This window comes from Suncus etruscus, chromosome 3 (assembly GCF_024139225.1).
Source record: "Suncus etruscus isolate mSunEtr1 chromosome 3, mSunEtr1.pri.cur, whole genome shotgun sequence".
In the NCBI taxonomy this organism is placed as follows: Eukaryota; Metazoa; Chordata; class Mammalia; order Eulipotyphla; family Soricidae; genus Suncus; species Suncus etruscus.
In genome coordinates this window covers 96,698,908-96,843,086 of record NC_064850.1, presented here as the reverse complement: position 1 = coordinate 96,843,086, position 144,179 = coordinate 96,698,908, and the positions used below count along the sequence as shown (strand labels likewise).

Sequence of the window (144,179 nt, the reverse complement as noted above, 5' to 3'; positions counted from 1 at the left end):
AATAAAAATAGAAACAAAAAATAGACTATAATCTCTGGGTATAATATAATAAAATTAAATTTAATAGCAAAAATCATATGAACAAAATATTCTAAAGTTGCTGGACATTAAAATGAAATGTTCTAAGTAATTCTGGATTTGCTGAAGGGTACCGAAACAATCATTACAGGATACTTAGATTATAACAGCAGAGAAAACACTGTAAATATTAACGTTTATGACGTGCTGCTAATATTGTACTCAAATGTGTTTTTTCAGAATTTCAAAGAACAAATTATTCTCATGCGGTATAAACTGTTCCAGGACAGCAAAGAACGGAAAGCTTCCCAAATTGTTTATGAAGATCGCATTCTCTAATAAACAATTCTGAAAGATATAGCAATAGAAGAAAACCACAGGAAATATATGTGCATAATATTCAGCAAGAATTCCAAATTATAAGCAAGGGAAAACTCAATTAAGTAAAGTAAAACTAAATACTAGGAAATTTATTTACATAAATCACATCATTAGAGTTACCTATTTTGCTACTGATAAGTAGCAAAAATAGAGTTTAGCACCTATCCCTGACATAGGTATCAAATAAAGAGTCATAGACTTACATAACTAATTAGTGTAATAAAGAATATTTACCTAAAACTAGTAATCGGTATTATATAATTTGTTGGAATATACTTGACACTTTAATTTTTATTTAAAGCATTGTGATTTACAATGTTATTCATAGTGGAATTTTAGATATATGCTGTTTCATATCAATTCCACAGTCAGTGTCAACCTCCCTTCATCAATGTTCCCAGAGTACATCTTAAATCCAGCTGCTCTCTTAAAATGCAATTTTTATTTTGATAGTTAAAAAATGTGGGCCTCATGGTTTCATTGCTGCTGACTCAGTGGCTTGGATATTTAATTCTGTCCTTTCTTACTATCACTAATACACCTGAGTTCCCTTGGCCTTTCTCCAGTTGTTTAACATCTGTATTTCTCCTGCTCCATCTATATTTTTCCTTATCACTATACACTGTTACCTGAAGTGTTTTAGAAAATTCCCCCTTTAAATCACTGCATTCATTCATGCAGTTATTTTAAGTACCACATATAAGTGATATACTGTATTTATCCTTCTTCTTCTGGCTTACTTCATTTAACATAACCTCTTCCAGTTTCATTCATGGTTAGTCAACTGCATGATTGAATCATTCCTTACAGCTATATGGTATGTCATAAAACTTAGCAATTCTACTTTTGGGTATCTCTCCCAGAAAAAAAAAACATTCACTAAGAACATGTGCACACCATTGTTCATCACAGCAATCAATACAATAGCTAAGAGTTGGAATCAACAATAAATGAGTCGATCTTGAAGATGTTAATATAAATGTATATATATATATATATACACACACACACTCAGATCATGTGATAGTAGAGTAAAAAAGTACAGAACCTGTTTTGCAATTTAATAGTACTATAAACCAATAGCAACTTAATATGTTTTTACAGAGAGAAAAGAATTAGGAGATAGCTTGAGACAGGTCAAGCATGTGTAAGATCAAAAATTTGATCCCTGGCCTCTATTAACCTCATCCTGTATGCTGTCATTTAATTTATGGTCTTCAATTGCTATAAATTAAATACAAGGATGCATTTTTGTAACTGTGTATTGCTGTTCTGGATTAACATATCCAAATAATGCAAACTTATTTTATGTAACTCTCTATATTTCTCAAGTTTTAATTTTGCTCATATTTCTTTTCTGTGTGTCCAGTTTGAACACTTAATGTCCCACATCTACCATAAATTATTCCTTTTGCTTTTCTCTTGTTTTGGAAGTGGAGGAGACCACAGTTGGGGACTATTTCTGCTTCCATCCTTGGAGCACTTTATGAATTGCTACGAGGGCTTGTTATTTTTTACCATAAAAAGCATATAAAACTTGTCAGAAAATTAAGACTAACTGAAATCAGTGCTACAACTCTACTTCTTGTCATCATCTCTAAAATACAAAAACATTAATCCAAAAGGAAAATCACACATATGCACATATGTTCATTGCATATTATTTACAATAGCCAAGAATTAGAAATTCCCTCAGTGTCTAACAAAGGATGAGTGGATAGAGAAATTTTGGTTTATATTTATGTACACAATGGAAAACTACTTGGAGAAAATATAAAATTGTACAATTGCTGCAAGTTGGATGGATTTGGAGAGTGTCATGCTTAGTGAAGTGAAAAAGAAAAAGACAAATGCCAGATATCCCTTGTTTGCAGAATATGAGCAAAGCAAATAATGAGACAATTTCCAGTGAATACAAACTTCAGTATAATATCAAAAACTGAACATGCTAAGCAAATGAGAGTAAAGGTACCTTGCACACTGCTGATGGTATCTGAACATTGCTGATGGGTATGAGGCAATAACATTGCAAGGATAAAAACAATAAGATCAGTACTATTGTAAACTATCATGCCTTAATAAAAGCTGATTTCAATAAATTAATTTGAATTGGTGCACATTTACTTAGAACAATAAAATATAAAATATTATAAAATTTTGAAATAACCAATATCAATATTATCTATCGCTGACATAAATTATAAAAACTATGACAAGTTTATGATAGCCTAATGACAAATAACATATCACTGAAATACAAATAAATAAAACATTTTAAGCTAATTAAAATAACCAAATTGGAATAACCATTGGACCACTTTCAAACCTATTTTAAATATTTTGTTTGTTTCTTTGGTTTTGGGTCACACCCAGCAGCTCTCAGGGGTTACTCCTGGCTGTATGCTCAGAAATCACTCCTGGCAGGCTTAGGGACCATATCAGATGTCGAGATTCGAACCACCGCCTAACTCCATGCTATCTCTCCGACCCCTTATTTCAAATTTAAGACAATACTTCCTGGAAGTCTGTAAGAAAATACTAATAAATGTTAATTATTTTACATTGATTTCCTGTGCAGTTGAGTGCTGTGACAAAAGTAGGCCATTTTTCCACTGGGCACAGAGTAGAATGCAGAGCACAAAGTATCAGAACTGACAAAAGTCAATCTAGTAATAACAGATAGCTGTTCATGACTACATATTGTAAAATTACTACAATATTATGGTAGGTTAAGTAGATGGAGTACAAGGAATACTTCAAGATGTGAAATCATTCTATATTAAGCAGTAATGTTGTTATGCACTTTCCAAAATCAATAAAATATACAACACCAAGAGTGAACCCTAGTGTAAACTATGGACTTAGATAAATAATAACTTATTTGTGATATTTCATCAGTTTATCAAACAGACTAATGCAAAATGGAGGAAAAAAAATTTGGTAGTGGGAACAGAGGTTTAATATCAGAACTCTGCTTAATTATTTTGTAAACATTAAACATTAAAATATTCCAAATTAATAAAACCTCTAATTTTAAAAATAGATAAACTCAAGGAAATCATCATAAGGTAATGGGGAAATAAAGAACTATCTAACATAGTGATAATGAGCTCAGTCATAAAGGGAAGATTTAGATAATGAACAAAAGCAATAGGAATTAAAGATGATATTCACAGAAAGGCAGTCAGAACCTCTTCCCAAAGCACAATATTCTCTCCAAAGAAGTTTTATTAAATCTTTAAACTGACATAGTCATCCAGCCATGACTACTGGTTAGATGTTTGAAAACTTAGCTTTAGTTATGATATGAACGTAAAATTGGGTAGCCCCAGTTTTTCTTAAATAGGATCATTCCTCATCTATTACAGGCTAAAGCTGTTGACCTGTTGAATAATTCACAATCTAAATTTTATTCATCATTTAAAGAACTGAAGACAAAGATTCAGATAAATGCTATAACATCCTAAAGCCCTAGTCTGTGGTGAATTGGGAAAGAAATGCAGGGGAATAGAAGCGGGTACAGAATTTGATTCAAAGTTGGAAAGAAGTAGAAGTCAATACAAATATGTTAAAAATGGTAAGAATTAGCAAAATATGCTCTGCATGTTTGTATTTGTTATCTTACTTTTGATCTTATTTTGATCCCATTTTAAATAATAATTATTAATGTGTCCACTATTCCATTTTAAAAGTCTGACTCTATCCTTACTTAAGAAGCTGTGCTAGTTTTCTAAGTAAATTTAGTGAAGAATTCACAATGGATTCTGAATCCTTAACAGATTTCTATCACCATTAAGTGAAGTCATATGCAATATCACATGGAGATGTTGGAAAATATTTTTTTGAAATAAGAAAGTTTGGAATTAAATATATTTTATTTCAATCTGGCTTTAAGCAAGTTTCACATTTGAGTCTCATTTTTCATATTAGCATTCTTAAGAAAATATAAATTAATAATTTATATAATAAAGAATTAACTTAAAATGCCTCGCAATTAGACTGAAGTCACATGATATAAAAGAGAGGGACTAAAGATATAGTAATGTATTGACTTTTATTTCCATTCTAAGTCCAAAGACCAGGAGAATTTTTGGTATCCAAACTAGCTTAAGAGAACAGCAAGACCAATGGCCCTATTTTAAGAAATCCCTTCTTCCTCTGGTTTTTATTCTATTCAAAATCCCGGTGTGTCAATTATGTACACTTATACTGAAGAGAAAAAGTTACTGAACTCATTGAAGTAATTGCTAATATCATCTTGGTTATTTTAGTACCATTATATTATCATAAAACTATAAAAACATACATTGGAATAATATTTTTGTGGGTACCCCACTGATTAATCAATATAATTTGTTTTTGATTTCTCTTTCCTCTAACTAGTCTCCTGATTCAGTGATCTTGGAACATTCCTACACTAACCCAATTTTTAAACCCCTCACTACTAAAACCTGAGTCTTAGATACTTCCAAGGGAAAATGTTGAAGCAGATAATGTTGTATAGTTTCCTGTAACATCCACTTCAAAACAAAGTATTTGCAAAATATTAATGTCAAGCAATTGAAACACAGAAATTGTATGGCAGTACATATGCAGCCGACTTAATTTTTATAAGTTTTAAAAAGTATTTTGTGTGCTTTGAAAACAATAAAAAGTTTATAATAGGTCTTTATTAAGAGAATATTTGGGAGTGAGACCTTTGTGCAACTTCCCTTTTGATTTACTAAGTACAAACAGTGGATTATTTCACCATTTTTGAGCCTCATTTTTCTCACCTGGTAAATGGAGATGATCACAACTGTTTACTGGGCCACTTAGAAGATAGACAACATATGTAGAAACTTAAACTAGATATGCCAGTGAAAAACAATCCTGAGTTCCCAGTACCGTGAAACAAAAAAAGTTTATTTTCTGTATACTTCAACTACCTCAATGACTGCCTTGAGGCTGTGTTCACTATCATACTTAATATTTGACACATCTGGGGCCGGGCGGTGGCGCAAGAGGTAAGGTGCTTGCCTTGCCTGTGCTAGCCTTGGACAGACCGCGATTCGATCCCCCAGTGTCCCATATGGTCCCCCAAGCCAGGAGCAACTTCTGAGCGCATAGCCAGGAGTAACCCCTGAGCGTCAATGGATGTGGCCCAAAAAAACAAACAAAAAAAATATTTGACACATCTACCAACATGGCATAGAGAAAGAATGGGTAGATAACATATCTATTTTATATTTCTGCTTGAAATGTCCCTTGACTACACTTAGCTTCAAGACCAGAGAATTGCAATTCTAGCTCATACAAATGAGAACCAGAATATAGAAAAACAGCACAAATAAATACTACAAACACCTCTTACAGTGCTGGCACTTAGAGACCTTCAATAATAAAAATATTATATAATACTTTACCTTTAGTATATAGATATTTTAAATACAGTTTTAATTAACTCTGTGATACATAGGTACAATGTGATATGTATAACTATGTATGATATGAATGATTATGTGATACATAGATACAGAGTTGTTCATGATTGAGTTTCAGCCATATGTATCTAACACCCAGTGCAAATTTCCTGCCACCAATGTCCTTAGTTTCCCTCCCACCTTCCCCATGCCTGCCTCTATGGCAGATATTTTTCTTCTCTATATTTCACTCTTCATTTTTCCCATTTAGACAGATGTTATAAAGAATATGGTACTATTTAAAACATAAAAATGAGAGCAATAAAAATATTAAAAAATAAAATAAAAATTTAAAAAATGAGAACAAAACATTTTGCTATTGTAACAACAGTGATTTCAATAATAATAATAATTAGCTTATTCAGGTATTATTGATAGTTTTCCTACTCTGCATTTCTCTTGTAATTATATTTTAATGTAACATGACTATATTGACTTTTAGTAAGGATAATAAGCAAAACTAATATTTATATCATTTCCATTTGTTTTGATCATTTTCAGAGACTGAATATAGAAATCACTGTTTCTTTCCTTATCCATTATTAACAATTTATATATATATATTTTTTTTTTGGTGGCAAAAAGGATATACAAAGTGAAGGTAGAAGAACAAAGAAGGACTTAAGCATACTGTATAGCTAGCTGTGAAGTATTAAACTGATGGAAAATGCTCAAATATAAGAGTTCTAAACTGTATGCAAATGGCATCATCATACACATCCCAAAACTCTAGGAATTGAACTTATATAAAACCAAGTAATTTTATTTCTGGCCATCAGTTTAAAACTCAACTTAGAAAAGATTTGTGGGGCTGGAGTGATGGTGCAGCGGTAGGGCATTTGCCTTGCACATGGCTGAGTCAAGACGGACTATGATTCAATCCCCGGAGTCAAGAGCCATTTCTGAGTGCATAGCCAAGAGTAAACCCAGAGCATCACTGGGTGTGCCCCCCCCAAAAAAAGAAGATTTCTGTATCCCTGTGTTCACTGTAACACTATTCACAATAGCCAAAATCTGGAAACAACCCAAGTGTCCAAAGTTAGATTACTGGTTAAAGTAACTATGATACATTTGCACGATGGAGTCTTATATAAAAAAGAAATGAAATCATGGAGCTTTTTACCACATGGTTGGAACTGGAGGGTATCATACTGAATGAAGTCAGTCAGAAGGAGAGGAACAGGCACAGAATAATCCCTCTTGTATGCAATATCTGAACAACCAGAGTAAGAGAATAACAAATGACCTAATGCTATAGAAACTGAGATTTATTTTCAATTAGAAATCTATCATGCGGGAAGGGATGGGAAGTGTGAAACTTTAAGACAAGAGTGGAGAAAAGTGTAGAGGATATAATTCACTGTCTGTATTTCTACAGACAGTTTGTAAACCACAGTGTCGAAAATAAAAAATTTAAATTGCAAAAAAAGATTTATTGATAAAAGGATACCATTTAAGAGAATCCTATATAATGCACAACCTCATTCTAAATTCTTTGATCAAAGTTTAAAGAAAGCCCTCCCTCCAAAAACAAATTCAACTTACTTGTCTTGTTCAACATAATACAAAGTGTTATAGCCTTTGTTTAATATACTCTTAAAAAGTATATTAAAAGTTATAGCTTTTGTAATGGAAAAAGTTAGCTGAATGTTATTAAGAATTCTCCAGGGACTAAAGAAGCTCTAAGCTTGTATAAATAAAATTGAAATTCCTATAAATGATATTGCAGATTTAATGTCTTTTATTAGATGTCTTTGGATTCAGCAAGGATTAGGCTTTTAGGATACTTTTTCTTTTTATTTACTTGTGCAATAATCAACCACTCACCTTGTACCCCTGTCTGACTCCCTCAAGAATTGTGACTCCAGAGTTTAATGATGGGAATTGGTTACTTTGACTCATCCTTTCTGAGTCAAGAGTGTCAGTTTTGTTTTGTTTTGTTTTGTTTTTAATGAGTGCAGAAATATTGGAAAAATAATTTGAGTTAACTGATGATTATAAGCATATTCAAGGCAGTATGATATATTGCAACTAATGAAGAGGATACAAGCTTGTTATCACAAATTTTATTTTCTTCAAGTTAAAGTCATGCAAAATAGGTGGGTGATATTTATTTGTATTGAAAGCATAATGACCAATAATATATGGATATCTTAATTGGTTCCAACAAGTCAATTAGAAAGTATTTTGAGATGCAAATCAAAACAACGATGAGATACCACCTCACACCACAGAGATTGGCACACATCACAAAGAACAAGAACAATCAGTGCTGGCGGGGATGTGGAGAGAAAGGAACTCTTATCCACTGCTGGAGGGAATGCCCTCTAGCCCAACCTCTATGGAAAGTGATATGGAGATTCCTCCAAAAACTGGAAATTGAGCTCCCATTGACCCAGCTATTCCACTCCTAGGGATATACCCTAGGAATACAAGAATACAATACAAAAACCCCTTCCTCACACCTATATTTATTGCAGCACTATTCACAATAGCCAGGCTCTGAAAACAACCAAGATGCCCTTCAACAGATGAATGGCTAAAGAAACAGTGGTACATATATACAATAGAATATTAAGCAGCTGTCAGGAGAAATGAAGTAATGAAATTTTCCTATACATGGATGTACATGAAATCTATCGTGCTGAGTGAAATAAGTCAGAGGAAGAGAGAGATGCAGAATAGTCTCACTCATCTATGGGTTTTAAGAAAAATAAAAGTCATTTTTGCAACAATTCTGAGACAATGAGTGGAGGGTTGGACCTTCCAGCTCACTTCATGAAGCTCACCACAAAGAGTGATGAGTGTAGTTAGAGAAATAACTACACTGAGAACTACCATAACCATGTGAATGAATGAGGGATCTGGAAAGCCTGTGTAGAGTACAGGTGGGGGTAGGGTGGGATGGAGGGAGATTTGGGACATTGGTGGTGGGAATGTTGCACTGGTGAAGGGGGTGTCTTTACATGACTGAAACCTAATCACAATCATATTTGTAATCAAGATGTTTAAATAAAGATATTTAAAAAAAGAAAAAAATATTTTGGAATAATTAGGTTACTTCACTAAAGATCAGGTAAAATGATGACAAAAATCATCATTAATTTTCATTATAAGATATTTTTAAGCAAAGAGGCTTACTTGCCTTTTCTCTGAATATGTATTTCTTCATATCTCCCCAAATTTATTTATTTATTTTTCCTTTCTTTCTTTTCTTTCTTTCTTTCTTTCTTTCTTTCTTTCTTTCTTTCTTTCTTTCTTTCTTTCTTTCTTTCTTTCTTTCTTTCTTCTTTTTTCTTTCTTCCTTTCTTCCTTTTATTTCTTTCTTTCTTATTTCTTTCTTCTTTCTTTCTTTCTTTCTTTCTTTCTTTCTTCCTTTCTTTCTTTCTTTCTTATTTTTTTTTGTATTTGGGTCACTTGTGGCTTTTACTCAGAAGTCGCTCCTGGTAAGCTCAGGGGACCATATGGGATGCTGATATTTAAACCAGGATCTGCCCTGTGTTGGCTGCATGCAAGGCAAACTCTTACCACTGTGTTATTGTTCCAGCCTCTCCCCAAATTTTTTTGTAAAAAATTATTTGCTTCACCAAAAATAGAAAAATACTGCAAAGGTAGTAAAAAGTTTTTGTCATTAAATATGTGTAATAATTATTTAGAGAATTAATGTTTTTATATTTTTACAGTGCTTACTTTTTATTATAACACGCCAAATTTATTTAGTATTTGTATTTATATTTATTTATATATTTTGTATATAAATACATTTTATATAATTATATAATTTATATTATTAAATATTACCAGGCATGAGAATTCAATCATAACATCATAGACTTTTAAAAATATGAATACTTATTTCAATGCCTTCACTTAGAGATGTAAAAATTACTTCCTTGAGCTAATTACTTACTAATTACTTATCTACATCATTGACTTATGACACAACGTAAAGAAAAAATGAAGTTCCCTGATTCCAATTACAATTCTACAAGCATATTTCAGTTCCTAGAGTCTATCCTTCCATGTGTGATTTGTAACCGTGCCAACATTTACCATTCTAGAGCCATTGGCTCCACCTCTTATAATCCAGTTATCGTGGCAAATAAGAGAAATTTCCCCATACAACTTACTAAAATATATCCCAAAAAGTGATCTTTGAGCAAAAAGCAAAATAGTACTAATAGAAGTTTGAAGACTTAGAAAAAAAGGGATAAACATCAACATAAAAAACACCAACATAAGAGTAAAACTAAATGTGCATTGGTGTATAACAAAAATAAGATCTTTTTGGACATCAAACACATAATTGAAATGAATAATAACAAAAGCATGAAAGTTAAGAGAGGGTCAAAAAGGCAACATATTCTAAGTTCTTGCATTGTATTAGAAGAAATGAATATGATTAATGAGTATGAAAGTAGTAGGTCATATATACATACTAAATTTTGAGAGCAAAACTAAGTAATAGTAAAGTAGTGAATAAATTCAATCAAAATGAATAAATAAAAAAGATAAATCTAAAAGAAATCAAAAGTCAAAAGAAAAGAGAACAGAACCAATAGAGGCAAATAGAAAGCAAGATTACAACTCTGAGTAGCTTTATAAAGTTGAGAAATTTTAAAGTAATTTAAAAAATAATGTATTTTTGGTTACGTTATTCAATATTACAGAATCTAAATAGATGAAGAGAGTAACTATACAAATCTTTCAAGATTTTAGGCAATTTTCAAAGAGGTAGTAGAGCAGAAAAGATGCTTTCCATGAATACAGCTGACCCCATTTGATTCCCAAAACTTTATGCGTTTCCACTGAGCATAGCCAAGAATGACTAGAGCACAGAGCCATTAATAAATCCTGATCACAGTAATGTGTGTCCTCTAAACCCTCAAAAATAACAGATACAATAAAATAGATTTATTAGGTGCCAGTGTATTATAGCAAAGTAATTCACTTGCAGGTGGCAGGTGAGATCATCAAAACTTTCTATTGAGAAAACTGGTATGCAAAGCTGAACAGAAGGACCAAAGTAAGGACCTATATTCTACAAAAACTATTGATTTCTTCCGTGAAGTTGGTGATATAAGACATTCTAAAGAGATCTTGTGTCCTCTGTCAATATATACTTTCACTTTAGCCTATAATTCTTAGATGTATTTTGTTAAGTAGAAATCAATTAAACCCAGATTTTAGGGAAGATAAACGCCAAATTTATCCTTCTTTTTTCTATTCAGTATTTGTCTGCCCTATGATCTAGTAGTAATTTATTTCTACTTAGCAAAATGCCTCCAAAAATTATAAAACGAAATGACAAGAATTAAATAATGATGTAGCTTTGGCCCAAGGTCTCTAATGAGGTTATAAGTCAGATGCCAGCAGTACTGTAGTGTCATTAGATACTTCACTAAAAAGCAGAGGGACCTGCTTCACAGCTGACTCACATGGAAAGCTGTTTCAGTTCCTTGTTGGCTGAAGGTTTCACAGTCCCTTGCTTTAGGGGCTTCCCTACAAAATGAAGAGGAAGAGGAAGGATAGAATCAATTTATAACTTAACCTCAGAAATGACATACCATCATTTATATTCCAATCCTTAGAAGTGAGTCACTAAGGCTAATCTGTATTTGAAAGGATGAATCACCCAAGAAGATTGATACTGGCAAAAAGAAACAATTGCTGGCCTTCTTAACTGCTCCACATCCCAGGCAGAGATCAACAAGAGCTCCTAGCAAAGACTGACTGTCACAGAAAGCCCAATTATTATATATTTATTAATATAATTACTAATTAATATTAATTATATGATGAAATTAATACTATTTTACATTATGAGTATCATGACACTTTGTGGAAGATAGTAATATAATTTTCAACAGCAAATTTCTGTTCAAACATGGAATAAATTGCTGTAGTACTTTAAAATGAAAGCTGTGAGGTACACTAATTCTATGCTAAATTCATAGGTCTTCAATCTCCAGATCAAAGACAATTGGATGTAGAGAAGTAAGCAATAACTAAATTTGATTGAGGTTATAAGGGTAAACTCCCTTTGATGGAATTAGTGTCCTTTTCCAAAGATTAAGTGGCCATTATTCTTTCACTCACTATACATAACACAGCTCTAGGAGGATATCTAAAAGTCTAAAAAAGCATTCTGACCAGATTCCACATCTGCCAGCACCATGATTTCAAACTCCCTGTCCCCAGAACTGTAAAAAAATGTGTTAAGTCACTCTCTATAATCACTTACTATATACATCTCCACTAACAAACTAAAATATATTTATCAACTCATTTAAACTTCAAATTTGCCCAATATAAAATGTACGAACATATATATATATAATTTCACCATTAAGAAATATTGTAAAATATTTAACAGGGCTGGAGTGATATTACAGTGGAGAAGTCATTTGCCTTGCATGCAGCACACCTAGGTTGAATCCCCTGGCATCCCATATAGTCCCCAGAGTCTGCCAGGAGAACCTCTGATTGATGCTGGATGTGGTCCCAAAACCAAATAAATATTTTTTTTAAAAAGATGATGAAATATTTTAATTATTAACTAAAATAAATGTTGCTTAGTTTAAATTTCAGCTAGTATATTCTACAAAAGGTCTATAGAATCTATGCATTTATGCCTACTGAGATATACCCAGTTAAGTATACTTGTCCTTACAATAAGGACATATCAATGACCTTACTTAACACCATTAGACTTTGATCTTAAGCTCTTGAGGTTTTAAAATTTTTAAGTAAAGGCAAAATTACTTTATATGCTTCTAATATGGCAGGTGGGGACTTAGTCTCACCCTGAAATGACAAAGACATATGGAGTGAAATGCTCAAGTTCACAAGCTGACTCTTGGAATGTTTGTCTGATTGGTCTGAGCCTTCAGATCCATCTGCTATTGGGTAACTAAGGTATGTCACAGGGAGTTTAAAATGTTCAGAAACAGTATTTGTGGTTCTGGAATTCCACATAGAACCCCACAAGATTATCCCAAAGAAAGTCCTTTCTCTTTTGAATAGTTATCCTGAAAGTAGGTGTCAGATAGGCTTTTCCTCAAGTTCACAATCTGCTATAAAAATAAATTAAATGAGTTGACCTGAGGCAAGTACACTAAGAAACAAAAGAGATAGATATTTTACCCAATGCCTTCAAAATTCTTTTACAGAGCATTGTCTTCTAGATGCCCCATAGAACTGAAGTCATTGTCCTTCTTCAGTAGCCCATGCCATGTCGCACCACAAGATGTTAATAGCACAGAAAATGTGTACATGTCTTTTACAAACTTAGACTGAAATCAACGTGAATTTTTTTCTACAAATTCGAAGTTTTCAAATTATCCCAGTTTTGCTTTTACCTTTAAAATGGTCTACTCAACTAATAATTTCTAGTTTTCTTGCATGCAGTATTATTAGGAGGGACTTACTGTACCTACTTTAAGCATTCAGTACACACTTGTTGGGGGATTACAGTGAAAGAAAGATTTCACTGAATACTTTGCATAAAAATTTTCATTGGTCTAAAAGGAGAATGACTATTTCTATTTGAACTTGGCTGGGCATCAATACGTGTTACTTCTCTGGTTTTGATATAGCTGCTACCTCTGCCAATTTCTCATAATTCATCTGGAAGCCTGGGACAACTCAAAATGCCATGATAGCCAAAGCAATTCTAGAGCGTGAGAGAGTGATTCTGTAAGCTTCAGTATGCAACATCCAGAGACTAGAGCAAAGTTTAGATAAAAGAAAATGCTCCTTTGGAGATCTCTAACTATCGAAAAAAGTAAGTTGCGATTGATAATTTGGGGTTATGTCTCACTGATTGTCTTGCTCCATATAAAAAGAAGCTGTTGACATATGAAAGCAAGTAGACAAGACTGAGAGCTAAGGGCAATAGGTAAAGGCCAACAATTTTGCAAGTTGATTCAAATAGTTAGGACAGAGTCACCCATTTCCAGTACCTATGAGTAGCAATTCACATGACCCAGCAACTTTTCACCAACCTTTCTACTTCCCACACTTACTTCCACTACCAGATGTGAATTATTTCTGGGTATCTTGTAACTTTCTCAGACTGATGGTTGTCAGTGGATTTCCTGGTTCAATAATTAATTGGAAGTTTAAGTAGTATCGAGTGTAGATGCCACTTGTCATCTTATTTTTAGAACTTTCTTTGCTGAGAAAGAAAAGGACTTCCTAGTATATAGTATATTCCTAGTAAATGTTTGTAGAATTTCCTGGATTCTACTATCAAGTGATTAGTGAATAATTACCCCTAAAATTCTGTTTATCAAATTAAAAACTATACGTGTTATCAAGACCTCAAGATATTTTAAAGCCGAAGCATCATCTTGATCTGTTTATTAAGTTTTCTATAGAGGAGGAAAGGAAGTTCAGGATAAGAAAGTGTTTGCCTTGCTTGTGGCCAACCCTGGTTGGATCCCAGACATAAACGTTGATTCCTGAAAACAACCAGGGGTCAGTCCAGAGCACAGACCAGAAAAATCGCCTGAGCACTTCTGGGTGAGACAAACCCACAAGATAAAAAGTTTCTGTTTAATTTGTATTATAATGTATTAGTGCAATTATTTGTATGCCTCTCTCTTGCCAGTCCAAAAACCTCTCAGGGTAGGTACTCTGTGTCAATATATTCACACTCCTATCTCTTGGTACAATCCCTTTCACACAATACGCATTCAATTAAAGTCTGTAAAATGTTCTTCTTTAGCAGCTATACTATCCAATGGTGAATCTTGTATTAAATTTGCATAGATGTGTCCTATACAAAATGCAAAACTTGGGAAACTATCCTGTTTTGTCTCAGGATTTAAAGATGCCCTATAGAAATGTGCACTGCTGAAGGGTGGTGTCATTGTAAGACTGAAACCCAATTATGAACAACTTTGTAATCATGTTTAAATAAAAGGGGAAAATAAAATAAAAATGTCTTCTAAGCTATCATCATGATGTGTGGCTTATATTTATTTTTTTTTAAGTTTTTGGAGTCACACTGTTGGAGATCAGGGCTTACTTCTGGCTCTGCACTCAGGCTTCACTCCTAGTGGGGGCTCCAGGGATCATATGGGATTCTGGGGATGGTTGGCCATCGGCAGAGCAATCACCCTACATGCTGTACTATCTATCACTCAGGTCCCTGTTGCAATTTTAAACCAGATATTCCAGAACATTATTGGGAATGTTGGAAATATAAAATAACTCCAATGTAACTTCCATACTCAAATGACCACAGTGCCTGGCTAACCTGCTCCTGGAGAAGTTTGGTGCAAGAAAGGCATAGATAAATTACCTTTTTCTAAGGGGTAACAGTTTTCTAGCTTCAGAAAATACATAATCAGTCCACAAATACTCTCAAGGTAGTATGGGCCAGAGGTGCCCTAAAACAATTTAGATGACCCTTTACTAAAATTCTCCAACCGCAGCAGCATTTTCCAGAAAAGCAAATACTTTGGATAGGCCAAATGTCAATTATGCCATAACAGAGATCAGAAAAATTTGTCATTAAAGAAAAATCTTTCAGACATTCCAAATCCTATGCAGAAAATTTGCAAACTGTTTCTTTTTCTGTCTATGATTTGTTTCTAAAAATGTAAAATGTTTTATTTTAAATATTTTCTGTTTCTGTTTTAAAGCCACACTGGTGATGTTTGGAGCTTATTCTAGCTCTGTGCTCAGGGAACACTCCTGATAGTGCTCAAAGCATGATGTGTGGCACCCAGTTTCAAACCTGGAGGCAACGGCCTCACTTGTGCTATCTCTTCCCTTCCCTGTTTTAAATATTCTAAATTTGAGGACATATATTAAAATATACATTGAAAAATTGAATGTGATTCATAGGTTACTGTTTACCAATACCTGAAAATAGCCATATTAATATGCTAAATTTTAGGGGTGTATTTCCAATAAAAAACAAACCCACAACCCAACAGTAAATTTATTTTATGTAGGCCAGTAAGTTAAGCATATTTTGGACATTTTATTACTGAAATGGTTAAGGATTAAGTTACTAAAAACCTGGGTTTTTAACTATAAACCTCTTATTTAAACCAGATTATTTGACTTCTCTGATGTTCAGTTGTATCATCTTTAATTTGTGGATAATAAAAGTATCTTTCAGAGTTATTCAGAGATTTCAATTGAATACTGTATGAAAGTTCTTTATAAAGATAAACTTTAAGTTTTAGCTTTTATTATTCATAATTTTATTTAGCTCTTCAGAAATATAATTACTCTGAAGATATCCTGGCTCAATTTGAATGCATATAATTCCAATGAGAATCATGTGGGAAAAATCCCAAAGAAATGTTTAACTTAAATTAGAAATTATTAGAAATTTTCAAAATTCTCAGAAGCTGTTATTTTGTTTGTATGGGAAGTTACTGGTAAGGAAAATAAATTGTGGTTTTTTAAGTTTCCACATTCAGAAAAGAAAAACCACAAAAATATTTTTATAAAAATTTTGTAGAAATCAATTTTCAATGCCAAAAGTCTCATTCCTCTATAATTAAGACAAGTATTCATCTATTAAAAGAGAGAGAAGAGTTGTTTTCCTAAAAATTAATGTGCTTTAAGAGAAAGAAGTATTTAATTGAGGTAGTTGGCAGTTAGCCTACAAAAAATATTTGGAAATTAAAGTTATTAAATGCCCCTCAAAAAATAAAAATCAATTTATATGATTTTCATGTGACTAGTTTTATTAAAAATAATATTTAAGAATGACAAAAAGCTGGTAATAGTGAAAGATAATGAAATTGTTAATTTAAATAATCTTCAAAGCTCAGTTATTCTTTTTAATTTTATTTAATTTAATATTTAAACTAAATTTAATTTTAGGCACTGTGATTGCAATACTGTTAGTGATAAGGTTCTATGTTGGGCTTCACAAGCCATAATCCAGCCTTGAAAAAAACAGGTCTGGATCAGGATAGAAATGAAAAATTAATAATCCAATCCAAGAATAAGGATGAAACACATAGGGTCCAAAGGCTTCCAACCTGTGGTGCAGAACCCACCAAGCCAACAAATTAATTTGCCCAGGTTATGGGAGGGTTCAGTAACAGACAAAGTTTTTATATGGAGTTAATGCAATCTAGGTGGGTAATTACATTTCAGAGACCTTGGTTGAAGAGCTGAGGGAACTAGGGCAGAAGTCTTTATATTGGAGTAAAATAAGGTATGGCCTAACACATCTTCTATACATACCAACATCCTCCACCAGTGTTCATTCCTTCTATCATTGTCTCAGTGTTCCTCTCCTCCTCGTACCGCGATTGCGCACGCGCGCACGCACTCACTCACTCACTCCTGGCCCCTTGCTCAGATGAGATCATTTTCATAAGCCAGTCCTAAAGATCTTCTCTATACTCCACATATGTAAAAGATTAATCTGTATCTGTATCCATCCCCCTTCTTCTGGTTGATTGCATTCATCCAAAGACAAATTACAAGTTTGTCTTAACACCAAGTATCTCATTGTGCATATATACCATAGTTATTTTTTTTCCCTTTCAAATCTGGTCATCTTTTCTTGGATAGTGTTGCAGTGAACATAGAAGGGAAATGTATTTCCTGAATAGTTTTTGTGCCTTTGGGGTAGAATACCAGAAATGGAATTGCTCATTTGTATATAATCTCAATTCTTAGTTTTTGACAATTGTTCACATTGCATACCAAAAAGTGTTGAACCAGTTGACTTTCCCACCGGCAATAGATGTGGGTTACTTTGCCCAACATCCATGCAAATACAAGTTATTTTTATTCTTTTTAAACTGTGCAGGTCTTACTGGTGTAAGATGATATTTTTTATTGTTGGCCAGTTTTTATTTACATTTTTTGACAGTCAGTGAGCAATTACTCATATTTCTAGTGTTCATGTGTATGTCAGTCATTCTTTAATTCTCATTATTTGATATTAGAGCATATACTGATTTTATTATAATTGTTCATTCATTTTATATCCCAGTATCCATGTTCTTTACTCAGACTCATCTTTCTCATCCTACCCTACGAATGAGTATATCTCAATGTTTTATTTAATCAATTCAAACTTTCACCTTTGGACCATCCTTGAGATAATAAAATCATTGCTACTCAGTAGTTGCCTGATACATCTGTTCTAATTAATTTTAAGTTTCAGAAGATAAGAATTTTGCCTAGTTCTCATAAAATTCAAGTAAGAAACCTGAGTCACAGTGTTACCTGTTTTTAATCACCTCATATCTCCAAAATCTGTGAATTCTACCACATATACCAGCAATCTCAAACTCAACATATCTAAACCACAAATGTGTCATACTTAAAAACCTCTCCACAAATCATTTTTTCATTTTTTAATTTTCTTCTTAATATCACTCGTGTGTTTCTAATCCCTTAAAAATATTGCCTTTCCTTTTTAAAATATAAATTTAGTTGCTTAATTTTGTCATCTACCATTTTTAGGCTTCTAAAATAGGTAGGTTGACCAAATAAGACAACATTTAAGGAAATAAGGCCAGGGATTATTAAATACAGTGTTAAACATAGAGAGGAGTATTAACTGAGCTCTCAGGACAACAGTATAAAACTGTCCTTAGAAAATGGAATATATGGTCACCTTACACATGCTAAGGACTATACTAGAAATAAGACATAATTTAGATGTCTGAACAATTCAAATATAATTTTTGAGCCACAAAACATAGTCCTTGTTAGTGTAGATTAACACAAGTATCTATGAAATTACAAATTGATAATCACCAGAAAAATTATAAATACAATATTACCATTTTAAAGAGATTTTTCATTGGAGTATTTTAGGAAAATCAGCACAGAAAATGTACCATTTGAGTTTTACAATACAATTTTAAAATGTAGTTGAAGATATGGGAATACAGGATGAATGAATAGCAATAAAAAAGCTTTGTGATGGCAAATTATTCATAGCTGGTGAGAAAAGGGCAATTGGGAGATACAGGTCTGGGAAAATATGTTGGAATTTTTGTCATATCGACACTGTGATTTTTCAATTTTTTAAAACTTTGTCTTCCATTGCTATAAATGACAATAATATAAAACAAACTATTTTAAAAGTCTGAAAATAGAAAGTCTTACTCTAAAATAAGACAAATATCTCTGTAGATCAAAAAATACACATACAGTCAAAGCAGTGAGAAAACTGAAATGGCTTTTCTGATACAAATTCTAGAAAGAAAAAAAGACAAAGATTTTACTTTACTCTTTGTTTTATAGCTACAAAGAAAGACAAAAATTTTATATTGGTAGAGTACTGATATCAAGCATACATTCTGAAGTATTTTTCAATAATTAGTAAAAGATTCTAAAGTTATATAAAAATTTAAAGGTCTATATGTAGCTCATATTAGATTAAAGGGAAAAATAATAGGCATTCTCTATGTAAATTATTAAAAAGTTATCAAAACTAAGAAGCTTGGTATTGGCATCTTTCCCTAATATGTCCAATGAAAGTTTCTCTCAAGTGTTTTTCTTTTACATCAACGTGCTTTATTTCCTCCACTGGCATTCTGTTAAATAAAGCACCATTTATATACTGCCATCTCTCAAGTTTTTAATACTTTATTTTAAGCCATTTTTTGGTAATGATCACTTTGCATATAATTTCACTGAAATTTATGTTTATCTCCTCTAATAAGGTCTATATTCTGTAACTCAAGGACTATAGACAAATGGATCAATAGAATAGAATAAGGCCAGAAACTAACAAAATTCAAAAAACTTAATTATTTAATACTTTGAAATACATTTTAGAACGTATTTGAGAAATACATTTTGTTTTCTGTTTTCTTTTCTTTCTGTTTTCTTTTCTTTCCACCCTCAAATGCACTGGCAATATAATGTAGCACCATTTCTCCCTGCAAAGGCACACACACAAAAAGGGGAAATCTAAGTATAAAAACGAGCTCTCATCTATTAGAGATAAGAACTCATACTTGTTTACAAAACAGGGACATCTCCCACCTTGAAAATATGTCATGTGGACCCAACTTAGACCCCAGGTGATTAGACACCAACCGTCCAGCCTTGAACCCTGGATCTCAGACATAGAAACGACACACTTCTTCACAACAGCCACAGGAAACAAATCCCATCTGGGACATCCTTAATACTGCCCGGACACCAACAAGTGCCAGCTCTAATATGATATCCTGACAACGAGGAAACTGGGAACAACTTGACCTAAGAGCAGGTTATCCTACCTCACCAGCTAACGATAAGACAAAATCAGAAGACTTGTCACCCTTTGGTCTGTCCAAATGCCAAGATCGCGATTTACAGATGACTGGCTGATAGAACCATGACCGGACTGTATTTTTCCTGGGACCAATAAAAAAAGCCCTGGTCTAGGGTTTGAGCTACGACCTGCACAACAACCATGATCCCTAGTTCCAGAGTTCTGTCTGAGACAATTGCAATGGAATGGGTCTTCTGGAAACATAACGACTCTATCCCAGGCCCCATCCTAGGATCAGCGCAAAGACCAAGACCACCAACCACAGAAAAAGGATTAAAAGGACACGGAGGGAACAGAACTTCTAGAACCACAAAGAAAGACTTCATCATAAGTTCCACTCCTTGACCTGTGCAAATACCAAGATCTCTAGATACAGAGGTCTGATTTTATCACCCAGGATGGAGCAGAAGTCTTCCATACACCACAAAAGCACCAAGAGGAGAGTAAATGAACCTGAAATGAGTCTATAGTTAATCCCATGACAATGTACTTCAAGAGTGGAGAAACCCTGTATCTCTTAGGCCAAGGGAATTCCTTTTTGAATGACCCCAATATTTACTGTGCCTGTGCAGGAGGGAAGAAAAAAAAGGGAAAAAAAGGAAAAAAGCACAAAACAATTTTTCTTATTTATCTAGTCTTTGTCAATTTCTTTGTTTTGGTGTGGATATTGAAGTTGTTGTCTCCATTTATATTTATTTATTTTTCTCCTTTTCTTTTCTTTCTTTATGTGCTCTGCCATGTTTTTTATCTCAAGACCATGGCTTTTATATAGTGCTTATCTTTATTGTTGGAGTGCTCACTGGATATTTTATTTGACACCTCTTTTTGTACTGTTGTGGTGCTTCACCTTCTTTTTCCCCTTCGTCTCTCAAACTTAGGATGAGAGCCTCCAGAAGAACTCTGCCCATATTTGGTGTATTTGATTTTTTTTCCCAGTCTATTACTTTTCTCTTCTGCTATCTAGTCCCACCTCCCAATTAGAGGGGGAAATAAGGCAGGTACCAAGACCAAACAGGGGTAGGACCACTAAGTAATAAGCTAGGCACAGAGGGGACCACTTATTCTGGCAGCCCCCGGGGGTGAGGGAGGAGGATATGGGAGGTAGGACGGGAACAGAGATGGAGGGAGGACAATTCGGTGATGGGAATTCCCCTGATTTTATGTTAATAAGTACCTAAAATATTATTGTCAACGATATGTACGCCACTATGATTAAAATAAAAATTATATTTATAAAAAAAGAAAAAGAAAAATTAAAGTCTTTTTAAAATAAAAAAAGAAATACATTCTTCCCTCCACTATAATTTGGGGGGGGGTCACACCCAGTGGAGCTCAGTGTAGTTGGTTAATCTTGGCTCTGTGCTTAAAAATTGCTCCTGACAGGCATATGGGACCATATGGGATGCCAGAATTTAAACTGGGGTCCATCCTGTGTCGGCTGCATGCAAGACAAATGCTTTACAGCTGAGTTATCACTCCCACCCCCCACTATAATTTTGAAAGTTCAATAATAAAACTTAATTTGGATCACATGAATCTAGTTTATCTTGCCCCCATTTAATATCAAACACAAAAAAAACCTATTTAAGAAAAATTGAAGCCTAAATCTTAAAGTTAAAATAATAAAGTTTCAAAGGATAGTGTAGAAAAATATTGTTATGATTTAAATATAAATAAATTAGGCATAAAGCTGAGGTGGTAGCTCAGCAGTTAGGGACACAATATCTCTTGCATGCTCAATTTGAATCTAGATCCTTTGTGGCATGCTGATTACCTTTTGGTTTAGCATTAGAGAATCAACAGCTCTGCCTGGAGCATTGAACTATGTTGTCCAGGAGCCCAAAGGTCAGTAATTTTGGCAGGGGTGGTCAACTCAGCATCCCAACAGGCTCCCAAGATTTTGGAGGAAAATCATAGGTGAAGGTCACGTAAATGAAGTACTGTGACATGAGACGAGTGCACTAGTTGATGACTAAAGCCCAAGAGAGCCCTAGTTGTAAAAATATTGAGAAACACCAGGTTATAGAAAAGCATTGTCCTACTAGAGCATAAAAAGAAATTAGCTAATGCTACATGCGATGAGACAGTGAATTTCACAGACAAGAAATATTGAGTGGCATAAATTAGATACAAAAGAACGTATACCTAGAATTCTGGTCATGTCATTATAAGAACTGAGCAAAATGACTTAAGAGATTAGAAATCCATATAGTTAGTACCTTTGGAATGAAGTATATATACATTTATTATAAAACATATACATGAAGGATATATAAACATATATATTATACTATATATAGGATATATATCATTCATATATGTGTTTATATATAGTATGTGTGTATGAATGCATATAACTAGTTGGGACTGGGCATGAAAAGTCCTATTAGGTTTTTGGTAAGTTTTTGTATCAAATGCAATTTACATTGTAAAAATACATCCACCTATACACTTAGGATTTTACTGGCTTTTTAAAAATTATTTATACTGATAGGTTATTTTTCAGTAACAATTTAATTTTAAAAATAAAACTGAATAGAAAAAAGTTTTAATAACAGCTCAGCAAAAACTTCAGGGGAATGATCCCAGAACAACCACTTAACAAAAAAAAATTCAATTAACCAATGAACTTGTGAAAAGGTTTTTAACTTTCTTAGCAATCAGATAAATACATGATTACTTTGCCACATCAAAATGGCTACGATTATGAAGACTGACCATAGAAACTCTTGTTCCCCAATAGTGATAAAATCAATATAACAACTTTGGAAAAGAAGATGTTAATATCTATTAAAGAATAATGTTTAGGAGTTGGGAATTTTTTCTTATGAGAGCGATTTGTATATTTATAGCATCATTTGTGGGCCATACAATACTGGCAGACAAAACCACAGGCAGCTGATGAGAAGCATACATGTCTGTGATTTTATAGGCCATATATGGTTTGTGGGCTGAATGTTCCCACCCCCTGAAATTTACACTTTGACATATGATATGGGAATTTTGTTTCTACGATATAGTCCCAATGGACATTCTGTCACATGTACTCCCAGAGACTTTCACACAAATGTTTATACTATTCATAATAACTAAATATTGAACAAGTAAGGATAAGCATTCACTTACTTATGTGCTGTAATCTATAATCAATGCCAATAAATACATATCATATTATAATCTTGCACAGAATAAAATAAACATGATTGAGTATATACTATTTGAATAATATAAATTATAAAATTATCTTGAAAATGGGCATAAGTAAAAAATTAGACCATGAGATAGTTATCTTTAAGAAAGAAGGTAATTGGGTGTGAATGAAGTATCTGAGATACTAGCAGCATCTCATTCTAAGTTTATCATTTATAAGAAATCAAAAGCTGTGCATTTCACTTGAAAATGGTACAATTGTGTGTATACCAAATGCTGTTTAAATAATTGGGTGAAGTATAAATTTATAGATACACCCAATGCACAGAGGGCCATATATGGTGCTGGAGAGTAAAACCAGGGTCAAAAAAATTGAAGAAAGGGTTTTAAACCCTGTACCATCTCTCTGGTCCTGCCATTAAACATTTTCAATAAAGAATACTAGATGATCACTTTACAAGTTTTCAATAGTTTATAAACAATTTCACGTTTTGTGAAACTTCAAAAATAAAAGGTAAAAATAAAGTGCTAATAATAAAAAGTAAAAATTATTTATAAATAAATGCTAATTTAATTTTGAAATAAATAATAAAAAATCAATTTAAGACAGAGAAAATAAGTACTACCTTAGAATTTTATCATGAATAAGTAAAGATTTCAAGATTTTTGTAGTAAACATTTCAAGTATAAATATGAAATAAAGATATTTTCAGAATGAGAGAAAGTACAGTAGTAGGTAAGTAACTTGCCTTATATGCATCTGTTTCAGGTTCAATACATATAAATATCAATAACAAAATTTTGGTGGTTACTACTAAAAAATTAGGTGAAAGGAAAAGTGCAGAAAAACGATGCAGCCAGAGAGTACAGTCACAGCCAGAGAGTACAGTCACAGTGGGTAAGGCCTTGCCTTACATATAGATAAACTCCAGTACTGAGCACTGGCAGGAGTAAACTCTGAGCACAACGTCACTGCTCAATAAGTGAAATTAAAAAAAAAAAAAAAAAACCTTTTTTTGGGGCCAGCGAGGTGGCGCTAGAGGTAAGGTGTCTGCATTGCAAGCTCTAGCCAAGGAAGGACCAGGGTTCAATACCCGGCGTGATCCCCGGCGTCCCATATTGTCCCCCAAGCCAGGGGCAATTTCTGAGCATCAAACGGGTGTGGCCTGAAAAACAAACAAACAAACAAAATGTTTAAATAAGAGAAAGAAAATGTAAAGTATTGACCAGAAAAATCTGATTGAAATAAAACCATTTATATAAACAGATAAATGAATAAGTCCAAATATTCACAATCATACATATTAAATGTATATATTAAATTACAAATTATAAAGTTATTTTATAAAAATAATAAGAGCATTTAGTGTCTATACAAAACACTCAGAATAAAACTACCCATAAAATTTGAAATTAAAGTCTGGAAAGTTATAATATTCCATGTAAAATAAAATTCTGCTTTATTAATAATCCTAACCAAGTTAAATTTCTGGAAATATTTAGTAGGAAACTAAAGTAAGACTTCATTATGATATGATAACTTTCTCTTGATCTATTTCTTAACATTATGAATATAATGAAATGAGTAATCATAAATTAAAATAAAACTGGCTACAGTATCAACTATAATATACTAACAATTCAGGATTTATGGAAAATATTAAATTCATAACTAAAAGAGAGTCAATTACCTATGAAAGATTCAAATGTTAAATATATAGATAAATTTTCTGGCAACTCGGGCCCTGGGGGGCGGGGGGAGGAGGGAAACACTTCCCCTTTGCATTTTCAAACTGGAGAGGTAGTACAGTGGATAGGAAATTTTCCTTGCATGTGGCTAACCCAGGTATATAAACTTGGTGCCCCATCAGGAATGATTCCTGAATGAACAGCCAGTGATCCCAAAAGCAGTGCTTCTCAATTATTTTCTGTCATGCCCCCCTAGGACTGTAAATAGTATCTTTATTAAAAAAAAACTTTAACCTTGGCCAGAGAGATAGCATGGAGGTAAGGCGTTTGCCTTTCATGCAGAAGGTCATTGGTTCAAATCCCGGCATCCAATATGGTCCTGAGCCTGCCAGGAGCGATTTCTGAGCGTAGATCCAGGAGTAACCCCTGAGTGCTGCCAGGTGTGACCCCCCAAAAATAAAAACTTTAACCTGCAAAACAAAAATATATAAAATAATCTGAGCTGACTTTTTAATCAGAGGTGATGTCTGGATGAATGGCTACAATGAGCATGTTTTGCAATGCATAGCTTTTCGAAGCGGGGTTTGAAGCAGGACACAGCAACTCTCAGCTCCAGAGACATACAGAGACATAAACACGTGGCTAAGCTTGTTATGACAGTGTTCCCCCAGGTCAAAGGTGTCCCCTTTACAGAGCCTCGCGCCCGCCCCTGGGGGCATGCTCCACTATTTGAGAAGCACTGCCTAAAAGTAAGCACAAATGGCTCTGCCCAAAAGAAAACTAAAAAGAAAAAAAAAAAAAAAAAAAACCTAAGTATGTGTGATAGAAAGAAATATAACAAATATCACAAAAAAGCCATTACCCTCTAATGTATGTATTGATTTTAATCACCCAAGAAGCAGACACCAAAACATGATTAATCTGACAAATTATATATTGAGGGATATTTTTACGAAGGAACAAAGAATAACTGGAGAAGATCAGGAGAATTTTAGTCTATGACCCAAGTCAGATTAATTGGAAAGTAATGTGTAGGAAGGGAGCTTAGCAAAGAAAAGTGTCAGAATGTTGCAGAGTTGTAATATACTTTTATACTGGTGACACCTTGAAATGTAATACCACTATTTAATAGACCCTCTGCTATATTCAGCTAATTTAGTATAACCAAAAGAAGTGTGGCATGAGTATAAGAATGCATCCAAAAGAACAAAACAAGGGATTGTTGATGAATTTTGCTCAACTATGCAGCAAGAGGTCTCAGAAGAATATTTTCATGACACAATATGAAGCGTTCTGAAAATCAATAATATGGGAAAGACCAATATAAATGGGGAACTATCAACATAAAACAGGCAAAGTTATTATAACACATTATTTTCAGAGTCATTTTCTCCATTTTTTTTCTGCATTGCAATAACTTAAAAATTTCTGACCACGAGATTCTGGTTACTCCTATAAGAAGAATTATTTTCACATGTCAAAAAGCAAAAGAGAAACAAACACCATTGTTCATTCTGTAAGACTTGCCAGGGTAAAGGTTCCATTCAATAGTGTGAGATTTTCCCACATGTTTCTGGATGTTCTGCACATTCTTGGTGCTTCAGGCTATGAAACACATCTCATGACTTAGCCAAGTTCCTAATATTCCTGTACTTCCATATTTCTTTAAAGCACATAGCATAACTATCAGAATGTTTTCAATTTTGCTCATTTTACTAGTCTCTATATTGAATTTCTGTATAAAATCATTTATCATTTGGAGAGAGAGAGAGAAAGAGAGAGAGACAGCGAGAGAGGGAGGGAGAGGGAGAAAAGAGAGAGAGAGAGAGAGAGAGAGAGAGAGAGAGAGAGAGAGAGAGAGAGAGAGAGAGAGAGAGAGAGAGAGAGGTAAACTCGCTCTGGTTTTACCATGTTTCCTGACTGACATAGGTTTGATCCCTAGCACTGCATAAGGTCCTTGGATTTCAGCCAGGTATGATTTCTGAGTAAAGAACTAGGAGTAAACCCTTTATATAATCTCATGTGGGAAAGAAAGCCCTAAGTGAGGAACTAGAAGAGCTGGGACTAATAGATTCCCACAAAACCAAATATATATTTTTCTCTGGTGCACATTAGACATTCTCCAGGATAAAACACATTTGAGAATATAAATCAAACTTACATAAATTCATAAATATAAAAATCATATCATATCAGACCACAATTCCACAGAAATAAAAATTAATCATATAAAGATGAAGTGGAGAAATTCTAACTATCTAGAGACTGAACAACAGGCTGGCAATAACCACTAAATTAAAGAGAAAATCAAGGAAGAAATAAAATGTATTCCTTGAAACTACTGATAATGAAAAACCAAGTTAATAAAATCAAGGGGAATATGGAAAAGAAATTCTTACGGGAAAACTTATAGCAATACAGGCCTTCATAAGGAAAGAAGAAAAATATAAAATGTACAATCCTTAATACATCTTAAATATCTAGAGGAATAACAACAAATAATCCAAATATAATAAAAGAATAAAAATAAAAATCAGAGTAGAAACCAAGAAGGCAATAAGAAGAATAATAAGATAAAAATCAATAAGGGGGCCAGAGTGGTGGCACAGAGCTTTAAGGCATCTGCCTTGCCAGTGCTAGCCTAGGCCAGATAGTAGATCGATCCTCCGGGGTCCCATATGGTCCCTCAAGCCAAGAGAGATTTCTGAGCGCATAGCCAGGAGTATCCCTGAGCACCACTGGGCATAGCCCCCAAAAAACAAACAAAAAAAGAATCAATAAGAAGAATGAACAAGTAAACAACTCATTGGCTTGACTCATAAGAAGAAACAAAGAGAGAGAAAATGCTCAAGTAAGTCAAAGAGAAAGTACAACAGAATCCCCAAAAATCCAAGACATCATGAAAGCTTAAATAACTCTACTCTGTTAAGCTAGAGAAACTAGAAATAGAAAGATTCCTAGAGACATATAATCTCCCAAAACTAAATGAGGCAGAAGTAGACCATTTGAACAGGCCAAACAAAAGCAGAGAAATGGAAATTATAATTAAGAATCTTCACAAAAGGGACCAGAGAGATAGCATGGCGGTAGGACATTTGCCTTGTATGCAGAATCCCAGCATCCCATATGGTACCCTGGACCTGCTAAGAGCAATTTCTGAGCATAGAGCCAGGAGTAAGCCTTGAGCACTGTCGGGTGTGACCCAAAGACCAAAAAAGAAAAAAAGAATCCTCACAAGAATAAAAGTCCTGGTCCAGTTGGGTTTATGGGTGAATTTGATTAAACCTTCAAAGAAGGCATTGCTGTTGATTCTTTTATTTCTTCTTGCCTTTTTTAATTTTTTTTTTATTTATTTTTTTTTTTTGGTTTTTGGGCCACACCCAGTAACACTCAGAGGTTACTCCTGGCTATGTGCTCAGAAGTTGCTCCTGGCTCGGGGGACCATATGGGACACCGGGGGATCGAACCGCGGTCCGTCCAAGGCTAGCGCAGGCAAGGCAGGCACCTTACCTTTAGCGCCACCGCCCGGCCCCCTTTTTTTATCATTTTAAGAAAATGCACCACATAGTTGATCATAATACATTTGTTTCCAGATAAGTGAGAGAAGTTATTTTAAAAATAATAAAAAGAAAAATTTAAAGGAAAAGGAAAAGAAGGAAAATGTTTTTAAAAAAGCAAAAAGTACAGTAGCAAGCACATTTGTGGAAGTTACTGTATCTTTTATGAAGTTATTAATACAATGGCAGAAGGTTTAGTAAGCACTTGTTAGCAGTCTATTCTACTAAATTGGTGTGTATTGAATTGGTGTATTCCTATAGGAATGACAGCATCAAATAAGTGAAATTGCTCAACAATTCAAAGCACTATTACTTACTCTGCAGCTATTATGGGGTATGTTCTAAGCTGCCAGGCATCCTGGAAAAAGTAGGATGCAGAGTGGTAAGATGCCCACACTCACTCCAAAAGGCCATGGTTTATTAGTCCCAAAATCAGTGTGCCTGAAGTTTGATTAGATTAGTGTCCCTTAAGGAAACCACAAAGGCAGTGAAGTAGGGTCAACGGTAAAATGATGATTCTGGGTGATAGATACAGGAAGTGTGGCTTTGGCAGGGTTGGGGCTGGGTTTGCCCTCTCCCAAAGTTGTTAGCTTTCTGTTGTGTGGCCCTTGTACCCAAAATTCTTCACAGTTTAGTTTACATTTTGCTCAAGAAAAGAGTGAGTAGGAGGCCAGAGAGATAGCATGAAGTTAAGGCGTTTGCTTTTCATAGAGAAGGTCGGTGGTTCGAATCCATATGGTCCCCAGAGCCTGCCAGGAGCGATTTCTGAGCAGAGAGCCAGGAGTAACCTTTGATCGCTGCCAGGTGTGACCCAAAAACCATGTGCAAACATGGCCTACTGTTGATTCTTAAGCTATTTCAAAGTATTGAAGAAACAGAAATAATTTGTAACACCATATATGAAATTAACATTATGCTGATACCCAAAACTGACAGATACTACCAAAAGAAAATTACAGAACTTAATAAATATTAATGCAAAGATCTTCAACAAAATACTGGCAAACCAAATTCAATAGCACATCAAGAAATCATATACTGTGATCAGGTGGGTTTCATCCTGAATATGCAAAGATAGTTCAATATATACAAATCAATTAACATCATATACTACATCATTAAGATTTAAGATTAAAAATCATATAATCATATCAATATATATAAAAAAATTAAATATCTAACACCCATTCATGATCAAGATCCTCAGCTAAGTAGGGTAGAAAAACCTTCTCAAGATTTTAACAGCTATCTATAAAAAAGCCAATAGTCAATATTTTATTCTTAATGGTTAAAAATTAAAAACATTCACTGAGGTAAGGCATTAGACAATAATGTCCATTCTCTCCACTCTTACTCAATATAGTATTAAAAGTCCTAGCAACAACACTCAGACAAAAAAAAAAAGAAAAAAATCAAAAAGATCCAAATTGAAAAAGAAGTTAAATTATCTTTATTGCAGGTGATAGGATGATATATATTGAAGACCCTGGACAGTCTACATAATATTAGAAACAATAAGCCAATACAGCAAAGTGGCTGACTACAAAGTCAATGGAAAAATAGTTTATATCCCTTTATATAAATAATAAAGAGTAGAAAGATATGAAAGCATCTATTCTATTTAAAATAATCAAAAAGAACATTAAGTAAGTAGAAATTAACTTAACAAAATAGGTGAGAGACCTATAACATGAAAGCTTTAAAAACTAGCATGGAAGAATATTTCACAATAAATATTTGACAAAGCAACTGAGATCATGCAATAAAATAAAATCAACCTCTTCAACAAATGGTTTTGTGTCATTGACATATACCTGTAAGCAGGATTTATACCTCATATCTTATACAAAAAAGAAAACTAAAAGAGAATCAAAGACTCTGAAATCAGACCTGTAAGCAGGATTTATACCTCATATCTTATACAAAAGAAAACTCAAAGAGAATCAAAGACTCTGAAATCAGACCTGTACCTGTAAAGTACATTGAGAAAATAAAGGCAGAACTTTTTGTAAACTCGACCTCAAAGGAGTCTTCAATGATATACCTTTGATAGAGGCAATAGAAACAAAATTAAAATGCATCAAAGCAAAAAACTTTGATGCCATATGAAAGTATGGTAAAAGAGATATGAATTAAAACTAAAAAATAGATGGGTCAGGGGAAATATTTGCACTCAAAATCAGTTAAAGTGTTAATATCCAGGATGTATAAAGTACTCACAATGATCAACAACAAAAAATCTATAAACCTCATCAAAAATAGGGAGAGTAAATGAACAGACAATTCTCTGAGAAGACAAGGAAGAAGTAGAAGTAGAAGAGAAGACAAGACAGAAGAAGGGGCCGGAGAGATGGCATGGAGGTAGGGTGTTTGCCTTGCATGCAAAAAGATGGTGGTTCAAATTCCGGCATCCCATATGGTCCCCGACCCTGCCAGGAGCGATTTCTGAGCATAGAGCCAGGAGTGACCTCTGAGCGCTGCCGAGTGTGACCCAAAAACAAACAAAAAAAGACAGAAGAAGTTGAAGAAGACAAAAAAGAAGACGAGGAGGAAGAAGAAAAAGAAAAAAGAGAAGAAGAAACAAAGGAAGAAAAGGAGGAGGAGAAGGATAAAGAGGAGAAGGAGGAGGAGAAAAAGAAAGGAGAAGGATAAGGAGGAGGACAAAGAAGGAGAAGATGGGAGAAGAAAGAAGAAGATGAGGAGGAGGAGGAGGAGGAGGAGGAGGAGGAGGAGGAGGAGGAGGAGGAGGAGGAACTGGAGACATTGGTGGCTGGAAATGTACACTAGAGTATTGGACACTGTATGACTGAAACTCAATCATCAATAACATTGTAACTGTGTATCTCATTGTTATTCTATTAAAATATATTAAAATTAATTTTAAATTAATAATTATTAAAAATTAATAAATTAATCATTGAAATCAACATAGATATACAATGACAGGTAAGTGGATCAAGATATGGCATTTATACACAATGGAATGTTATAGTTTTAACTAACGATGAGATCATGCAATTTTCTGCAAAATGAATGGAACTGGAAAATATCATGTTAAATGAAGTAAGCCATAAAAAGGATAAACAGAGAATGTTATCTCTTACATCTGGTAATTAGAATAAGTCAATGAAAAATTTAGTGGTTTTGAAGGGGGATGTTTGAAGGGAAATCACCTCTGGATCCTCAGTATAAGGAGAAGGAAAGAAACAGAGTGGAAAAAGACTGGTGAGAAATAGTGGGGGAAACTGGTACATAAGTGATATTATGGAATGATAGACCTGAATATCAAAACCACAGAGTCAATGACACTGAAATCATGAGATCCAAACTTTAACAATAGTACTTAAAGTGGTACCTGTCAAGATGGCAAGGGGGATGAAAAAGAGGGTTTGGGATGGGAGGTAACTTGGCAGCATTGGTGGAGGAAAATTGATACAAATGGTGGGATTGATGCTAGAACCATTGTATGTCTAAAACTTAATTATGAGTAATTATAAATCACAGTGCTTTAACAAAATAAAAAATTTTAAAAACATAAAAATCAAAACAAGATCAATAATCATTAAAAAATTAAGTTAATAACTTCCTGCTTGAAACTCCTAGAACTCCTACTATGTCTGACTGATACAAACATGGGAATGCAAAGCTCAAAGAATAAATTGATGTCATATATATAAATAAATAATCAACAAAATATCCTGATCAAATTGCCTACTATGTACTTATTTTGTATATATTCTTGTCCTTTTCATTTATTAAAAAATACTCAAGATTCACAAGATATGAAAAAAGGAAGACTTAGTCCTACCATACACTGTTAGAGTTTGCGTTTTCATTTACATGTATAAAATCTATTAGATTTCTTAATTTTTGATCCTCTAATTTTACTTAGAAGTTAATTTTAAGATGAACAGAGGTATATGTGTACATTTATTACATTATAATTTATAAATAAAATAGTTTGTTTAAAAATTAAACTAACCAAATCGTTCAAATAAATATACAAATACATTTATTGCATTACCCATACATGTAATAGTGTTGCTATGCAGGTGCTATAAATAAGGCTTTGACAACAGTTTATGGGTAAATGTTTATACAATGATGGTAAATGAAAAATAGAACCTATAACCGAAAATACATTATGTTTGCAATGGCCAAATATATTTATGCAATTATACATATATAAGAAATAAATATATGTGATTCTATACATGTGACTTTTTATTTTTACCTTAACACACAAAAGAAAAATATAAACATTTAAGTGATTATTTTCCTCATAGTGTAGATAGCTTATATTTTATATATTTCTAATTTTTTAAATCATATTATTAGTGTTCTATAATGAAATACAGTTAATATACATTTTAAATTACTTATAAATTTCTCAGCATGTGAACATATGAAATAAAATGCTTGTACATTTGCTACATATATTGACTTAGGTGTTTTATTTTCTTGTCAGATGATAACTCACAATAGCATTGACAGAACTTTTTATTCATTCATTATCCTGAGCTCACATTTGTTATGAAAAAAACTAGTTTATTTTTTATAAATAATAAAATATAAATAAATATGTTTACAAAGGAAAAATTCAGATGATATACTTATAAATGAAATAGATTCAACATTTTCACCATAGTATGTACTGTAGAGTATTTCTCAGGGTGATGAGCAAAAGCAGAATAAATAATGCTCAAGAAACAATTATTATCTTATCAAAATTTTTTTCAGAGTCCATGCCCTGTGATTTTTTTCAGATCAATAAAGGATTAGAACACAATGTTTTTTGGAGATGAGAGTTTTGGTCCTGCATCAATACCATTCTGAGTAATGCTTTTTCATTTTTCTCCCACTTAAACTTTTTAGACCTTCAGAGAATTAATTGAAAAGCCAGAAATTTTAGATGGATACTAACACTAAACCCTCTCTGTCACTTGCAATCATAAATCCCAGAAAACAGCTCTTAATTTTGTTTTGTACTATTTTCTAAGGTAATGATTGACAGATTATTTTTCTGCCCTTAAATCTTCCCACACTTGCTAGTCATTAACAATTCTGTCACTCAGAAGCATCAGGTTAATGAGAATTGCTAACAATTCTCCAATTAGATTGCTTCCTCCAATTTCTCAAAAATACATACGCACACCACTAGACTGTAGAACTGCTGTTGGTTGTATCTCTTCACTTTCGTTTATTCATCTGTATCTTGCCTATCTGCAAGCCCAAAATCAACCAATACCATCCCATAAATCTTCCTCTCATGTGTATTTCTCAATTTTCACCATACTTAAAATCTACAAAGTAGCACACTTCAATCCAGGCAAAAAAGTATTTGACATACGAAACCAATCATGCTATGGGTTTCAGGATTTAAAGATTTTAACTTGTCCAGAGGCCTGCTGAGAGGGAGGATCATAGGAATAACTGCCTTGATTGTGTCATCACTTTGTTGTTTTTGTTTTGGGGCCATACGGGAGCAGGGATGGCGCTCAGGGGTTACTTCTCGCTCTGCACTCCAGGCAGGCATGGGGAGATCATCTGGGATGCCGGGAAACTTAGCCCGGATTGTCAAACACCTTATTCGCTGTGCTATTGCTCCAGTCACTTCTTTTTGTAGGGGTGGGTCACACCTAGTGGCGCTCAGGGGTCACTCCTGGGATGCTAGGAATCAAACCCAAGTCTGTCACAGAGTGCAATGCAAACACCTTACCTCTGTGCCTGCACTCCAGCCCTGTACTCACTTTTTTAAAAAAATATTTTTTATTGTGAATAATGTGAATTACAAGTCTTTCACAATAATATTTAAAATACATAGTAACATTGGTGGGGTAGTCCCAATACAAGTGTTGTCCTCCCTCCAACCATGTTCTCAGCATCCCCATCTTTTGCCCCCCCCCCGGACTATTAGTATAACTGGTCCACTTTGTGTATAGCTTGTTGAAGATTGGTTATCGATTCTGTTGTCATTGACTTTGGGATTGGTGTTAAAGTCTGATCATTTTTTATTTCTAGTCAATGTTCATATGACTGTTTGATTCTGGTACCATCCTTTTTTCCCCCTGTTTTCTGAGGTAGAACAAGATGATTCAAGTTATGTGGTTCTATAAAACTAGACTATATTCATTCTCCAATAAGTAATCTTTCTAAAATCTAGACATTATGTGTTTATTTTTTTAATTTACAAGAGTAATAAGGAATATTATTCTATTATTTTCTACTCAATGAGGACTGAATCTTCATCTCATTCAGTGACAACTGAAACAAGAAAGCAAATGGTTTGGTAATTAGAGTGCTGGCTGAAGTTGTCTCCTTAGTGCAACAGGCAGTGCATCAGTCTCATAGAGTACTGTTAGATTCCTTGTTTCTTCACCCTCACCCTGTAGCTTTCTCCTACATCAAAACACTCAGTCTAGACATGAACATTTGTGTCCATTTGTGTGTGTATTTAAAACAGAATTATAAAGTTAAATCAAATAATTGCAAAGTTTAATCAATACAGTGGTCCCTAAACACTACTCTTCTAAATGTGTTTGAGGGTTGTTTGTGTTGCATTTTTTACAAGAGAAAGAAGGAAGTATAAATATGAGAACTTCAAAAAAACGTTCATGATCCAGTGAACTAACCTCAGAGGCATTTTGATGGTTATTGATATATAAGAACTTTCCAAATATTATCTCTTTCAGAAAAATTGATACTGAGTCAGAGAAATAGTACAGAGTGTAAAATACATTCTTTGCACAAGGCCTACTTGGGTTAGTTATGTGGAGTGCATATAGTTTCCCAAACTCTACCAGGAGAAATCCCTGAGCACAGAGTGAGAAGTAGCCTTGAATACTGATGTTATGGCTCATAATTGAAAATGAAAAAGCCAAACAAGCGAACAAAACAGAAAAGGTGATACTATAGAAAAACTCTTGTTCAGAGAATTCCTTCTTTTTTTTCTTTATTTAAGCACCATGATTACATACACGATTGTAGTTGGGTTTCAGTCATAAAAAGAACACCCCCTTTCATCAGTGTGCAATCTTCCCATCACCAATGCCCCCCATCTCCCTCCTTCCCAACCCCTGCCTGTATTTAAGATAGGCATTCTATTGCTCTCACTCATTAACATAGTCATGATATTTAGTTTAGGAAGGTCATGTCTCTAACTAAATTCACCACTCTATGTGGTGAGCTTCACATCAAGAGCCAGTCCTTCCAGCCCTCATCTCTGTTGTCTCTGGGCATTATTACAATAATGTCTTTTGTTTTTCTTAAAACTCATAGATGAGTGAAACTCTTTTGTGGCTATCTCTATCCCTCTGACTTATTTACTCAGCATAATAGATTCCATGTACATCCATGTATAGGAAAATTTCATGACTTCATATCCCTTGACAGCTGCATAATATTCCACTGTGTATATGTAACACAGTTTCTTTAGCCATTTATCTGCTGAAGGACATTTTGGTTGTTTCCAGAATTTGGCTATTGTAAATAGTGCTATACTAAATATAGGAGTGAGGAAGGCATATTTGTATTGTGCTTTTGGGTTCCTAGGGTATATTCCTAGGAGTGGTATAGCTGGATCATATGGGAGCTCAATTTCCAGGTTTTTGAGGAATCTCTATATTGTTTTCCATAAAGGCTGGACTAGATGGCATTCCAACCAGCAGTGAATGAGAATTCCTTTCTCTCCATATCCATGCCAGCACTGATTTGCACTCTTCTGTTCTTTGTGATGTGTGCCAGTCAGAGAAAGAATTTCAGGCCATACCACTACTCACTACTAAATATAATATCTAACTATCTTTAAGGAAAACTAGTAAATAAGTAAGATTAAGAGGTGGGAATCAGAGATACTGGAGAGATAGTTCTGTAGTTAGGGTATCTGCCTTGCATACAACTGACTTGGTTTCAATCTTGGATACCCAATATGATCCCCCGAGTCCTACCAGGAGTCATCTCTGAGCACAAAGTCAAGAAAAGCCCAGAGCAATGCAGGATGTGGCCCCCAAACCAAAAAAAAATGGTTGAAGAAGTGAAAATAAAAGTGGAGGAATTCTAATGTTTTAATTATTCCAAATACCTGTGTCTTATTCAATTGTAAGGTACATCAATTGTGGAATTTTTAAGAGGGAAAAAGAAAGACTATGGTGTCAGCTTTTCATTCTACAACTATTTATTTCATTTTATTTTATTAAAACAATTGTGATCAATAGAATCCTTCATAGCTGAATCTGAGATATACAATGAGTCAGGGTCCTTCCCACCACCAGTGTCAGCCTCCCTCCAAAATAGCCCAGAGTGTATCCTATACCACTATAACATGACCCTTTGCCCCCTGACCTGCCAGTATAACAGGCCTGTTTAAATTTAGATGGTTAAAGTTTAGGTTCCTTTATTCTGATATCATTGACTTTGACTTGGATATTTAGTTCTGTCCTTATTTATTTCTGTGCCAAGCATACGAGACCACTTGGCCCCTGGCCCCCACCCTTCCTTTGATCCTTTCTTCTTAGTTTTATAGAAAAATGCTGGAATATATGGTAAAATAAAGTAGTCCGTGTCCCAAGGTTCTATGTAAAAGGCAGAAGCCCCAATTTAAAAGATAAGATATTTTAAATATCCAATTTAAAAAAAGATGTGTGGCAGCTATTTGTTTTGTTTTGTTTTTCATGGGCACAGAAAAATGTAAGGAAAATAGAAAGGAAAAACTTTTGACCTAAAAACAGAGATAACTTACCCATAAAGTCTCCCGACATAAGACTAACTATAGGCTCCAGTTTTCTAACCCCAAAGTCTTTATCTGTGGTCCCAGTAAAAGTTCTTCACAATTATGGTTGTCATGGCCAGCCTTCTGGAAGAGATTTTGATTTCCACACAGATCCTATGTCAAAGTCTGGGTGACATGGAGCATCTTCTGATTTTATCTCACTACTAAATGGCAATGCAGGGAGCCCTGCCCTGAAAGCAAGTTGTTGCTGTTATCAAGTCATTGAGATGTCATATGAACCCACTCTGGAGCAAGTCAATGCCAGGGCAGCTTGAGGACTGTCCCTGGTAGAAGACTGATTCCTGGTGCTGGTTTAGAAAACCATGCTAGTTTGGGGCCGGCGAGATGGCTCTAGAGGTAAGGTGTCTACCTTGCAAGCGCTAGCCAAGGATCAGGATGGCGGTTTGATCCCTCGGCGTCCCATATGGTCCCCCCAAGCCAGGGGCAATTTCTAAGCACTTAGCCAGGAGTAACCCCTGAGCATCAAACGGGTGTGGCCTGAAAAAAAAAAAAAGAAAACCATGCTAGTTCCATAGATGTGTTCCAAGGTTCAGGGGTGAATGGCCAATGTCTGATCATCTGGAGCTGAAGCCTAGTTACTATAACAAATGTTCAGGGTGTAAAGCCCCACTGCAATATAAAATATATGTGTTCCTATCCCAAAGGAATAAGAACTTGTTTCCACACATAAGAGTTCCAATGCCGCATGGTACTACTGGTGCATATGGGGGTAAAAATAACAAGCCAAACAATCCCAAAATTCTGATTCTAACATGGAGCACAAGAAGGACTTATCTACTAGAATTTCCTACTAATTAGATCCAAAAAAAGGAATGTGGAGAGAAAATCAGCATCAGTGGCAGTGACAGCTTTTCTTGGGCTGAGGCAAGGTGGGCTGGGAATCTGTCTTTTTGCTGTAAGAGCTGATTGGCAGCTAGCTGAAGTGGGGGGAATGTTCAGGTTCCTGATTCATACTCCAATTATTAATGAAACAAAAAGAATTAAGAAAATTTATAACTTTTTAAAATCTTTATTGAGGCTTTGTGATTTACAATACTGCTAATGTCAGTTTTGTTCATACATCTTTTCATCACCCACCCACAATACCCACTCCCCTCCACCAAGTTTCCAAATATCACTTCTGTTTTATTCTACCTCCTCTATATAAACCAGGTTCTGAGGACCAACTCTTGAGATCTGTTGCCTTTGGTCATTATTTTCTCCCTTATTTTGTATTGTTAGGTCCCACATATGAAAGAAATAATTCTGTAGCTATCCCTTTCCTTTGATTGACTTCATTAAACATTTTAGTTTGATCCATATGGCAGAAATTTGCTTGATTTTGTTCTTAGAACTATGTATATTGTTTATATGTGTATGTACATGTATATACACGCACAATAAATTCCTAACCCATAGTAAGCATATGGGTTAACAAAATTTGGTTATTATTCTAAGTACAGCAATAAATAGTAATGTTCCTGTATTTTCGTGTAGATGCCAAGAAGTGGTATCATTGGGTTGTATGAAACTTCTGTTACTTTGGGGGGTGGGGAGATCCCTATAGAGTTTAAATATTCTCACCAACATTGAATGAGGGTTTCTTTTTCTTACCACAACACCACCAACAATGGCTGAATTTGAATTCTGATAAATAAGTAAGATTCTTTTAGAGGTTGCATTTTAAAATAAAAATTAGAACATAATGTGCAACAATTTAAATACGTATGTACTAGAAAATACAGCGTGACTAATATTCTTCAATACATTTGTCTAGAGAAATAAAAAGTGGATCATAATAAAGTTTAAATATGCTCACTTGATTATAGAATTCTAAAGTTACTATTGGATTCATTGAATTTGGTATAGGTTTAATTCTTACAGCATGAACAAATAAAATTATTTACCTGCATTTTTGGAATAATAATATATAGCTTCTTGAGTTTTACAGAACCTTGCCCAATGATGCTCTTCTAAAAGTAACTACATCGAACCTTTCTTTCAATACAACAATATCTTTCAGGCGAGTGTCGATTTTATTTTAATTTGAAAATCAACTAAATGTCACTACAAATGCCCCTTTTTCTCCCCCAAGCCTGCCACCTAGGGGACCGCAAAAACAGGCTAGAGAGGACTGTGGCTGCTCTATGCACTCACGATTTCTAATACCTCAGAGTAATACGGTAACAAGAGATTACGGTACAAGCTAGGGCTACCGCCAGTTACGTCAGCTCAAAGTTCCATCGCTGATGTAAGGGTAGCTGAATTTTTTTAAAGGATGAATATGGAGTTAATGACTGGCTTTCTTTTTTTCTTTTCTTTCCTTTTCTTATTTACACTTGATCTTACAATCTTCAGGTCAAGCCATAGCAAGAGTTTGAAGGCTTCCCTGGTGGAGGGGTGAGTCAGCGGGTGTGAAAGCTTGTCAGAGGGACAGTCTAGAAAGCCTCCCACAGGGAAAGCTCCAGATCGGATCCATCCCTTCGGAAGTCGTGCGGGAGCTCGTATAGCTCCACATCTGCGTTCCAGGTGAGTGAGCGGCGGCCGGGAGCTCGGGTTCCCACGGGTCTCTGTGGGTCGGGTGTGCGTGGGCATCTCTCTGTCTACCTAGATGTGTGTCTGGACTTGGCGCTTTCCCGAACCGCAGCGATGTTTTTCATTTGGTTCTGCCAATCTCTGAAAATCCATCCTTTCTGGTTTGCCTAAGATAGTGTGGAAAGTCACCTCCAACTGAACAAGTGTGTGTGTTTTTAAACCGTCCTGATTCTGGGCCAGAGGGAGGCGGGTTATGCTATGGAGTTTGCTTCGTGACCACCTGTGAGCGCTTGGCTGGTGTTATTCAGCGATCTCCTTGACCTGGGGGTGTGCGCAAGTCCCAGCCCAAGCCCAGGGTCTTTAGGGAGCAATGTGTGTTCGTGGAAATCAGGATTTCACACGCAGCCCGTGGCCTCCAACCCAGAAAACCTGAGGCGTCCCCACTGGAGGTGCGCGGGTTTGATGGCTATGCGTGCCAAGTCCGCAGTGACTAGCCACTAGCAAATCCCCTTCTTCAGAAGGATGCCTCCACGTCCCCGCTGTTCCTTTTTCATGCCAGCGAGGCTGGAGACCTCCGGGGGCTGCAGACTCTGGCTTGGGCAGGATTCCTAAACAGACCTAAGTCGCTTGCAGCCCTCGGGCTTTGCTCGGGATCTGGCTCTCCAGCCAGTTTGGCGCACTCTGCACAGCGGGTGTTACGAGGGCGTTGAGCGTTCCCTCTGCCAGGCCGTCCCCTCCAGATTACTGCAAAGCAACCTGTTCCAACGGCCACTGCAAAGATCCTCCGGGTTCTCTCCAGCTCCGCTGCGTGTGACACTCGCTGCCACCCCCGTCGCGGCGCTCTGGCTTCGGGAATTTTAATTTCTCGGAACACCCGCTAGCAGAAGGGCCTTGGGGAGTTGTAGTTGGAGGATTTGCTGGCTTCGGATCTTGAGTCGGACCCCAGGTTCCCAGCGGCAGGACCCACGGTGCGCGGTTTTTTTTTTTTTTTCCTCCCACGTCACCTCTGCTGCGGCAACGCAAAGCCGCTCGGGGACCGCATTGCCGGCAGGGTTCCCAGCCTGGAAAAGCCACCCGTCGAGCGAGCACCGCTTTGCTCCCTCCCGGGCGCCTGGCTTACGTCTTCTTTCTCTTTCTGCGCTCTTGCAGGAGGACGCCGGCACACCATCATGCACCGTGGCCGCCTGGATTTGGGCAGACTTTCACACCCGCGTTCCTCAACCCTCGCGCCTAGAAGCCGAAGCTAACTGGAGCCCACCGCGAGCGCGTCCGGCTGTGGGTCACGGGGAGCCGGGAAAGTGTCCAGATGCCCAGGATTCCCTCCTTTGACTGCCCACCACTGCACTCCAGAAAGATCTCGCTTGTGGTTTGAGTGGGGGAGAATGGCACTAGAGTTTTGGATTTCAAATTATGTGCAGAATTTGGAGTCTTCGAACCAGGAAAGATCAGACAGTGCGTAACCTAAGCCTCCGGTCATTCTGAGGTTGCATTTTGCAAAGTGTCTTGCATTTTGCAAAGCCCCAGTGAGGAGAGAGTTGATCTCCCCGCCAGCCCGGATAGTTGAAGGGGGTCTTTAGGGCAGGCGAGCGCTCCTCTGGCCATGTCGCATTTCATGCCCGGCCCCTTTGGCTGGCTTTCTGGGGGTTACCGGAGCTGGCTGGGGTCGCTTTCTACAGGCGCACTCTTCTCTCCCCCCCTGCCAGCCCCCGCTGGCCAGGCTCCACGAAGCTGAGACTTTTTGGTTCCCAGTTCCCTCGCTCCTGCCCCCGCCCCCCGCCCGGGGGTGGCCCTTGAGAGCCGGACCTCGCCTGGCCTTGGCTGAGACCATGGTGTTTCTCTCAGACAATGTCTCAGTCAGCTCCAACTGCACCCATCCGCAGGCACCGGTGAATATTTCCAAGGCTATTCTGCTTGGAGTGATCTTGGGGGGGCTGATCCTATTTGGGGTGCTGGGCAACATCCTAGTGATTCTCTCTGTGGCCTGCCACCGTCATCTGCACTCGGTCACTCACTACTACATTGTGAACCTGGCCGTGGCCGACCTCATGCTCACCTCCACCGTGCTGCCCTTCTCTGCCATCTTTGAGATTCTGGGCTACTGGGCCTTTGGCAGGGTCTTCTGCAATATCTGGGCGGCGGTAGATGTTCTGTGTTGCACCGCGTCCATCATGGGACTTTGCATCATCTCCATTGACCGCTATATTGGTGTGAGCTACCCACTGCGATACCCCACCATCGTCACCCAGCGGAGGGGACTCATGGCGCTGATGTGCGTCTGGGCTCTGTCCCTAGTCATCTCTATCGGGCCACTCTTCGGTTGGCGTCAGCCTGCCCCTGATGATGAGACCATCTGCCAGATCAACGAGGAGCCCGGCTATGTGCTCTTCTCGGCTCTGGGCTCCTTCTACCTGCCGCTGACCATCATCCTGGTCATGTACTGCCGCGTCTACGTGGTGGCCAAGAGAGAGAGCCGGGGCCTCAAGTCAGGCCTCAAGACCGACAAGTCCGATTCCGAGCAGGTGACTCTCCGCATCCACAAGAAAAGTGTCCCTGCGGTCGGAAGCGGGGGGTCCAGCTCCAAGAACAAGACACACTTCTCGGTGAGGCTCCTTAAGTTTTCTCGAGAGAAGAAAGCAGCCAAGACGCTGGGCATCGTGGTGGGCTGCTTCGTCCTTTGCTGGCTGCCCTTTTTCTTAGTGATGCCCATTGGTAAGTCCTTCCAACACCTCACCTTGATATAGAGGTCTGCACTCTTTTGGCCATTTGCTACCCTAGACTCACCAGACAGGGTGGAAGAAAAGGGAGTTAATTTCCAACCCAACTGAAGGGCAGTTAAGAAAGAGCAGAGTGAGATGTTTAATTCCCTTTCTACTCCTGCCTCATTTCTGTAATGTCCTGGGGCACTTTTTCAACTACTATAAAGTGACTTCCAACTGGAGCAGATGAATGGTCTCCTTAATAAGAGCATCACTTTCTTACTGCCTCTCAGGGTGTCTTTAAATACATTTGACTTCTTTCAAACCTCTGAGTGCCTACCAAGCACTTAAGCAGGGGCTATCTGTGAAATGCCATTCTCCACTCTGCTGTGAAATGTAAATGCTCTTGGTCTGAAAATAAGCACCACATTTATTTTGAACAAATGTGTTCTTTTGGAATTGAATTAGATTATTCCTAAAGGCTAGTTAAAAAAAATCTGGTAGGCTAGATACCTGAGTTATTTTTTATTTTCTGGATTCAGTATGGTGAGTCACTGACAGGGGGGTGGGGCAAAATATTTAAGCTCAAAACAAGCTTTAAAGAATTAATCATAACACTGCCAGTAGGTAAATACATATTGTTTTATTTTAACAGTAAGTATTTAGACAAACATTAGTCTTATTCAAAAGCATTTGGTAAATTGCAGATGACATGGTTTGAAAATAATACAGTAAATATTACAAATCCAATTTTTGCAGATGCTAAATTAGCTGTTGTCAAAACTAATTAGCTCATTATAAGTATCAGCAAGCTGATCCGTTTGGAAAACTATCCATCTGTGAAAGGCCTTCATGAAGTCCAAAAATGGTTTGCTATTTTTAGATTATAAACTCAAATATAGACAAACATTGGTTACCATTAACTCTAGCAAAAACAGTAATAATAAAAATTAATAAAAGTATATGACAGTGCTTTAAAGGCAAATTGAAATGGCTTGTGAAGTACTTTCATTTGCAAATCTATATAATTATGACCATATATTTTTTGAGGGCCACCTATGTTCCAGATATCTGACAGAAATCTCATTAGTCCTTTTAACAACTTAGTATGGTACACAGTATTGTTCTGATATTACAAATTTAAAAAGAAATTCATGAGGTTCTAGTGCTTCCCCTTCTAATCTTACAGCCACCCACAATCTGAAGCCATTTAAATGTAAATTCAATCACATCAATATTCTGTTTTCACTTCTATTAACCATATCTCAAGTGTACAGTAGCCACACATAGCCAGTGAGTTCTAGTTTAGTCAGCAAAGATATTGAGAATTTTCATTAGTTTAGACATTTCTGACAGCTCTGTTTGTGAGACTCATCTGAGTGGATACCACTTGGCCTTCAACTATGACTGCCCACCATTATTGCATATCCAGCTCCTAAAGGAAAGGACTTCAAATTTACTAAAATAACATTCCTTACCAGCTTTTTTCTGATTTATATTCTACTTCCTCCCAACATTCAATCAACTCCTCATCCTTTAGTCATCTAGGATTGTTTTGACTGTTGAGCATTTCTAAGACATGAAGAGTACTTGTCAATGTGATATTTGCATTCTTTGGGGAAGAGAGATATGAGCAATTGACCATATCCTAAGATGTCAAGAATTAATAAGCACTGTTTTAAAGGACAGGACATTGGAAACTGAGTAGATCAGGAAAACTGTTTTTGAAATGGTGACTGACTGAAAGTGACGGGGGAACCTTGCAAAGTCTGAGAGGAAGGCATTCTGACAGAAGGGACAGACAGTATAGAGACGTGTTCCCATTTTTATATATAAAGTTGACCTATTCGAGGTAAGGCAAGGATACCAGTGTGGTTGAACCAGAGAGGATAAAGAAAAGTTGGAAAAAAAAAAAAGACTTGGGATATAGAAAAGTCATATGAATGTTTTGGACCAAAATAGAATTTATATACTACCGATTTTTGAAAATCCAAAAGCAGTGTTCCTATAAAAACTTTTGGTAAGTAAATTCATATAAAGTCAAATTGCAATTGTCATTATTTTATATGTGAATTTTAAGGTATTCCCATACCAAAAATAATCTACCAAGTAATACCAAGAAACACATAAAAACCAAAAAATATTAAATAACCAAAAATAATATATAATAAAGACAAAATGACAATATATGGCCTAGATAAAGTAGTTTTTGGGGTAGGAGATTGATGGACCCCAATTTACACCTCATCGTGCTTGTTCCTTTGCAACTGATGCTGCAAAACAAGTTCTACACTCTGTTTTCATTTTTACTTCTCTTATTAAGAACATAATTACTCTAATATTTTTGGGGGGTTTTTGGGACATTGGTGGCGGGAATCTTGCACTGGTGAACGGGGGTGTTCTTTACATGACTGAAACCTAATCACAATCATTTATGTAATCAAGATATTCAAATAAAGAGAAAGAAAAGTAAAAAAAAATATACTGAAATTAGAAAGTCTACAAACAGAGTGTTGTAAATGACTAAAGGTGACAGGTAGTATGAGTAGTTATTTTGTCTAACCTATGGTGAGAAACATTAGACATTTAAAGACAGATGAAATAAGTACAAAAATAATTTTGGAACATGAGTACAGATTTAAACATGAAACTTTTTACTACATTTTTAACCACAGAAATGGATAAATCTACAAGACAGAGTGTATAAAAAGAAAAGCAAGGGCTTAACTTCGGAGCTTTCTTACATTTGGGAATTGGGAAAAAGAGGTAAGAAACTGAACTTGAACTTGAACTTAAAAAATGGAGAATTACCAAGGAAGTAGGAGGTATATGGTGTCCCTGACGTCAAGTTAAAATAATTCAATAAAGTGAAAGTAAGCAGTAGTGTCACATACAGTTCCAAGACTCGGTCAGAGAAGTCGAATCAACACTGTACTTAGCAATGATAACAGTTCCATTGGAGTAATAGAGACAAAAGTCTAATTGTTTGCTTTCTGAAGAAAGAGGCAGAGGAAGATGAGGGATTAGGGAAAATAAAAAACTTTGGAAATGTTTTACTAGACTATAAAATCAAGAAATGGAGTAGAGCTTGAAGGATTTAGAGAAGATTTTCAAAAGTAAGAAACCTCATAACTACATTATAATATGAGTTATGGAATGGAAAAAGACACTGATTATAAACAAGAAAAAATGGCATTCAATGCTCGAGTGGTAGGTTGAGAAGTGATGTAGAATTCAGGAGATATGTGCTCATATAGAGAGGGGGAAATAAAGATCTCTTTAGAATATATTGTGTCCTCAATGAACTAAGAAAAAGATAATCAATTTAGAGAAAGAAGAGATGGGAAGTGATGGTGGTTTTAGGAGCAAGAGAAAGTTCTGACACATTCACTTTAAGGTAAGAAAGTAAAAAGATTAAATAGATTTGGACATCCTGCTTGAAACTGATTATAATATATTTATTTAAAATAAAGTTAATCAAGACAGCTATGTATTGTTCACTGAAACCTAAGGAACTCAGAGTTTTAAGGAATGTGTTCATTTTTAAATAACACAAGATGGTTTTTATTGAGAAAAAACTTACGTGAAAAGATTTGAGAGGGGGAAAAAGAAATATCTATGTATTCAAGAGAAATACAAGTTTGAAGAGAAAGCAAAAAGACAGAGACAAACCAGGGAGATACATGATCAATGGAGAAATTGATCTTGAAGAGCGAGTTGGCTTTAAAGAATATTGATGCTGCCTATTTCTAGGCACCATGGTTGTGGATGTTTGAGGAAGGAATCTTAGAGAGATGGATGTGGAATGAAGCTCAGGTGATGAGTTTAAGATTTTTATTAGTGACCAACCTATAGAAGTACATGAATCTCATAGGCTAAGTCTTGAAATTCTGCAGGGAAGAAGCACTCTCATTAAATTATAGTCTTTTCTTGGGTCTGCTATCTTGGGAAATAAGTCAAACTTTGGTGAAGATATTGTATTGGAGGGGAATTGCGGTAGATAAAGAACAGTCAGATTCAATCATGGCTTTCTTTAAATTCTAGGAATTGTGTTAGGTCAAAATTAAAATCATAGTTAACAGTATACAACCATGCTCCTCAGTAGAAAAAAATGATTCCTAAAACTCAGTAAACTTCTGGTATATAGTTTACTCTTTATATCAAAGAAATAAGGTATTTTCCATTAAAATTCATTGACTATATAAGAGTACCTGGCACTGAATTATATAATCATTAAAAATATAACAAATTATATTAGCCTCTGTCCACATAAACCTTAAAAACTATTTAAGAACATGAGACCAAAGCAGTTGGACTAAAGAAGTGTTAAGATGTTTTTCTTGTATGAGGCAACTCCAGTTTAATTCCTGCCACAACATATGGTCCTCTATCACCACCAGGTATGATCCCTAAACACAGAGCCAAGTAAATCCTGAGAACCATTGGGGAAGGTTCAGGTATTACTCTGTAAACAAAGAAATTATTAAAAATTTGCTATATTTGTTCCTATGATGATATTAAAACTGTTGAGGGATATAATAATTCAGTAACAGGAAACTTCTAGAAGTATTGCTGATAGCTGAACAGAGACTCAAAGAAGTACTTTTTCAGACACACCCAGTGAAGCTCAGGGGTTACTCCTGGTTATGCGCTCATAAATCACTCTTGGCTTGGGGGATCATATGGGACGCAGGAGAATCAAACCACGGTCTGCCCTAGGTTAGCTCATGCAAGGCAAATGCCCTATGGCTTACGCCACCGCTCTGGCCCCAGAAGATAGATTTAAAGAAGATCATTTATTTAAAGATTTTTTTAAAATAATTACTGCCTTTTAGTACATTTCAAGCAAAGTATAACAGGCAAATAAATATGCCATTTTGTTATCATACACAAGGGAAATAAACTTCTAAGTATGAGTAAGTGGTCTCTTGAGAAATTATTGGTCTGCCCTAGACTGCCAGATAATAGAGGGATTTGGAACAAACTTAGAGCAAAGAAGAAGCACAAATACCAAATGATCTCACTTATCTGTATTACATAGGAGAGAAAGACAAGGAAATGCAATGTATCAAAGGGGTAATGCTTACATTATCCTGATCCCTGGATTATAGAACTAAAGACTGGGAAGGAAAGAAACGTATGGGGGAGAATTAAGATATGAATGGAGGATTATAGGTACAGGGGAGAGGGGCCTCAGGCACATTAACAATGTAGAGCTGCTATAGAACTATATATCTCAACCATAGAACCAACAAATTTGAAATAAGATGATATGCCATGTGGTCCCCTGAACACTAGGAGGAGTGATCCCTGAGCACAGAATAAGGTGTAAATCCTGAGAATCACTTTACATAGCCCCCAAAGAAAAAAACCACTAACTAAATTACAACTAAACCTATAATTTCTTCTGTAAATGAGGTAGACTGAGAAGCAGCAGGCCAAGGAAAATTTGACACTTTTGATGGAATTTTTGATGAATATTGTATGCCTAAAACTCAACTATGAATAATTTTTCAAACTACAGTGACTTGAATATTTATTTCTTACCCTACCATAAAAAAAGGTGCTGAACTAAGATCCAAAACACATATTCATTTTAGGAATTGATGTAAAATAATCAGTTCAGTAAGTGCTCTTCTGTTACTCTATAAGACCCTTCCCTGCCTTTGAGAGGACTCTCATTCAGATCTCCATATCCTGACACTTAACAATTCCTCCCTATCAATACTGGGTTGACTATCCTATTGCATAGTGTTTGCACTTGTCTGCTTACATTTCAAGTCTAAGTCTTACTTAATCTTCTTTGTTTTTACATCCTAAATGTTTCATTGAAATTGAGAACTCATGGGTGGGTAGTTACGGCATGATCCTCTTACATACGGCTTAGAAGGCCCTCATCAAAAACAAACAAACAACCCCCAAACTGTGTGTAATGAAGGGAAATAAATAGTGCCTTGAAAATATTACTATGTACAAGGATGGCACTGGGCAGGGGTGGCAATAAGGGCATGCTGGAAAGCTTGACCTTTTATATATTTATTTATTTTTGGTTTTTGGGCCACACCTGGTGACGCTCAGGGGTCACTCCTGGCTATGCGCTCAGAAATCACTCCTGGCTTGGGGGACTTTAGGGGATGCTGGGGGTGAGGTGGGGGTAGGGGGAATGGAACCTCTGTCTGTCCTAGATTAGCGCACACAAGGCAGACCCTTTAGGCTTTGTGCCATCGCTCTGGCCCCATGCTTGAATAACTTTTAGATGAGATCTATAGAATAGAGGTATTTGGTGGCTAGAAGAGGATATGATTACTAGGATTTTCCCTAAGATCGCAGAGGCCATACATGAAAGACTATCAGATATGGTGTCCAATGAAGCTGGAGTGCAGAAAACAATAGAAATCACCTTTCAAACCTAAGTTTATAATTACTCATTTTAATGGTCTGAATTATATGTACCATCATCTTTTTAGTACCTATAAAGTCTACAGTTACATTCCTTCATTGACTCCTTATGTTTATACTTTTAAGGAAGATAATGTTAATTTATAAAACTGCATGTTTTAGGAGAAGATTTTTATATTGTTTCAAAATGTGTTGTCACACCACAACTACCACTGAAGTGCCAACATTTCCTGGCCATAGTCTACTGCATTCTTACCCTATCCAGTTCAGAGAAAGGTTCCTTCTTTCCTGGTAAAATCATCTGTGGTCTGAGTACAAGGATTTTGGTTACTTTTTTGTTTGTTTTATCTATTCCTTTGACTTCTTTCTTTTTGCCCAAAATATAAAAGAGATGAAGTGGTATTTGTCTTTCTTCTGACTTATTTCTCTTCACATGATCTCCTTCACTGCCATTCATGTTTCATCAAAAGACAAGGTTTTCAATTTGCTTATGGCTTATATCATTGTGTATAAATACTACATTTTGTTATTCACTCATATATTATGGAATACTTGAGTTGTATTTTTGTCTTGTCTATTATAAATAGCCTTTGACTGAGTTTATGCTTTTATCTAAAAATGACCAGGAAGGAAATACCTGTATTTCAAAATATCAAAAGCTTAGTGAGAAGAGGACAGTGGATAGACCAGTTATGAGACCTTTATACAGGACGTTTAAGAGCTAGTCTGCCAAATACAATCCTAATGTGTAGTTGGATGTTTTTATTTTCATACGCTTCCAGAGTGTTCTGTATATCTTTTGTCATTGCCTCCAGAGGAGATTTATGAGAAAAAGTTTTTCCAATCATAAATAGTATAACCAAACTTGACTCTAAATTAATTTTGCTTCTTTCCACAAGATGAATCTGTCAACAAAAATTTGCCATCATATTCAAAAGAATGTGTGGCTAGCCCAGAAAGTGTCTCCAATCAGTTCTAAGAATGCTCTGAACTATAACTCTTTCAAATCAGGCTGTGCACTTTGAAGGTGGCACAATAAACTATGGTGTATTTAGTTGTTTCACACTTTGAAGCTCAGTTGTATAAATTTTTTTCTAAGGAATTTTCCTTATTTAGGAGGCTCACTGTATTTTTGCGTTGGTCCATGGTTCGCATATTTTATATCAACCTATTTATGTATTTTTGATTAAGCCTACTACATTGGTGGCATTGTTTTTTCAATATCCTTGCAGTCTAGTAAATATTTTACTTCTATTTTGTATTTCTATGTGAAGGATTATATTATTTTATTGTACTGTTTTGCCATATTTTATTATAAACTATAATGTTAACTTCATAAAGCAAATGGTGGCACTTTATTTTCTATGTTTTGTAGCAATTTTAATACATAGAATTATGGATATTGAGGGTTTTAAAGAGCTGGTCTGTAAAAACATTTGCATACATCTCCTTTATTTTATTTATTTTTTTATTTTTTTAATTTTTGGGCCACACCCGGCAGTGCTCAGAGGTTACTCCTGGCTGTCTGCTCAGAAATAGCTCCTGGCAGGCACGGGGGACCATATGGGACACCGGGATTCAAACCAACCACCTTTAGTCCTGGATTGGCTGCTTGCAAGGCAAACACCGCTGTGCTATCCATCCGGGCCCATACAGCTCCTTTAATAAGTGCAGTTAAACATTAGTTTCTGTTTCTTCCAGAGATGGCTGTCTAATCTAATTTTTTTTTTTTTGTGGTTGTAGAGTGTGGCATTGGGCTTCTAAGGTTCATAAGAAAAGGGAATTTGTCCCATCCATTCTGAGAATTTCACAGTTATCAATTTGCACTTTACCACATGGGAAATATTGGCAACCTTTATTTTTTGGAGCTTGGAAGTAGAGCCAGGCTGTTTTTCTCCCATGAAGATGACTAGTCTTAATCAAATTTTATTAATGGTGTTTAAAATTGTTTAACTTAATTAAAGAACCATAATTTACAAAGCTATTAATAGTTGAGTTTTAAGTATATCATATTTCAACACTAATCCAACTCTCTCTAACAATGTTCACATACTCCACCATCTGCTCTCACTCCCACTTCCATCTCCCCATCTGCAACACCCTCCAGCCATTTTAATAAGTACTTCACAAAGTTCGCTGGTTGCAACTTAGATCTCACATTTTTAAGTGTTGCTGAGTCTGCACTTTGAAAGTAGTTACACCACTTTCCTGAATTACCAGTGTTAACTGGTGAAGCACAAACCTCTGTTATCCCATTACTTTTTTTCTCATCTTTCTGCCTCGTTTTCTTTCCTTCTCTTTCTTATGCTCTGGGGTCAAGGATGATTTAGGCACCCTCCCTTTTACCACATTACATTTCCTCACCCAATTATTCTTTATACCACAGATAAGTGAGATCATTGGATGTTCATTCTGGCTTACTTCAAGTCACTCAACAGGGTATCTTTCAGTTCCAACCAGGTTGCAGTAAATTGATTTTACTGTTCTTTGCAACTGTATAGTATTCCTTAGAAGCATTCAAAAGAATGTATACAGACCATTATTTATTGCTGCTCTGAGGGCAGTAGCTATTAATGCTGTTTTTAAAACACTATCCACTATTCATTAGCTTTACCTTTATCATTTACTTTTGTTTGTTAAATATTGAGTATACAGTAGTAAATCTGGGAATAATCCTTCCTATTAATTTTTACATTCATTATGTTTGCTGAGGTTGACTGGTATTTCAATGACTGAGACTTTATTTTTATGTCAAGTATTCAGTGGATTGGAGAGATAACAGTGGTTGATCACATGCCTACTATCTGCAAGATGCTGAATTTTATCCCCAGCACCAATAGGTTTGGACTAAGTGATTTTTGAGTACCACTGGACTGAGAACTGCCAACCTGCCTAATCAGCTTTTGACCTCTATAAAAGTAAAGACATAAAGATATAAAAATAAAATTTCTATCATATTTATTTTTTTTCTTAATATGTTCCCTTTTTAATAAAAAGAATTGAAATCACTTTGGCTGAATGTTTTTGAGTTTAACAATGTACTTTCTCCCATTTTTATATATAAGTGTGTATATGCAGCGGTTATTTTTGTGTTTTGTTTTGTTTGGCTGTATCTGGCAGTTGCCAAGAGCTACAGCTAGCTCAGTGCTTAAAGGTTGTTCCTGGTCTGATCAGAATAGGCTCTGCCAGGTTTCAAACCTAGCATTCAGGATGCAAAGCATGCATTGGCCCATTGAGCCCTCTCTGGCCCTCTAGTGGATTTTTCATGATCTAAGTGTCTAAATTGGATATTTTATCACAATTAATTATAATACATGCTTATTTTGATTTTTCTGTCATGTTGCTGTATGCTTCTTGGCTATACATCCTTTTGGTTATTTTGCCCTGTAACTTATAATTTAGATATTTTTGTCTTATGTCTTTTTAATTTGACATGCAGTAGTTATCATTAAGCTTTTCAAAAACATTTTTCAACCTTCATTTCTTTTGCAAAAGCTATCCACTACCTACCATGTAAGGGAAGCAACTAAGAACACTTCAATTTTCTTTTCTTTCAGTAAGCCATATTTTGCTCACTTTTTTAACTAATACTTTGTATTTTGAATCTGGATTATTGTTATAAATATATTGTTCATTCTATCTTTTACTCTTTTTAGTAATACTAATTATCCTTTTTTATATATATTTTGTGGTTTATGTAGTCATTAGCTTTCAATATTTGCTCTTCTTTGGGAGCAAACTATGCACTTCTTTCACAAGTAAAGTTTTGGGCGATAGTATAGCAGTAGGGCTTTTGCCTTACATGTGGCCAATCCAGAATGGACCCCATATAGTCCCCCAAGACAGTAGCAATTTCTGAGTGCATAGCCAGGAGTAACCACTGAGCATCACAGGGTTAGCCAAAAAAAAAAAGCAAAAAAAAAAAAAAGTAAAGTTTTATTAGAATACAGCTATTCTCACTTGCATACACATCATTCATAGATGTCCCATGCTTCAGATAGAACCATATAATCATACAGTGACTGTAAGGCCCATGAGGTTAATTGCTATATTACTGTATTAAAGGCAATAATGGCAAATAAAATTTTAACATAAAACAAATATAAGCATAAGATAAAAAATTTTCAAGGTCATTACATGCCTGAGAGCTAAATACTTGAAAGACATATTTATGTATTTCTTAAATTAAAAATAATTATTATTACTGCTATGTTTCTTGGTATGTAATTATGGAGACCAACTATAAATGACTTAAGACCCAATTCAATTTTTGTATTTATATTTTTAGTTTTTATATTTATATTTTTAGTTTTTGATAAAATTCCTATAAAAATTTTTTCTTTCAAACTCAAAATCATCAGTATCAAATTAAAAGTGATCTCTAGTATTTCTGATTTTGTGAATAATCCTTCACTGTTTTTGTCTGCAATCTAAGGAAACATTTTTTATCTTGAAAACCAAAGTAGCATAGTTCAGGGACTATTTTCTATATTTCACTTTATTTATTATAATTTTAATTTATATTTTGGTTCTTTCATATTTTACCCCCATTTGGCCTTCTCATGATTTCAGCTTTTTGAAGCTTCCTGACTTTCACTATATTTCTCAAGTTTGTGTTCAGTGTTACCAAGATATAATATACAATTATAACTATAGTTAGATATAATATAATATATAATATAAAATATAATATATATTACATATATATTACATATTATATAACATATAATATATTGCATATATTATATAATATATAATATATTATAATATAATAGAATTATATATAATTATAATTGTATAGATATAAATAGAATATATAATTTTCTCCTCATCCCCTCCACTATGATTTACTTTATTGGTACACTGTTCTAACTTTGTGTAATGTCTAGTTGTTTTACATTCTCAATAACTCCTTATGTCTCATTTGAATACTACTTAGAGAGTGAGCTTCTTCATAGCACCTGTTTAAAAGGTGGAGTGAGTCTAAGTCCTTGCTATTTTTCCTTTATTTATTTTTATTTATTTATTTTTTTTTTTTTTTGGTTTTTCGGGCAACACCCGTTTTATGCTCAGGGGTTACTCCTGGCTAAGCGTTCAGAAATTGCCCCGGCTTCGGGGAACCATATAGGATGCCGGGGTATCAAACTGCGGTCCTTCCTTGGCTAGCACTTGCAAGGCAGACACCTTATCTCTAGCGCCACCTCGCCGGCCCCAGATGTTTTTCCTTTATTAAACAATTGACACATGTAAAGTAATTTGGGGCTCTACTTCAGAAAGGATGATATAGTGAAAGAATTCAAAATAGGCTTCTTTTGGAATCCAGTGAATCCCTGTTCAAATCTTCAGTGGCAGATTAAAAGAAGGAAATATTTTAAGTTTACTAGAGGATCTATAGTTTGCCAGTTTGCTAAATTATCATTTTCTCCTCAACAGAAGCAGATCATAGGAAAAGTGAAAAAAGTTTGCACTGCAGAAAATTTTAATTTAGTGTTCTTAGCACATTGTATGCAGTGCCCTTTTCTCTGGATGGCCTGATTAACTCCCTTGGGCTACATGTCCCAAAGAGTCTCTCTTTGCATGTCTGCTGACCTTGTCAGGGAAAACCAAGGACTTCCTACTATGCTTGGGTGTCAGCACAGTTTCTCTTCTTAGATATTTGAGTGCAGTTAAAATTTGTCTCTGAAAAGTCCCTCTGAATCCCCCTGTGTCTGAGGAATCTATTGTTTAAATTCTGGTGGTGTCACTGAGTAGCAGCCAAAGCCATCTGATCTCCAAATCCATTTTTTGGAGGTGCCTCATCATGAACTAGAATTTTCTCAAGAATTTTATATGGAGATAGTTTATTCCCCAAGTTTTTTTTATCAAGGATGTATATATATATATGAGTGTATGCATGTGTGTATATATATATACACACACATGCATACACTCATATATTTTTTCTTATTAGTAATTTAGAAAGAGAAGCTAGGAAGATAGCTCGACAGACTGCTGTACTTGCTTTGTATGCAGCAGACATGGGATCTGAATGCAACTCCCAAGAACAAGTCCTAAGCAACACAACCAGAGTAACCCTTCAAACTATGGAATGTGACCCCAAAAAATCAAATAAGTAAACAAACAAACAAAAGAATTTAGAAATGAGGTTAAGAAGTTGAGCTTGAACCAAAAGCCTTGCTTAAACTCCAGTAAATTTTTATTCAGTATCTAAGTGTGAAGTCAAAATAAGATTAAATCATTGTGTGATCATTTTATTTGCTATTTTGGGAGTTTGGGGTTCAATGCAGAGTAATGATAGGAAGATAAATTTGCCATCAGACTTTAGAAGGACAGTTGTATATGTCAGTTAGCTGCACTTTCTCTTATGCTATGCATTCTAACTATTTACTATCTCCCTGTCCCTTTCCTTCAGATATATATCACTTAGCTCCTTTTAGCTCCTTTCTATTGTAGCAAAAATGCATCCTTTATTATAGTTGGATAGTATTCCATTTTGTTTCGTATTAATTTTATAGCCATTCATTTGTTGATGGGCACATGGGTTGTTTCCAGGTCTTGGTTATTATTAATAGCACTGCAGTGAACATTAATATTCTTTTATCTTTTTAAATCAGTGAGGTTTTTTTTGTTCTTGAGATAGACATTCAAGAGTGGAATTGCTGGATCATGTGGTAGTTCTATTTTTAATTTTTGAAAATTCATCTTACTGCTTTACACAAAGGCTAAACCAGTTTATATTCCCAAGAGTGAATGAGTGTTTCTTTTTCTACACATCCCTTTCAGCACTTATTTTTGGCTTATTAGATATAAACTATTCTCCCTGGTAAGAAGTGACACATCCTCATTTTGGCTTTCACTTTTCTGATCATCAGTAATAATATAGTAGCATTTTTCATATTTCTGTTTGCCCTTTATCTTACTTTACTAGGGAAGTATCTGTTAAACACTTCTCAATTTTGAAGTTGTTTAATTGTATGTTATTATACTTTGAACATTTTATATTACTATTAGAACTTTTTCAAATATATATGATGTTGAAATATGTTATCTCATTTAGTAGGATGTATTTTTGTATGGTGATTGTTTATTTTCATAGTGCAGATACTTCCTAGTTTGATGTCATCTCAATTGTTTGTTTTTTATTTGGTTTTGCTTGCCAATGGAGGCCAATCATTAAATTGGCCATAGTATTTACTTATATTTTTTGATGAATATAATTTCAGTTATAACATTTACATATTTAATCTATGTTGGATTAACTTCTGTGTATGGTAAGAGGAAGTAATTTAGTTTAATTCATTGACATTAGCATGTGGTTATCCAGTTTTCCCAACAGCACCTGTTAAAGAATTTTATTTTCCCATTTTAAACTCTTGACACTTTTGTTGTAAATTAACTTATCATCTATCTAGGGATTATCTCTGGGATCTCAAATTTTATTTCCCATTGGTCTGAATGTTTTTATCCTGATAACATACCTGTTTAGTTAGTATAGTTTTAAATTACAGTTTAAAAATCAACAAAGTCCCCATGTCCTTTTTCCATCAGGACAGCTTTAAATATTCAAGTGAAATTGTAGCTTCACACACCAGTAATGTTTTTTTCTATTTTCTTTTAGAATATAATTAAAATTTTGATAGATATTGCATTGAATCTGCATAGTTTTTTAGGTATGATGCTTTTTTTAATCATGTGAATATTTTCAATTCATAAGTATGGAATATCTTTATCTTTTAGTGTGTTTTACTTTATGACATTTTATTGGAGCCGTTGATATCTTCCTAAATAAGTAGAAAGCCTGTCTAGAGTACAGGCGAGGGTGGGTGGGGAGGAGGGAGATTTGGGACATTGGTGATGGGAATGCTGCACTGGTGAAGGGGGGGGGTGTTTTTGCATGACTGAAACCCAACCACAATCATGTTTGTAATCAAGGTATTTAAATAAAGATATTAATTTAAAAGAGTTTAAAAAAATAAGAGAAAAGGAGCCCCGCCAAAGTTGCCATAACTGAATTTGTGCCTCCTCAGTAAGAAATGAGGTCAGCAATTAGTGGACCAGGGACATTCAAGCATTCAGCTTCATAACTGAAATCTCACTCAGTTGAAATAAATGAAATTCTAGCCAGATACTCTAGGTATAAAAGTGTGACACCTAGGAAACTGTAAGTTCTGAAGAGTTGGCCCTAATCTTTTACTGGCATTGGCTATTGAGGGATGTCTAAAGCACAGGTTGGTCTGTGCTAATAGTATTTGATTCCAGATTCTGTAAATGATATTAAGCATACTAGAAAAAGTTTTCTTTTGCATTATCAGAGAAACAAGCAAATTTGACAAAAGGGTACACCAGCTGTCATTATTCTGGAATGCTGGAAGAGCAGTAGTCTTTGCCCAAAAAGGATTTGAAAAGAGAACACTGCACTCTGAGTTTCTTTTTATGTACTGGCTACATTTAGCTTATTCCAATACAGTTATTTGCCCGTAAGAAATCTGTTGTTTACAAGTTGATCATTTAGTTTGATTTCTTATAAGAAATGCTTCTGAAGTTTACCACAAATCTTTAATCATGCATCTTAATTACAAACAGTAACAAAATAATAAGCAAAAATGTTTGCTGTTTCTAGGAAACAATTCAAGGACAATATCAGAAATTAATGTTTAAAAATAAATTTAAAAAACATTTTTAATTAAGCATCATTTTTTAACCATTCATCTGTTGTCAGGCACCTGAGTTGTTTTCAGATTCTGGTTATTGTAAATAGTTCTGCGATGAACATGGGAATGCAGAGGGTATTTTTGAATTGTGTTTATGTGTTGCTGAGGTATATCCCTAGGAGTGGTATTGCTGGCTCATATGGGAGCTCAATTTAAAAAAAAAAAATCTCCTTTCAAGTAAAGGAGATTTCCCCCCCCCCCCCTTAGATGGGCATTTAATACTGTGTGGAGGGAAGGGTTTTGGTTCTCATACTGCCATTCACAATTGAAAGTTAAGAGATGATGTAGTTAGTATCTAGTGAATAAGAGGCCAAGGATGTTGTTAACTACTTGACAAAGTGACAAGGTACAAGATTCTGCAAGTCCCCACCACAAAGACTTATTCAGTTTCAAATGATAATAATGCCAAGATTGAAAAATCCTGGCATTTTATGCGAACTTCTAAAATTCATCAAGATATCTATAATTGGTCGCCGGCACAGTGGCACTAGAGGTAAGGTGTCTGCCTTGCCAGCGCTAGCCTAGGAAAGACCTCTATTCAATCCCCCAGCGTCCCATATGGTCCCCCAAGCCAGGAGCGACTTCTGAGCGCATAGCCAGGAGTAACACCTGAGCGTCACAGAGTGTGGCCCAAAAACACCAAAAAAAAAAAAAATCTGTATAATTGCCCCATTAATGGTGAAAATCTGTTTTGGTTATTATTTATATGTTCTTACTGTGTTTCAAGAATTTGAGGCATTGATTATAAAAACAAACAAAAAAGAAAATCAAAATGTGAGGTTTTCAATTTCAAGGAACCTCAAGTTCTCTACTCATTCATGCTTTTTTTTTAATTTGGCAAAATGTACATAACATGAAATTCACCAGAATAATCATTTCCAGCTGCATAATTCCATAGCATTTTGTAAGTTGACAGTTCTGTAATTCTAAGATATTTTATAACCCAACATAAAGCCCCAATATCTATTAACACTTAATATCTATTAACACTTATTCTCCATTGCCCTTATCCCAAGCCACAAACATTTGTCAGTCTGTTTTCTTCTGTGTGCATAAATTGAACTACATAATCTATGGCATAGTTTTTTCAGCCTCTAATTATGCAGTAACCTATATTGGTACATTTTTGTTCCTTTTTATGACTAACTAATAATTATTATACCATAATTTTGTTTATATAGCATATCATATTATTCATAAGTTGATAGATGTTTAAATTGGTTCTACCTGTTACTCTTTGCTACATAAATAGTGCTGTTAATATTTTATATGTTTTGAATACAAATTTTTATTTCTTTTTGTATTACTTAGGAATGGAAATCGTGATTATATGTAAACTCTGTATTTAAGTTACTTAGAAACAAACTATTTCCATAGAAGCTGCTCTTGTTTACATATCTACAAGCAATGTTTAAGGATTCCAATTTTTTTCACATGCCTGACAATAGTAATTTTCCATTTCACCATTCTCTAAAGCATAGCCATCCTAGCGTTTTTGCTGTGTATTCTCTAAAAACTAATGATATTGACCACCTTTTTATATGCTAATTGGTAATAGAATAACTTCTTTCAAGTAGAGTAGAATTTGTTTAAGTTATTTAGCCATTTATCAGGATATTTACAAACCTTTAAACTACGACACTTGTCTTTGATTGTCATAGATCTACTTAATATATTTGGAATTCAAGATATTTATTAGATACATATTTTGCAAATATATTTGCAAATATATTTTACTCTGGCTCCCAAATATTTTAATCTTTATGAAGTATTATTGATATATTTTTCTTTTTTGTTTGTTTGTTTTTGTTACTCCCTGGCTATGTGCTCAGAAATCCCTCCTGGCATGGGGGATCATATGGGACACTCGTGGATCGAATCGCATTCTGTCCTGGGCCAGCTGCATTCAAGGCAAATGCCCTACCACTGCACCACTGCTTTGGCCCCTTTTGTTTGTATTTTTATGTGTGATTTCTAGGAAATCTTTTAACTGCTTTTATATTCATACATAAAATCGAGGAATTATTTATATGTTTGATTGTGGGATGTTTCTCTAACAGCATAATAGATCATGTTATAAAATATATATTTTATATTCAGCACATACACTGTAGTGTATAACATGATACTATTATCTTTTTTATTTTATGGAAATCATTGTGATATACAAAGTCCTTCACAGTAGAATTTCAGATATAGAATGAATCACGTCAACCCCACCACCAGTGTAGACCCTCCCTCCAACATGTTCTCAGAGTATATCCTAAACACCACCCTTTGCCCCCACCCCAACCTGCCAGTAGAACAGGTCCATTTAAAGTTTAGATTGTTATAGTTTGGGTCTCTGGATTCCAGTATTGTTGATTTTGGCTTGGATATTTTGTTCTGTTTTTGTTTTTGTTTTGTTCTCTCCACCAATGCACCTAAAACTGCTTGGCCCCTGACCTCCATCCTTTCATATTTGTGTTTCTCCTCCACTCAGTTTCTTTCCTTCTTGTTATACTCTGGCACCAAAGGTGTTCAAGACAACTCCCATTTGGACTATTGGATTTCTTCATGCAATTATTCTATATACCACATATAACTGATGTTATTCTGTGTTTATCCTTCTTCTGTCTTACTACATTTAACGTAATATCTTCCAGCTCCATCTGTGTAGCTGAAAATTGCATGATTGCATCATTCCATACAGCTAGGAAGTATTCCATTGTAAATATGTACCACATCTTAATGATCCACTCATCTGTTGTTGGACATTTAGATTGAGCCCAAGTCTTGGCTATTGTACTGAGTGCTGCAATAATAGCTGTGCACATACATTTTTTTTTTGATGAATGCTTTCCTTTCCTGGGGATAGGTACTCAAAAGAGGAATTACTTGGTAGTATGGCAGCTCAGCTCAACTTTGAGTTTACTCAATTTTGAGTACCCTCCATACTATTTGCCATGAAGGTTGAACCAGCCAACATTCCCATCAACAGTGGATAAGAGTTCTTTGCTCACCACATCCTCTCCAATAGAGAGACTGAGTCCCAGGGCAAACCTGATCTCAAAGATTTTAGAAAATAAACAAGGGCCTATAGTGTTCTCTTAAAACAATTCTAGTTACCTCAAGATGTCAACTATAATATTTTTTAAAGCTGGAGAGATAGTACCAAAGGTAGGGTGTTCTGTTTTGTTCCTTGTTTTGTTTTATTCTGCCTTGTTCCTTGTTTCAGAATTGATGTGGGTTAAATTCCTAGTACCTCAGATGGTCCACCAAGCCCTGCCAAAAGAGATCTTTTAGCACAGATCCAGAAGTAATCCCTAAGCATCACTGGGTATGTCTCCCATCCAAAAAAAAAAAAAACCCTCTGGTTATTTACTATCCTTGATTAGAAAACACAGAGGAAATTAATAAGAATGTGTTTCATGTAATTTATGTTCATGGCACAAATGGTGTATTATTCAATGTGTTAGGCTGCTTGCCAGTTATATAATCTTTTTTAACTTAAAATTTAATTTATTGTCATGGGTTTATGACAGTATAAACTTTCATAAATACAAATTTATATCCTTATATGTGTGTAAACCTCACTGAACCCACCACCACAATTTCAGTGCCATTCTCATCAGATAAAACCTGTCTATTCTTTCCATCAAACCACTTTCTCTTCCTTCTCTAGTAACTTTCATATTTTTTCAAAGTCTGAGTTATTTTCTCTGAAATTTAATAGTTTTATGTTTTTTGAGTACATCCCAAAAAGTTTTCAGGATTCAGAGGCCACTTCCAGCAATTCTCAGCTAAATAGGATAGTTGTTCAACACAGGGTTGGAGAAAGTAATACTGATTTCAATGATGCTAGGGATTACCTGGCAACTCTGGTATTTCAGAGGGATCTTTAAGGCAACATGTGGTGATGTTCAGGGTATCATGTGGTGCCAAGAATATAGCTGGAGTCAACTACAAGTAAGGCCTGTATTTGCTCTGGCCAAGTTAGTTTTTGCTAGTTATATTTCAGTATTTGCTTTTCACTTTCTAACTTATATTACTTAGTACAATATATGAATACACCTTTCAGACTCATTGTCATAAAAGGCAAGATTTTCATTTATTTTTAACAGCAAGGTGCTGTAGGCAGCTTCTGTCCTATAGCCATCAGTGAGATTTCGGTGAATCCACTTTAGGGAGAGTGGGTTGCACAGATGGTGAAATATAAAATATATGTATATATATATTACCTTCATTTATTATTGTTATTATTATTTTTATTTACCTAGCTATTTTGGTCGATTTCTCTGTTTGGATGTGATTATTGAAATCGTTGTCCCCAGATATCCTTATTTATTTATTTACTTTTTTTCTTTTCTCTATTCCTTTTCTTTCGAGAGAGGCTACGCCATGTTTCTTATTTCAAGACCACGGCGTGTTTTTTTTTTTGTTTTGTTTTTTGTTTGTTTTTGGTTTTTGTTTGTTTTGTTTTATTTTGTTTATCTGTCTTTTGTGGTGCTTATCGATATAGCTGGAGTCCTCACTGGATATTTGACACTTCTTTTGGTACTGGTGGAGTGTTTCACATTCTTTCCCTCACTCATTTCCCAAATCGATGATGAGAACCTCTAGAAGGATTCTGCCCATCTTCGGGGTATTAGACTTTTACCCCCAGTTTATATATTTTCACCTTTTCAGGCAAAACCACGCACCTTGAACTAGCTAGCCCTGCCCCCACTTAGAGGGGGAAATCAGGGAGGCATCAAGACCAAACTGATGCAAGACTACTAAGTAGTAGGTTAGATACAGAGGGGACCACATATTCTAGACGCCCTGGGGGAGAGGAAAGAGGAAATGGGAGGTAGGACAAAAACGGAGGTTCAGGGCAAAGACTAAGATCACCAACCACAGAAGACGGATTAAAATGGCACTGAGGTAACAGAACCTCTAGATTCACAAAGACTGACTTCACCATAAGTCCCATCTCAGGATCTGTACAGATACTGAGACCTCTAAACACAGAGCTCTGATTGCATCGCCCTGGACAGAGCAGAAGTCTTCCACACACCAAAAAAAAAATAAATAAATAAATAAAAAAAATAAAAAATAATAAAAAAACCCACCACCGGGAGAGTAATGATCCTGAGCAAAGACTAGAGTTGATCCCATGACAGTATACTCCAAGGACGGAGAAACCCCATATCGCATAGAGCAAGTGAATTCCTTTTCGAATGACCCCAATATTTACTGTGCCAGGGCAGAAGGGAAAAAAAAAAAACACAAAACCTTGGACATTTATATATATATGGGGGAGAGGGAAGAGGAAATGGGAGGTAGGACAAAAACGGAGGTGTAGGGAGGACAATTTAGGGATGGGAATCCCCCCTGATTTTATGTAAATATATACCTAAAATATTATTGTCAACAATATGTAAGCCACTATGATCAAAATAAAAATTACATTAAAAAAAATTAAAAGGAACAGATCTGAAAATTTCTTCATAATCAAGAAAAAAAAATGAAATAAATGAAACCACACAGAGAATGTGGGGTCAACTTGTTTCTGGCAGGAGTGTGACAAGTTTAATTTTTTGAACAGGGGAATTTATGGGGGTAAAATTAGCCACAGGTGAAGAATAATTGTAATCACAAAGCAAAGTATAACAATAACAATACCTAAGATATGGGTGTGACTAAAAATTCTAAGCTACAACTCTAAGCTACAATTCTAAGTCACAACTCAAGGTAACTCCTTGCAAGCTTACTTTAAATGCAAAATCAGGATTAGGACAAAGTAGAAAATATCTAGAAACTTAATCTTTCTAGGCTGGATTCTATAGTTTTAGAGATTAAGTTGAGGGAGGAACCAAATCCCCAAGAATGAGTTTCCCTATTTCTAAAGTAGGGTCAAGATCTGCATTCTAGTTATACCCTTGATTTCAGGAAACTGCAGTTGCAAAAAGAAAAATTGTCTTTGCTTTTAGGGCTGGCTATATCTAGAAAAAGGGGTACTCAAATAAACTTTGGTGCTGGAATTTCTGAGCCAAATTATTTGATAGAGGTATTATTTTGCCTGATATATACAAAGGAGAGATAGTCAAATACTGGCTGAAAATGTAATGCCAGGTGTCTCTTTGGAAATTCCTCAACCATCCATGCAGGGGGAAAATGGCATCCACAGCGGGCCTTTTGAGGAATCCCATGCGGGTTAAATTAATTCTACCCACCAGGAAAATATAAGGATATATCTGGTGGGCTGAGCCCCCCTAAAAGCTTAGGTATGCCCTGGTAGCGAGATAGTATTCCACTGAGCATATTTATCAGACTGCTTTAACCAGTCATTCATGAAAAGGTATTTAGGTTACTTCATGTATCAGCTATTGCAAACAATGTTTCTCTGAACATACAGCACATATATTATGAAATAACATATGAATTTAAGTACTTTATTTATGTCCCTTATTAACTATCTGAATATATTATTTGGATCTGTGTCTATTCCTATCTTCTACTTTTATTGTATTATTTATGTTATTGTTGAATGCATGCATCTTCATTTATTTAGGTACTATTAGCCCCTTGTCTGGTGTGTGATGATACCTTTTTATGGAGGATTCCCTTCATGTACAAACATTTCTTATTGGGGATCACCTTATTTATTTATTTATTTATTTTTCTTGGCTATAGGAATTAAGGCCTCAAAAAATCATCTCTGTGGTCAGTGTCAATGACCATATTTTCTGGGTTTTCTTTGATGCTTTTTATGATTTCAGGTGTTTTATCCATTTTTAAACATTTTTGTGTTAATTTTTTTTGTGTACATTGTTAAACAAAATTGGAGTTTCAGATTTTTTATGTGGTTCTTAAACTTTATTTCAAATCTTTCAAAGTACAGTTTCTACAGAAAAAAAAACAATAAAATGAACTTTGGCATAAAAAATGAATAGTGTTTTTTTCATTTGTTTGTTTGAAACTCCTCTTTTTTTTTTTTTTTAAGTAAATCAGAGAAACTGTGCCCTGAATCCAAGACTGTTTAGCTCCTATGATTCTGCTCAGGTGAAGGTAAAACTCTGGTGGGACATCAAAGAAAATTTTGCTCCTGATGTTGAGGAGTTGATGTCTGAACAGAACCAGAATAGAACCTCAATAGAACCACGAACTGCCCTCTTTAAAAGCTGTTCTTTCCCCTTAACACTTTCTTTCCTGCTTATCACTCTTGAGAGGGAGCTGAATCAGATTCTTTTCACTGCTATGAGGCTTTCTACAGTCTTCAGTGGACGTTTGTGATTTCCAGATGATTCTTCTCCTTTAAATTAGTTTAGAAGGCTGCAACTTTGCACTTTCACTAGTTCCTCAGGTTTAAACATTGTCCCTTGAGATTATTCATTAATTAATGCCCAGGTCATTTATAAAGTTCTTGTATCATGCCTTCAGGATTGCAATTCTATATCTTTAGTCCATGATATATGCCTTGTTTTATTTAAGTTTAATCTTCCCTATAAATTTAGGAAAAGGTATACTATTATTATATTTTACCTGCCCAGGAAATAAGAGTTATAGAGGTAAATATCTTATTTGGTGTCATCAAGCTTTTAAAAAACAGAAAATACGTTAATTTTTGCTGTTAATGCATTCCTATTTCCTCAATAGAACCATGTTAATCATATTTCAAACAAGGCATTAGCTGTGGCTATCATCTCTAGGAGAAAGTAGAAATCATAACATTCTCACTGTGACCCTATTATGATTAATTCATATAATTTCCTCAGTGAAGAGAAGAACTATGCAAATAACAAATTTAAGCTGGAATCAGTCAAGATAAAAAAAATGACCTGAAAATGGGTTAGGGTGTAAATTATTAACAACCTGAGTCTGACTAGTGTTGAGTGAGTTCTTATATGTTTTCACACCCATTTTTTGCATTGAGCTTTCTGATTAATCAAGAAATTTTAGTGAAATATTTGGTATCTTCTTTATGCTCAGCTATGAATGCAGTTTTATACTGAATACTAAAGATGACCATGGCCTTCAGAACTCCAAAAGGAGAAAAATCACATCGTCCATAAAACTATTGTATTCAGAATAAGATAGCTTTACTGATAAATTTTGCAGTTATTCAAATGATGACATATATCATGCATAGATAATTATGGAAATCTCCTGAGAGAAGGGAACTTTTAATTGGATTTTGAAAAGTAGGAATTTTAATATCAATAGAAGCTTCACAGCAGAGTGAGTATGGTTACATGAGATAATGGCCTAGAGAGGATAGTTGGATGAGTATGCATTTGTGTATGGATATTCATGTGAGGAAAATCAAGAAGACAGGACTGATTAAGCTTGGTAATAATGTTCTTCTGGATGTCTGAAAATTAAATAAGGATTTAAGTTATGAAGTTAGTGCATAAAAGTGACATGTTGGGGCACTGTTAAAATGAGTTTAGAACAGCAATATTGGAGGGGAAAGCTGTAAAATTAGAAACTCAAGATTGTTTAAATTGGCATAAAATCCTAAACAAGGGGCCAGAGTGGTAGCACTAGAGGTAAGGTGCCTGCCTTGCAAGCGCTAACCTGGAACGAACCGCAATTCCATCCCCTGGTATCCCATATGGTGCTTCCAAGCCAGGAGTGATTTCTGAGCACATAGCCAGGGGAAACCCCTGAATATCAATGGGTGTGCCCCCCCAAATAAACCTAAACAAGAATGTAGTCATAAGACACAAAATATAATGCAGATAAGAGACGTTTTAATGTATAACCAAAGAAAATTTTCTTTTGAGGAATAAGGAAAAAATGGAATAAATAAAAGTTAGCATTCAAATTTGAAAGTGGGTTGACATTGTGGTACCCAGTATAGAAATTCTGTGAGAAGAAATTATTCTATAAGGTGAATTTTTAATATATGTGGTTTGAAAACATGGTGTTTGAATAAAATTACCAAGAATTGTGTCATTTAATATGTAGAATCTAGTCGCATGTAACCAATTAAATGTAGCCATTAACTTTAAGATTTCAGTCTCTAGGATGGAAAGATAGTGTAGGGGTTAAGACACTTACCTTTTATGTGATCAATTTAGGTTTGATTCTCAGAACCACATATGTTTCTCTAAACACTTTCAGGAGTTACTCCTGAGCACAAAAACCAGGAGTATAACCTGAGAACACCCAGGTATGCTCCCTTGGAAAAAATTCAATGTATCATTCAAGTTAACCATATATCAAGTAACCAAATGCTACTTATGAATAATGGCCACCATGTTGGATAATAAGTACAGTTGTAGAACAATTTTTATCATCTGATAACATTATATTTAGTCAGGACTGAGCTAAAACACAGAGGCAAATAATGGAATTTTTGGTGAGGGAAAGGCTCTTGAAATGAAGAGCCTTGGATTGAATTTTAGGACATGTAAGATTTGGAGAAATGGGCAGATGAGCAAATTACATGTCTCCAACATTTTGAAGTAGGAGATTTGGCATAGCTCAAAACCTTGGCAACATAAACTGGAGAAAATTTCAGTGAGGAATGAGTAGTGCCAATGTCAAATGTTAACAGAAAAGTCAACGAGAAGGAACAGAAAAACTGAATTTCATAATTGGAGATCATCACAGCCTATGTAATTCCATGAGGAATGAAAGAAAGGTGTGGTTTAATAGGCATGTTGTTATTTTTCTTTGAGAAAGCCTAGGATAAGTCTTAAAATATAATAATGAGAAGTTTTTTTTAATGAGATTGAGGGGTAAAAATGGGAAGTTAGGACACAGATTCAACTTGCAGAAGAAAGGAAATTCATGAGTAAAATTGCACTGTGAACATAAAGGGTTCCAAAATAATTCCACCCAAGAATAGGAAAATGACTGCAGGAAAACAAGGACTCTCTTCAAGGATTGGTTGAGAGAATTAGAGGAGGAAAGTGACTGTGTAAATTAGATACCTTATGAATGGCATGGAATGCAAATGGGCAAGGTAGAAGAGGACATGAGCTTTTGGGGGGGGGGTCAGATGATATGGGATAAAGCTAACAATTGATGGGTATTTGTGTAAAATTAGAGCAGTTGCTTGAAGCCAAAGAATGCATCAGCAGAATCAGCATTGCTTTTGCTTTCCTGTTCTCTCCAACACCGTCCCACTGATTTTTTCTTTCATTTAGTATAATTGTGTTCTTTTCTAATGCATTAGCCTTTCAATTTTTCTCTAAGTCCTTTAGACCTATACATGTGCACTTATTTGTCTATGCCATTGTCATCTCATTTATAATGACAAAGACAGGGTCTGTCTAACTTGTGCAAGGCTGATAATACTAAGAACATAGAAGCTATTAATATTATGCTGTTCATATAATTATATTTATAGAACTCTTATTAAAAGTTGCTACAGACATTTGGCTTTTTGCACATGCAGGCATATTTGTATTGTAATTGCCACTGACCAAAAAGAAGTTATCCTGGCTGCTATAAGAATAAAAAAAATTATTGGAGACTGATTTATTCTGGATATTAGTTTGTTAAGGGCTGATATTAAAGCCTTTGTGCATGAGTTCTCTGAATTTTCAAAAATATGTGGAACAGTAAGTATTCTAATTCTTGATTCAGAGATGAAGAAATTGTGGCAGAGGCTGATTACATAAGCAGCAAGTACAAATGGCACAAGACAGAGCTGGAACCTAGTTCTCTCTGATGCCCAATCTCATGCCCTTCTTGTCCTCTGTATTCCCAAGCCACTGTGCTAAAGTTACCAGCATTCCCTGCTATCATGACTGAGATCATGCCCACATAAGGAAGTACTATTTTTCTATAATCATATTTCTCTCATCACTAAGAGGTGGAAAAGTAGTTATGGGTAAATCACACAAATAGCACCTCCTGGTGTCAATTTGTCCCTCCATGGGGGACAAAATGCTTAGCAACACTTTCAAAGTACACAAGACAAAACTTGACCTTTAAGTATTAAAAGTTAAATTTTTCTTCAACAAATATGGCTTGAATAAACTAAAATCTCCTGTTTTAGTTATTTAACTGGTATGGTAATACATTCAAGTTGATTTTTTTAATCTGTCAAATTCTGCAGGGCAAGGAGAAAAATGTTAATGTTTGGGTAAAAAAAAGAAACTTCTAAGAAAGCATTTGGCACAGACTGTAGTAAAAGTGATCAGAAATACCACTTTTACTTTCCGAACCAAAGTCTGGTGTTTCTATTATAACTGCCTTTACTCCAACTGATTTTTGTCATGATTTTAAAATAAAAACGAGCAGCATGAGACCCAGCTAAGACTCAAAGTTCAGGTATCAGTATCAAATGGATCTCCTGGGACAAATACCAAAAAGAGGAAGAGAGCATCTAATATGCTCTCCTATCTCCCCACTACCTTCCCAAGAACTAAACTTTGCTACTGTGCTAACCAAATGCCCAGCACTTCTCAGATTCAACTGTCCTCTTCCAGTTCCATCCAACTGTCAATTTTCTCATATCCAATTCTCTGCATTGGAAGGGAATTTGAGCCACAAGCTTACGATTTACTGATGTTGCATTCATCAGTGTGCTGTTGGCTAATAGAATTTCATAAGACTCATAGTGTGGATCTGACAAGCCAAGCCAAATAAAAATTGGAGAAATTGCATATTGCTTTTCTATGACTCACCCAAGATTCCAAATGGAAGTAATTTCCTAAGGCTTTTGCGCAGTACAGAGGTGTCTCATATAGATAACATAAGTCTTGATGGTGCAGTAAAGTGGTAAGTTGTATTAAGGGTCAGGACTTCCTTTTATATTTTCAACCTTGACTTTTGCAGTTAGCCTGCCTATGAGAATATTGCTTTGTGCCTTTCGACCCTACATGACCTTTTTACCATCATTATTCCAAGAAATATTTCTAGTTTTCCTTTTATTTTATACAATAACTAAGGGATAAGGAAGACTCCTACTGGATCATTTTCATTTCTTAAAACCAGTACTAGCTCTCCTCATTTTGGAAGTCACTCTAGAATTAATCAGGATATCATAATATCTTTCATATACTTTATTCAATAAACATTGAAAGTCTACTGATTGGCAAACCTAATATCAAACAAGCCCTAATATCAATGAAGACCAGGGGCTGGAGCAACACACAGCGGTAGGGTGTTTTTCTTGCACGCGGCTGACCTAGGACAGACCTGGGTTCGATCTCTGGTGCCCCATATGGTCCCCAGAGTCAGGAGTAATTTCTGAGGGCATAGCCAGGAGTAACCCCTGAGCATCACTAGGTGTGGCCAAAAAAATGAAGACCAAAACATAACTGAGTTTAATATAAGGCCATGATAATTGCATAGGTAAATTGAAAGAGGGTGAGTTTCAAACTTGGGGAAAATTGATAATTATATAAAATTGAGGTTTTTAAAAAAATAACTTGATCAGTGTGATCCATACCTTCTAATAAAATTAACATGGATACTTAATAATTATAATGGGTTTTTCTTGGTGGGGGGAGTTTGGCTGCACCCAGTGGTGTTCAGTTATTATGCTGTGCTCTGTGCTCAGGGGACCATATGTGACCAAGGTAAACTCTCTACCCACTGTTCAATCTCTACAGCCCTATAAAAGTTTTTAAAACATCATCTATACACATATCCTTTCAATGTTTTTAAACAGGGGTGCCGAACACACGGCTCTCGAGCCGCATGTGGCTCCCGGCCAAAATGAATGTGGCTCTTTGCCTCTTATCATTATTTTGTATACTGTGGCTCTTTGCCAAGTTTGGATTTTGTTCTGCTGCTCCTGAAAGATCTCAGAGCGCATAGTCCCAGCTCCCATCCCTCGGAAACAACGGCACGGGCCAGCGACCTGGGGAGGGGGGAGGAACCCGTGTGTCACATGTTGGGTCACATCTGGCCCTTAGTTCTTAGTGTGGAGGACGCAGCACACCCTCACCATCACTGCAGGATTTTGACCCTCACTCAAAATGGCAAAATGCAATATGTGTTTAATAGATTATTGTTAAAATTAGATGCTTTTGTGTGAGTGTTTGTCTGTGGTATGGCTCTCTGACTCTCACAGTTTGAAATTTTGGCTCTTTGTGTAGAACTTGTTCACCACCCCTGTCTTTAAATTTCAAAACTCTTAAATGCAGAAACTGTTTTTTATTATTTTAAGTATCTGACCTATATATTATATAATATATATTATCTAAGTATCTTACTAATCTATTAAGAATTATTATGCCTCAATTGTGGCTTCAGAACCACAGAAATAAATTGGAGGCTATGTAGGTTCTTTGAAGAATGGCCCTGTGCATTCACAACTACATTGTGGAAAAGTTGATTACTGAAACTGAGACATTGAATAGTAAATTGCTCATGGTACTTGAAATTTCTCTAATTACTCCTATTTTCCACCAATTCTCTGATCATAATGACACCTAGAGTTGAATTTTTAAATTTTGAATTATTTATTTCATTTCTTTCTTGTGATAAGATTTTGTGAAGGTTTTTTCTTATTAGGCTTTGACATTTTTTATCAACAAAATGATGAGGCTAGCTTACATTATTGTCACTTAGGTTCTGAATTATATTATAGTCTTATCAGAATTGATTTTAATCAGATTTGAATTCACAGAAATGAAGAAGAATATTAAGTATTAAATAAATATTTGTTGAATTGGCCTAAAGAGATTTAAAGACTTGTTCATTGTGTGAGATGATAAAATTGATTCTAATGAAGTGTAAGATTCTCTCAGCTGTTTCTTTTTTCTTTTCTTTTTTTTTTTGTTGTTGTTGTTTTTGTTTTATTTGGGCCACACCCAATAACACTCAGATGTTACTCCTGGCTATGCGTTCAGAAATCACACCTGGCTAGGGGGACAATATGGGATGCTGGGATCGAACTAAGGTCTGCCCTGGGCAGCCCCATGCAAGGCAAATGCCCTATCGCTGTGCTATCACTCTGGCCCCAGCTATGTCTTTTTTCATAAAAATACCATAACCAATTTTTGAGTTTTTACTCATTATAGAGACTGACAAGCTAATATTGGTGACTTAAATCTTTAAATTAGTCCAACTTTGCTTATGAAGATGTAGATTCAGGCAAAACTTGCCTGTTAGATATAAATTATAAAAGAAAAAGTAGAAAATTATCTAAGATATTTAAAAGTTCTTTTATAAATTCACAAAAATTTCCAACTTTTTTTGGTACCCAAAAAATAAACATATAAAAAACACGGTGTAAAACATCCCTATGATTTTTTTCTTGTCCTGATTTGTACTTAGTTACTTGGCTTAACTTTGTACAACCCTGAAAAATAGGAGTCTTGTGATCAGTATAGACAGCCAACTGCAACAATTCAAGCCAAAAAAAAAAGAAGAAGGGGGAAAATAGGAATTGTCCTAATTATATGTTGTATTGCTGCCAGTAACTTAAAGATGAATACAAATAACAAGCCTGTAAGCTATAGTGATAGCTAAAAAAGTAAAGTTTAGGATAGGAAGAGAGCTAGTCAAAGCAAGCACACTCTGACCCTTAGATGTGTCTTCTCCATAGACATCTATTGAAGGTGAACATTGGAATACTTTGCAAAATTATTTTTATAAAGTTAAATTGTTTCCCTTTTACTGTACAACATCCCCATTACAGACATTAGTCAACCTGAGGTTACTCAGATTGAGTAACCAAAGACTATTATAATTAATGTGACTCTTCCTACTTCTTTCTCTCAGCCACACCAGGGATTATTCATGGCAGGCTTGGGGGAACCATATGGTTGTCTTGGATAAAATTTGAGTCAGTCACATGAAGGAAAGCACCTTATCCTGTACTATCACTCCAGTCCAACCTAATTCACTTGTAAAGGTTTTTAGTATAGATTCTGCACCCCACTTAAAATTTTTTGGGACAAAAATAAATCAAGAATATTTTTAGAAATAGCTGAAAAGACATAGGCAAAGTGCCTAGAAGGGGAAAATGGGCTCTGTGAGTCTATTTTCTATTACAAAGATAAACATTTTCCAATATTTAAGGGCCAAGCCATTTTATATATAGATTTGTTTAATAACCATAATTTTGTTAAGAAATGGTATACTGAACCAAGTATGTAATTAGAAAGTTGCAGGGCTAGTATTTATATTAGTCTTCTAACTATTTTTGTTTGTTTGGTTGGGGTTTTTTGTTTTGTTTTGGGGCCATACCTGGCTGTACTCAGAGGTTACTCCTGGCTCTTCATTTAGAAATCACTCCTGGCAGGTTCCAGAAATCAAACCCAAGTCAGCCACATCCAAGACAAATTCACTATCCACTGTACTATTGCTCTGGTTTAAGAGTTAAAGAGTACCACACTAACAACCTAGTAAAGTGTATTGAATTGCTCCACCTTCCTGGAGCTACATTTAACTGCAAGGAGGCTTGTATAAATTCAGTTACCTTACAATCACCCACTTCAAATTCCACTAATGTCCCTTCCTGGAAATTACAAAAGCAATCTTTTCTAAATAATTAGAAAATATTATTTTTGATGCTCAGAAGTTATCTTTTAGCTTATATTTTCATGTTCTAATAGAATGGATGTTCAGCTTGAGAAATTAGGGTAAACAATGTAACACTCAACCCTAAATAATTTAGCCATACATTCTAAATATATTTTATGCTTCTCAGAGTTGAGAATGTTTAGTGATACTGCTGTACTTACTATTTGCTAGTGACAAAACTGATAGGTTATTTAAATTTTTAAATATAATGAAGCAATGCAAGAAAAATATTAGAAGAAAGAAAAATATTAGAAGAAGGGTTCTAGATAATTTGGTGGGTTTTTTGTCAAATATATATGAGGTTATGATGTAGAAAAGAATTTTTGCAGTATTAGTGTTTAAATGGCTCATTGGCCTCAGATTAGACTTATTGAGTAAATTGGTATCTAGTTCTGTATTATGTATGTGACATCATAAAGAAGCAGAAAGACGGAAAGAGTGGGTGCACTGTGAGTGTTTGTGATTAAGCAATTTGGGCACATCACTGAATGTCTCTTCCAGAACTTACATTTCTTGACTGACAAATAGTTTGTTAAAAGAGCTGCCACAAAGATCTTAAAAGAATATGGTTAGAGTCATGAGGGAAAGATTTGAGTGCTATAAAAAGTTAAGTGTTATAAAAATGTAGGATTGTCATGCTAACTAGCCCACAGGCATAAAAAATCCTAAAGTGGTAGCCAGTCTGTCTGTCTGTCTGTGATAAGGCATAAAATAGTGCCACAAATAGCCAGGCCAATCTCCTGTCATTTTGTCACTAGCCTGTGAAGAAAGTGTTCTTAGAAAAGTTTATAACCTTTTAGTTCAGTGATTTAAGATCTGGGAACTGTAATAATAACTATGGGCTTATATTTTCCTAGCATGCAAACATTCTTTGCAATGTATTATTTTTACTTCACCTAAGATTATTTGAAACACTCTGGTATAAGAGGTATCAAAAATTCAGGAAAAGTTAAAGAATGCATGTTTACCTAGTCAGTAAAAAAGCCAACAGGAAGTGGAAATCATGAAAGATTTTCCAAATGTTTGGGTCTCATGTCTTCCCAGATGTTTGGTGTACTATACAGTCAGGGGACCTGGTTTTGTAAGTCACCAGTATGATCAAAAGGAATAAAGGTCCAAAATAGAGGCGATGACAGCTTTTCTAGGAGTGGTGCTGCAGACCACAGTGTGGAGAGCAGTTTTCCTGGGCTATTGGGATCAGGGTGCCAACAGCATGAGGCTAAACAGCTGAGTCTGTGGTCAGCTGAGGATGTTCAGACATATCAGAAGCAACTGACTGATCAGAAAATAGTTGATTCCGGATTTCTATTTTGCTATTATATATATAAAAACAAATTTAAAATACATCTCAATATAAAATGGGAAATTTTCCCCTGTTTTTTTTTTTTTTTTGTCTTTTTACTCCTTATTTCTCCAGATGAAGTTTAGACTTAGTTCTACATACATTCTTAATTGGAATATACTTCACAAAATAAAAAAAAATACCCTGATAGCTTCACAATTTAAAGACTTCTTGTCCAAAAATATGTGACTCAATTAAAATCAAATGGTTTTTGAATTTTCTCTATTCTATATTTCTTTTTATTCATACTCAATACTCAAATTTCAGTGTTTATGGTGGGAGCATAGTGTCTGTGATTTAATACAAGACAGGTTTCATGAGAGTAAAATGGAGTACTGTTAACTATTGTGGAGAAAAGATAAGAGCAAAACAATCCTATAGAGGTATAAAATAGAGGTATCTGCATGAGAAATTAAATGTAATGAGACTTGATGAAAGTGAGATAATAGTAGATATAGATATTCACAAAAATATTAGTTTATTTTATGAATACAGTTTATTTTATTCTATAACATTAATAAAATATTTGTAATTTAATATAGTATATATTAGTGCATATTTATATACTGAACAAATAAATTATGGAAAAATTACATATTGTTCATTTAATGTGTTTCTAATTTGAAGTTAAAGCATATAACTTTAAGGTAAGAGACACAGAGTAATATCCATATATGGATCATGGGAAGGGTTTGAGGTCACTCATTGCATTTTACTTTTTACTATTTTTATGAAGGCACTTTTATTAACAAAATTATTTGTAATTGAATTTCAGGCATACAACATCATAGCACCAATCCCACCACCAGTGCCAACTTCTATCTACCAGTATCACCAGGTACCCTCAGAAACCCATGATGCAGTTTCAAACTCCTGCTTCTCATACTGCTTGTTCTGTGGTTTAGATGTATAGGTATACCACACCTATACCACTGACTTTTATTCTTGTTATTCCCCTTCTTAATTATCCTATCCCCCAAGATTTCTTTTTTTTCCCAATCCTTACATTAGGGCCAAGGATGATATAGGTAGCCCTTAATAAACATGTTTCCTTATGCTATTATTCTGCATACCACAAATAAGTGAAATTACCCTGTTTGTCTTTCTGATTTATTTCACTTAATATATCATTCTATTCCATTCAAGATGCGGTGAATTACATTATTTCATTGTTTTTACAGTTTTATAGTATCCATAATGTGTATAATGAGTATATATATATATATATAATACATTCCTGTCATTGGACACCTAGGTTGACTCTGTAGCCTAGCTATTGTTCCAATGACTGCAGTAATGGTGTACATATATCCTTCTGAGTGAGTTTGTTGAGTGATCCCAGGATATACACCTAGAAGCAAGATTTTTGGGTCACAGAGTCGCTCAAATCTTTTCATTTTTTTCTGAAAAAAAAAAAAAAACAACTGCACACTGTTTTCCACAGGGACTGAACCAGACAACATTCTCATCAGCAGTGGTTAAGAGTTGTGTTTTTACCACATGCCCTACACAGATTGATCCCAATTTCTTGGGTTTGCTTTTTTATGTGTACCTTTCTCACAAATGAGATGATATTTTGTTGACTTGATTTATATTTTTCTGATAATTAGTGGTGTGTTTTTTCTTCTGCCTTTTGACCATTATCTGTGTTCTTCAGGGAATTCATTTTCTCTATATATTTCTTATTGAGTTTTGGATTTATTTTGTTATTGTTGAGATTAGTCAGTTCTATTTACATTAGATATGAACCCATTAGCTGAGATTTTTAGTAAAAATATTTTTTGCACTAAGTTGAGTATCTTAGTTTTAGCTTGTGTTTAATTTGCTGTGCAAAACCTACTTAATTTTTATATTGTCTCATTTGCTTGTTACTTTTATTCTGTCACCATTTGCATTGGAATCATATCATTGAAAACATCTTTGATTTCAAAATTGGAGTCTTCTGCCTATATTTTCCCTAATATATTTGATAGATTCTGGTTTAATCTCAAAGTCTTTGATCTACTTTGAATTGACTTTTGTGTAAAGTGGGAGTTATGGATCCATTACGTTTACATGTAGCTATACAGTTTTCCCACACATTATTTGCTAAAGAGGCAATGTTTACTCCATTTCATGTCTCTAGCTCTTTTGTAGAAAATGGATTGAGCATAGATATGGGATTTATCTTTGGATAAAATTCTAACCCATTCCTCTGACATAACAACCTTTATAGCTATGCCTCCCAAGAAGAGTGCAGGCCTGAGGTCTTTGTATGTTATGCTTGATTTCAATTCAAGCCTATGTTTAAGGTCCTTAATCCTGACAAACAAAATAGAGACAAAATTTATTTCTTGATTCTATTCCCAAGTGTTCAGAAATAGAAGGTAGTCAAAGTTCTCAGAAAGGGATATTAGTTTGGCTTGCACATTGGGTATCCATTGTAACAAGTCAGTAGAAATAATTAGGCAATTTTTCTCTAGAACTTGCCTGGATTGGTACCATTTTCTCCTTGGTAAGAAGTTTGGTTGAGATTCATAATCGTCAGTGTTAGAATCAAAGTTCAAGGATCAAAAGATCTTTTTCACCTTCCTTTGACCTTTCTTTTTATGTATATTTACACATGCTCTAGTGATAATTTCATAACTTATGGAATCTAGTCATTGACTTTTTCCTTCTACACATGCACCCAGAACCATCTCATCAAATCCTCAGTGTTGGGAGGGTTGGCACGATGTGCCCAGTGATTGTCATCTGCCCAGTGGATCTGCCTGATTTTTCTTAGCAGTCAGTAGGAATGGAATGCAATAACTGTTTCCTCATCCTAACTGGACATAACTGTCCAGAGCACTCTCATCTCCTTTGGGGATAAACTCAGACTTTTGTCCTACCATGTTAAAGTCAGCTTGTTTCCCTTTCCATTGTGAAATATTATGAATATATTCTATACAATTCCTGCAGGCAAACCACCTCAGAATCTATTTTTCTGAATTTATGTCTTAATCCACTTCCCTTAGCTATACAGTTTACTTTAAAATTATAGTTTTTCATTTTTTCTTTCTCTTTCTCTCCTTTTCTTTCCATCTTTGTCTTCTTTCTCTTTCTTTTTTCTCCTTTTACCATCAAGAATAATTCCACCAATTCCCTCACAAAAGTATATGCTCCCTTTATATTCTGTATTTGCCTTCATTTTTTCTCCATTCATTCAGTTCCTACTAAGAGCAACTACAATCTGTCACATCTGTCCATTCTGCTATCAATGGGTACTTAACTGGCTTCTAGGCTTTTATCTCCAAACGGTAGTACACATTGTTGAACACAGTTGCCACTACCTCCACCAATTAGACTACTGTACTAAGAGGGGTTACTGTTTGGAAGAATGTGCATGCTTTTATACTAAACGTCTCTTAAAATTATATTATACCATTTTACAAAAACAAATCCCCAGACATCCCATCTGCAGAGAGAAGAAGGACTAATCTTTGGTCAGGATTTTGTGAAGATTCTTAGCTTTATCTCATAAAGACCTGAGCTTCTCTATTCTCTGTTGAAAGGGAGCTTGGGTAGGGAAAAATAAAATCATTGGATGGAGAAAACTCAGATCTTCCTCTAATGAAGGCATAATAATATGCTATTATGGAGTGGAGCTGAATCAGATCTTTTTGCCTGCTTTAGCTGACCAGCTGGGACACATGATGGCAAGGTGTGGGAGATTTACAGCACAGAAGCTGTTGCTGCTACCAGCAAAATTGAGAAATATAAAAAGGAGCACAAGTGAGCAATGGAGAAATAAAAGTGGGCATGGGGAAGTATTTATACAGTGTGCTTTTCCAGCACCCCAAATCATCTGTTGCTCACTATATTTGAGTGCATTATGCTTTTATTGCTGGAAGCAAATAGGAAGAGAACTGTCATGTTCTTGGTGTGCTCTGACTGAAAAAGAAAAAAAAAACAAGGCTTCTATTTATAAATTTAAAAAATAATTTTAGAATATTTGTTTTATCTCCTTCAATGCCCAAGACGTGTGACATGACATAGCCTGGTGAAGGCTATTTCCCAGCCAGATGTGTCTATATCTCTCTTGTGGGACACTGGACATGAAACATTGCACATTCTACCTCTCTCTTCTCTCAGCTTTTTTTTTTTTTATAACTCCTCTACTCTTTTTGGTATGTGGAATTATGCTGACCCTTTACGCTATTATGTGACATGCAATCATTATTCCTAATAAGCATTTTATAACTCAATCTATTTTTACCAATTGTTTCAAATCTTTCTTATTAGCTATGCTAGGCAAGCTATTATCTTAATCCTCTTACACTCATGTGAGAGTTTGACTAGTCAGCAAGTGATCTTGCCTTAACTGCCAAGGATACATGATTAAGTTTCAGCTCCAGAGACCCAATCTCCATAGCCCTTTCCCCAACCCCAGATTCCTTCCTCTTTAGTGCATCAGTGAGACCTAGGTAGTCCATTATCTAGGACTCTCTCAAACCAATTAACTTTGTAAAACATATATATATAAAGGTCTAGGTGATATTACAGTGGATAGGGTACTTGTTTTGCTTGCAGCAGACCCAAATTTAACCCCTGGCACCACAGAGCATTTTCCAAGATAACCAGGAGTGATCTCTGATCACTGAGTCAGGAGTAAGTCCTGATCACAATCTAGTGTGACACCCCCAAAAGTAGATAACAAGAACTCTTTTTCAGCATGCCCCTAACAATACTGGTTATTGCCCATCTTTTGATATATGATATCTTCACTTGTGTGATAAATCATAATTCTGCTTCACTTTGAATTTTTGAATAACAAGTAATGATAAATGCTGCCTGTATGTTCTCTTCAGGAAAGTCTCTCTCTGTTCAGTCACTCTCCTTTTCTCTCTTTATTGATGGTTTGTTGGCATGTTGTTTTTAAGCTTGGTGAGTGCTTTATGTAGCTTGTAATGAACCCTGTGTCTGATATATGGTGCACAAATATTTTTACCTTTCAATAGATATTCTTTAAGTTTCATCTAATTTTATTTTGCTACCCAACACCATTTGAGTTTGATGTAGTTACACTTTTTTGTGTGTGTTTTTGTTATTTTTTGCCAGTAAAGTCAAGCCACTGAAAACATCTCTGAAGCCCTTGTCTTGGAGAGTTTGGGCTATATTTTTTATCAATATATTTGACAAATTTTGGTATAATCTTGAGGTATTTAATCTACTTTGAATTAACTTTTGCATATGGTATAAAAATTGTATCCAATTTTATTCTTTGGTGTGTGTCTACCAGGTTTGACATAATCTTTGTGGAAAAAGACTTTTAAAAAACAACAAAAATAGAATTTTCATATGACTGTGAAATCCTACTTCTTGCTTTTTACCCCAAGGATAAAGAATTATTAATTCAGAAAATTTTGTACACATCTATGGTCAATGTAATGCTAATGCCAGAGCCAGAATATGGAAACAATGCAAATGTTCATGAGATGACTGGACGAAAAAGTTGTAGTAGAAATATGCAATAAAATTTTGTGCAGCTCACATCACAAAGAATGAGAAAAAACAGTGTTGGCGGGGATGTGGAGAGAAAGGAACTCTTATCCACTGCTGGTGGGAATGCCGTCTAGTTCAACCTTTATGGAAAGCGATATGGAGATTCCTCCAAAAACTGGAAATCGAGCTCCCATATGATCCAGCTATACCACTTCTAGGAATATACCCTAGGAACACAAAAATACAATACAAAAACCCCTTCCTTACACCTATATTCATTGCAGCACTATTTACCATAGCAAGACTCTGGAAACAACCAAGATGCCCTTCAACAGACAAATGGCTAAAGAAACTGTGGTACATATACACAATGGAATATTATGCAGCTGTCAGGAGAGATGAAGTCATGAAATTTTCCTATACATGGATGTACACGGAATCTATTATGCTGAGTGAAATAAGTCAGAGAGAGAGAAAAAAACACAGAATGGTCTCACTCATCTATGGGTTTTAAGAAAAATGAAAGACATTCTTGCAATAATAATTTTCAGACACAAAAGAGAAAAGAGCTGGAAGTTCCAGCTCACCACAGGAAGCTCATCACAAAGAGTGATGAGTTTAGTTAGATGAGTTAGTTAGTTCATTGGTGATGGGAATGTTGCACTGGTGATGGGTGGTGTTCTTTACATGACTGAAACCCAAACACAATCATGTATGTAATTAAGGTGTTTTAATAAAAAAAAATTTTGTGCAGCTGAATGAAAATCTGAAATCTTGTGGTTTGTTGTGATATTAATGTAAATGAAAGCCATCATGTTAAGTAAAATAAGTTAGAGGGAGATAAACAAAAACAAGAGGCTACCGCTCACTTGTGGTATATAGAAAAGCAAATTAAGGGATATAAATATTAAATGCGGCTAAACTTTTGCCTTGATTGAAAAGGCAATATTATCAAACATGGGCAGAGGGCCAGGGCAGAATGTACAAGGGACTGGAGATGGAGAGTCTTAGGTTCTTTGATGGTGAAGGTGGTGCTCAAGCTCATGAAAAATATAGTGTTGTAGCCATGTTACCTAAACTACAAGGAAAAATTTTAAGTGTAGGTAAATAGAGGGGTGAAAGGTGGCAGAGGAGAAAGAAAGGTGAGGGTATAGAAAGATCCTCGTCAACCTCACATCATATACACTACTATGACCTATATCAGTTCTGAGACACTAAAACATCATATTTTAATATTCTGAAGGAGTCGACACAACATCTATCGAAATAATTGACACAGTAATAAAATGTGCAATATATTTTGCCTGGTAGTGTACCCATATGTGTGTGACACAAACAGCTACATCAAATAAGTTAGAGGCTTACTCTCAAATACACCTGATGTCCCCTCCAAACACTTGGTATTCCATTTCCTGCACTACTCTAACACCCCCTTCCTACATACTCTCAGTATTTAAAAATAAGGGGCCACCATTTTCCTAATGAATCAGCCTACTCATTTTTCCTGTGTTGTACATTAGGATTTTATTACTTCCTCTGTTTAAACTCACTGGGATGTGTACAATGATGATCTTAAAGTTGAATGATAAGAATTATGTATCTCATATGAGGTTTCAATTATCAGTTTAGTGATTGTTCTGAGTTGCATTGCTGCTTTTTCCCCCTGGTCATAATGAGCTATAGAACCATAGATATGTAACTTCCAGCTGAATTTCTTTTATATTTAATTAAGATTTGATCAAATTACCTATGATTCATTTATCACTATTTCTTTTTTCCCTCCATTTATTGGATTATACATCTTAACCTTGTAATTTTTCCTCACAGGTGAAATTTAAAACTTAAGTGCCAAGGAATAGTTCACCAGAATGATACTTATGGAAAATATGAATAGAGTAGAATCTTTGCAACACTATTCTTTAAGGGGAAAATATCTATTTATTTTATCTTTTTTTAATGTTCTTCAGAAACTCTCTTACCTTTCTGTTGTTTCTTTTCTAAGCTTTCTTTCATAGATAATACTCAGAGTAATTTGAATTTACTTTGCTATTTGATCATTTTTAGCCCTCTTTTCCTCTTCCCATATAGTCTTAAATTTAGTCAAATTTTTCCAGATTCTAGTTTTGCCCCCTAGTGTGAGGTAACTTAAGATCTGTAAGTTGATACGTGAAAATTCTGTTTCCTGAAAAAGGCACATCTGAAAGTCATTAGTAGTTCTGGTTTGCTTACCAATTTCCAGTAATCACCTACTTAGTGTTATTCTGTTATTTTAGGAGATAATTTAGCAAAAATTATTATGTACCAATGATACAAAAAAATGCCAAAAAATTTTCATGCATTCAGCTCTATAAGGCCTATTTATAGCAATAATTTCAATTTTAAATGACATAACTTTTAGATCTAGTATGTGACAAAGTAAAGACTTGGATCACATTTGGGCTCTTATCCAGGATATTCCTCATGTGTTATAATGTGACCCAGAGTCAGAGTAATAGTAGACTGGAGTAAGAGGGCATAGGGCATTTCTTCCATGTGTCTAACCTGGGTTCAATCCTGGTACCCCATCTGGTCTATCAAGTCCTACCTGGAATACTTCCTGAAAATAGAGCCAAAACTAAGCCCCAAACACCCCTGGGTATGATTCTTAAACAAACAAACATAAAAGGCCATAGTTATAGTGTAGATAGGTAGGATGCTTGCCTCACATGTATCTGATCTAAATTTAATCCCCAGCACATGGTTTCATGAGCCCCCAGGTGTGGTGTGGTCCCTGAATGTAGATCTAGGAGTTAGCCAGTTAGGAACACAGCCAGATGTGGCCCAAAAACAAAACTAAAAAGCAAACAAAAAAGTTATAATGTAAATGATAACTAGGTTATAGATATGAGTTCTTTCACTTTTGGACTACCGACACAAATTTGAAAGCACTGAGTTAAGGTTATACCTAATAACATATCTATACCACAAATACATATAGAATCCTTTCTCTAGATAAATTAAAAGACAATTTGCTACAACCCAAGAGATAGAAAATGCCCTTTCACATGGTAAAAGAAGCAAAAGAACATGAACTGGGATGATAAGAACAAACTCTGCCAGGGTTCAGACCAGAAAAAAATAAGAAAAGACTAAATAATTATAGTACCTGAGGATAATAATATTTTAAAGGCCTTATGGATATGTTTTAATTTCCTTAAGTTATAATTTTAAAAAGAAAAGTATATTGTATTCCTGGCCCTCGTATAAAGCTTGACACAAGGCATGAAGCTTAACAACTACCATACAATGATAGTTGGAACTCATCACTCTGAACAAGAACTTGGTGCTGAAAGGGAATAAAGTGATATTCATGGCACCCCCTCATTGACAATAGTGTAAATCACAGTGTCAAAAAAGAGAGATTTAAAGAGGGAGAAGCAGGATGCCTGTCTCAAAGACAGGCAGAGGTGAAGGACAGGAAGAAAATGGGGACATTGGTTGTGGGAAAGTTGCATGGATGAAGAGCAGTATACATTCTATGACTGAAACCCACTATGAATATTTCTGTAACCATGTTAAAGAAATTATTATTTAAAAAGATAAAATGTATTGATATAAACATTATTTTATATTCATAAATATATTAAGTATAACATTTTTCAATATTTTGAAAGGGCATATGTAGCAATAGCCATAAGAGTGTTGAAAATAATGTGGCCCTATTTCTGCTTCCTAGTGTATCTCACTTTAAGAAGGCAGCAGAAAGGGTAGGAGCCTTGCTTCTTAGATATACCCTGCAGGAAAGTTGCCTTCCAATAAGAAACAACCTGCTATCAATTGAGAGCAGTAAGAAGATCATCCTAGGAGATAATCATGACAATAACTTTTTCTGTCTATTTGTCATTGCATTTTCCTAAGGTGAAATAGAGGATTTATCATCACACTATATGGGGACAGTCACAGAAAGAAATTGAATTTAAGATGCCCTTGATAGGTATGATGTACTTGCTCGGCTGCAACTAACAGTATGTTTTCATTATCTCTGTGATAATAATGAGAGAAAAATGTAGGTAAATTGATTATCTCCTAGGGAAGAAACCTTAATAAAGATTGCTATGAACAGAATTTTTTCTCTTGTAGTCAGTGACTACCTAGAACATTGGAGGTACTCAAGAAATAACTTCTGTGTTGAATTCAACTATATGACCCTGACAATCTGTTTTCTTGGTTTACCAAACTCATATTCTCATAAAAATCTCACTATGGAACTCAAGTACTTTTTCTGTTTTAAGTAAACAAGTCTATACTTAGTGTTATGCCAGAAATCCTGTGGAGTATACAAGAAAAATAAATGTTTTGTTATTTTTCCTAAGAAAGGTTAAATCAGAAGGGAAATCTAATTTGTATATATAATATAATCTTTATATAAGTTTGGACTTTGGATTTCTTTTTCTGGGGAGATTTGGGTCATACTCAGCAGTGCTAAGAGGTTACTCCTGTCTCAGAAATTACTCCTGGCAGGCTTGGGAGAACATATTAGATACCAGAGACCGAACCCAGTCCAGCTGTATGCAAGGCAAATGCTCTACGCACTATGCTATCACTCAGGCCTCTTGGGTTTACTTTTCTAAAGAAGCAATAGAATTTAAGTGAGGGTTGAAGAGTAAAGGAAAACTTGATGGAGATTACAGTTTGTCTGGGGAATTCAGAATAAGTAGGGCAATAGTAGAGTAGGGATTGGAAACTTTAGACAATATTGATAGATTGCAAATGTGATAATGATGGTCTTTGGATGATGGAAGAGCATAACATGGTTAGTTAAAATGTTCATGGTCTCTTTGTAGGTATGAAAGTTAGAGGATAGAAAGATGTTTGAAAAGCAGGAAGAAGAGAAAGAAAAGGAAAATAATGTACAGTTGAAGAGTAAGAAATATGATAAGAAGTAATGAGCAGCTTGAGTGAAAATAATTCACACAAAACACTTCTAAAGGAAATGTCCTTGCCTCTCCCTCTCAGCACAGAAAGGGGTACTGGGGCATGGAAAGATCTAGCAAGCTCAGCATAAAACCTGGATGTGAAGGATCTCTCTGCAACCTACAGGTATTATTGTTTTGAAGTCCAGGAAAAGTAAATGAAAATAGAGTGAACTTGATACATGGGTTCATTGTAATTCGCTTGCAGGCTATTTGCTTAAGAACAACTACTGAAGCAATTCAAATTAGGTGTCCAGTTAACAATGGAGACTACCTTCTCTTCCTATAGATTATAATGCAGGCAAACTCATGGATCAGAGAATCTTGATATATCTTTACCACAGAAATAAAGGTCTCATTTAGCATGATTTCTACCTGTTCTCTTGCAATTAATGGTTAAGTACTTGTCTCAGGCATTAGTCACTCTGAGCAAAGGAAAGGATGCTATGGTAATTGGCCATGTGGGTTTCATCACTTCTCTGGAGATTTTATTTGGCTCAAAGAGCACATTTTTACATAGGCTCTGTCTGCACTCTTTATTTAGCTAATTAAAGGGCTTAAGGAATGAGTTGGCATTGGGGTGACATTAAGGGGAGGGGGAGTAGTATATTTTAACAGGAAGATCGTGTGATTGAAAAAATATTTACATTTGATCCAAACTAATACATTTTCTCATCTATTATCGTCTCTTATATGGACAGTTGTATTATATACATTATCTTGTTGAATACTCGCAATAATCTTGTGATGATAATATTACTGCCCCAGAGATAAGGAAATTAAATTTTAAAGAGGCTGCCATGACTGAGGTTTGCCAGGAGAGAGCCTCGGAAATAGAACGAGAATTTTAACTGGGCTTAATTCCCACATACTGCTGTTTGTTATTAGTGTCTACTTAGTAAACAGTTCTGGAATAAGTCACTTCATCTCTCTAACTTTTACTTTTCTATAACTCTTCATCATTCTGTGAGAATGCTACTTCTGGGAACTATAACTGCTTTATGTTTTCAATTGACGGAAACTAATAAGCATCCTTTTACCATTCTTTGTGTGTATGTGTTAGAGAACTCTTTCTCCAGTTTTTCTTTATGTCCTGCATAGTTAGACAGGAACCGGTGTAAACAATTGGGGTTGAGTTAAGAGAGGCAAGAAAGAGAAAAGCAGTGATAACCATCAATGTTCAGTTTTCCAGTCCTGAGTTACATTTTCCAAATGAACTCAGAGCAGCATGATATTGGAGAAAGATCCAAGAATTGGAGTTTAAAGATTTCAATTCCAAGAATTCAATTTCAATTCAAATTCAATTTCAAATCATTGTGGGACTTAAACAAATCAGTGTTTAATTATGACCCTGAATTATCACATCTACAACTATTAAATGTGATCTATTTCACATTTCAAAAACTTAAAAAGACTTATAAAGACATTTCAAAAACTTACAAATACGAGGTGCAAATAATGGAATTATGATTTTGATGGAACTTTTGACACATATACCTCTGATTTTGATTCATATGATAAAAAGGGAGTAGAGAATTGGTAGCAGAATATACCAAGAACCCAGATAAATTTTTATTTATCCTGATTATCTCAAAGTACATCATTTTGTCCTTATTTCTAGGATAGAAGAAACATTTTTTTCATGGAATTCACACATGTTTTACGGTAATAAAGAATAATGTATTAAGAAATTTATCTACTTACCTTGAGTAAGTGTTCTAGAAAACCATGAAATGAGCTTACCAATGACTAATTTTTCCAGAGTCCCATTAGTAATCTATATCCATAATGAAGTCTATAAAGAGATTACCCTTAAGGACGTAAATAAAAATTGCTACCTATACCGAACTCCCAGCACAAAGCCAGCATGTAAGCAGAGAGAGTGGAAAACGTGTAGTATCATGTGGTCATGCCAGTGTGTCATACAAAGGAGCACACAGGATAAAGCATAGCCATATCCTTTGTCTCCTGATGTTGTTGCACCTCATTTTATAACATTTTTATTGTTATTATTCTGCCAATGCTAATTTTTAAAAATTAGTTGAGATGGAAATTATTCTTGAGTCAAAAAATTAACTGTGGCTAGTACCACAAGCTGTTGACTACCACGTCTTCAAAGAAATTTTGTTCTATTTTTCATATTCTCATGAATCCCATGAAGATTATTCTTATCATTGCTTATTACAGTGAGAGGCTGAATCCAATGCAGTACCCACTAGCCACATACAATAATGTCAATTTAACTGATTTGAAATTAAATCAGTTAACATTTTAGTTTCTCCTCCAGAGTAACTACTTTTTTGATTAATAACTGTAGTAAGATGTTTCCCAGAATAACTACTACCAAATTCCTGAGAGTTCTAGAGTTATCCCAGGTTGGGGAGGGGTTAAAGAGCACTTGTATTCTCAGGTGTTATGGGATAGGTACTTGGTGATTTTTTTTTTTTTGCAAAGAGGCTGGAGGTCAAATGAGTTTGGAAAATTCTTTTCTAATTTTTTTAGTCCCTCAAAACAATCTATGAGATCAATCAGTATGAAGGATGTAATTCTTGAAGAAGCTAATTAACTTTCTTGTTGAGATTATATACTCTGAAATATTAGTGGATATTGGCCAGTCTGACTACAAATCAGTGTATTACACTTCAGATAGATAAATGAAAAAAAATTACAAATTACATAGTGCTCTGATATTGGAACCTTGTATACAAGTAATATTATCATCAACAGTGTTGTCTGTCCATCATGGTGCCTCAGTAATAAATACTATTTTCTTTAAACTGGGCACAGTAGATAGTTGTAAAGTTTGAAGTGCATGTCTTGCATTTGCAAGGTCCCAAGTTTGGTCAGAACAGACACAAATGTTCCCCACTCTATACCAGAACCCCTGGGAATGCTCCTTGTGGCTTCCAACACTACCAATCCTAAGCATTGAACTGTCAGCCCCATACAGTAGGGATGAGTTTCATTGGGAGTATCCACTCGGCCCCTGATCACTACTAGGAAGGCCCTGAAATTTAAATTCAAAATGTAGTTTCACATAAAATTGTAAGAAATAGCGCAGAGAGTATGACTCAAAGGGGTAAGAGCAAATGCTTTGCATTAAGTGTGGCCCTAGGTTTGATTCCTCACACCCCTGGAGCCCAAGCATAAAAGGACACAAAATGTTGTAGACTTGTAAGAAATAACAGAAGGGGGGAGAGTGAGAGAGAGAGAGGGAGTGAGAGAGAGAGAGAGGAAGAGAGAGGTGGGGGAGGGAGTGAGGACAGTAGAGAGAGGGTGGTAAAGAGAGATTTCTTGTTTTTAGGTTTCCGCCAATAGTAATGTCTTCTAAGCCCATAGTACAATAGGGATCCCATCCCTATTTTCCTCTTTCTTGTGTCTCATGATGAGTCATTTAAGCCATTGTCAGAACGTTTAGAAGTCTTATTGCTAGTTGATCTTTCTATAACTTCTTTAGTTTCTGAACATTTGGTGGCTTCAGATGAACATTGGCATCTAAATCGGTGTGTTCCAACAGGATGGAGTTGTTATGACGCTGCCCCCTGGTTTAGGAATACCTAGCACTATTCCTGATACTGTGACTTTTGTGGGGCATGTTTTTGACTGCCAGGGCTTCTTGAAAAGACAGGGGTGGGGGGAGAGTGCCTGCACTGACTCCAAAAAAAGTACTGGTGTTAGGGGACAGAGCCATAGCACAGCGATAGGGAGTTTGCATTGCACGTGGCTGACCCAGGACAGACCTTAGTTTGATCCCCGGTATCCCATATGGTCCCCCAAGCCAGGAGCAATTTCTGAGCTCATAGACAGGAGTAACCCCTGAATGTCACTGCGCATGGCCACTGGATGTGGCTCCAATTCAAAACAAAACGAAACCAACCAACCAAAAAAAAAAAAGGCAGAAGTACTGGTGATATCAGCTGAAATACTGGCATCCCAGGAGTTTGGTCAGCTTTATGTCTCTGCAGGGAGTCATAAATAAGTGAAGACGGCCATTGATAAAATGGCAATTATAGTGATGGGTGCAGCAGGTACAACCTCTCCAGAGAGTGCCAGCTTTCAGCTGCATGGCTGGTCTACCCATAATTTTTCATGGCTTGGTTTACATCTCTTTTGAGAACAGCCTGAGATTATGCAGCTGACTGAGTGCCAGTTTCTTGATCCACTGGTCTTTTATTGAGCACTAAAGGATATTTCCACATTCTAACTATTATAAACAGTGCTGCAATGAATATAGTAGTGCAGAGGGCATTCCTGCACTGTGACTTTGGCTCTCTAAGGCATATTCCCAAGAACAGTATTGCTGGGTCATATGGGCACACCATTTCTAGTATTTTGAGGAATGTTCATATTGTTTTCCCAAAAGGCTTCAGTCGACATTCCCACCAGCAGTGAGAGCCCCTTTCTCCTCACATCCATGCCAGCACTGGCTGTTCTTATTCTTTGTGATGTGTGCCAATCGATGTGGTGTGAGATGATATCACATTGTTGCTTTGATTTGCATTTCCTTGATGATTAATTATGTGAAGCATTTTTTATGTACCTTTGGTCATCTTTATTCTTTGAGGCAGTTTCTGTTCATCTCTTCCCATTTTTGGATGGGGTTAGATTTCTTTTTTCTTGTTAAAGTTTACCAATGCTGGGGCCAAAGAGATAGCACAGTGGTAAGGCTTTTGCCTTGCATGCGTCCAACACAGGATTACAAAATATGTCTATTTACATATACTTATAGAAAAAATGCACTTTTTCTTATTCCTTCCATTAATCAGAGTTAAAAGCCCTGAGTATTTTAGATAAATATAAAACATTCAGGGATCAAGTTAATGTCCTAGTCAATGACATGCATGTCTATTAACCTAGTTTAGTCTCTGGTGACTCAGGGCTTGAGCCAATTCACATGCTTTGGCCCTTGCCTTGCTGGTCATGTTGGCTGAGACATGCTGGGAGGAGCCCCCAGACATTCTGAGCAGTAGTTAGGAATCCTTCCACACCAAAAAGAAGATTCTGAAAGATGGAGAGAAGAAAGACTAGTTGGAAGCTTTCAGAACCAGTAAACAACACACTGAAAAGTTTCTTAAGTTTCTCTGCATTATTTCTTTGATTTTTATTGGTGTAGAAGTTGTTCCACATCTGAATGTGTATGGGGCTTACTCCTGGCACTTTGTTTAGATAATGGTGTGACTCAGGGAACCATATAGGGTGCTAGAGATGGAACCCAGGCTGACATGTAAAATTCAAATAGCCTTATATTGTATATTATCTTAGTTTCTAGGTTTCCTGAGTTTCTTTCATTGCTCCACTTTTCACATATTTGCCAGAGTAAAATGTTTACAAAATAATTGAACTATATGATACTATATAATGTCAAAGAAAGTTGTTTCAAAATATAGTCATTAATTGCATTGAGATATTTTGCTAAACAAATAATTGCAGCAAAATGGTGGTGCCAATATACTGGATTATATAATTCAGAAATATCATTGTCTAAGCTTTCTAGGTTAGTAATATCACATTATAGGAAGTTCACATATTGATAAAAATAACCTTATAATATATTTTGTAGAACATGGTCTAGTTTTTAAATATGCATGATTATATAATAAAATACTAGTTGAAAATAAAATGATATAGAAAGATAGAGCATGGAAGACTGAACCAAGAGAAAAAAAAGAGTGGCTATATTAATTTCACACAAACTAGGTTTTGAAGTTTGGAAATTACTTCAATGCAGAGTATCATTAAACCAAGAAAATGTATTTGACCTAAATGTTTATGTTTACTGAAAAGCCAAATTCCTGGTTAAATCTAAAAATTTCAACATTCCACTCTCAATAATTGATTACTAACAAGAGAGTAAGTCAGTAAGATGTTAAAAATCTAACACACTATTGAGAAAATGTATTTGTAGAATACTCTACCCAGCATCAATACAAACACATTTATTAATTATCTAAAGAATAGATAGCATGCTATGTACCCTATTTTCAACCACAACAAAGGCAAAATTAAACTCTTATATGCTCACATAGTAAAACTGACCAAGAAAATATATAGAGGATACAAATTTAATATCAGGAATGAAGTGAAATCTCATTATGAAGCCTGAGACATTGAAAGATTGAGAGAATACAATAAACAATTCTGCACACATAATTTAACAATTAGATTAAATAGACTAATTTTATGAACAGTACAAAGTACCACAACTCACTCATTATAAAATAAATCATTTAAATTACTTTATAGTTCTTAATAAAATATAATTCACAGTTTATAAAGTAATTAACAAGAAATTCTCAGACCCAGATGGCTTCAGTAAAGAAGCTATTCTATAAGAGTTAGCACCAATCATGCACACACTTTCAGAAGATAGAAAAAAACTGAATTTATACCAGAACTAAAAACGAAGGGAGGGAAGGAAGGAGTGAGGAAGGAAATTTTTTGGTTTGAGGTCATGCTTGGTTGTACATGGATACTACTCCTGGATACAAATCCACAGGCCTCCACTGTGAGCAATATATATTTAGCTTTTTGATATAACTCTAAGTACCACTTAGAAGAGTACTACTCTTCTAAAATTTATGTGGAAAAAAAACTGTAACAGATAAAACTCTAAAGAAACAACTGCTAAATTTCAAAACCTTAGAAACTGAAGCAGAAAGCCTTACCTTTACAGAGTTTTCTTTGTGACACAGAAGAGCCATTTTCAGCCCAGGTCACCCCAAAGGGGAAAAAAAGCATCTGGACAAGGGGAAGATTTCTCCAGCCATCATTCAACCATACAGTTCCAAGAAATTGCGGCAGCGTACAGAGCAGCAGTGACTTTGTGACAGAAGAGCAATTTTTGTCCTAAGTCAATTTGAGACCAGGCATTTCTTCTAGTCAATGAGTCATGCTGCAACACATAAAAAAACACCACCACACTGCAACAAGTCACAATGAAAAAGAAATGCAAAACTATACTTGCTAAATGAATATGATAGTTCTGAAGACCCAACTAGTATCAGCATACTATTTAACCTCTCTGATAAGGTCTTTAAGAGGAAATGTTGAGAATATTCAAAAAACTCAAAGAAACCATGAAGAGCAGACAGTTACAATAAGACTCAAGATGATATGAGAATAGAAAGGAGAAGATTTCAATCAAAATGACAAAATTAAAAAACTTAGTAGCTGAAATAAAAAACCTACTGGAAGAACTCATCAGCAGAGTAATAGTTGGTGAGAACCAAATCAGTGAACTGCATAATACCACCAGAAAACAGCAGAAGATGGAAAGGTGTTTTAAAATAAATGAATCGAAGATGGAAAATATTCTCAAAACAAATGAACAAATGACAATTGAACTTAAGGATAAATTAAACAAGAAACAAAATAAGAATCATTAGTGTCCTACAGTGGCAGGAAGAAAACCCCTATACAGAAGCAATATTCAAAGACATCATTTTTGAGAAGGTCCCAAAGCTGAAGAGTGCTTTTTAGCTGGTACTCTTCAGGAGTACCAACTATGAATACCTCAAGACACATCCTAGTCACAATGATGAAAAAACCATAAATAGAATACTGAATGCAACAAGATCAATAAAGGAAATATAAAGAGCATCCTTACTATGCAACTCTTCATGTCTGAAGGTAGTGGTGGATTATAGTGAGAAAACTCAATAAAATGATTGCTCTACCAATAATACTTCACCCAGTAAGACTCACATTCAAGTTTGGAGGAAAGATATACAGATTAAAAGATAAACAACAGCCCAGGAACTTTACAAATAAAAAACCAGCTTTAAAAAAAAATTGGGGGCCGGGTGGTGGCGCTAAAGGTAAGGTGCCTGCCTTGCCTGTGCTAGCCTTGGACAGACCACGGTTCGATCCCCCGGTGTCCCATATGGTCCCCCAAGCCAGGAGCAACTTCTGAGCACATAGCCAGGAGTAACCCCTGAGCGTTACCGGGTGTGGCCCAAAAAAAAGATTGAAGAGGCAAGACAAATGCAACAAACACACACAAAATTCCCCAACAATATTCTCTCCCAATACCAATGAAATAAATGTACCAATTAAGAGACAATGAGTGGCAAAATGGATCAGAAAATTGAATCCAATATTTAGTTGCCTACAAGAAACACATTTCGATGATCAGCTCAAACACAGACTCAAAGTCAAAGGTTGGAAGGCAATCCTTTCAGTAAACAATTCCCTTAAAAAAGCTAGCATAGCCATATTAATATCAGAGGCACATACTTTAGAATTAAAAAGATAGTAAGAAAACAGAAACTGATTATTAATAATCAGTGGATATGCACATCAGGAAGAAATCACACTTCTAAACATATCTATACCTAATGAGGAGCCAGCAAAACTTAAAACAACTACTAATAGACTTAAAGTAAGATATCATTAGCAACATAATAGTAGCTGGAGACTTTAATACCAAGTGTCACCTCTTCATAGAGCAACCTGACTAAAACTGAATGAGAATATACTGGATTTGAAGGAAGAATGGGAAGAGATGAGCTGATTAGATATATAGAGGGTTTTTAATTCCCAATAAATCAAATGCACATTTTTCCCAATGCACATGGGAGATTTTCCAAGATATGTCACATGCTGTGTCATAAAATATACCTTTATAAAATCAAGAGGAAAAAATTGTATCAACTATCATTTCAGACCATAATGGACTAAAACTATAAGTTTATCACAAACAGACACAGAGAAATAATGTTAGCACCTGGAAATTCTACAGACTAGCCAATGGGTTAGAGAGGAAACCAAAGAGGAAATAAAAAGATTCCTGAAAACAAAAGAGGACATCAAAAGATTCCTGGGGAGAAAAATGAGACTTAGGATAGAGATTATCAAAATTTGGGGGGCACAGTAAAATAGGTATTAAGAATAAAATTTATATTTGTATTAAGAGTAATTTATATTTTAATTATATATTAAGCATAAATTTTAATTTATATTAAGAGTAAAATTTATAGCTTTGCAAACATTCATTAGGAAGAAAGAACTGGCCTTCAAAAATAACTTAACCTACCAGATTAAGAAATTGGAGATTACTAAGAAAATGAGCTAAAAACAGGCAGGAGAAAGGAAATGATCAATTGTAGAGCAGAAATTGATGAACTACAAACCTAGGAAAAATTCAGAATAACAATGAAATCAAGACTGAGACTGAGTTCTTTGAGAAAAAAATCAAGACTCACAAAGAAAGAGAACCCTAATAAATGGAATCAGAAATAAACAATATGTATATCATAGCAGACACTACAGATATTCAAAGGCTGAGATTAATTTGAGAATCTTTATGCCACAAACCAAGAGAACCTGAAAAAAATAGATCAATTCAATGACTCCTGTAGCCTTAGGTTGAACTAAGATGATGTAGATTACCTAAATAGACCTATCATTATTGAGGAATTGAAATGGTAATCAGAGAGATTTTCAAAATCAAAACCCAGACCTATATGGTTTCATTAGTGAATTCTTTCAAACCTTTAAAGAGGTTTGACAATTGTTTACAGGTTCTTTTGGGAAACTATTGAAACAGAAACACTCCCAAATAGTTCTATGAAGCTAAAATCACCTGATGCCCAAAGCAGAAAGAACATCACAAATAAAGAGAATTACAGGCTGATATGCTTGATGAACACAGATGCAAATATTCTCAACAAAATACTAACAAGAGAATCCAAAAACTCATCCAAAAGGTCATACACCATGACTAAGTAGGGTTAACCTCAAGGATTCAAGGATGTTTTAACATACACAACATAATTCATCATATCAAGGAAAGAAAAAAAGTATATGATATAGCAATAGTTTGAGATAAAGCATGTGACAGATCTCCACCCTTTCAAGGTAGAAATTTTCAACAAGATAAGGATTGAAAGAAGTTTCCTCAAAACCATTTATCACACTCATGGCAAACATTATATTCAATAAAGAAAAATTAAAATTTTCCTCTAAGTTCTGGCACAAGAAAAAGTTGTCCACTCTTTCCACTTCTGGTCAAAATAGTACTCAAAGTACTTATCACAGCTATTGAGTAGGGAAAGATATCAAGGGCATCCAAATAGGAAAGGAAAAAGTCAAGTCCTTACTGTTTGTATATGTTTGTATACTTATCACAGCTATTGAGTAGGGAAAGTCCTTACTGTTTGTATATGTTTGTATACTTATCACAGCTATTGAGTAGGGAAAGATATCAAGGGCATCCAAATAGGAAAGGAAAAAGTCAAGTCCTTACTGTTTGTATATGACATTACACTATAACTAGAAAATCCTAAAAAAATAAAAATCAAAGTAAAGATAAAATTAAAAATATTTTAAAAAGATTACAAAAATGTTAGAAAAATTAGATTTTTAGGACTTTGCAGGCTACAAAATTGATATGCAAAAATTCATGAATTTCTATGTATAAATAATAAAAAGAAGAAAGGTATATTTAACCAAAAAATGACCTGTTTACAACAGTGCTTCAGACAAATAATTACCTTGGAATTAACTAAAGAGGTATAAACCTATACAAAGAATACTAAAGAGTGCTTCAAGACATAAAAAGACACAAAAAATGGAAACACATTCCAAGACGATTAATGCTTAACATCATTAGAAATGGCAATATTTCCCAAGTATTGTACTTTGTACATATTAATGCAATTCCTAACAGGATATCCATGATAATTTTCAAAGAAATAGATAAACACTGCTGAAATTCATATGAAACAATAAACTTCAACAAATAGCTACCACAATACTTGGGAAAAAGATGGAAGTCATCCTTTTCCCAACTTCAAGCTGTAATATAAAGCAGTAGTCATTAAAACAGGCTCTGAGATCTATGTAATAGAGTTGAGCATTCTAAAATAGACCCTCAAGTTCATGATTAATTAATTTGATAAAGGAGCAATAAATATGAAGTGAAACAAAGAAAAGCTTCAACAACTTTTGCTGAGCAAACTAGTCAACTACATGCAAAAAGAGTGAACCCAGGCCTCTCTTAAATGCTGTGCACAATAGTCAAATCAAAGAGTGAACCCAGGCCTCTCTTAAATGCTGTGCACAATAGTCAAATCAAAATAAATACTTTGGTATCAGAGCTTAAAACATACTATACATAGATGAAAATACTATACATAGATGAAAATATAGGCAGAACTCTCCACGACATTGAAGCTAAAGACATTTTCAAGGATGACACCACTGATCAAGTAAGTGGGAGCAAAGATAAACAAGTGGAACTAAATGAAACTAAGAATCATCTACATGTCAAAGGAAATGGTGACCTCAATACAGAAATAGCCCACAGAATAGGAAAAAGTATTTACAAAATAATCATCCGATAAAGATATAGGGCATTGATAAACTTTTTTTTTCAGGCTTTTGGGTCACACCCAGCATTGCTCAGGGGTTACTCCTGGCTCTGTGCTCAGAAATCACTCCTGGCAGGCTTGGGGGACCATATGGGATGCCGGGATTTGAACAGGGGTCCATCCTGTGTTGGACTCATGCAAGGCAAAAGCCTTACCGCTGTGCTATCTCTTTGGCCCCAGCATTGGTAAACTTTAACAAGAAAAAAGAAATCTAACCCCATCCAAAAATGGGAAGAGATGAACAGAAACTGCCTCAAATAATAAATAAAGATGGCCAAAGGTACATAAAAAATGCTTCACATAATTAATCATCAAGGAAATGCAAATGAAAACAACAATGTGATATGATCTCACACCACATAGATTGGCACACATCACAAAGAATAGGAACAGCCAGTGCTGGCATGGATGTGAGGAGAAAGGGGCTCTCACTGCTGGTGGGAATGTCGACTGAAGCCTTTTGGGAAAACAATATGAACATTCCTCAAAATACTAGAAATGGTGTGCCCATATGACCCAGCAATACTGTTCTTGGGAATATGCCTTAGAGAGCCAAAGTCACAGTGCAGGAATGCCCTCTGAACTACTATATTCATTGCAGCACTGTTTATAATAGTTAGAATGTGGAAACATCCTTTAGTGCTCAATAAAAGACCAGTGGATCAAGAAACTGGCACTCAGTCAGCTGCATAATCTCAGGCTGTTCTCAAAAGAGATGTAAACCAAGCCATGAAAAATTATGGGTAGACCAGTCATGCAGCTGAAAGCTGGCACTCTCTGGAGAGGTTGTACCTGCTGCACCCATCACTATAATTGCCATTTTATCAATGGCCGTCTTCACTTATTTATGACCCCCTGCAGAGATATAAAACTGACCAAAACTCCTGGGGTGCCAGTATTTGAGCTGACATCACCAGTACTTTTGCTTATTTTTGGGGGGTGGGTTTTTTTGTTTGTTTGTTTTGATTTGATTTGTTTTGGGGCCACATCTAGTGGCCACATGCAGTGACGTTCAGGGGTTACTCCTGTCTATGAGCTCAGAAATTACTCCTGGCTTGGGAGGACCATATGGGATACCTGGGGTCAAACTAAGGTCTGTCCTGAGTCAGCCACGTGCAATGCAATCTCCCTATCGCTGTGCTATGGCTCTGTCCCCTAACACCAGTACTTTTTTTGGAGTCAGTGCAGGCACTCTCTCCCCACCCCTGTCTTTTCAAGAAGCCCTGGCAGTCAAAAACATGCCTCACAAAAGTCACAGTATCAGGAATAGTGCTAGGTATTCCTAAACCAGGGGGCAGCGTCATAACAACTCCATCCTGTTGGAACACACCAATTTAGATGCCGATGTGCATCTGAAGCCACCAAATGTTCAAAAACTAAAGAAGTTATAGAAAGATCAACTAGCAATAAGACTTCTAAACTTTCTGACAATGACTTTAATGACTCATTGTGAGACACAAGAAAATCATATTACTTGTGACATAGATTATAGGTTCATTGGTTGTACTAGGGTACAGTAACTTTGTTAGTCAATACTACAAAATTTGACATTATTGTAACTATATAAATAATAATTAATTTTTAATTTAATTTAAAATAAAAAATAGCAATTGGTGTCAGAGTAGCAGCGATAGTACAAGGAGCAATGTACTTGCATTGCATTCAATCAAGGCCAGTTCAATCTCCAACACCACAAATGTTCCCTGGACATTGCCAGGAGTGATCTCTGAGCACCGAGTCAGGCATAAGTCCTGAGCATGACCGGGTATGGCCCCCCAAAAAGCACAAACACAAAAGCATTTGCTTTGCAAAAGGCTTGCTAAGATGATTGAAAAGTATGCTAAGAACTTAGAAAAGTATTTTTAAATATATAGTTCCTCAAAAATGACTGATATTTAGACTTCAGAAGGAGCACTGAGAATACAATCCAGCCCAAGAAGTTTTGCAAAATACATGAATGATACTTTACTGAATATATACATATAGCAAAAGAGTATATAATAATTTAACTGGTATCATTAGCCATAAGCAAAAAATATATATAAACCTCAATTTGATATCATATATATCAAAATGATTAAAATAAAAAATAGTGACAACAAAAGATATGTGTGATGATTCAGAGAAACTGGATCTCTCCTAAATTGCTACTGTCAATGTAAAATGATACAGACACAGTGAAACACTTAATGTTTTTTGAAACCTAAATATCCAACTACCATACATCTCAGTAATTCAGTAATTGCATTCTTGGGCAGTAATCCCAAAGAAGAAAAATTATGCTCACACAAAAGTCTGCACAAGAATATTTATAGCAGAGTCATTTGTAATAGTTCCAATCCAGAAACAACCCAGATGTTCTTCAGCAAGTGTGTGGTTATTAAACAAACTGATACATTTCCATTTAACAAGAAAAAGAAACTACTGGTGGTACAAGATTCAGTCTCTGCATGAATCTTGAGAGTATTATGCTGAGTTAAAAATAAGTGTAAAAATATTACATGTCGTAAGACTCTGCCACAGTTATAGAAATGTGGAACACATCATTGGTAGTCAGAGACTCAGAAGAAAGAGGAAAATAGAGATGGGATCTTTTAAGTGTTACATTTTTTTTTATCTCAACTATATCAGTGTCATATCCTGGCTGTAATATTGTACTATGGGCTTAGAAGACATTACTATCGGAGAAAACCTAAAAACAGGAAATCTCTCTCTACCACCCTCTCTCTACTGTCCTCACTCCCTCTCCCACCTCTCTCTTCCTCTTTCACCCTCTCTCTCCCTCTCTCTCTTTCACTCTCTCCCCCCCCTTTCTGTTATTTCTTACAAGTCTACAACATTTTGTGTCCTTTTATGCTTGGGCTCCAGGGGTGTGAGGAATCAAACCTAGGACCACACTTAATGCAAAGCATTTGCTCTTACCCCTTTGAGTCATATTCTCTGCGCTATTTCTTAACAATTTTATGTGAAACTATATTTTGAATTTAAATTTCAGGGCCTTCCTAGTAGTGATCAGGGGCCGAGTGGATACTCCCAATGAAACTCATCCCTACTGTATGGGGCTGACAGTTCAATGCTTAGGATTGGTAGTGTTGGAAGCCACAAGGAGCATTCCCAGGGGTTCTGGTATAGAGTGGGGAACATTTGTGTCTGTTCTGACCAAACTTGGGACCTTGCAAATGCAAGACATGCACTTCAAACTTTACAACTATCTACTGTGCCCAGTTTAAAGAAAATAGTATTTATTACTGAGGCACCATGATGGACAGACAACACTGTTGATGATAATATTTCTTGTATACAATGTTCCAATATCATAGCACTATCAGAGTTCATTTTCCTCCACAAATGTTCCTTCTCATCCACCATTTCCCTCAGTAGGCTCATTTTTTTGTATATAAATTCTCAGATTCTGATGTCTTTAGCCACTTATTACTCCCTTTATTTTCTTATAGTCTACATACTAAAGATATAATTCTCTATCTGTCCCTTTCCTATGCCTTCCTTCAACATAATACCTTCTTCCAACCCAATTTGCATAATTTCCTTTTTGTAATATTGATTAGTATTTAATTCTGCATGAATACTACAATTTTTTATTCAGTCATCTGTTCTTGGACACGGGTTGTTTTCAAATCAAATGCTGCTGCACTGTTTTGGTTTGGGGCTCTTACAGTAGATAACAAGAAGTGCAATGTCTGGGTGAATTCTTAGTTTTTTGAGAAATGCCCATATTGCTTTTCAAAGAGGGTGAACCAGTAGCCATTCTCACCAGCAGTGAATTAGGGTTCTTTTTACTTACATTTGCACTAGAGCTTGTTTGGGTTCTATTTTTAATGAATTCTAATCTCAATAATGTTAACTTATTTAAAATTTTTATTTCTATTATTTTTATTTTTATTAATATGATTTTAATGTATTATTTATAATTTGGGGGCCATACATGGTGGTGCTTAGGACTTACTCCTGTCTCTGTATTTAGATATTTCTTCTGGCAGCCTGGGGGGACCACATGGGATGCCAGGGATCAAATGGGTTGAAAATTGCCTTACCTGCTGTACTATTACTCTAGTACTATATTTGACTTTTTGAAGCACAATTGTGAGTATAATTGAGATTTTAATTCCCTCTTTCTTCTTGTTTGGATAGAAAAATGCCATGGATTTCTTCATGTCAGTATTTTAACCTGTCACATTATTGTGCAAGTTTATTGTTTCTAGAAGAATATTTTTAGGATTCTAAAATTAATTTTCTAAGTAAATTTAGTTTTCTAAGTATAGCATCTTGTCACCTGCAAAATAGTGATAGTTTGACACTTCCTTTTCTAATATAAACTATTCTCTTTTCCCTTACCCTTTTCTAATATAGACTATTCTCTTTTCCCTTACTACCTCTTGTCTAATTGTAAAGTGGGGGATTTTGTCTTATGCCTATCTTAGAAGGAAGATTTTTAGCTTTTCACAATTGAGGATGATGTTAATTGTGGATTTGTTGATATTTGTCTTCAAACATATTGAGCAAAGTTACTTAGATTCCCATCTTATTAAGCTTTTATTGTGAATGAGTGTAGATCTTATCACATTCTTTTTCTGCATTTGTTGATATAATAACGGGATTTTTATATTTTCTTACATTGATATGTTGTTATACATGGATTAACTTGGATATATTCAAGCACCCTTGCATTCCTAGGATAAAAATTCACGTGATTGTACTGGATGATCCTCTTTGATGTATTAGTGGATTTTGTTTGCTAATATTTTGTTGAGAATACTTGCATCTATTATTTTGTTGAGAATACTTGCAGATATGCTTTTGCTTGCTTTTTTGATATAAGGGTAAAGTTTGCCTCTATTTCTTTGATTTTCTAAAAAAGCCTGAGAAGAATTGGAAGTACATAGCCTTTTTATAGGTATGGGGCAGTCCTCAAAAATTATTCCTGGATCTGTGTTCAGGAACCACTTTCTATTACTTTTGGTGAGGTTGGGGGACAATATGGGATGCGGGGATCAAACCCAGGTCAGTTATATGCAAAACAAATGCTCTACCTGCTCTGCTATTGCTCCGGCCCCAGAAGTAGGTAGTCTTTAAAGATTTGAAATGATTCACTAAAAAATCTACCTGAGCCTTATATTTTGCTCTTGAGGAGGCTTGATTCCCATTTTGAGTAACTGGTTTGTTACAGTTCTTTGTTTATAAGGGCGTAAGTGTGAAAAAATTATGTTTCTTCTCCAATTCAATGGAAAAGATATTTTTATAGGGTCAGAGAATAGTACAGCAGGTAAGAAGCTTGCATGCAACCTACCCAGGCTCAATCCCTGGCATCCTATACGGTCCCATGAGCACTGCTAGAAATGATTTTTAGCTAATATTTGCTGTTTTGTTTGGGACCACACTCAGCTGTCTTCAGAGCTTACAGCTGGCTCTTAACTCAAGGATCACTTCTAGCAGGCCCAGGGTCCACATGAGATGCCAGAGATTGGATAGTGGTTAACCATTGGGACCAAATGGGATGCCAGAGACTGAACTGTAGTTAACTATTTGAAAGGCAGCACCCTACTTATTGTACTATCATTCCATGTTCCCCAAGGAAATATTTTTATAGTAATCCCTGATGCTCTTTTGATAGTTTTGTTGTATTTGTTGTAGCATTTTTCCTTTCATTTTTGGTTGAGTAAATTTAAATTTTCTCTTTTATTATATGAATCTAACTAGTGGTTTGTCAACTTTGTTTCTTTTGGGAAGAAATCCAGCTCTTTAAAACTGTTATTTTAGTTTCCACTTTGTTGATTTGTGCTATAACCTTCACTATTCCTGCCTTCTGCTTATTTTGGGTATCTTTTGTTGACCTTTTATTTTTTTTATGAGAAAAGCTACAGCTTTTGCTTTACTATTAGGTTAATTATTTGGACCTTTTCTTATTTCTTGATGAGTTACATGCTGTGAACTCCTTTTAGAATGGATTTTGATGTGTCCCATTTGTTCTGGTAACTCACATCTTCATTCTTATTTGTTTTCAGTAATATTTGAAGGGGTTGGAGAGGGATTTACTTGAATATGTTCAGGCATTACTCCTGCTTCTGCATTTAGGAATCACTCCTGGAAGTACTCAGGTAGCCATCTAGAATGCTGTGAATCAAACCCAAATCAGTGGCATGCAAGATAGGCAGTTTATCCACTATACTATCTCTCTGACCCTGTCCAGGAATTTTTTTAATTTCTTTGATTTTCTATTTGTCCCTTTGGTTGTTAAGTAGTAAGTTGGATAATTTCCAAGTGTATGAGTTTTTGCCCTTCAGTGTCTGTATATAATTTATTTATGCTTTTAATTATGCTTTTATTATGCTTCTCATAATATGAGAAGATAGTTGATACAATTTCTATATGATATATACCTCTACTATGATAAAACCAAGTCTTTTCTATAAGTGGTCATGTCTTGTTGTGTGTATGTAGATATATATGCACATGTACCCACAGATTCATGGCTTTATAAGATAGAATGTGTAGCAGAGAACCAGAGACTGTGTGAGGAAAGATGCCTTAGGAAAGATGTTAAAACATACTCACACACACACACACACAGACACACACACACAGACAATATAAAGAATAAAAATAAATCACACCCATATACACTTAAAGACTTTTTAAAAAAATTATTTAAACCACTGTGATTTACAAAGTTTTTCATAATTGGGTTTCAGACATACATTGTTTCAGGACCAATCCCACCACCAGTGTCAAACTCCTTCCACCAATGTTCCCAGAGTCCATCCCAAGCCATCACCCCCTGTCCCCTCAGCCTACCAGACTCATATAACAAGCTCATTTTTTCTTTTGGTTGTTGATGTTTGGGTAAATTTAAAGAATTTTAGCTAATTTGCAGAATAAATGAAACTAATGAATGGCTATTAAATTATAATGATGCCTTTCTAATGAGATTAATAGGAAAAATTAAATGAAACAATACATGTAGAAATACCAACCTTAGTGGGAACGATTAGTATATACTAAGTGATAAATCATATATAATTGTTATTTTAATTAAAAAATTCTGTGAATATTTTATATAAAAATATAAATTCTCTCTCTACTTATCTCTCCCCCTCTCTCTTTCTACTCTCTTCAAAGTACTTTTTCACCAATCTCAAACAACTTTTTATGTTCTCAGATAACTAAACCTTTCTCTCCCACCCCAACCTCTTTGACAACCACTAACCTATTTTATACTCCACATTTTCGCTTCTACAAGAACATGACACATCAAATGGAACCATACCTTTGATTCATAATTTTATTTTGCAAAAAAATTTCTGAGCTTCACATTCTATTGGATAAATAAGTAGCATATATACATATATAAAATAAGATACTTGGCACACTTTGAATTGCTTTGTGCATAAGAAATTAGTAATACAATTTAACCCTTTTTCCCAATTGAATATTTACCAGAGATTTATTGAAGCATCTGTCTTTTTTTTTTTAATCTACAATGAAGTCTCTGTCATACATTAAGAGTCAATACATAAATTCTCTGGGTTTTTTATACCTTTTTCTTGGTTTATCTGTTACTCCCAAAATATGAATGAAGTTATTTTTAAAAAAAAATAAAAAACTATAATACCTCAATAGTTCCCGAATTTGGATTCTCCTCCTTAACATCTGCTTTAAATTTTTCTGCGTTTTTAACCTTTAATAATGAAATAGTTTGTTGGCTTTTAGTATCAATCAATTGAAGAAAATGATAGCTTTATACTGGGTCTTATTTTTTTCATTCTCCATGATTTATAGTTTTGCAATACTGTCAATTAAAGGTTAGCGTGACTACAACATTTCAGCACCACATCCTCACACACAGTGTTCATTTCCCTCCACCATTGTCTTAGGGTTCTACCTCATCTCCCAAACCCAGATCCAACACTCCTCTCCAGTTGTCTCTGCCTTGGTAAATTCAGTTTTGTAAACCAGTTCTTGAATTCTGTTGCCTTTGGGCTTTTGGCTATTCTACAACTGTTCTTTCTTAGGTCCCAAGCACAGAATAAGATCACTTCACTCAGCCTGCTACTCTATAGTCTCCTCCATGGAGCAGCAAATTACGTGGTTTCATCTTTTCTTATAGCCTAATAGTTGCAATGAGCCTTTTTATGCAAAAATAATCATGATATATCAGTGATGCTTACTTTTATATGACAATTTAATTCCTCTAATAGGTATTCAGAAAACTGGCATATGAATCTCCAGAAAAGATTGCCTTTAAATCTATAAAATGAGTAACTAATATCTTTGGGTGTCATCTAGTTTTTGAAGGTCAAAAATAAGGAGATGGGCAGTGAAGATAAACTTAAGTTCTACTTTAACACTATTGATTGTGAAAAACAATACATCAAATAATGGTCTAATATCCAATATATATTCACAAGATACAGTCAAAGAGTTCAACAATAACAAAAATAACATCAAAAACATACTAGAAAATCTAATACCCAAAATTTATTCACAAGATACATTCACTGACTTCAACAATAACAGTTAGAAAAATAGCATCAGACTAGATGAGATAAACAGACACTTCCCTAAAGAGGATATATGAACCGGTCAGTAGATATATAAAAATGATCATTATTACTTACTATTAGGAAAATGTAATCAAAAAGCAATGAGATATCATCTTTTATCAATGATAATAGCATATATCAAAATTAGTGGGGAAAAACAGTGCTGGTGTGTTGGGGTAATCAGTCTTTACCTAAATCTTATCAGCTTAGGTGTATCAGATTTCATCCTTACTCACTATGGCTCTCCTTTTACATATCAAAAACCCATCTGGTCAGAAAGAACCTCTGGATACTTTTTCTACCCCAACCTATTCTAAACCATTGAGGTCGTTCTATTTTCCTAATAAAGAATGTGGTCCTGGCAGGCTTCCCTATCTCTCTCCACTTGATAGAAAGGTCCCCAGATCCTTGTTTCATCTCTCTTCAACCTGGTTTGGACTAATTCATCGAAGTTACTCTGCTTCAGACCTGCTCACCCAAGGTTAGAAATACAGAATGTTGATTTATTTACTCTGATGGGTAAACAGTGAAAAGGTACTCTCACTCTCTGTTGATGGTCAAGTCATCTGATTTACCTTTGAGTTTCAAGAAGATACTTTTGCCATTTCAACATTAAATTGGGGTTACCTGGGTTTTGTAGATAGTTTTCACTGAAAAAATAATTGTGTCTTTTCTTGGTTGTTATTTACTGAGTTTTTGTCAAAAACATGTTAAATTTTATTATTTTCCCTGAGTGTTTGGAAAAAAAGCATGTGCTTTTCCCTTTAATATGTTAATGTAATTAATCATATTAGTAGATTTTTCTAATTCTTTCTCAGTAGGAAAATTATTTAGTTAGTAAATAGCTTCTCATTTAATAATGTATTTTGGAATATGTATTTTATAATTAAAACACAACTGTTCTATGAGTGACTATAATTAACAGTTTATGTTTTAATAAATTTTCAGATACAATTTGCTAATGTTTTTCTCACTAGTTTTACTTTTATCTTTACCACTGCAATTGCACCATAATTTCCCTTTTCATAATTTTATTTCCTTTTTTTATATCAAGACTCTAGATAAAATGAGCTAGGGAAAGTTGTCTTTTGCCCTTTTATATTATGATGCAATATATTTAAATAATCCATTTCTTAAATGTTTGATGAACTAATCTATAAAATTTATATTAAGATGTAATATATTTAAATAAACCATTTCTTAAATGTTTGATGAACTAATCTGTAAAATTTTCTAGGTCTATTGTTTATGTGAGGTAGGTGAGAGGTCTTGCTTTTATTCTCCATAATTATTTTTCTTGCATTAAATAATTAAGGATGGGGCTGGATGGGGGTGGGTTTCTTTCTGTGCCATCCCAGGCCACGTGGCTCAGCAACCCCCATGATTCGGCAGGTTCCAGGTTAGGCGAACGGCGGAATTAGACTCACAAGCAGGCAGACCTCAGGAAGCATTATCTTTATTCATGCCCTGACCACCACAGGTGTGTGGCCTATCTCATAACCTTTCAAGCATTTAGCCATTCCAGGCTTGCCCTGCGTCTTATTTTAGCCATCTCCCCCAGAAAGCCCAGCAGGGCCAAAAGGCAAAGACCCTTAACCCCCTGGCTCCCGGGTTTATATTCCTATTTCAAGACCCCTCCCCGGAATGGGCCGGGTCTTGCAGGTAGAGTTACGCCTACTATCCGGTTCCCAAGACCCCTCCCAGAAATGGGTGGGTCTCAGGGTCTTAAATAGGTACACCCACAATTTTGATTGGTGTTAACACCCAATAATGCTAGGGCCTATCCCTGGGGTCATGGTCCTCTCATGGTGATGCTCAAAAACTAAATACAGTTCTGGGCTTGAACTGGGTCAACTAAATGCAAGACAAGCCCATTACTGTCTCGACTTCTCTCTGGCCCCTCTTGGAAAATTTTTATTAAAAATAATATTAATGATAATGTGTTTATGTAGTAAAATACAAGGGGATTTTTTTAACTGAGTCTTTTTTCATTTTACTGGTTTAAAACTCACCCTATCTCTAAGTTTTGACAAATTTTAAAGTGTTTTTACTCAGTGTTTTTCTTCTATTTTAATCTATGCTAATAAATTAATAGTAGAATCACATTACTTTAATTTACATTCCCATAACAACTAATGTTATTGAACGTCCTTAGTTACTTACTGATTTAACTTTTTTTGGTAAGGTATATGTACAACTCTTTTTTCTTTGTTTTTATTAGGTTAGTTATTAAGTCTTTGAGGGTTTTAAACATTCTGGAATCAAGTCTTTGGGGGGGCACACCCAGTGACACTCAGGGGTTACTCCTGGCTATGTGCTCAGAAAATTCTCCTGGCTTGGGGACCACATAGGATGCTGAGGAATGGAACTACAGTTCGTCCTAGTTCAGCAAAGCAAATGCCCTACCACTGCGCAAACACTCTGGCCCTGAATTCAAGTCCTTTATCAGATAAACAATTTGTAAATATTTTTTCCAGAATGTCTATCTTAACTTTCATATAGTTAATAAAATCCTTTACGTAACACCAGCTCTTCATTTTATGTAGCACAATTTATGTGAGTAGGGTATATGTGTATGTGTTTTAGGTGGGGAGAGTGACTCTATATTGCAAAGATTCTCTACTAAGTATATTTATGTATATTTTAGTTCATTTTTCTGAATATTAAGATTCAGGAGTTGAGGTTCATTATTTTGGTAAATTAATATTCTATTTTTGAGCACCATTTATTGAAATGTCTATGCTTTCTCTTTTGAATTGCCTTACACTTTTGTTAAAAGATGTCTACTGGCCAGAAACAAATATAAATTCTCTTGCAGTGAAAATTGTTTTCCCTTGTGCTAAATCATATTTTATTATAGTTTTTTTCATATTTTCATAATTAACTATCCTAATTCCATTATCTGCCCACATAATTTTGTAAACAACATCTATCAAATATCTTTCTTGGTACACTGAAATTGTATTTAATTTATGGATAAATTTGGGAGAAATTGACATTCTAATAATGTTGAGTCATCTAATCTGAGGATGATTTATCTTTCTTTTTATTTAGATTTCTTCTAATTTTTCTATAATATAGAAATTGAATTAACTTTTGTTTATTGACTTGTACTCCATAAAATGACAAAATTCACCTCTACTAGTTTCAATTGCTTGTATGTTTATTCTATGAAATTTTAAATAAATAGAGGAAGTTTAAGCACTCTATTTCTTTTACTGTGTGGCTTCTACTTTTTCCTCTTCTATTACTAGAACCTTCAACATAATAATAAATAATGAGTACTAAAAGGATTCATCCTTGTCTTGTTCCTTTTATTAGAATGTGTTCAATCTTTTACCAGTACATACAATATTGACTACAGGGTCAATTTGAGTAGAAGTTTCCTGTGTGTGGCATATTTATATGATCATTAAGCTGTTTAATAGAGATTTGGATATTTTGAAAATATAGTTATATTACAATTTTAATGCAAAACTGTGAGAGCTGATCAGCATTCCCATGCCCTCATGACTTGATGATTTTTGCCTATAAGTACAAAATTTATGAGGAAACTGGAGTTTAATGCTAATTATTAAGAGTGGTGTTTGAACTGATTACAATTTTGACAACTAGAATCAGCACACCAAAACAGGATCTGTCTTTTTCTCTTTGTTTCTTCCTCAAGAGCCTCACACAAAATAACTATGAACAAATAATAGAGTTAAACATGGTTTGTTAGTGGACTTGATATTTGATATAGAATTTTCTGTATTAATTTAAATAATTTATTTTAACTTCATATGTTTGTACTAATTTACTCCAAAATGGTTTAGCTCATATGTATATTTGGAATAAATGATGAAAAAATAAAATATTTCTAGAGGAATGTTGATTGATTTTAGGTAATTTTTTCAAATAATTGGCTAATCACACTTCATTTATGTTTATTTTTGCATTGACATACCATAATTTATGAAGACTTTAATGGTATAATTTTAGGTTAACAAGATCCCAATCCCAATACCATCAACAGGGTAATTTCTCTCTAGCAGTGTCCCCAGTTTCTCTCCCATCTCCCAGCCTGCCCCACTGGAATGCACATTTAAGTTGTCATTACAGTTTGGGGCTCCTGTTTGAAGTGATGTTTTCTCTCTGGTTTTCTCTCTTGTTCTGCTACTCGTATACCCTTGACTGAAGAACGGGTCCGTCTCTATTCAGGGAAGGCCGTCCTCTTCGACCGAGCACACAGCTTTGGGAGGGACAAACATGGAGCGGTGAGGGAGGAAGGGGACACTCGCCTAGCCAGCCAGATCAGCCGAATCAACCCTGGCGATCAATGAGGTGACAGATGTCTCAGCCAGATCGCCCTCACATCCTATTCTAGTCTATTCTTGTTTCCCTTGTTCTGCTATTATATTTACCACAATATGTGAGATCATCTGGTATATTTTTATTTTTCTAATTTACTTCACATCACATGATCTCCTTAACTTCAATCCATTTTAGCATGATTTCATATTTACTTGCAGCTGCATAGACATATATGTTCCTTATCCAACTATATGTTGTTGTATACCTGGTTCAACCTTAAAGAAAAACAGTATGCATATTTCTTTTAAAAGTCAGAATTAGAGTTCTTATTTTGACCCAGATTTTATCTTGACATTAAACACTAAAACACTAAAATGAAAAGACATATGCATATCTTTTTTCCTTTGAAGTTCTTTGTACATTAACCAGAGTATGAAAACATCTCCAGTGTCCACTAATAAATGAGCAGATAAGGAGTTGTGATCTTTAAAAAACAATGGGATATTATATAGCCACAAGAAAGGGAGAAATAATACATTTTCTCCAAATTTGATAGTACTAAAATGAGTCATATTCAGCAAAGGAAGTCAAAGGGAGAAGAATAAATACTGAGTATTTTTGCTTTTGTAGATTATAGGTTAGTATGACAAGAAAGTAGAGAGTATCAATATGAGAAAGGCTTTTGCCAGAAATTATAGAATAAGAATGTCAAGGAAGAGGGAAATGGAGGAAGGGACATATTAACTGTAACCTAGGATCATGGATCACAGGCCTGGACACTTCAGAGGTATAGAGATAAGGTAACAGTTGACATTAAAACTGTAAGTCCCAAACTCTTAAGAATTAATTTTAATGAGTTTTATGAGGTGTCTTATCAATGTTCATTAGAGGAAGGATGTACACTGGTGGTAAGTTCAATGTATGCCTAAAACACTATTATTGGAAGTATTAGAAATCAGAATGTCTAAATTTAAAAAACTTAATCAAACAATATCTATAATGAGACCAGAGAGATAGTACAAGAGTTAAATAGCTTACATGAACAGATTCTAATTTAAGCCTTGGCACTGCTTATAGTCCCCTAAGCATTGTTAGAAGTAATATGCCCAGAGCCATGCATAAATCCTAAGAAGTACCAAATGGAGTCGAACCTTATCCACAAAAATATCTATAATATTTTCACACATCTCCAGTGTTTTTTAAAGAAGCAGAGTTCCCCACTTATGAAAAAAGTTGTAGTCTCAGACACAGATCAAAGTATAATAATCTAAGAAAGAAATTTCATTATTTGTTAGTAATTTGGGGACCAAATTGTTTCAAATACTTTAAAATATTACAAAGTTTAATAAGAATCAGTTCTTAAATAAGATAAGATTACTTATTTTAAAAGATAAGGCACATCCAGGGATATTAGGCTTTCATCTTTGCATAAATAGATGATATTATTTTACATTACATTTTGAGGTTAAGTCCATGATCATGCCTGTCTCTTTGAGAAAGATATTATCTTTGCAGTCCATATTCACCAGTGTCCATTATATATTACAAGTGGGAGCTTAATAATGTTATTCATTTGTTCTCTGTATATTTTACTACGATATATAAATTTTTGTTTTTATTTGTTTACTGAATATTAATCCATGGAGTTCATCCTATTCTAGAGTCTAGAGTGTTATTTATCTTTTTTGTAGATATCTGACTAGTTCCATCTCTTTTCCAGAAATTTCCCTTATGCTTCAAATAAGGGCCAACTTCACTACATCTTTCTACTTCATAAACATAACATCATTGCATAATAGCTGACATCTTATTCCAAAACAAGACTTAGAAGAAACCCTAGATTCTCTGAAAGTATTAGAAATGCTACTCTAAGTTCTAAGTCATTTTCATTCTTTGCCTTATTGAGGTGTGACATCTTCCTGACCAATTATTTGTCAGTGCCAAAGTACTCTCTTAATTTTCATGCATGCTCTAAAGAAGAGCCTCAATACTAGAAGGCTTCTATTTTTTATCAAGTTCTTCATGGAAATTAAACTCCAAAAATATTAAACTAGAAATCTTATAAAATGGGAATTATGTTTTTCTCAACTACAGCCATTGTATTTACTTGATAAAAAAAATATTTTACACTCTGTATCTGTTATTGCAGCTGAGTAGCAAAACAGAAGAGAACTTTCAATTTTAAAAATGTTTTAACATAAATCTGCAGTTTCTAAATTCAATTATACAAGGCTGAATAAAGAAGAATTTGTTTTGATACACAGTTATAAAATTGAATGTATTCTGGCCTAGCTAACAAGCAGAGTAATTATTTTCCCCAGTATATCTTGCTTAGGGTAGGAGAGTGCTGATATGGTGTACAATTTTTTTCTTCTTTCAGATGAAGAAAACTAAAACTTCTCAGTATGCAAAGAATGTGCCTCCCTGTGATAAATTCATGAGTATAGAGGCAGAGGGTATATGAAAGCTAAGTTGCCAAAATTCAAATTAATTTCTTCCATTTATTTCTTAGCAGCCTAGGGGAAGTTGTTTAGTCTTTCGTGACTGTTTGCTAAACTATTGTATTTACCTTTATTATTTGGGTTAAATTAGTAAGTTAATATATAAACTTCATTTATAATGTACAGGACACACAGTGGCTGTTCTTTATATAAAGCAAACAATTTATCTTGTCTTTATGGTAGAAAGTATGCCCACTTGTACATCTTAGGTATTAAATATTGATTTGTTGTCCATTTCTTGACTCTAGAGAAGTTTAAAAAATGTAATGGAGTCATTACGCTGAGAAAAACATGAACTGAGATTGACCTGGGAAATCTCAGAAAGTGGCTTTAAAAGATGAAGAGATGAACCAGAATGATAGTACAGGGCTACATGCGTGCTTTGCAAGCTACATCTAAATAGATCCTTAGGACTGCATAGGATACAGAAGTAATCCCTGATCAGAACTAGGAGTAAGTCCTGATCACCAAAATCCCAAAGTTAGGGGAAAATAGGCATATTTGAACACCATTCTCAATAGTCTCAATGAAGTACTAAGTAAATGTATAGGATTTAATTCCTAAACTAAAACTAATATCAAAATTACCAAAGACATTTTAAAAAACATCAAACTATGATCCAGATCTTTGGAATCAGTGCCTGTGGATCACAAGTGATATATGTGCAGTTATGTGTGTGTATCTTCAGAAGAAATTGAGTGGAAGAGGATAAAGAAATATGAAATTATGGGGGAAATGCTGGGGGACAGAAGAAAAAGGGTCTCCAGTGCATTGGTGGTATGAAGAAGGGACAGAACTAAATATACAAGCCAGAATCAACAACAAGGAAATTGTGAGACCCAAACTTTAACAAGCAAAATTTAAAAGGGGCCTGTTATGCTGGCAGGCTGAGGCATCAGGTGGTGGCCTGGGATGAATTCTGGGTACATTAGTGGAGGGAGATTGACATAAGTGATGGGATTAGTATTGAAACATCATATGTCAAAAACTCAACTATTAATAACTTTTTAAATCAAAAATTTTAAATATATAATAAATAGTAAAACAAAAGGGGGGGGGCTTCCTTACGATTTACATCAGATTTACCAAATAAAATCCACTGGACCCAAAGAAAAATGTGAGATAAAGTGAAAAAATTCAATAAAATGAACACCTCACTAAGATACCCAGACTATTATTCAGATTTGAAGAAACAATACACAATTCCACAGAATTGGAACATCAAATCAGTATCACTAAAGACCTTGAGGATTTATTGGTGGTGTTTATGTCTTCAGTGATAACGTTTTCACTCATTAAACTTGGTATTTAACTATGTTTTTGCTATTCTTGCTGTGATGTAAGTAAACCTCCTCAAAGCTGTTGAGGAATTAAGCTGAGGTTTCTCTCTTTCTTCTCTGCAATCTTCATATGATAAGAAAAAAATAGATCAGGGTATAATTTTTTGAGTAGATTTCTCACGGTGTGGACTTGTTTAAATGGTGCAAGTGGGGTATGGAGGCTGCTGGATACTAGTTGTAAGTGAGGGCATCTGCCTCGCATGCTGGATTACACACAATAACGTCAAGCAAAGGCAAACCTCATCTGGAATATTGGAGTAGCAGACAGAGGGTTCTACATTAAACACTTTTTTTTAAGCACTCTGGTTTACAAAGTTGTTTGTAATATAGCTTTTTAGGGCATTCAGTGTTTCAGCGTCAATGCCATCACCAGTGTAACATTTGTTCAACCATTATACCTGGTTTTCCACACATCCCCCAAGGCTGCTCCCTTAGCAGCCTCAAAATAACCCATTTGATGTAGCTTGATACAGCAAAATGGAAAGTGAAATTTTAAAAATATAGTAAAAAAATTTCAGTGAAAATTGGTCTGTCTAAGTCTGTTTACGGATTTACTGAGCTGTTTGTTGTTAGATGAATCTTCTGTATTATACCTTTTACTTACTGAGTTTAATAGGCTCTTGTACTATTTTCCCATCTAATTTGCTGTGTTCCTATTGGGCTGTCAATATTGTGAAATTGACAGGTGTCATACATCCTCATACGTGCTCTAATAGCTCTAGAACTAGAATGACTCCTGGATGGTCTCCTTCCTGGAAGAACTCCAGGTTTGTCAACCTGTTGACTGCTGTGCCTATAAATTTCATTGGATTAGGGGTCTCTTCCAAGATTAGTGATAAAAGTGGTTGCTGTTTACACAGTAGAAGCTATGAGATGTGGGTATGCCTTGTATGACTTCCAATAGTATAGAGTGAAAGGAGGCTTCTCATCCCCACTCCAAGAAGGCCCCAGACCTTGTACCTGAGAGTTTCATTGATATCTCTTCTGAGATTAGTCTTGAAACAGTGAAGTTGTTCCATTTATATGGCAGAGGAAGTTGCATGTCGGTACAGCTGTTGGGGCTTAAGCAGAAGTGTGGGGACTCCCTGGATGGCAGGGATCAAACCGAGGTGACTGTGTGCAAGTCAAATCAAATACCCTTCCTGCTGCAGTATTATTTCAGTCCCTAACATTTCTTATTGAAAGCATGTGATAAAAATACTATTATCATCTCTAAAACAAAAGTCAAAAATCATTGCTTTTCTTTGCTTTATTTGTTTTTAGTCTGGGAAATTGAATCACAGTATCCCACATGCTACAGTGATTAGCTAATATAAATTTTACCCAAACTCAAAGGGTCAAGAAGATGCTTTATTACTTGCTGAATTGCCAACTTTTAAAATAACACATGTTTAACCTGCTTTCAAGATAATGTTTCCTTGAGTATCATTAAAACTTTAGAATTAAAATATATTTAAATTATTGTGATTATTGATCCTTTTTTATTTCTGAGTCTCAAACAATGTCATATTTATTTACCAGTAACTTAATATAGTTTTCTTAATAAGGTGGTTCTGTGTTTTGAGAGAGGTTGCTTGCCCTGCGGGGCATCTATCTAGATTTGATATCCAAATGGTCCCCCAAGCACTTCTAAGAGTAACTTCTAAGTGCAGAGCCAAGAATAACCCCTGAGTATCACCAGGTGTGGCCTAAAAATAACTGAATAAAGTAAAAGTGAAGAACCTAGAAAATTCTTTAATAAGTAGCTTGATTGCCTAATCAGGATCTAATGTTGCCTATATAGTTTATCAATAAGCACTTGGGAGTACAAAACCAGATAGTGGATGATGCAGATTTTTGTCAAGTTCAGTGTTACAATGCATCTCTGTGTTTGTAATCAGCCCACTCTTAATGACCAATTATACTTAGGCAACTCATTATTATTTTCTACAGGAACCATTTTTCAACTGTAATATGGGAACAAATAAAATATACATTATAAAGTCCTAAAAATGAGGTAATGAATTCATGCATAAAAAATTATTCAGTCCAGTGTCAGACACTTTTAAATGCACATCTCTCATTATAGTAGTTAGTACCAGAACTAGTAGGTGCTCTGAAGGATTTCTAGGTTTTATAATAAGGATTTCTAGGTTTTATAATATGGAAGTCTTAAAACCTAGAATATTAAAAACCAGAACAAAACCCATGTCTAACATTTTGGAGTCTTTAATAAAAAATAATCAACACTTGGGGCCAGAGCAGTAGTACAGAGGTAGGACACTAAACACATATACATAACCCAGAGTAGATCCCATGCCCCATCTTGTCTCCTAAGCCCTACCATGAATGATCCCTGAGAAACATTATATGTGTCCACAATAAATAAGTAAATAAACAAATAAGACTATAAAATATTTAGAAAAGGCAGAAAATTTCCTACATGAAAAATAAATTCTAGAAAAAAACCCAAAGTAATTACTGCTATAGAACAAACTTGGAAAAATATTTTTATTAACTAATTATATTCAATCTTGTCCAGAAAAATTTTCAAATGGACAGAATTATAACTTTCCAATAATAATCATCAATTATTATCAAAATGTGACTATACTTCTTCTTTAGTACCCTGAATAAAAACTTTTAACTATGCTTGTATTCTCAAAACTTCTCTGAGAAAATAGCTGGTGATAAGCCTAGCTTTTTTTTAAAAAAGGCTTTGGAATATATTAAGCACAGTTAATTAGGGAAGGTTCACATGTAGCATAACCATAAAACAAGAATCAGTATCCCAGATACAACTGAAATGTCTTGCGTTTTGATATTCTGGTAATAATAAAAGGCACTCACTGTTCAAGTCCATGTTGAATACATGGGACTTGAATACATAGCTCGCTTATTTCTGTTTCGTTGCTTGCTGATTTTCACAATGGAGAAGCTCTGTATTCTCGCACATTCCTCTCTTTCTCCTCTCACTTTTTCTAAACAAGTTTCATTCAATGAAAACTATCTAGCTTTACACACAAACACACAGGCACACACACCCACATTTGATAAAATACATGCTTATGGATAAGCATACACTCTTGTTTCTGACCTCAGAACATTTCAGAAGGTTAAAAATGGGCAAGATGAAAGTTGATGAATCAGTAGACTCCACAAAAGTTTTATTTATATATTTTCATAGAATCCTCTATATATTATTTGTAAGTAATATATGAATATATACAAAGAAAATATATATGTATGTGTATATATAAAGGATATATATAAAGAATACTATGCATCTCTAATGGAATGGATGATTACAACCAAGTATTATACTTACAGGTATGAGAAAATTGAAGCATTAAAAAAAAAGAAAAGAAATTTCTACTTGCTCGAAAGTAAAGCAACCAGAAATTCCTTCCTAGGAAACAAAAGGAAACCTTAAAATATCTATTACAGGAATTGATATTGCTACAGACCATAATAGATGGTAATTATTTTCACCTTGTTATTTGATTTTTCACCTACTTTCCATTTTCAATATCTATTAACAAGTTCAATGATCCCTTTAGTCCTGACATTTTTCTTATAATTGAACTAAGAGTTCCTGGTCTACATTTATTTGATTTTTTATGATAAAATGTTTTACAATAGTGTTAATATTTACATTTTAAGTATATAATGTGACTAAACCACCAAAGTCTTAGGTTTCTTAATATCTGCCCTCCTCTTTATATAAAGATCTCCCTACCTCCCACAATCTCCCTTTTTACTGCACCATCACACCCTCTCCTACTTAGTTCAGTTGTTAGAGTCTAAGGTTCTGTTTTCATTGAACATTGTGTCTTTTCTTGTTTTGTTTATTTATATATCACATATTCATGAGTTTATGTGGTATTTTTGTCTTTTTTTATGACTTCTTTTTTGTTTAACACAACACTATGTTGTAGCAAAATGTTATGTTTCATCTTTTCTATAATTTAGTTGTATTTTCTTATATATATATATACATATATATTGCAATTTCTTTATTTGTCCATTCGTTGTTGGGAACATGCTGTCTCAAGATCTTGGTTATTATAATTATAGTACCATTTATAGAAACAATGAGCATAGTGTGCATGTATCAGTTCAAATTGTGTTCTTGATGCAAAAATCCTGAATCATACTAAAGTTATATTTTTAGTTTTTTAATTTTTAGTTTTAGTTTTTATGATAAAATTTCCATCCATTTTTACAGATTTACCAATCTACAATTCCACCAACAGTAAATTAGTACTCCTTTTTCAAATTTAATTACCTCTAACACTGATATTTTTTCTGGATTTTTTTTTAGTTTGTTTGTGTCATACCCTGCATTGTTCAGGCTTACTCCTGCTCTATGCTCAAGGATCACTCCTGGCAATGCTCTGAGGACCATATAGGAAGTCAGAGATTGAACCTGTGTTAGTCATGTGCTAGGCAGAAATTTTTTCTCAAGGCCATTCTCACTGGTTTAAAATGATATTTCATTTTATTTTTATTTTGAACTTTGACTACTGAAACACTGTATTCTTTTTTCAATATAAAGCTGTCAAAGTAGGAATCAATTCTTTGGTAGCATTATGTGAAGGATGTAAACATGAAATTTGACATCATTACACAGTCCTCGTTTAGAGTCCGAGCTCAGCCACTTTTGGAAATTAAATTTCTCATACTTCAGTTTATTTATCTTTTAAATAAAGTTGATGAATCTAAATAGAAATAAAGAGAAGATACTATTTGTGAAGTCACTTGCAGGATATCTGGCAATAAATACTCAATGAATGTTATTTTATTCATAAAGAGATATAATAAACATTATTTATGTGTTAGGCACAAACCTATAAGTAAGAGGAGAGCAAGACAAATGCCTAATTGGCTATCCTAATAATTTTTAAATTTTATCTAAGAGCTCTAGAAAGTGTTTATGACATAAGAATAATTTGCAATTGCAAGTAAAGTTGTGCTTCAGAAAAATCATTCTAGAGGAATGGAGACCAAAAATAAAGAGCAATAAAGACCAATAAGAAGTTTTCTGTAGGTGACATATGCTTAATAGCATTTGTAGGCCATGATAAAGAGAGAAAGGGACTCACATAAAAATGATATATATTAAGTTCTATATAATCTACTGGGAATATGAAGAAGAAAGAATTGACTGCCGTGTTTTGGTCACAAGTAAATGTTAATTATGATAATGATGATAGAAAATATCTGGCAATGTCTATATAAGTAATTTGATAAAATATATAAGCAATAGAAATAAATAAAAATAGAATAAAAATAATTAAAAATAAAATAAAAATAAAAATAGAAATAAATATAAATAAATAAATAAATAAAAATAGCAACGAGAAATATAAAGAAAATTAATCTTGAAGATTTGTATTTTATGGTAGTTTTTCTAAGTGATGGCAGTTTAAGTATTCCAAAATAATTGGAGATATTTTTAGTTTTCAATTGAAAAAATGCTCTTTATTAATTAAAATTTTCTAAACTGGAAATTTAATGGCAAAATTTTATCTTCTGACTACATAAGTCTCACTAAGTTATTTACTCTTTCTGTGAGTTTATATTTCTGTCTAATTGTAGCCTAGATTTAAGTTGGGCTCCTCATGCCTCAGATATTTATAGGAGGTGATCATAAATTATTTCAAAAACAATTTTAATCAAAATTTGTATATGAATCACAAATAGAATATAAATAATGTTCATGAATTATTGAAACATACATAATGCTTATACATTCAGAAACAGGTAAATCATATTAAGTTTTTTGTCGGATATGATCATGTTCTTGCAATGCTTTAAATGCAACGACTCCTTAAATGAAGCTTCAAAGAAGCAAAGTATTCAGAATAACCAACTTCATTATGCATTCATTATGAAAGAAGATGATATGCATGGTCAATTCTTTTCTCAAAGGTGTCTATAATAAAAACAGTGCCATGCTCCATTGCCTTTTAAAATTACATTTTAGACAAGTGTAGAATTGAAAAGTAAGAAAGTAGAAAGAAAGTGAAAGGGAAGGAAGGAAGGAAGGAAGGAAGGAAGGAAGGAAGGAAGGAAGGAAGGAAGGAAGGAAGGAAGGAAGGAAGGAAGGAAGGAAGGAAGGAAGGAAGGAAGGAAGGAAGGAAGGAAGGAAGGAAGGAAGGAAGGAAAGGAAGAAAAAAGAAAGAAAGAAAGAAGAAAGAAAGAAAGAAAGAAAGAAAGAAAGAAAGAAAGAAAGAAAGAAAGAAAGAAAGAAAGAAAGAAAGAAAGAAAGAAAGAAAGAAAGAAAGAAAGAAAGAAAGAAAGAAAGAAAGAAGAAAGAAGAAAGAAAGAAAGAAAAGAAAGAAAGAAAGAAGAAAGAAAGAAAGAAAGAAAGAAAGAAAGAAAGAAAGAAAGAAAGAAAGAAGAAAGAAAGAAAGAAAGAAAGAAGAAAGAAAGAAAGAAAGAAAGAAGAAAGAAAGAAAGAAAGAAAGAAAGAAAGAAAGAAAGAAGAAAGAAAGAAAGAAAGAAAGAAGAAAAGAAAGAGAGAGAGAGAAAGAAAGAAAGAAAAGAAAGAAAGAAAGAAAGAAAGAAAGAAAGAAAGAAAGAAGAAAGAAAGAAAGAAGAAAGAAAAGAAAGAAAGGAAAGAAAGAAAGAAAGAAAGAAAGAAAGAAAGAAAGAAAAGAAAGAAAGAAAGAAAGAAAGAAAGAGAGCGAAAAAGAAAGAAAGAGAGAAAGAGAGAGAAAAAGAAAGAAAGAAAGAAAGGAAGGAAGAAAGAAAAAAGAAAGAAAGAAAGAAAGAAGAATGAAAGAAAAAAAGAAAGAAAGAAAGAAAGAAAGAAAGAAAGAAAGAAAGAAAGAAAGAAAGAAAGAAAGAAAGAGAGAAAGGTAAATCAAGCCTAAAAAACCCTTGGATCATGACAGTTGAACACAGATTGGTAGAAGGTGGTTGGGAGCAAAGGATAAAAAAGAGTCCAATGAAAATGATGGAGGGTTATTGGTATTTTGTTGGTGGCTGTGGTGTGGTTATAAATATTTACAGAAGTGTGCACTGCACTCAAAGTAAATGTAGTGATTTTACCAATGTTAACACAATAGAAGTAATTGAAATTAAGGTGTAAATTTTCCTTGATTCCTCTATGCGTTTAGAATTAGTTTAGAATTTGTATATTAGTCAATCTATATAGGCCATATTATAGCTTCAAAAGAGATGTTTTTTAAATAAATAATTAAAATACCTATATATATTTATCATAGTTTGAATGCTACCAACTTTTTCTTAAGTAAGGCACTCTGCTGAGCTGGAACAAAATAGAAAGAGTTCAGAAGCAACCTTTATACTTGGTTTCTCACAGTCCAGGGAGATGAGGATGTGGGAGTTCAGAGTGGAGAGCACACCATTACTCATATTCTACCTTAAACAGAATGGCTAAAAGGGATATTCCCAGAGGATTGTTCCTGCATCTAGGGGCCTATGCCTGGAGGTGACCCAATAGTCAGTTAAAGGACCTGGTGTTGGCTTCCAACCAGTAAGTTGTCCAGAATATTCAGACTAGATATTATTATAGGCAGTGAAAAACTAAAAGTCTACCTTCCTGTTCCCTATTAATTTCTTACAACATAAAAGCCAGACAATTCACCCATGTCCTTCCTGGCAGAACTTTAAAATGGAACCTGCATTAGCTTAAATCTGTGTGAAGGGACATGGCTTAAAAGGCTCTCATGCTTTCTCCCTGAGGAGACTAATCAAGATTGTTTTTATTTATCTGCTTCAGAATTGTGATACTTGCTTTGGATTCACATATCACTAGTATGAGGTCCATTAAAGGCCTCAGCTTTGCCTACAGTGCCCTATAAAATATGAATACTGAAAGTTATAGTTTTATAAAGTGCCTGAGCAGCTGTATAAAATTATCCATTAAAATATTCTGTTTATATAAATGAGTGTCATAAAGATCAGGAAGATACAGGGTTGGGATGTGAGTTAAGACAGGTTCTTTTTCTCATTTTGTGTGTTTCCTGTTGTTACTAGAGTTTTATTCAAAATGTGATTTCCTACATTAACAAATGTTATGCAATTTTTGAAATTGTGTTCATCACTGGAAAGACATAAATGAGTGGTAAGAAGTTATGTATGTCTATAGAAATATTATACTCACCAGGTTGAATGTGCCTTTTATTCAATAGTATTTTGTTTGTTTGTTTGTTTTTTGTTTTTTTTGGGGGCCACACCCTGTGACACTCAGGGGTTACTCCTGGCTATGCGCTCAGAAGTTGCTCCTGGCTTCTTGGGGGACCATATGGGACGCCGGGGGATCGAACCGCGGTCCGTGCTAGGCTAGCGCAGGCAAGGCAGGCACCTTACCTCCAGCGCCACTGCCTGGCCCCCTATTCAATAGTATTTTTATGAGTCTATTACAGGTTAGTAAACTATTACTAGAAATAAAGAAAATAACAATGAAATGAAAAAAATTCTTGTACTTAAGATTTATGTTCAAGAAAATGGAACCAAAAAATTATCAAACCATAAAAATAATTAAAGTAGCAATTCAATTTAACAAGACTTTGTTGGAAATATTCATATCACATAAATGCCAAAGGCACTGGAAAGATCTGCTGTATTTTTCCAACTAGAGCATAGCAATTATTAAAGGAATTATTTGTTAAGTAGTTTAATGATCAGGGAGAAGACAGCATAAGATTGATGAAAACAAATAATGAAGGATCTTGAATAACGATGATAGAATTTTATTTTTGTCAGCAAAAAAAAAAAAGAATGATAGGCATATTTTGGCTAATTTCTCATATCTCAAGTTCCCTTATCTATATTACAGAACCCCTTGAAAAATCTCCCTTTGGTTATTTCTGATATTTTGCCCTCGTTGCATCTATCATTTGCTTCCCTCCTGTACTGTCTCCATGTAAATGATCAGATAACTGACATCATCACACAAGTCCTTGATGAACATGTGTGTAGTTGCAATAACAAAGGAGCACTGGGGCTCTGGAGAAACCAGCAGTCTAGATCATGATGTGCCTCACATGTCATTTCTGCTTGATGTAAGTCATGGACATGGGCCTCAAAACACTGCCTATGTTATTTACATGTATCTCTCATAACAACCCCTAACCATGTCCTTCTGGTTCTCCTTTGCCTCCAGTTCAGACTTAGACATCTAGGATGATAACAGAATACCTCTCCCTCTCTTCTTGTGAATCTTTTCTTCTCAGGCACCTCCCAGTGAATTTTTCAATCATCCCACTTAATACAGCACAGTTTTTACTTTCATTGCTTCAGTTTTTGTAGAAACTTTTATTTTAACATGGGGGAAGCCCAATTCAAAACCTTTCATTTGCAGATGAGAAGCCCAGAAGATAAAACATTTGTTCAGTCTTACAGTGCTGACCTAAACCTTCCTAAATTGCTTAAATTTTATGGCAAATCTATCCATAGAGCTTAGGTTTGGAGCTTACATGACCAGTCAACAGTTATTCTGGGCAATGTTCTTACATATTCCTGGTCATCATTTTGGATATTTTGATATTCCTGTTTGATTGAAAACATGATAACCAAGGTTGTCTTTGATTGACCCTCTGGAAATCTCAGACACGTCACTGCAGTAGAGCCAAGCCACTATCCCTACACAGAGCCATGTTATAGACTCGATGACAAGAAACTTTGCTCTTACCTCACATTCAGATTCTGCAGTGTGGTTTAGTTCAGTGAAAGGCAGAGATTCGTTCTGGTAAGTTAGCAATAGATCTGGCCTGGAGATTGTTTGACACAGGTAAACTAGTTAGTCTGGGGAATTGACAGCCTACTTTTATGACAGCTTGTATCTCAACTATGTTCATTGTTCATGTACCAATCATAGTAGACTCAGACCAGCACACAGAAAGAGACCCTCGTTAAACAATGAGATACAGTTAGAGGTTACTCTCTCTCATTGCCACATAACATTAACTTCTCCTTTGGAGTCTGCATTCTTTTAATGAAATCATTTAAACTTCAATTTTAGGAATGAGAAACCCTGATGATGAATCTTTTCAGTATCCTCTTTGCCCTGTGTCTGCCTGAACAGTACATTATGACTGTTTTAAATGATGTAGCAATTGTTGATGCTACTCTTTCTTATTATATCTTCAAAACTTTTTATCATCCAGTGACTTCATCTAGATGTATTGCTACTAAAACTTCTCATGCAATGGCATGAGATGATGTTGTTTAATGGATGTTGTTAAATGGCACATGAAAATGATGGGAAAAGGACCAATATGATTTTAATCTGGACTGAGTGACACACCAGTGATTTAGTGGAAACCACTTCCCCTTCTCAGCCTTCATATCTTCTATGGAGGGTGGTTTTGACAGACCTTGCGACTCTCTAAATTCATGACAGTATTCACATTCTAGAAGTCTAAAATGCCAGTTAATTCAAATTCAGTACAACTCAATGTCTTTCAGAGTTGTCATTAAGATGTCAAGTTTTCAGGTAAGTCATAGAAGCATAGAAACTTGGAGGTTATAAACAAGAAAGCTTAGCTTTTCACTTTTATTCTGAGTCACCAAACTCTGAAAGCAACAATTGAGCTGAAGAGTAACTCTCTAATTACTAGCACTGGGTTAAAATTTGAGAACTCATTCTTGTTCTTACTCAACTTTAGAACTAGAACTAGAACACTGGCATAAAATAAAAACATAAAAGACAACAGTAGGGAAAAAAGAACCACAGGTATGTCTTGTATGAAGGGCACTGAAAGCAAACTTCGATGTAACTTTTTGGCTAACATGTGACTACAGTGGCCAGGATTTACTAGGACAGCTGCCATTCTCACTGCACTAAGTCTACAAGAGATCATCATCACTCCAGAAATGAAACCTCAACATTCCCAAATGAATAAATTATCACTTTCAATTTACCCTTGAAATCCAAAGGCCTCAGCAACGAAGTTTGAAAATTCTGAAGGAAGCATTACCCACATACTGAAGATGTTGTGTTCAAAATAAAGAACATTATACATTTCAGTCTGGCCATGTTTTTTGTTGATCCCGTGTTTTAGGGTCCTGGAAAAATGTCAGAGATTTTGTAGTGGATTAAATAATGGAAGAAAACTCAATGAATTAGTTCTTAAAAGAGGAAGATTTTTCCAAAGCCTCAGAATTAAACAGATAAAAGTCACATGCAAGGAATCAGTTGACCCAAGAACAGAGGGTTAGGGGTAGTAAACTGAAACCACTTTGCTCCTTTCGTAACAAATTCTGAACAGAGGTTAATAAGGAGCAAAACATACCTACAGAAACTCGAGAAATAGTAACTCTTCTGCTTATGTGTATCATTAAAAAGTGTAATTGTTATGAAGCATGATGAGAAAAATAGAATGTTAGAAATATTGTATGTAACAATGAAGGAAAGAGTGAAATACTATTACAGAGATGACCATAAAACTGGATAATAAATAAGCAAAATAAAAATGGAGAGATAACTATAAAGGGCAGTGATAGGCAAAGCTACAATTTGTAGGCAGAAGTACCAGGTAAAAATGAACTTTTACTTAATACATCCTTTCTCCCACTCCTTTATCATCACCAATAATTGGAATTATAATTTACTTTAATTTTATTTAGTTTGTCTACTTGTTTTTTCTGTGCACCATAAATGAGTAAAATAACGCAGAGCTTGTGTATTATTTAAACCCATTTATACAATTGCAAATAAAAGAATCTCATCTTTTCATAGCTGAGGAGTTTTAGAGATAGACTACAATAGAAAGAAGCACATACATATAAATCATCTGTTGATGAGTACTTAAGTTGCTTCCAGCCTATTATAAATATTGCTGCAATAAACATAGGTGCTATCTCTCTTAAATGAGTGTTTTTATATTTTAGGTAAATAAACATAAATGTGATTATTATAGGACAATGCTGAACAATTGAAAGCTAAAGAATAATAATTTCTCTAGGGCCAGAGTGATAGCATAGCAGTAGGGCATTTGCCTTGCATGCTGCTGCCCTGGGACGGACCCAGTTTCGATCCCCGGCATCCCTTTTGGTCCCCCGAGCCTGCCAGGAATGATTTCTGAGTGCAGAGCCAAAAATAATCCCTGAGCAAGACAGGCATGGCACAAAAACAAACAAAAAAAAACAAAACAACAACAAAAGAATAATCATTTCTCACACTTAGAAACACCATTACTTGTATGTATATGTGTTTCTGTCAGTCTGTGACTGTTAATACCAGAGCCATATTGAACTTAACAAGGAACATACCTCAGCGGCACTGACCACCAACTGCCATACTATTTTTCTTCTATTTTTTTTGCAATATTTAGGTTTGTTTTATCATTGTTATGATATTCCCCTACTAATTTTCAGTAAATTATTTTCCATAATGAATTTTAATGTTTGTTATGATTTTATGTATATAAAAACAGATAAATTAAGCACATGATTAAAACTTTATAATATATTATAACTATATAATTAAAGTTTTATTATATTGTATAGAATTATATAATCACATGGAAATTTATAAATATGGTACATATAAAAGCCTTACAGAAATTTTTATAATAAAAACCCTAGTCTGTAGAAAAAATATTGTGCAAAGCTGTTCAAAATTAATTATTAATAAATTTTGTCTCTTTTTCATATAAGAAAAATGAAACTTGAAAAGATAATAAATTCCCTTTTGTCCAAAGAAGATAACTCCAAGACCCTTCAGTAAATGTCTGAAGCCACAGAGTACTAAATCTTGTATAATATATATGCATTTATAAATTATGTTAAAATATTAATAATAACCATAATAATTATAGAAATATATTCTAAAAGAGATATGAATATCTCACTCTAAGAAAATACTTATTATGCATTTTTACTAAACATCCTTACCAAATAACTACTTTTTGTTTATTTTTTTACCTAAGTTACTAAAACCAGAGAAAGTAAAACCTGCTTTAAAGAGAAGTTACTGTATATATAAAACTGTAGTTGAAAACTGTTAGGAGAAATAAAGGGAAAGTAGCTCAAAAAATACACCAAGACATTTTTATAGCCTATCCGTAAAGAGAAAAAAAGGTGGGCATTGGATACCTGACTTTTCTAAGAATAACTAGAATTCTGGGGAGCAGAAACTGAAAAACACTGCCCTAGAGGTTCTAAGTTTCTTTCTCCTCTATTAGCACTACAGCGATCATGTTGGTAATTATCTCTTTAACCATATTTAAGGTTTTTTTAATTGAATGGTTGGATACAATTCCTGGTTCTTCCCACTGTCAGGTTCCACTGTTTTCTTATTCTACCACTAAAAGCTATATAATGGTTTCTGTATAAAATATAAACAATCAAAATTTGAATCCTGGTATGGAAGGAAGTATGGATAGATTTGGATAAAGGACAGAAAAGAACGTTTTATACATAGGGAGCCAATGAATGACAAAAAAAGAAAATAAACAATGACTTGGAAAATTTTTATTAGGGGACTAGCTTGAAAAAGATGTTTTAATGATAGAAAATTATGCTTGACTAAATACTGTGGGAAACTGAATGCCAATCCTGGAATGGATCCAAGCCAAGTCACTAAATCTCACAGGCACACTTGTCTTCAGGCAGAAAACAGATGCCCTCTAGAGGAGGTTAGACTAAGTTTCCCACCCTTCCACCTCCTTACCACCACCACCACCACAACAACCACCACCACCAGCCAAAGCCCTGCTCCGACATCCCACAGCAACTTCCATACAAATGATGCAAATGGCCCATCTTCACTCCATGACCAATCTATACTGAGATGTGAAACTTCGGGGAAATTCCAGGTATACTTGTTTTGGAGCTGAGAACTCTGGAATCCTCTAGGAGTGAGGGCGAGCACCCTATCTCACTTCATGCATCCTCCTGTAAAACCTCAGAAGCTACACCCACAGCCCACAACTCCCACCATGTAAGCAACAATCCAGTTTCACAGCTTCAAGACTAATCTCAGAAGAGATGAAAGCCAAACCAAGCAACTGAAACTTACCTGCCAGATTCTATAGATCCTAAAATTCCTAGAGCATGTAGGCACTTATGTGGTTGGGCCACATCTCCAATTCTACAATATTGACAACCCAGTAGAAACGCAACAAATTTGATGAGAAGTTAGCATAGAAGCCAACTAAGTTCAATAAATAAAAACAATAACACAGAAGATTCAACTAGCAACAAACAGCTTAGTAAGCCCTGAGACAGTGACTTTCATTGCCCTATTGTGAGAAATAACAATTTTCACAAAAATATCTTTTACTGAAATATTGTTTGATAATGCTATTTTCCATTATATTGTTACAAGTAATACAAGATCAATTATTTTATGCCTACTAAAAAGCAGGCTTGAGGGGTGGATGGGAAACTGGTGGAGCACTGAATGCCCAGAACAGCTGTATTATGAAAAACTTTATAAACTGTGATGTTTAAAAAAAGAAAAGAAATTGATAATTCCACAGTTAATGGAATTTGTTGAGGCAAATGGACTCTATAAAATGAAAAGTGTCATCAAAGAAAAATAATTAAACACGAAAAGCCAAATTTTACTTTGTAAATTCAGACAAAACAATTTCCATGTGTAAACTCATACTAAATTTTATGCCTTTATTATTTAAAGTTTCCTTGTGGATGCAACATGTTACTTTATCTCAGAGACCAAAAATAATCTACACATTGGCCCTGCGACCATAAACAAGGACCAAATAATAATGGTACTTGAGGATATTACAAGGGATAATGTAAGTAGGGCTTAGTCATTACACTGTGAAAAAGTCAAATGCATGTGGAATCATCTGAAAAACTTTAAAAATATAAAAAAAAAATCCTCATTGATTTGTTTGCATGATTTTCTAACCAAATAACCTATTGGCTTGCAAATAACATATATGACTCTTGTGTGCTTTCTTCCAGGGTCTTTCTTCCCTGAGTTCAAACCCTCAGAAACAGTTTTTAAAATCGCGTTTTGGCTTGGATATCTAAACAGCTGCATCAACCCTATTATATACCCATGTTCCAGTCAAGAGTTTAAAAAGGCCTTTCAGAACGTCTTGAAATTCCAGTGTCTCCGTAGAAGGCAGTCTTCCAAGCAAGCCCTGGGCTATACCCTGCACCCACCCAGCCATGTCGTGGAGGCACAGCAAAAGGACCTGGTGCGCATCCCAGTGGGATCTGGAGAGACATTCTATAAGATCTCAAAAACGGATGGAGTCTGTGAGTGGAAATATTTTTCTTCTGTGCACCGTGGGTCAGCCCGGATTACTGTGCCCAAAGACCAGTCAACCTGCACCACAGCTCGGGTGAGAAGTAAAAGCTTTCTGCAGGTCTGCTGCTGCATGGGCCCCTCAACCCCCAACCTCGGAGAGAACCATCAAATTCCAACCATTAAGATCCACACCATCTCCCTCAGTGAAAATGGGGAAGAAGTTTAGAGAACAGGGTCAGAAAAGGGGGCTGGGGGGAACCATGGGGAGCCATTCAGATTCCTTTCGACAAGGCCAATTTTCATTTCTAGGATTGCAAGATAAGATGAAAAAAAGGACTGTCTGTGAAGAGGATGGGGGAGAAGATCCAGCTCATGGGCAAGTGGGTAGGATTCAGGAGGAAGGAAGATATCACACAACTGTTCAATTAGATAGTTAGAAGCAAAACTAATTTGAATTTTATGTTCCCCCAGTCATCTTCTGAGCCCACTTTCCATGTCTGGCCTTTTCAATGAAAAACTCCCTGGGAAACAAAATTTCCTACACAACCCAAAAGACTATAAATATAAGGTTATGATTTCATCATGTATATTTTGAGCATACACTCTAAGTTTGGACCTATTTCTTGATGGAGTAAGGGTAATTTTTTTTTTCAGACTAAACTTACAAACAGCCACATTGGGTATTATCAGGGAAAGGGAAAGCTATAAAATGGTAGCCTATATTCAGTTGTAATATTTTTAGAGCAAATTTTAAACTTCCCCCTTTCTGATACATCTAGTTTTCCAGCATGAGTAAAATTTGAGAGATTTATCTTTTGCTATTTATCCAAATAATCTCATTTCTTATTCCATAAGCACGAAGGTGAAGGAAACTCATCTGTCTGTAAACTGTGGAAAAATTTTCTAAGAAAATTGTTGAAAAGTGTTGAATGGGAAAGAATGACTTTTTCTATGGAAGACAGTAGCAGTTAGTGCCAATATTTCAAACTTAACTGCAAGGAGTGAGGTTCCAGAAGGTAGTTCCAAATATCAGATGGATAAGTGTTTCTTGTATAATATATTTAAATATCAAGAAACTTAATTTGAGTTAAGTTCTATGATAGAGGCAACCAAAAACATTCCATAAGTTTTTTGAATATGGCTAAACGCTTTCTTGGTGAAGCACTTACCTTTTCAGAACTCCATTATAAAAGCTTGGTGTTTATAATATTTTGAAATATATATATGATGTCCTTTTTTCCTCATCTGCTTCATGAATAATAAATGAAGCTTAAGTCCTCCTATCCCCATGCATGTGTTGCATGTTGGAATGAGCCTTAATGTTCCAAGTATAGCCTTCCTGAATTTAGAAAACGTTCTCTGCTTAAGAGGTTAAGAGGGTACTGACAAACCATCAAAGAGCCATGGAAAGCAAGAGTTTACAGTTTTATGGAGACTCAGTTATTCCGGTAAAAAATCCAGTAATCCACACACTTTTTTATTCACACATTTTGCAGAAACTTGAGGAACATGCTGATTTATTTTGCTTCCCGTATACCAAATTTTGGTAAACCTTGATGATTTACTAGGTTAAAATAGCATTTATGTTTTGGGTCATAATTCAATTCAAAAATGTTGATCTAAATTTTCTAGCATTCTTCATAGATCCCTCTCCATTGGGGTCATTTCCTCTCAAAGTTTTAAAGTAGATTACTATGGATATATACTTACCTTTCTTTTCCTTTACAGAAAATTAATAATTTGCTTAAATCCCACTAAAAAATTAGTATCTGTTAGCTTTTCTATGGAGAATACTAATGTGTGTGGATTTTAGATGTTTCGGTTTTGTTGGGATCTAGAAAAATTTTGCATTCTTGGCCCTTTATGGACAATGTCTTCTTTTTTTGAGTGAGATACTCTGTCTTGTGCTCATCCTTAGATTCTAGCTCACAGATGTTAGCTCAGTTTTCAGATTTTCTGTTCTGTCTGCCTATTCCTAATAGCTCTACTAAATACAGTGTCTTTCCCATTACAAAAGTAGGCATCTAGGAAGAACTAAAATATTCAAACCTCTTTTCCTTGCTGGTTTAATAAGAAAAATTAGTTTCATTAGTGAGAACTACTTTCAGGATCTAAATTTTCAAACTACTCTGCCAGTTTCCCTCTTACAGAAAGAACCATCAGGTAGAATGTCTTTTGTTAACAAAATATGATTCCATTTAGACATTACCTTTCCATATCTTTAAAAATGAATTTAAATTTAAATGGATGGTGGTGCTCAGGGGTGACTGTCCTGGATCAGTTGCATGCAAGGCAAATGCTCAAAAAAAATAGATAAATTTAAATGGCGTGCTAGTTCAGTGGGTAAAGTACTAGTTTTGAACATGGATGATTCTGTTTTGATCCTCCAACATCCCATATTACTATCCCAACTCTACCAGAAGTGATCTCTGAGCAGTGAACTAGGATTAAGCACACAAACTGAAAACAAATAAATAAATTTCACATGTTAAATTGCTTAGCTCACCAGAAAGTTAGGACTACTATTACCTCTGTTCAAAAATTAGCAACTAAAAAAATCTGGATTATTAGATAAAGCTATTATGATTATGTTCATGTAAAACTATCCATAAATAAGTCTCTATTATGCACTTATACAGCCTCATTCCCTCTAAGGAAGCAAATTTGAACATATTTTTCCTTTCCCATAGCATTATTTTAAGTACAATATGTTGATTTTACAAAATTTTTACAAAATTTGGTAGGATGAATATGAGTTATATTTTTATTCACTACAAAAATTTGCATAATTTTGAGAATTCCAAAACCAATTTAAAATCATCAGTTAAATTATTGTCATATTTATACTCACATGATTATTGCTTTTATTTGATGTTTTGAAGAATTTATCCAGGGTAACATTGAATAAATGTCTTTCCTAATGTCCTGTTAAGAAAACAGTTGTTTTGGGATAGTCTAATCACCATCAAAAAAATCAACTTGATGTTCATTATAGGACAGGTCAATTTTGAACTTTTTCTGCAATCTAATTCATTTATTAAGAAGGTTAATTTCTTCAAAAAATTTCTCAAACTATTGCAAGTATTTCAGAGTAATCACAGTCTTCTTCCTTCTATTGCTTTCATACCTGATCAAGTGCTTCTTCCTGTAATCAGTCTCTGTTACATCCCCAGAATATTGTCTTCTAACTCTCACCATCTTCCTGAATTGATCTATCAATGATAAATAGTGATATGTAAGTAAAAAACTATTTTCCTTGGGCTCTTTTCTATTGTCTTACTGTGTTTCAGCTTCCATACAGTGCATAGAAATTTAACTGTTTCTATTTTAAAGATAAGTCTAATTTTGAGTATTTAAAGATTCACCCAAAGTCAAAGTGGAACCACAAGTGAACTCTGTATCTCTATATCTCTAAAGTTTTCTTTTTTGTTTATGTTCTTGTTTGGGGTCTATGCCTGGCAGTGCTCAAGCATTACTCCTGGCTCTGTGCTCAGAAAACACTCCTGGCAGGGTCAGGAAACCATATGGTATGCCAGGAATTGAACCTGAGTCAGCTGCACACAAGCAAATGCTCTACCCACTGTGCTATTGCCCAGCCCCATAAAGTTCGCATATTTTTCAAATACTCCTGCTTCTAAAAATTCTCCAATAAAAATTGGGTATGTGAAAAATACTAAACTGGACTGAAACTTTTAGTATTTGGTTTTGTTGGGTTTTGCCCTCCAAAAAATGTAAAAAATAGAAAATATGCTACAAAAATCTAAACACTAGTAGATAACCCCATAAAAATTATAATTAAAGGGTTTGATGCCTCCAAAATTCTATCTGATTATACCATTTTTAAAGGAATAATATCACAAAGAATTAATTTGAAAAGGACGGTGGTAGCAGTTACTGTTCAGTATTTGACATTCACTTGTTCCAGGATTTCCCTTCAATAATGAAAGCTGTTATGTCTGAGCCTCTTGACTTCCTCCCCATTGCCATCTCTCTTCCAATTAAGCATCACCCAGACCTTTTGACCTAAGAAGTTTCATGGTTATGGCTTGGGAGTTGAAATATTTTATAAAGGAACTATTTACTTGTCAGGTAATTTTTCACTTCCTAATCAGAGTATGACAAATATTCTCCCTTGCCTTTGGGTTTAGTTCTACGTAGATCCTTTTGCCAAAAAAAGAAGCTGCTTCGCACATGAATATTTAATTCAGGACAGAGCGCTGCTCCTCAGCAAAAGAGGGAGCCCAAGAGCGTGGAAGGTAAACTCAGAAGCAAAATCCAGGGTCTTTAAACAGAAGGCAGAGGTGGCAACTGTGGTGGCCTCAGAGATATGCTCACCTGTTACTCTGATTTCTTTTTTACACTACTAGGACTTTTAACCATGAAACCATCCACACACAGCTCCTGTCAAGCCTGACTGGAACACTCTGGGCAGCTGCTCTTTGTCTACAAACAGCTGTGGAGCAGGGTTGAGCCCAGGCTGTGGGGCTTCACCGTCTTCAAAAATCATGAAGCAGTGGCCTTCTGGCCCCCAAAGGCCACATGCAAGATGAGTGAGTGGAGATGTCGTGGGGATGAGCTGGCAAAAGTAAGTTAGAATTTTAGTAGAGGACACAAACTTCCATCAGACCCTTTTCGAAGTACGCTTCAGCATTACTTCTTTCTTGCTTCCCAAATACCATGAGAACTGATGATGGATCTTATCTGCTTTGTGGAGGAAAATATGCATCTCTGCTACTGCAGTGGACAATACTGAATCTTTCATCTAACTGGAAAGTTAGGGGCATGGAAGCTGGGGAAATATTAGGAAGGAGAGGAAAATTTACCATAGATATTGTTCAAAGCAGGATAATTTAGGAAAGTTTTCAGCGAGCGGTTATCAGGAAATTTCCCTAAATCTTACATATTCACCTCCAAAGAAAAAAATCATATACTTTTCATTTGACTTAGAAGTTATCCCATTACTTTCTCTCCATAGTATAGTCACGTTACCAGCTGGAAACGATCCTTGCTAAATTATGAGAACTGCTGACTCAATTAAGTAAAAATATAGAGCAAATTGATACACTTTGATATTTTTTAAAAAAGTTATAAAGGTGCTAGCCTATAGAAAGTCTGAATGTGGTGGGTGATAAGATGTGATAGAAAGCAAGATAGAAAACCCCAAAATGAGTTTACTGTTTCCTTCCACTTATATCATAATATTATCTGTCAACTTAATTTTTTTATTTCAAGTTATACCTTAAAGGTAGAAAGAGAAATAAGGGGGCCGGAGAGATAGCATGGAGGTAAGGCATTTACCTTTCATGCAGAAGGTCATCGGTTCGAATCCCGGCATCCCATATGGTCCCCCGTGCATGCCAGGAGCAATTTCTGAGCCTGGAGCCAGGAAAAACCCCTGAGCACTGCCGGGTGTGACCCAAAAACCAAAAAAAAAAAAAAAAAAAAAAAAAAAAAGAAAGAGAAATAAGGGATCATTATTTATTTTTAGCATGTGAATAAATGTGAAGGGGTGAAAAGAGACTTGAATATTTCTTGGAATATTCTCAACTCCAACCTTCTCTTCCTTTGTCAGAGTACCTTCTGTTTCTTAAAGGTCCATTGTATTTCTTGAGACCACAACTTTCATATTTTAACATTCATCATGATTTGCATTTTCAGCTCTATAGAACCTTCTCTCCTATATCTCTGCCAGCAGTTGAGCAGTGCCAAAATTTCTAGGGTCTGAGTGCATATTTGTCTATGCTTCTTTTATTGGCTAAAAGACAAGCAGATGTAAATCTGCTCTTTTTCCCTAGATAGGCAGTAGCTGAACTAAGGAAATAAGAGAGCTCTTGGCTTGCTCAACATGGGGACATGTAAGGTCAAGCCAGCAGTGATTGACACCTTAAAGACCTCAGGAGCATGAAGGTCCAAAAGAGAGTTTGGGAAATTCTCCTTTTCTTGTGAGCATGAGGGTCTTGTTTATATCCCACCATCAGCAGCAGCAGCAAGCTGTTAATTTTTTCTCCTACACTAGGCACTGCACTTGGCACACACACACACACACACACACACACACACACACACACAAATACAGAGAGGCACAGACCATCCAGTCCCAAGATTATAACCTGAGTAAATTTAAAGACCATCTACTTCAAGATAATATTCTATTTTTTTTCAAGAAATGTTGTTCTGAGTAGAGAAAAAGAAGTATGTTCCCAGGTGGATTAAAAAAAAAATCTGATATGTACCAGAAACTGGCAATTGTTTTTTTGTAAATTGGCCATTTGTAAATTGTCAGATCTTCTTAGTGAAAAATTTGGGGACAGCCCTTTAAACATGTAGAAATCTATTTCAACTAACAAGTCCTACCACAAAGACAGACTGTGGATTCGTGCTATCCTTAGTCTGTGATACCTGTATCTTAGTATGTAACACAAATATTACTAAGCAGTGGAGTTTGTCTCAAGATGCAAGTACCTTTCTTTAAAAGCATCATTGACAAATCCCACTTGACCCAGAGCAGCAGTGGGATCCTCAAGGTTGAATCTGCTCAATGACTAGCAGTAGATTGTGTTGATCCCCTTGCTGCAGATTATAGAAGTTCCCAAAAAATTAAGTGCTCCATGCAGAGTTCTGGCTGATAGACAAGAGAACTTCCTTCAACTTCCTTGTCCCTCACAACCAATAGATCTGGCTTACAGAAAACTTCCAAAAAGCCAGGGACAGAAGTTGAAGCACAGAAGGGCACTCTCAAGGCCTTGCTCTTGACTTTTATCCTCTTTCTCTGAATATCTTCTGTTCTTACACCATTTGCTTTAGATGAAGGAAACAGGCACAATGTGCTTCCACATTTTATTTAAGATGAGAATATTATCAGATGTATTCTCTAAGATATTTCTCTGCCCCCATCCTGATATTTGTGTCTCTATTTTTTACCAGTTGACCCCTCTTTCAGACATTGCCAATGTCTTTACTAAGTCTTTCTCTTCATCATCTTTTCTCTTTTCTTTCATCTTTCCCTCTGTTTCCCTTAGGGTATAAAGATCTTAATTCATCCTATAAAGGAAACTAGATCTCAAGTATGTATTAAAAAGTGATTTATATACGTTAGATAAACCCAACTAGATAAAAGTTATTCTTTATTTTCTGGAATTGCTGCATGTACCTTTCCTCTCCAGTTCACTGGCTCCTGTGACTTGTTCATGGATCCTACCATATTCTCATTTTCTTATACCAGGAATCTTTCACCTCCAAACAGAAGGTATTTTCTACTTAGTTTGGAATTTTCTTGTCTTTGTTTTCTTGGTCAATCATAAAAAAAGACCAGATTCTTGTGATTCTTTTCTCTGTGCATATAGGTCTAATATCTAAAGCAAATTCATTACCACATGGTATTTCCTGACAGCCATAGAAATAAGCTTTCTTCTTTGCCTGTTTCTTGCTGAGAAGTGAAGAGAACTTATCTCTTTTGGAAGAACCAGGAGTGCTGTATTTTCAACAGCATCTGATGCTGTACTTCCTGAGAGAGGGAAGCTATTGTTTTGGTTTCCCAGTCTGTCTCTGAGGATGGAACATATTTCTGGATCCACAACCTCAAACACTTTGAAATGTAATATGGTTTTCCTAGTAATGTGATTCGGTAAAATCTAGAAATTGCTGAAGTAAATAAAAAAACCATAAGATCAAGTTTGGATCTTAAGAGTATTTCATATATATTTAAACCAAAAAGAGTTTAGAGTGAGTGTAACAGTGGCTTAATGATTTATTCACTAAATCTTGGTTCTATTTGTCTTGATTAGCCCCATCTCATAATAAAAATTTTCTCAACTCGGCTAATTGAAGAGCCTAGAATTGGACAGCCTTGGGCCCTTTAATCAAAAACTGAGCATCCAAATGAATACTTCCCAGTCTATAGCACCTGTGCATTAGTCCCTGTGTCCTAGCAGCTGCAGGAGCAGAGGAAAGAGGGGACTAATGAAGGAGCAGCCCAATGGGCAGCTTTATAAAAGATGAAAGATGCCAAAGTTCAATTTGCCAGGAAGAAAAGCTATTAGAAGTAAGTAGATCTGACTGGGATATTTTTACAAGCTTTGCAAGTAGTTCAATGACAATTTATGGCTAGCTTTATACATCATTTCTTAAGATGTCAAACATATATTAAGAAGCAAATTGAATACTTGAAATGAGCTCCCCTGCTTGCTGCTTCTGTTCTATTTCAAGTAGACAGACCATTCACCTATTCCGGACATCACACATACGCAATGTCTGCCTCCCTATTCTGGACATTACACATACGCAACTGTGTCACCTAAACTTCAGAACAAGCACACAATTATTCTGCCACAGAGTTTTGCATCTGCTTTTAACGACTGAATCATAGCACATGCTTTCTTCATCAGATAGGGAACATAGGGATGCAGCTATTTTTGTCTGAGATAAGTCACAATCAGCCTTGTAGGACCACAACACACAATTAACCCAAGATTGCCAATAAGGAAAATTTTCCCCAGGTAATGCACATGTACACAAAATAACGTTCAACTAATAAATGTCATATATATGGAAAATTGACCATTTTCATGTATTTTACCTAATTTAATATAGTAAAGACTATGAGTTTGCAATCATAGTAAAAAAGAAATACTTTCACAGAGAATCAATACAGTGATGTGGATATGAGGAGGATAAACACAGTAAAGGGAAGCTTATTCAGGGTATTGTGGGGAGAGATTAGATCCCACAAAGCCATGTTTATTATCTCTGTTCCTACATAATGCTAGACAAATCTTTTACTCTCTAAGCTACATTTTCCTTGTCTGTGAAATGGTATAAGCAAATGAAGTGGCTTATATAAAAATGCCACTGAACCCGTAATCTCTATGAAGTCATAGTTTTCTCTATATATGCTAATATTCTTTTCCTGTATTCTCTTCCACTTCCAACTACTATACAAAATAAGACATTTCTATAAAGCAGATCACTTTTACATCTTTTAAAGATGTAAAACTTTTAAAACTTTCTACCTAGAAAAACATAAAAGATCACTTTTACATCTTTTAAAGATGTAAAACTTTTAAAACTTTCTACCTAGAAAAACATAAAATAAGATATTAGCTTTCCTTTGGTCTTCTTGCTAGTTCAGGTTAATATTTCCCAGGAGCTAGGCATCATTCATTTGTACTGAATGACTCTTTTATTAGAGTCACAGGATGGGTACCACACTCTTGACACTGTGTGTTATAATGCCTAAATTTAGAGATCCAGATAACAAATTCCAATTGTAGTTTTTTCTCTCCTTTCTCCTGCATCCATTACACTAATTTCCAGTGGTTGAAAGTATTCCCACAAGGAAATTTTATTCTAATTCTAAGAAATCACTCTCCTGGTACTACTTTGAGGCTTTCCAGTAAGGTTTTAGAAATGCAGATAGTCTGGGACATGAGCACCTAAAATTGATGTTTAGAATATTTTTCTCACTGGCTACTTACTTAAAAATAGGAAATATTATAATTTCTCAGAAACATTTCATGAAAGATAGAATATAGCCATTTTATTAAAGATAGGTATTTATATAGATAATGTTATTAAAAATGCATGTTGAGTAGTGAAAGACAGTAAAGAATTTAGACCTAAACCCAAGTTTAAAATCATAAATGGAACATGGAAATTGTTCAAACATGTCTTATTGTGTGAAATCTTTAGTTCATTTCCCTCTACTGTATGATACCCACCAGATGGTCCTGGTGACCCCCAATATCACTAGACCAAAAAGTATGGAATTCTGAGCACTGAGTCATGGTCAAGTATCACCTAGAGTGGTACCCAGTCCCAACAATAATTAATGAAAAAAATTAACTAATAAACTAAAGTAAAGAAAGAAAATGAAACTGAACATTTTTGGCCTAGAAATGCTCAGGAAGTAAGCATTTACAAGAAAAAGCAGCAAATTACAAATTCTGATCCCTGGGTAATTTTTCTTTCAGTCAGAAATGAAATATACCTTTAGTGAGAGCCCAGTTCACAATCTCAGCTCTATTTTCTAGATGTCACTGAGAACCTTGCCATTTTCTGGTTTCCTTTAAGAATCTTCAAGGACTTATGTGAGGGAGTAGCTTGACAGGACAACCTACTGCAAGCTCAAGTCACCATGACTCTGTCTTCCATACACAGCCATTCTCAAAGGCTGTGTTTTTTGGTTGGCAGGGAACTGTCACCATCTTTCTGCCAAATGATCTCTCATGATTTCAATTCTTACACTTGTTTTAAGTGGTAGGATAAAATTGTTTTTAAAGATGAGGTTCTTGGCCCAACTCTATTTTGTGTAAACATAGTCACTGGCTATTTCAGTCTTCTGAGTTTTGAGAAACAATTGCTGAGTTGTGGTGAGTGAATGAATTGATGTTGGCCCAAATTAAAAGGAAGAGTTTTTCAGCGGCCAGGGTGTGGTGCAAGTGGTTGGGCATTTGCCTTGCACACTAACCTAGGACAGATTACAGTTCGATCCCCCGGTATCCCATATGGTCCCCCAAGTCAGGACGCTGAGCACATAGCCAGGAATAACCCCTGAGTGTCACCAGGTATGTCCCAAATAATAATAAATAAAAAGCAAAAAAATGAAGAAGAGTTTTTCAGTCTTTCAGTACTAAGAGAAATAAAATTCATGAAAAGCTGAGTATAACTCAAGCAGCCTTGCAGGGAAATAAGAGGGGGCCTTAATTTACCTTAATTTACCAATATTGGAACTTATAGAAATAAATATATCTATAGAAAAATAAAATTTTTAGCATGTTGACACATAATTTTAATATATTAAAAATAGAAAATAAGTCAGCAAAGGTCAGTATGTTTGGATTTCTGAGAATACCTACTACATACATGAAGCCAATTTCACATTGAAGAAAGATGCCCCTACCACCCAGATATCCAGCACATTCTCCTTTCTTACCACCTGGTATATTTTGAATTCACCTCAAGAATCTATTAATTTTACTAGACACATGGATTTACATTTTATCAAGTATTTATCTTAAGCATGCTTGTATGATGCTTTTACTGTCAACAGTGAAATAACTGTTATTTAAAGACTATATGGTTCCCCAAGCCTGCCAGGAGTAACTTCTGAGCACAGAGCCAGGAGTGACCACTGAGCATTGCCAGGTGTGGCAATAAAGCAAAAACAAACAAACAAAAAAAAAAAACTAATTGTTGGGCCAGAGTTATAGCACAGCAGTAGGGCATTTGCCTTGCACAAGGCTAACCCAGGACAGACCCAGGTTCAATCCCTATAATTCCGTATGGTCCCAGAACCTGCCTAGAGTGATTTCTGAGTACAGAGCCAGGAGTAACCCCTGAGCACCTCTGCATGTGGCCCCAACAGAACAAAACAAAAGACTCATTGTAATAGAGAAAAAGAAAAACATTTGTGAGGGAAAAAAGGTTTCCATTTTTAAGTTAGTGAAGTACAATTCCATTTGTTGCATTCTTAAAAGTTAAATACTAAAATTCTCTTCATATAACTTAAATCCTATCCATCAATAGAATTACAAAGAACCACATATTTTAAAGGGGAGCAAACAATATAAAATTTGGTTCCCAGAACACTAGCAGCAGTTGAATCCTAAACACAGATACAGGAGTAAGCCCTGAACACCACCAAATGTGGCCAAAAATAAACAAAAATCTAACAGACACCAACAAAAAATATTTTCTTCCTAGGGAAGTTGCCATTGCACTCAGGAGTCTCTTCAATCATTCATCCATTTTCAATAATCCATTTTCTTAAATTTAGTGATGTCCTCCAGGCAAGATACAGAGTGCCAAGTAAAACAACAGCAGATGTATGGTTCTTGCCCTCCAAGTGCCTGTGGTTTATTTCGAGTAGTCCTAATCTGTACTTGTAATCAGGAGGTTTTGTGGAAGTACTCAGACCATCTTTAAAGTTGGACTTCTTTTTTTTTTTTTTTTTGGTTTTGGTTTTGGGGTCACACCTGGCAGCACTCAGGGGTTACTCCTGGCTTTATGCTCAGAAATCGCCTCTGGCAGGCACAGGGGACCATATGGGATGTCGGGACTTGAACCACCGTCCTTCTGTATAAAAGGCAAACGCCTTACCTCCATGCTATCTCTCTGGCCAGAGTTGGACTTCTTAAAATCATTCAGCTCTAAATGATATTGTGGAGAGTAAAAGGACTAGGAAATAGAATGGATTGGGTTGTTTCAAGCATCAAGAAATGAACCTGTGCAAAGGCCTTGTAATACCTCAGTAGGAACCTTTCTCTTCACTCAGGAGTTATGGAAGTCAGTTTTGCTTATCACAATGAACTCTGGGCTCAGTAAATCTTCATTTTCAAGTTTCCTAAAGATAAAACATTTGCTTTTCTGAAGACAAGCTCTTTTCTGAACCAAGGAAGGGCTAATAAATGTTGAGTTCAGGGACTTTACATACATAGTTCCTAATTTTGGTTTGGTTTCTGAGTTGTCTTATTCTTAGTTGTCTGTTTCTTAGTTCTCAGGTCTTAGTACAGCATTACAGTGGAATCTCCAAAGCACAGGAATTGATGGGGAGTTGGAAGGCTATTCCCTTCTCACTTTGCAAGTAAACATTCATTCAAGCATAAAGCAGCTAATCCTTAAGAATAACCAAATGCTTTGGGAATCTTAACAAGCAAATTTTACACAATGCATTTCAGCAGTGCTTCTTTAAATCAATAAATTTCTTTCAGTAAGAAAACAATGTGTTCTCACTTCAGCAGCACATACAGTAAAATTGGAAGGATACAGAGAAAATTAGCATGATCTCTGCACAGAAATAACATGCAAATTCATGAGGCATTCCATATTTTAACTCAATCATGAACAATTTTGTAAATATCTTATGGTGATTCAAAACTAAAAGTTAAAAAATAAAACAATGTGCAATTATTTTTGTTTTCTTATCAAAAAATACAGAAAATAATTGGACCAGTACAGTATCGCCAGAGACTTGGTTTTCACATCATCCTTCATTGAAAGGTCAGAATCAGGCCACATATTAGGGAAGAGAATTTAACATAGGAGCAAATGTGATAAGCCAGCAAAGTGGTTTGTTACAAATGAATTGCCTCAAAGATGAGATACTAGATGGGGTAGAGTTGAGAGGAGATTGAAACAAAAATGAAGCAGCAATTTTATAATCAATAAAAAAGAATTGACTTAATATGTAAGCTTGTTTTTGTCTGTGAAAAATGTATTTTGTAAATAAAGCTGATGCCATTTAAACATGAGTTCAGTGACAATTCCTAGTTGTTACAGCTTTTCTCTTGTCTCCTTGTTAAAACTGTTTAAAATACAAACAAGAAGTTTCCACATTGCAAAAAAATATAATGTAGGCAGATTTATTGATTTCAGCTGCTGTAAATCTTCTATCGCTTTTTTGATTTTTATGGCATACAAAATGCCAGCAATTTCTATAGTGTTTGTGAAAGTTTTGGTATTTGTTCAGTTGAGTTGCTCTTCTTCCCTTCATACTGCAAAGAAACAAACAAAAAGTGAACTGAACTGTGCTGAGAGCTTGGTATGTACTCTATGTGATAAGAGAAACCTCTTCTAAACCAGATTTATATATATGTGTTTATGTGTGTGAATTGTTATACTTGAATTTGCTACCGCATTTTTATGTGAATGCGTCTATATGACACACCCAAGCTAATTGTAATGGCTTTTAAAGTGTTTAATTATTTTTAAATAGACTCAGTATACTTGCAATGTGCTGTGTGTTTCTGAATTTCTATACACCATTTTCACAGGTTCATTTGCTGATTATGTGATATGGTGAACAACTACATTAATGGATTTGGGGAGAAAAAATAAATGTAAATATTAATAAGCAGACAAATAAATTATTTAAATAATATACAATCAATGCATCCTACTGTAAAAAGTGGAATTTGTTTATTTGTTTAATTAAAGTGTTCAAGGTATAAGCATTATATTGTTCTTCAAAATCTGAATGCCAAAATATTTAAGTGTTGTTCAATATTATGTTCTTAATAAAGTATTTTAAACTTATTTCTCTAGACAATGCCCTCATTCTTTTTTGTTAAAGTATTAGGATTTACAATATTATTTATATGTAAGTTTTAGACATGATATTCAAGCACTAATCCCACTGTCAGTGTCAATTTCCCTCCACCAAGGTTCCGATTTACACCCATATACACATTTATAAGCAAAATGTGTAAACAAGAGAAGAGTAGTGTCCTTGACCATCTAAGTAAGGTAGAACTCACTTTAGATATGATTGGCAGCATTTAAGAGCCAGAAGAGATTTGGATCAAGGAAGTGGTTCAAAATTCTTAAGCTTAGAATCAGGAGAAAGTGGGAAAAGAATCAGACACACAAAATGTTGAGTGAATTCCAAGCTGAGTTTATTTAAATAGCCCTTTTACCCAGACCCAAAGAAATGCACTAAGGCAGTGGTCGGCAACCTTTTTTTTCAACTGAGTCAAATCTCGCCAAAATCACAATTGAAATTTATTTTGAGAGCCACATGTTGTGTGTGTGTGTGTGTGTGTGTGTGTGTGTGTGTGTGTGTGTGTGTGTGTGAGCACTCAGGGGTTCCTCCTGGCTCTAGGCTCAGAAATCGCTCTTGGCAGGCTCAGGGAACCATATGGGATGCCAGGATTCGAACCACCGACCTTCTGCATGAGAGGCAAACGCCTTACCTGCATGCTATCTATCTGGCCCCGAGAGCCACATTTTTAAAACCGAAAATACATAGGGTGGTACACTTTTTTAGTTTCAATAAGTTTTTATTGAGAATATTCTTTTTGTTTGTTTTTTGTTTTTGGTTTGTTTTTTTTTTTGTTTTTTTTTTTGGTTTTTGGGCCACACCCACCGTTGCTCAGGGGTTACTCCTGGCTGTCTGCTCAGAAATAGCTCCTGGCAGGCACAGGGGACCATATGGGACACCGGGATTCGAACCAACCACCTTTGGTCCTGGATCGGCTGCTTGCAAGGCAAACGCCGCTGTGCTATCTCTCCGGGCCCATATTGAGAATATTCTGCATGCAAGTATCCACATAGGTTGGGAGGATACAAATAACACAACTAGTAAAACAAAAACTTTAGAACGATACTATTTATTGATAATGTTAAATTCCATAAAATTTGCCTTACAATGTAGAGAAAATTACATCCTGACAATGACTGACAAAGTCACAAATACTAATGTGAACATTGGCCTTGCATTTCCTTGGATAGTTTGAGTAAGTCAGGTTTGTATGTTGTTGTTTTTAATTTTAGGCACGATTCCAGGTTCTCATTGATAGACGATTTCTCAATTTACCCTTGATAAGATTCATGCTTGAAAATGATTGTTCACATAAATATGTAGACCCGAACAAGGAAAGAACAGCAAACGCTAGCTTTTTTAGTTGATTATATGAGTCAGGAATACTATTCCAGGTGTTAAAAATCAACATATCTTCCTTCTCCAGGTCTTTCAAAGCAGACCACTTGTGCTGTGAACTAAGTTCACATTTATGTTTCTCCAATCTTTCTAAATTAGCACGAAGACGTCCAAATTTTGAGCTCCACAGTTCTTTGTTTTTTAAATCTAGAAATTGCTTTTCAAAGTTGCCATTGTTGATATTAAAGGGAGAAAAAAATTAATTTCGTTACAGTGGCATCCAGAGGATTTTTAACAAAGGCCAATGTCACTTTGCTGTTTCTGAAATCCTGAAACCTTTTGAGCAAAGCTTCCCTCATATTTAAAAGTGCTGTTTTAAAATATGTAATATCAATATCAGAATCATTTTCTTGGTGATCTTTCAACAGGCTTAGAAGGTGAATCAAAGTTTCTCTGTCAAAATCTTGAGCAAAAACAGATAATTTGTTTTCAAACGAAATAACTTCTAACATCGAAAAAAATTGTATTTCCTTTCCACTGTAGTTTATGATTAAGCTGATTTAGATGTGAAGTAATCTCCACCATGAAATACAGTTTTTGAATCCACTGATCATTCGTTAATTCTGGATAGTGAATAACCTTCTTGAGGAAAAATGCTTTGATTTCTCGTAATAAGTAAGAATAACGTTTTAAAACGTTTCCTCT

At 35.0% G+C, this 144,179-nt stretch overlaps 1 protein-coding gene and 1 non-coding gene across 2 annotated transcripts; both read left to right on the top strand.

Annotated features, from left to right (window-relative positions):
* The first annotated feature begins 41,642 nt into the window (after positions 1 to 41,642).
* ADRA1A (adrenoceptor alpha 1A) lies at positions 41,643 to 128,353 on the top strand. The gene is made up of 2 exons (XM_049769460.1): positions 41,643 to 42,537; positions 127,810 to 128,353. The coding sequence occupies exons 1-2, from the start codon at positions 41,655 to 41,657 to the stop codon at positions 128,325 to 128,327; spliced, it is 1,401 nt and encodes a 466-aa protein (XP_049625417.1). The 5' UTR covers positions 41,643 to 41,654; the 3' UTR covers positions 128,328 to 128,353.
* Positions 128,354 to 140,820: 12,467 nt separating this feature from the next.
* Positions 140,821 to 140,929, top strand: LOC126004832 (U6 spliceosomal RNA). Its single transcript, XR_007494077.1, has one exon. It is a non-coding gene; the product is annotated as a U6 spliceosomal RNA (small nuclear RNA).
* The last annotated feature ends 3,250 nt before the right edge of the window (positions 140,930 to 144,179 follow it).

Excerpts from the sequence above, each read along its gene's own strand:
- ADRA1A (XM_049769460.1), top strand. The coding sequence starts at position 41,655 with ATGGTGTTTCTCTCAGACAATGTCTCAGTCAGCTCCAACTGCACCCAT. Across the intron at positions 42,538-127,809 it reads TTTCTTAGTGATGCCCATTG|GGTCTTTCTTCCCTGAGTTC; the intron begins GTAAGTCCTTCC and ends GCTTTCTTCCAG.